The 133183-nt window shown below is 40.5% G+C and overlaps 1 protein-coding gene across 5 annotated transcripts; it reads right to left on the minus strand.

Annotated features, from left to right (window-relative positions):
- Positions 1-215: 215 nt before the first annotated feature.
- On the minus strand, positions 216-95340 carry ptprz1a (protein tyrosine phosphatase receptor type Z1a). 5 transcript variants are annotated; one of them, XM_080866067.1, is made up of 31 exons: positions 95094-95340; positions 74170-74232; positions 66930-67109; positions 64451-64602; positions 63741-63836; positions 62193-62259; positions 61956-62113; positions 58791-58941; positions 45278-45462; positions 40913-41039; positions 38060-38100; positions 37099-37966; positions 35629-36147; positions 31023-31161; positions 24599-24681; positions 21068-21153; positions 20320-20340; positions 19214-19310; positions 16159-16241; positions 14053-14187; positions 13660-13794; positions 13095-13270; positions 12871-13006; positions 10429-10575; positions 10173-10266; positions 10007-10080; positions 9774-9890; positions 9248-9403; positions 8952-9094; positions 6477-6612; positions 217-2903 (listed from the first exon to the last, which is right to left on the minus strand). In XM_080866067.1, exons 1-31 carry the CDS (start codon positions 95152-95154, stop codon positions 2751-2753), a joined length of 4779 nt encoding a protein of 1592 aa, XP_080722193.1. In that variant the 5' UTR covers positions 95155-95340; the 3' UTR covers positions 217-2750. The 5 variants fall into 5 exon arrangements, 4 of the variants coding, with proteins under 4 accessions (XP_080722191.1, XP_080722193.1, XP_080722194.1 ...); XM_080866065.1 differs by having other exon boundaries at positions 216-2903; positions 35629-37966; XM_080866068.1 differs by lacking the exon at positions 35629-36147 and having other exon boundaries at positions 218-2903.
- Positions 95341-133183: the final 37843 nt, after the last annotated feature.

The following is a 133183-nucleotide window of genomic DNA, read 5'->3' on the forward strand; positions in this document are numbered from 1 at the left end:
GTTCATGTTAAATCTGTTAGTAACAAGAATATGACACTGAATAATAACAAATGGTTTTTATTTGTCTTTTTGATTGACCTTCACAATAATCAAAGATTTGATTAGTAAAAAACAATCAGATGGTTCTGATATTTTGCTTTATAAAATAATGATTGCATGAATAAAATTATTATGTGAAGTATTTCTTATTCATTTTTTATAGATTCGGATTGTCACAATTCAATTATAAATGTAATAGTCTGTTTTTTTTTTTTAAATTTCTTCTTCGTTGGATTGTTACTATATCCATAACTGACCTTTTTTATTTTTTAAGCTTTTTTAAATTTTATTTTTAAGCTTAGAGCACTACAGAATCCATCGGATTCAGCCATGTTGATAGCAAAGCCGTGCAGGTAGGTGGAATTCTCTTGTTTGCAAGGTATTTGGGTAAAGTGAATCTTTTCCTTCATTCTGAGCATTTTTAAGCTTCCAACATTTTGCAGAAGACCTTTTCTCCACAAGATTTCCTTATTCATTGGTGTTGTAGCTTTGAGGCCTTGGTGTTCGTAATGCTTGGATCTTAGTGCAAACAGTGCAGTAATTTAATTGCAAATGCGCTAACATTTAAATCAATTGAGAATCCATCCACTGAGAATTTAATGTCAACTAGCCAGGATGATTTTTTTTATGAATTTTAGGGATACCATTATATTCAATAGAATTTGCTGAGAAAGCTCAGAATGAAGATTTGAATTAAATTCCAATAGAAATGAATCATGAATGAAGTGCACTACCAGCAAAATAATAATTGTTATTATGCTATAGTCCTTCACTTCCCAACCACAATGGGAACATATCACCCACAGACCCAAATGGAAGAGAATTATGACGGTCTACAGCTGCAATCAGTTTTCTTGTTATCTTCAGAACTTTCCACACTCTTGATTTGTCCATTTCACGCACTAGTTCTCCCTTACTTATCTTTTTATTGATTACTTACTTATCTACCTCCCATTGGTTCCCTGTAAGGCTGGATATCAGTGAGCTGAAAATCATTCTGCTAATCTACCGCTTTGCTAATTGGTGCTTAGCATGGACTTAATATATCATCTTGACACCAAAAGAGGCCAAATGATGATAAAGGCTGCAGCACACTATTTCTTTTGCATCAATACACAGTATGTACATGTTTACAATTATGGCTGATATTTGTCAGCACAAAGCTTTAAGATATTAAAAACAGTTATTGCGTAATACAGACTTTTGCACCTGTATTGCTTTTTGTGACCTTTTTATTTGTGATCACTTAATTAGTTGAGCTCAACTCTTCAGAAAAAGATGATCAGCGTTTTTGCTCCTTCTTGATTTAAAGGCAGTTATATAAAGTAGGGCACCAAGCAGAGACCAATTAAGTTTGTATTCATGAAAAGTCAAAAATGCAAATTAAAATGTGGATATGTCTGGACACTGACCTATTTTCTGTCCTGAAAAGGCACATTTCTTACAGTGTCTTAGCCTGGATTAACACATGCAAAGATCAACTGAAATAACCAGGGATTAGTCCATGACTCTGTTAAGGGAATTGTATTAATCCACAGACAAGAATCATCATTAGAAATGGAATTGGGTATGTCTCCATTTTCGGTGTTTCTTGATTCGGTAACATCTCTTCTCTGTCAGGCTCACAGAAGGCTGTTTCTCCTCATTTTTGTTCCTTTTGTCTGGACCTTGTGACCTTTGACCTGCCTCCTGTTGGTTCTCTGTAAGGCTGCATATTAATGAGCTGAAACTCATTCTGCTAATCTACAGTTTTGCTAATTGCTGTCTACAATGGACTTAATACATCATCTTGGTACCAAATGTTTAAATTGGAAATTTCCAACATCACTTGTATGCAAAACAGTGTATTTAACCAACTTCTGAGCAAACCTCTAATAGTTCATGTGTCTGTTGCATCTTTGCAGGTATATTTGTGGTTCAACACACAGTAACAAAACACTCTCACAGGCTCTCTTTGGTGTTCCTTCCCTTATTTAATCCCTTAGCTAATAAGCCAGCAGCGATTCCTTTATAGCTAAAAAACAAACCAAAAAAACAAAAAGGTCAGTACCCATGCATGACTGTTACAAAATCCATAGTATAAAAGCAGCTAGGCAATTAGAATTAAACCCTTCAAAAATAAAAGCAAAGGTGAAAAGCATAAATAGAAATTTGGTCCATTCAGGGTATTATTATAATATTATTTACAGTACATTAATCTACTATTCGATACCCTTATTTTATATTTGACTGCAGCATGCTACACCAATTTAAACAGAATTTACATTTAACAGAGCAAGTACTCTGTTAAAGACACATTAACAAAATCAATATTGAAAGAGTCTGACAAAGAGTCTTTCCTTTGACCTTAGCATTTGATGTCAAAAGATGCAGCTTTTCCCTTTTCCCCCACATTTGGCTCAGCGCCAATAAATATAAGATTGGCGTTGACAGTTAGTCTCAGGGCAGTACAGCATTAAAAACATTGAACAATTAGTCTACAGCTCATATCACAGTTAGAAATCCAAGATGAGCAAAAAGGCACACATTACAAAACTGTATAGAGGAAACTCATACCAGTCTCAATCTACAAAAGGCAGAGTCTTGAATGACAAGATTTCTTGAGTGATTGTAGCAAGAGTCTGGATTCACTAGCAGCTCTGTTGGTGGTTTCAGGGAAGGGACGAAATGCTGTTGCTCATTTGTAAAAGTGTAGTATTTTTTTGTTGGTTTTATTTATTCGTTGGTACCAGGGATTCAATGCTTTCAGCCATGCTGGTGGTTTCCGTCACGATGGTCCCGTTAGCGTCAAAGGACTGAGTTTTCTCGTCTTCTTGTGTCCCGATGAGACTCAGCATGGCTTTGTACAAGAACTGGTACTGCTCCTAGAAAATGGGTAAACAACTCATTATATGTTCATTGTACAGTTTTGTGTGTTTAACTAACCTGCTGTGCATATTTTTCTACTCTACCTTACCACTCGCAGTGCTTTTTACAACCTGCCACAATCACCGATCCACTTCTTTTTCTGCGCTTTCTATCTAACATTTACACACACAATAGATACATTGGAAAGCAACTTGGGGTTATCTTGCGAAAGGATATTTGGCATGCAGACTGGAGTAGCCAGGAATTGAACCATCAACCTTCTAATTACTAGATGACCTGTACATTTGCGAGGTGGCTCAGGAGGTAGTGCTGGAGCCTATCCCAGCTACTACAGTGGGAGAGGTGGGATACCCTGGAGATCCAATTTGATGCACAGAGACAACCACTCACATTCACACCTATGGGCAATTTAAAATCATCAGTTAATCTTACCCCACTAACTGCATGTCTGTGGACTGTGGGAGGATCTGGAGTACCCAGAGAGAACCCACACAAACACAAGGAGAACGTGCAAACTCCACACAAAGGCTCTGGCCAAATGGTGTAGTTGAACTCTGGATATTCTTGCTGTGAAGCAACAGTGCTAAACACCAAACCACCATGCTGCCTTGCTGAAAAAAGTTTTTCCTGAAAAACCAGTTCATACATTTGTAGGCTGGACTATTGTAACTCATTATTATAGGACTCTGCAAAAAAAAATCTCTCTTACTTGATCCAAAATACTGCAGCAAAAGTACTGACCCTGTTAAATCCAGAATCTAATTTAAAATCCTTCTAAAACAACTAGAATTTACAATTCAATTGCAAAACGTTTTTTGCAAGGATGTGGAACACTGTGGATGTGAACAAAGAGTTCTAGATAAACAGCTTGTTTGTGTACAGTGAAAACAAGTGTGCCCAATAAAGTGGCAGACACTGTAAAAGTGGTTTGTTTGTTTGTTTTAAACATACTGAAAGTTGTCAGATGTTAAAAAAAAAGAGAGAAATATGTCCCTTGCATCCAAAATTGTCAGTACAAGAGAAGTAAAAGTGCAGACTGTAAGCCACTGACAGACTTCCTGACAAAACACATGACAGCCACTGGTAGGTGTGCCCCTTAGGGGTGAGGGAGTAGGACTATGACACAGGCCAACCAATCCGCAATTGATATTAAAATGAGGGAGGCATGACATGAGAAAATGGCCCCTTTTCTCTCTGTCATGCCTGTAAGAGAAGCACTTTGCACTCCTCTCACAAAATGGCTTTAAAATGAGGCTTCTCCATATCACATTCAGATCAAATGTGATATTTATGTGTTTTAAAAACCGTGAGCATCCTGACAAGTTGTTGTCCATATGTGTGGGTTTTTGGTATGTGTGGTGCTTAAATTGAGGTCAGGAGAGCAAGTTAAAAACTGAGGCTAGCGATTTTTCCAGTCGGGCTACCAAAATCTATCTCTGCCCTGCCCGTCGGGCTATCATAGGAAGGAAAAATATATGTCAATGCTTTTGCATTCTTTCGGAAATTTCGTTTGAATTTGCGCTTCTTTTTTGCTTTCACTTTGCAATCGTGCGAACTGTGTATAGAGAGCGACAGCACTGATTGGTGAGTGACGATAATTTGCGCACCAATTCCTCTGACATCGTCTTATCAATCGTTAGCTTACTATGCAAACATGACAAGTGAAATCTCCCGCAGCTTAAACATGTGAGAGGTTGATCGCGCAGAGAATCGCTGAGCTTATGTGAGTGCGTGTGTAAAAGCAGCAGGATTTATATTTTAGTTCTGCTGAGCCAAATAAGACAGGTCAGGGTGAAGAAGTGACAGCCAAAGAAAAGCTTACCACAAAACGGAAAAGTTATGACAAATGAGACTATAAGGCAAAAAGAAAGTGCAGCTTTATGGTTTCATGGACAAAAGAATTTCTGTGGCTGCAAAATGACGAGCTATATAACCGGGGCTGCACATAAGTGGTCCGCAGGTGCGCATTCGCTGCCAAAATAAAAAACGCGCACAAGATAAGATGTTGCAACACGTGTTTGCGTACATAAGATTTTCTGGAGGAGGACAGACATTTATTTAGAACTCTTAAAGATGTCGAAGAAGCTCCTTTAAGCAATTACTTTGGTTTTCCTCCACCTCCAAAGAAATGTCAGAAGGAGTCCGAACCACAAAAGAAGCGCGTATTCTCGGAAAAGTGGTTGCAGGAGGTGAGCTGGCTTCAAACAGATGATGAACGCACAGAGATGTGGTGCAGAATGTGCCGTGAAAATCCCACTCTAGTGGACAAAAACAGTGCTTTTTGTATGGACGCAAACGCGCGTTGCAACTTCTTATCTGGTGCGTGTCTTTTATTTTGACAGCGAATGCGCACCTGCGGACCACTTATGTGCACTTGTGTAAATAACATGATGTTCTGCCGGGTGTGTTGTTGGTTTTCCCTCGATTTCTGAGTCGACAAGCGCCTTTGTTACTGGGACCAGTCATTTTAAGAAAGGCCCCCCATTAGAACCCATGAGAAATGCAAGAAATGCATTATTGCTCAGTCTGCAATATCTTTCCCAGAACAAACACCAATTGCAAATAACATACTAAAAATAAACCTGAAAATCAGTTTAAAACAGCGTACTATGTTGCAAAGAGTGAACTACCACTGGCACAATTTAGCAGTCTTTGCAAACTTCAAAAAGCAAATGGCCTCGATCTTGGTTCCACTTGTTTCTTACCTGTGACTTCAGTGGAAATTTCAAATTCAGGATCTGACACAGACTGATTCATGTCCTACACAGTTCTTACAAGTTCATAGAAACTTCTGTTCAATTAGAACCAAGTATTTGAGTTGATGATTGTAATTTTTATACAATGTTGTAATTTGTGTTTCAACATTTTTTTGATTAATGTTTTGTTTCCTTTACAATATTATACTTTAATGTAACAAAACATCAATCAAAAAATTGCTCTCTTTTTTATTCAGGCTACTTCAATTTATTTTGGGCTACCAAAAACTGAAGAGTCCCTGCCCAAAGGGCTACCAGGGATTTTGAAATTTTGCGAGCCCTGAAGCGCTTGGGATCTTTTATGCATTATTGTAGGATCTTTACAATATAAAACTTGAAGGGATTGTTGCCACCTCAAGGTGGCAATAACATTAACATGAATTGACAATTGATGAATGAATTGACATGTTGGTACCCCTTTTGCCACCAAAACAGCATGAACTCCACTAGACCCTTGAAGGTATCTCCATGGATCAGACTTTTTTTGTCCAGTACAAAATAAGTGCTGGAAAAAAACAATTGCTTATGCTTGATTAGATTGAGAATTTGGAGGTGAAGTCAACACCTCAAACTCATTGTCGTGCTTCTTGCCGTTTCACTGTTGTCTCCCTACTGAAAAAGGCCACAGCCATTAAGGCATATTATACCCTTAAACAAACAGAAAAAACCCAACATTTAAAGAGCCTATTACAATAAAAACAGCTGCCTTGTTGTTTTGATGCTAATTATATATTTTTTAAATATTCAAATTTAATGAGGTACACTTTACAGCATTACATTACAATAAAATTATTGTGAGACAGACAAACTTACGATGTTGTTGAAGGTTCCAGGTCTCATGAGATTCATCAGCCTGGCTACTTGGAAGACATCCACTGACGCTTCGGCATCCAACTGGCGAGTCAGAGACGAAAGAGCACAGAACAGTCCTGCTGTAAACCCACCCACACTAAAAAACAAAAAACAAAATAAATAAAATTATATGGGCATGTGGCTCCAACTTCTTGTGTTTTCTTTTTTCCTGATTTTGCTACTACTTGGCATAGCTACATTATGTCCGGTTGGTTAGCCATTACCACTTTGTCTGTTTGTATCTGGAAGTCCCACAAGAGCTTAGCCTGGTCATTCTCAGCCACCTTGGGGAGCGTCTCCCATTTTGACCTTGGGAGTTCTAGGCCATACTCAGTACATGTTCTTGTGGACTAGGCCGCCACTTGGTTATGGCGTTCCATGTATGCCCTGCCTGCTAGCATCTTACACCCTGCAGTTATGCTGGATTGTCTCAGGGGCATCTTTGCACCTCAGGTCTTGCCTGGTGTGTTAGACCCCAGCCTGTATGGATCTTGTGCTTAGAGCTTGTTCCTTTGTTGCCATGATTACTGCCTCTGTGATGTCTTTCAGTCTAGCTAACTACTGGTGGGATTTCTCAATATCCCTTCTTCTGTTTGTCGGTGGTACATGCGGGTCTGTCATCATGGGAGCTCTTGCTCTTCTTCTTTCTCTGGTTTCTGCTGCCTGAGGTATTCACTAAGCAATACTATGTGCCCATCTTCCTGATGTACTCATGGATCTTTGTTGTGTCATCCTGGATAGTAGTTCTGATACTCACTAGTTCTTGGCCACCTTCCTTCTGCTTAGCATACAGTCTCAGGGTGCTGGATTTGAGGTGAAACCCTCCATACATGGTAAGGAGCTTGATTGTCTTGATGTCAATGGCTTCTATCTTCTCCCTTGGGCCTGCCAGCTTATTGATGTCTGATAATAAGCTGGCAGGGCGTATGTGTTGATTGCACGAATCTTGTTCTTCCGATTCAGCTGACGCCTTAGGACTTAGGTTATTCTCTGCTGATATTTGGTGGCTGCAGCTTTTCTAGCGGCCTTTTTATTATTCTCCAGTCCGACATCCAACGTCTCTCTTTATATATCTATATCTATCTTATCTATATACATACACAAACACACCCACACATACACCCACAACTCCCATCTCCACTATATACACTATATTGCCAAAAGTATTTGCTTGTCTGCCATCGCATGCATATCAATTTGTCTTGTCTTCATTCCTAGGGTAAATATTATGTCAGCCCACCCTTTGCAGCTTCAACTGTATGTTTATGGGAATGTTTGACCATTCTTGTAGAAGCGCATTTGGGAGTGCCACGGTCTGTGGCTGCAGACCATGCAGCTTTTTATGAAGACCCAAATGCAGACAATCAAAGGCAAAAATTGATTTTTAACAAAAAGTGTAACCATTTACAGTGAGGAGCATAAGTATTTGAACACCCTGCGATTTTCGAAGTTCTCCCACTTAGAAATCATTGTGGGGTCTGAAATTCACATTGTAGGTGCATTGCCACTGTGAGAGACAGCATTTAAAAAACAATTCAGGAAATTACATTGTATGATTTTTAAAGAATTTATTTGTATTGCACTGCTGCACATAAAAATTTGAACACCTGGCAATCAGCAAGAATTCTGGCTCTCAAAGACCTGTTACTATGCCTTTATTAATCTAAATTATTAGCACCTGTCTGAGCTCTTTAAAGACACCTGTCCACTGGCCTAGCCAGTCTCCAGACCTAAATCCAATAAAAAATCTTTGGAGGGAGCTGAAACTCCATGTTGCTGAGCAACAGCCCCAAAACCTGACAGATCTAGAGGAGATCTGTGTGGAGGAGTGGGCCGTAATCCCTGTTGCACTGTGTGCAAACCTGGTCAAGAACTACAGGAAACGTTTGACCTCTGTAATCGCAAACAAAGGCTTTCGTATCAAATATTAACACTACTTTTCTCAGGTGTCCAAATACATTCTTTAAAAATCATACAGTGCCATTTCCTAATTGTTTTTTTTAAAGTGGGAATGCACCTACAATGTGAATTTCAGATCCCTCCATGATTTCTAAGTGGGAGAACTTTGAAAATTGCAGGGTGTTCAAATACTTATGTTCCTCACTGTATTTTGGCTGCTAACAAACATGAATAAAAACAGGTAAACTGAAAAATAAACAACAAAAAAAACTCAAAACATAAAAGGAACTAAACTCAAGGAATAAAACTTGATCCTAAACCAATAATACAAAGAATCACAAAACAGAATAAACTCAAAATGCTGAACCAGCACCCTGACAGAGAGGTCAGACAAGAGGTTCAGAGGTTGGACAAGAAGGCCTGAGTAGGTAGGTACACAGACAGACAGATGCATAGATATGGATCGTGAATAATATAAAGATTACAAAACAAGTATCAGACCAGACGACAGTATTGTAAGTAGTCCAAGGGTCTTACTTATCGTGGACCACAGTAGGGCTGTCCTCTGTGAGGATCTCTTCCTTCATCAGTTTGAAAAGTTCAAAGGTGGAAATGAGGGGACTGTCTGGGTTTGGCCAGTTGGGAGCACGATAGTGTCTCACCTCAAGAACGTAGTCATCCTATTAAGATAAGAAAAGACAGCAAACATCAGTCACAGTCAGTCATGAGAGTGAGTTTTCATGTCCACATGACAACTATTCTTATGGGCGTGGGTTTTAAATTAAAGCTGGGATACATTTTTTAGAGGGAATTCAAACTGCCATGTTACTAACCTTTGTAGCTTTCAGTATGTAGTCCTGAACTACCAGCAGGTCCTCGTTGGACAGACAAACATGAGTCTCACTCTTTTGAGTGACAGTGAACATCTCATAGCTGATCAGCTGCCCTTTATAAGGCCAGAAAACAAATGGCTCTGCTTCTTCCTCCATCTACCAACACAGGAAATCATTACATTGCATTCGTGACAATTCACAGATATCTCCAACTTGCAACTACATTTTTTCCAAACTGGCTGCTTGTAATTACAGTATGTACCATGATACTGTAGAGAGAGCATGACTTTCTCCAAAAGGTCATGGTGCACCCTGAACAGATCGCTAGTCTGGGCTAACACGTCAAGAAAACCTCAATACATTTTCCACAAAACATTAAAATATTAAACCAGAAAAGATATTTTGAGATATAAAATAAATATTAAAATAACATTTGAATTAAAGGAACAAACAGGTACAAAGAGCCCCAGGAGGATGTAGTCACAAGATTCTTTCAGGGATGTCTTTAAAAAGAACGGTTCCTCACCCCAGGCAGTGACAAAATGACTTGGGCGTTGTGGTCCCATATCATTGTCCAGAAGTCCTTTATGGTGACAGGCAAGGGTTTCTGGGTAATGATGAACTCCTTGGTGTGCCTGTAACCCTGGAGGAACATGTCAGCCACACTTACTGACCTCATTACTTGAAACGGTGGCTGTTACTGATGAATTATATACACATACACACAGAGTCATATATATATATATATATATGACTTACTGCGATATATGATGCATTAATGTAGTCTGATGTTTCCCCTGCTGTTGTCGGCAAATGCACTCGTGACCTCTCAACTGCAATATGAGATAGAACATGTTTGTGCAGACAGATGTTTTTGTGTATGTGCAGTATTTTCAGCTGCAACTGACGAGTGTGTCAGACTCACTGGGTATCACCGAGCAGTTCCTGTTCTTGTTGTGGTTGCAGTCCTGCAGAGCTGTGGAATAGTCACAGTGCTTCAGATTGGTGTAACAAACCATCTGTGGAAAACATCAAAAACCTGTAAACAACTGTAAACAACTAAAAAAACCCATCTTTCATTAAAAGATGTCTGATAATAAGTATGATAATAGTTTATGATAATATGAAGACTGCCTGAGACTGTGTCTGTCTCAATGAAACATATTGAGAGTAAGGCTTACCTTGAACTGTTTGTCCATCCCTGTTCCTCCATCAGGCCCTGGGGTCATCAGCTTGTCCACGTACGTATGCAGTTGAGCCACTGCCACCTCTGTCTCACCAGACAAGATGGCTTCCACCAGGGCATTGTGGATAAAAACATACTGTTCCTGCAGAAAGAAAAAAAACAGGACGTTTAAATTTGTCATTGAAACTTTTTTAACAGCCTCATAACAGGAGACTGAGCCAGGTAGGAAGTTTAAAATGTTAAACATTGAACTCTATTCATTTGAACATTAAAAAAATCTTACTGTCTAATAAAGGAGATGTGGAGTTTGACAGTCTGATGCAGATGAATGTCAAATTAGTCCGATTAATTAAGAAGGTCTTTTTGGTGAGTGGTCTTTGTTCTAGTAGCCACAATTCCAGTAATGTAAAGACACTCAGACATACAATCATTTCATACATTTTCTGAATCACCAAATTATTCCTGTCACGATGTAACACATAGTTTGTGCCTCATTTAGTGTTTTTTATATGTGCAGTTTAACGAGCTGCACATATAAAACATCATCTCACCAATAAATCTATAATACACTTAAAATGTGCTTTAAATAAATGAATCAGTGAAAATGTGACACTTGCAGCATATTTTAAAATTAAACTCTAAAATAAACTTCTCCCAACAGCTTTAGATTTTATTCCTCCAGTTGCAGACTCGGTTCGAGAGGACAAATTTGACCTCTTTTCAGCAAGTACAGACTCGCTGTCCTGTTAGGATCAGATAAATTGTTGTAAAATGTTTGCTGATTGTTTGTTGTTTTGGCATTATTCCCTGTTGAAGCAAACAAACTGCTGATGGCATCTTCTGTTGTTCTATGTTGCTGAACTTTTCTTGGGAGTGGGGGGCAGCACCTTGTGTTATATCTAGGTTATCTCTAGGCTTTGGATTTTGTCCTGTTTGAGGCCAAAAAGCATCACAGACTTATTTTCAGTGTGGCTTCAGCATGTGCACATGCTAATCTTATAGCAGGGGCTTAGAACAGCGAGGCAAAGTTGTCGCAGGAGCAGCATAATTTATTTCCCTATTTTTCTGTTTATTTGTCCTAAATTTATACCTGATACAGTTCTAGCCATGAAATAGAAACTGACAAACCATCATAACCCTAGTGGGCCTTAGAAATGGGAGATGGAATTAAACAAGATGGCTGTCAGAAAATAACAAGTCACAAAAATTCAAAGTTGATTATTTCTGGGACTTCGGGATCAGGATGAACTTTTGTGAAAAAAAAGGTTGTTAATGCATTCTAGTTCTGCCTGCCAGTGAAAAATATAGATAGAAACTAAAACTGTATTCGTGAGAAGAATATTCTGTTCAGTGCTATATTTAACAAGATCTCTAGCAATCATTTCAATTTATTTTATTAATTCTACACAGAATCAAAATATGGCTGAAAGAAAGGTCTACAGTTGTGGTCAGGGGTTTATATACACTCATTATGGGAATGAATGTAGAGGGTGTATACAACAGTGATCAAAATGACTGTAACCCCTCTATATCATACTGCTACACTACATTACTAAAAGTAATCATTCACTCATCCAGACCATTGAATTCAGGTGGCCACCAGGATATCAAATCAGACACCTCTGTTAGACTGCTTCTACAAAAATTTGTGAAAGAATGGGCCAGTCTGAGGCACTGAAGTGAATTTCAGTATGCTACCGTGACAGGATTCCACCTGTGCAACAAGTCCAGTTGGGAAATGTCCTCACTACTACGGTTCACAAAGTGGAGGAGACTGGGCATGACAGCAACTCAGCCTTGAAGTAGTAGACCGCTAAAGCCACAGAGCAGGGTTAGCGGATGCTGAAGTGGATAGTGTGTTACGTCTTCAGCAGTTAATGGCTACAGACCTTCAAACCACATGTGCCTTCAGATTAGCTCAAGAACAGTGCATAAAGAGCTTCATGGGGTGGGTTTCCATCGCCGAGCAGCTGCATCTAAGCGGCGTAATGCAGTGAAAAGTGATGAATCATGGTTCTATCATGGTTCTCCGTCTGACAGCCCGATGGATGAGTCTGTCAAGTGTAATGTTTGGTGGATATGGGGTTACTTTTAAGGAGTTGGGCTCAACCCCTTAGTTCCAGTGAAAGGCACCGCTAATGCTTCAGCATACCAAGGCATGGGTTTGCTTGAAGAAAAATCTAAGTATTGCCAGTGAGGTTCTCGTTTTTTATTTTTTTAATCTTCTGGGCTGCATCTGTGTTTGGTTCCAATTTAATGTCAGTTGTTCCAGTCTGGGTGCACAGATCAATGACACTGAACTTGCCATGTAGAGACTCAGGATTTACCATCCACAAAGAAGTCATTATTATTAGTAGTATTATTATTAATGGTAGTAAATGGATGGTGTGTTGACTGGCTATAGGTGTGGGTGTGTATGGACAGGAATGAGGGTGACCTCTGTCTGCACCAGGCATTTCCTCTGAGTTTGAATGTGTTTAAGGAAGCCCATGATGTTGACGGAGCCCTCATTTTGGATCTGCGTCAGCATGCTGTCCAGGACAATGTATGTGCCCGTGCGGCCAACACCAGCACTGCGCGGCAAAGAGAATATTAGAGTTAAGAATATATATTCAGCTGCCAATGAAAATGAGATTTTTAACTCTTTCTGGCAGTTCCCACCTGCAGTGAACCATCAGTGGCCCCATGTCATCTGTCCTGGCTCTGGACGACTTGCGGATGAAGCAGAGGAACGGCAGAGCTAAGTCTGGAACGCCAGTGTCAGGCCACTGGGTGTAATGATACTGTGTCACAGTCCGCTCATTAGCCCCCTCCTTGGCCCGCCCCTTCTGAGAACTCTGCAGGTGGACAAGAACAAAGCAGTCAGTAACAGGAAGATACCAACAGTGACTCACTGACATCACTCGAGTTGTGAAATTCTAACTTGTGCCATCCATGGATGGATCTACTGCGGTACTGCCACCCTAAAATAATTTCTTGCCACTCCTACTTGGCCTAGTTACAATTAACATGAAAATCTAAATATATTGTATGTAGTGCAGTCTCTCTACTCTCTTCTCTTTCCCCTCACCCCAACTGGTTCCCATTAAGGGAACTCCTTTCTAATATTTTAGGGTCTTTATTTCTCTTGAAGTGATCATCTTTGCAAATTAGAGCTATAAAAAAGAAAATGAAGTGAAATTCTGTCATTACACAGGATACTTAAGGGTGACTGCTACAGGCTGACCTTTTTTACCTGGATTTTTCTGATGGTGAAGGTTCTCTGGGTGTAGTAGGCGAGGACTTTAGTGCTCTTCACAGTCACAAGAAAGCTGCCGTACTCCTCCTGCACCTCTAGTGGCCAGTACTGATCATATATTCTCTAAGACACAGTAAACACATGCATATAATGCTAAAAGAAATGTGATGGAAAAGATTCTTCTTTGGTTGATCGATATTTATAAAAGAGTACTGTAAAAGTGTAAAAAATATATTTTTTAAAACTACAGAATCATTTCTTTCTTTACTGACCAACATGAGTGAACACAAGTTCACTCTGTGTGTGTCATCAGATTATGTTCATATATATTTCAACTCAAAAATATAAATGTAATTTCAGAAACTATGACGAGACACTTACGCATCCTTTCTCCACCAGGTTGCTGATCAAGACGATGATGCAGATGTTCTGCTCCCATATCATCCTCCAGAAGTCCTCAATGCTCGACCTCACAGGCCCCTGAGCAGCAATGTACAACCGTGGCTTCTTAAAACCCTGAGAAACACAAAGTGCTGACATGATCTTTGGCAAATCAGAATGTCACAGGTGTATGTGCAAGATGTACTAAGTACAAGATGGGAAATTTGTTCTGCTGACTTTGTTGTGTTCATGTACTTTTACATTGCAATGTGAAAAACAATGAGATAATAAAAAGATTGTCCATTAGAGTTTTTGCTCTGAATGCTTAAACACCACATTGATAGCTATTTCAAGTATAGTTGCACCATTCCTTTATGAATCTGGATTTATTATTACTAATAAATAACTTTAGGTGAAGGCCAACCAACCAAAACGTATTACAATATTAGAAATCAAAAATAGGCAAAAAAGAATTTACGATTTAAAACACTCGTGAATATTGTGTTTTACATCTGATTGCCTCAAGGCCTTATAACATCCTCCAGTTAACTGATTATCTGCAGAGGAACGGTTCATTTGAAGAATTTCAGTCAGGATTCAGAATCACAGAAGAGAAACCGCACTACTAAAGGTTACTAACGACCTCTTATGGCCTCTGACAGTGAGCTTACACACTGTCAGACTCCTGCTAGACTTCAGTGCAGCATTTGATAACACTTAGCACAATATTTTACTACAGACTTTTTAATTAATTAAATTTTAAAGAAATTGCACTACAGTGGTTTAAGTTATATCTATCCAGGTTGTTCATGCAAATGTTGAGTCTTCTTTTTGTCAAGGACCAATTCTATTGACATTATACATTTAAATAATAGGCAATATTATTAGAATAAATAACATACAATATGCAGATGATAGCCAACTTTATCTATCCATGAAGCCAGATGATTCACATCATGTAGTTAAACTCAGGCATGTCTTTTGAATTTCCTCCTTCTAAAATGGAGACGAATATGTAGATGACTTGCCTTGGCCTTCAGTAACACTTTCAGAAACCTTAGGAGTCATTTTTGATCAGGATATTTCAAAGCTCATATTAAATCAATATTTAGGATTTGTGCAATATCTCTAAAATTAGAAACACGTCTACAAGAGATGGTAGTTCAGGAATACCAGCATATTTTCATTTACTCCTGGTGTGTTCAGTCTAATACGAGTTCAACCTGTTTCACTAGAATTTGTAGCTTTTTTATGATAACGTTTTTTTTGTTGTAGTTGATTTTTAAAAACAAAATGTGCTCAAAAATATTTTCTCCTCAAAGTCCACTTGGAGCTTCCTATTTGTTCTCCTGTTGAAAATGAAGCATTTAAATGCACTTCACAGTCAATCTAAATCCCACAACTCAAATTTACTAGATTTTTTTTACTACTGAGAAAGGGCCCAAGAAAGCTCCTGTATAGGTGCTCAAATTGGAGACTAAATTGCCAAATCAAACAAAACATGTGTGTGTGTATGTGTGTGTATATATGTGTGTGTGTGTGTGTTTTTAACAAAAATGTCAAGATGGCAGAATTCTGGTGATTTGTTTAGTTAAGGCCAGCCTACGAAAGACTGTCACGTGTTCTCAGGAGAGAGCGCTGTTCAATCACTCCATTTAATAGTTTGATAACCTTCAGTTGACTGACAGCATGAAGTTGTCGTCAATGCGCCAAAAGCAGACAAAAGTAGGAGCTGTAGAGATTCTCAATGTGCTTTTACCAACTCTAACCTGTATGCCGGCTCTCCAGAGAGGCCATGACTGCAGAGAGGTCTTTTTGTGTCGCTTCTGCTTTTCACAAAACAACAAGATGTTGGAAATAAGGTTTTATTGGTGCCGTTACTAGCATAATAGAGAGCTTCGCAGGTCCCCTCTCGTGAATAGGTTTAGAAATATGCAGCAGGGAGACTTGACTTGGTTTTGGAAGACTAGAGGGAAGTGTTGAGTGGCTCTGGGAATAAAAATACCCTCAGACTATTTGTTTGAGAGGCTGAATAAACAGAAATGAGCTTCAGAGTGAGGATGAAGGCCTCAGTTTGTATGTAGCTTATTAAAATGTTTTCCTTACATCCACGTAGCTTGCGTTAATGTAATCCATTGCTTTTCCTTTTTTGTTGGCCAATAGTGAGAGGTGTACCTGGGTATCATCATCTGACAGGCAAAGACAGACACACACAGACAGTAAAGATAAAAAATTAGATGAATTCATTTTACATTAGATAAAGACATGTAAGTAAATTTGACATCTTCCATATAAATTGGATATTAAATATAATTTTGAAATTTAAAACGCTTCAGGGCATGACGAGACATTCTCCTTCAGCATCGACTGATAGAGTGTAGAATTTATGACTATCAATTACATTCTGGTCCTGAACTCTTGGAGGAAAGTCCTGAAATGGGCCAGTTACTCTAGATCCTCTACTGTACTTTACTTTTGACAAAAATAAACATATAGTGCTGTTAAAAACTATTTCCTCCCTACCAAGTTTCTTTTTTTTTTTGCTCATCTGTCACACTTAAACGTAAACATATTTTAATACAGAACCTACCAAACAGCAAATGCAGTTTTTAAATCATGATTTTATTTATTAAGGGAAAAATATACCCAAAACTACCTGGTCCAATGTGAAAAACTAATTGCTGCCTAAACCTGACTTGTTAGGGTTTTGAGCCATTCAGAGGTGGTATGTTTCAGACACTGTGCTGGGGTCCCAAAGCCTTTAACTCTTTCTGGACTAATTCATGTCACTGACTTTGTTTCTCAACTGTTTCTTTACATTATGGCATGATGTGTTGCTTTCTGGGATCTTTTAACCTTTTACTCTGTCTCTGTTCTACTTAAGCTATTTCTTTTTTTTCCCTTTTATTAAAGTTTGAAATTACATGTTATTTTAAATTTATTTAACAATTTTGGTCACTTGTGACTCCAAATAAAAAAGACAGCAATCACAAAAATGCTCAAATCAAAGATTAAAACAGTGAGAAAAAGGTTCACAGAACAGAGTGATGTCATGGTGTGTGCCCATCTTTTATATACATGTTTTTATACTCTGAGCGCTGAGTGCATTTTATTTCTTTCTTCTTTTTATGTGGATGGATTACTCATTTACATATACAAAACCAAAATTTGTAGCCTAATGCTTTATCTTAGTCCCGTGTGTTGATAAGGCTACAGAAGATTTTTATTAATTCATTGGTTGATTTTAGGCTTCTTAATCAACTAATTACTGTGGCTCTGAACTGAAAACCCAGTTGCTGTCTTGACTCTTCAGGAATGAACAAGCAGCCACAGCTGAAAGTGCAGCAAATGAAGAAGAATTAAATCTCCGGACCAGCATCTGGATATAAACGTGTAACAAATGCACCAGTATTCATTCTTTTTTTTTTGGTGGATAAAGAAGTTATATTTTTTATTGTTCCAAATTAAATCTTGATGTTTTGGCTGCATAAAAAACTGCAATACTGCGTATGAAATACTTCGCCTACATATTCAACTTAAAAAGGAAAAAAACTGGAATGATAGAATAGAAATTGGACACTACAAACTTCCAGTTTGAGCCTGCACTCTAGCTTTCCTTTTTTCTTTTTGACTTTTTAAATTTGATCGCTTTACACAAATCATGGTCACAAAACAAAATGAAAACGTTGCGATTATACATAAAAAAATAAAGCACAGTTAAAAAAAGAAAAAAAAAGAACCCCCCTCCCTCCCCACCCGAGGTTCATGTAAAGAGAAACAAAACAAACAGATAATGTACGTCACACATCTGGAAAATACGTTTTTATATAGTCAATAAATGGGTTCCAAGTCGCAGATAATTTTTGTTGTGATGAGAGAACTCTGTGTCTAAGTTTTTCCAGTGGTAAAAAGAAAAGCACCTCCTTTAACCATTGTATATATGAAGGAGCCTTATCAGACTTCCAGTGGAATAGAATGAGTCTAAGGGCAAGCAATGTAGCAAATGCTATGGCATTTTCCTGAGATGTACTAATTTCGTATTGAGGCCAAAAATGCCAATGCGGAAATCAAGCACTAAATTTTGCGCACTGATGTGAGATAATACTTTGAATATATTTACCCAGTATTTGTCCAGGTTAGGACAAGACCACATCATGTGACCCTCATTTGCTGGACTATGTCCACACCTGGGACAGGCAGGATTGGCTTCTGGGAAAATTTTTAAAAGCCTCTCTCTTGTATAATGAAGACGATGAAGAATTTTAAACTGAATTAAACCATGGCGAATGCAAAGGGAGGAGGTATGTATACGATTCAAGCAAGATCTCCACTCATCATCAGATAAATCCACTCCAATGTCTTTTACCCAATTATTTTTAGTTTTTTCCCAAGTAATAGGCCTTAAGCTCTATATCAGTTTGCATATGACAGAGATTCGCCTTTTGCCAAAACGATCTATTTCCAAAATAGTATCCACTTGATTTTTAGGAGGTAAGTAGGGGAATGAAGGAAACAATGTTTTTACTACTTAAGCTATTTCTTGATTCAACATGTCTGGTAGTAATCAGGCCTAGGCATGGCTATTGAAGTTAAACTCAGTTTTAAAAAAATACGTGTTGATCATAGTTAAGTCAAGATTTAACAAGAAGGGACAACTACTTTTTTCACATAGAGCCAGGTAGGTTAAGTAGATTTTTTTCTCTAATAAATGAAACTATCAATTAAAAACTGCATTTTGTGACTACTAATCCTTATAGTTTTGTTCAGTGTGTCATAAACAGTAGCACTGTGGGACTAGTCTCAGTGATGGAAGAATCTATATGTGGTGCTCTGTTGAGTATTGTGGCCACACATACCTTACCATGTATTTATGTGTACCTGTTAATGAAAAGAACTTCGGCTGAAAAACAATATTTTAAAACCTCAACTCAACAGAAACATTAATTTGCATCTGATAAACACTAGCAGAGCACACAGACTCAGCAAAATCTTAACAATTAATATCCTAAAATACCTAACATAATCATAACTATGCTATGCCTTTTATCCATCTTATTTGTGATTAAGAGATGAAAATAAGTCCTTTAGTAAAAGTTAGAAATCTGAAACTGTTCTGAATCTTGAACATGAAGCACATCACACTGTCTGAACCTGTACTTACAGGTCGAATTGTTGCTGTGTCTGTTTTCAGTCTTGCTGTCTGGATGATTTGCGTTGTCAGTAGACATCACTATGTCCACAGTGCACATATGTGCCTCCTAGAAACATGCACACACAGAGCAAAGCTTAGAGTCTTCAAAGATAACTTAAAGTCTCGGTAAATGTATCATAAGTGAGTACAATTGCACACTGGCAGATTTCAATTTACATTCCACACAATGTAAAATAAACTTGTGATAGAAAGCGCCTTTCGACTCAAGACCACTTACCACACGCCTGTTGCAATAGCTGCGGATCAGACCATCAAGGATAAACATTGCATCAGATTCCCTCTTAAGATACACTTTACTGCCAAAAGTATTCATTCACCCATCCAAACATTAAATTCAGGTGTTGAATCACTTCCAAGGCAACAGGTGTACAAAATAAAGCATCTAGGCATACAGACTGCTTCTACAAAAATTTGTGAAAGAATGGGTCACGCTCAGGAGCTCAGTGAATTTCAGCGTGGTACTGTGATAGTCCTGACCTCAACTAGACAGAATACTTTTGGGATGAATTAGAGCAGAGTCTTCTCATCCAACATCAGTGTTTGACCTCACAAATGTGCTTCTAGAAGCATGGTCAAAAATGACTATAAACATACTGCTAAACCTTGTAGGAAGCCTTACCAAAAAGACCTGAAGCTTTTTTAGCTGCAAAAAGGTGGGCCAATATCATATTCAACTCTACAGATTAATAATGGGATGTCACTCATATGCGTGTGAGGGCAGACGAGTGGATACTTTTGCCAATATAGTGTATGTATTTTAAAACTTCATACAACTAGTTTTCCAAAACAGTTCATGGTTAAAAGAAAAGATTTTGAGATTTTAACAGATTTCCAACAGATTTTGGTTGGATTTCTTGAAACTAGAAATGACCTTTATGCACACATTTTACTCTTTGTAATAACCCTGCGGCTCACATAATGCAGTCATGCCTTCCTCTACTGCTGCCACAGAGTAAACGTGCTTTACTGATACTATGACAAGGAAACAGCGTGCAATACAAGACAGATACACATCTGGTGGTATGCAACAACATGAATAAATGCCAGGGGCTTACCTCGTAACTGGGCTTCAGTTTCTAAGGTTGAGGGCGAATCAGCAGCAGACAAGCAGGACAATTCCGTAACAAAAACCAAAGAAGTGCAAAAGGGCAAATTACAATTACAAATTACAGATCCACATAGCTTTATGTCACAGTACAACTCCTGCAAACATGAAGGAGAAATCACATCAAACTGTTTGTAAATATTTTCCCATCAGCATTTTGATTTGTTAGGGTTAACCCATATCACACTTTTGATGTTGCACAATAGGATGTGCCTCAAAGCAACTTCACGAACTGTCAGTATGACGGTTGCCCAAATGTTTTCTGTATTCATTTATTTATTCATTCCCAATGGACAAGTTGACAGATGAGGTTAGGCAGGATTCTGATGATGTTTATAGACGACATTGTGATCTGTAGTGAGTAGAGAGTAAAACTGGTCTGTGGGCCACTCTTGCTTGCATTGTTGTTGGTCAGTCAGTTAGCCACTGAGTACAGTGAAAAAGCCCTTTCCCCCTCTGTCCCCAGTAGTGTACATGGATGGACACATTTGAGAGGACCATAAAACCAGCTTAACACCACTCACACAACTACTCAAACATAAAACTTTTAAAATTCCATCAATCTTCTGCTTATCAAATCCAAACTGAGCTCAACAACAAGGTCCTGGGTTTGAATCCACCCTATGAAAGCGGTCTTTCTGTGCTATAACTATTGCACCACTGTAAAATTGTATTATATAATTGAATCTTTGTCATACCTCAAACTCTCGTTTGAAGCTTTGAGTGTGGTGAAGTTCAGCAACATGCTTGACAAAGTCCCTCACTGGAAAAGCCCTGTGCTCACCTAGGAAACAAAACCCCCACAAAACAACAATGACAAAAGACAAAACAAAACAAAACAAAAAACTAACAAATGTTCCAAATAACAATTTTTTGTCCATTATGTAATACAAAAAAGAAAGTTTCTGGACTTCTTGGTTGTGATAATAACACATTTAACTAAATAAACAGGTATGCAGTGCATCCAGAAAGTATGCACTACAGCTTTTATACAAAACCTATTAAATTAATTTTAAACTCAAAATTCAACATAATTTCAAATTCTTGTAACTTTATTAAAAGTAAATGATGAAAACAATGTGAATGTGAACATAATACATCCGGCTATGAATATAGCCTTTGGTCAATACCTTGTTGAAGCACCTTTGGCAGTAATTACTACCTTAATTATTTATGAGTATGTCACTACAAGCTTGGCACACCTATTTTAGGCAGTGAATACTGGGTGCACTCTCAGCAATGGCACTAAAATTAGTTGTGTTTCAGGGCTTGATGGCCTACTGACCACCACAGTGAAGGTCACAGTACAGGTCCTTTTTTCCCCAGAAGGTTCTTCCTCATACACACATGCATTGACATTATGACTATGGAGGATGAATTCATGGAACAGAGCCCTGTGAATGTTGGAAAAGGCAACATGCATGTTGGAACCTTTAAATGAAAAATGGTGAAAACTGTTGGGTTAGATCCTGCACATTGTACATGTAATAAAATACAATGACATTTGGCTTTCAATTCGGAAGTTTAAAACAGAAGTTAAAGTTTCCCTCTTTGTGCAAACTTAAGATCACGGAGTAAACACCAAGTCTCAGGAAAAAAGAGACGAGTATTTTTGAACTAAATCTAGAAAAAAACAACAACAAGGTTATTGATAATGTATTTAAATATTTGAATACAATGCATAACCCCTCCGTGAATCTGTTGAGGGGTTTGTGTGTCCCAGGAATGCCAGGGGCTATGTTGTCGGAGGGCTTTTGTGCTCTGGTAGGGTCTCCCATGGCAAACTGGTCCTGGATGAAGGACCAGGCAAAGAGCGATTCAAAAGACACCTATTCACAGAAACCTAGGGAACAGTCCATCATCCCGGAGCCCCAGTATAGATATACTGGGCCCCGCCCTGGAACCAATCCTGGGGAGGGTGAACGAAGGCAAGTGCCTAGTGGTGTCTGGCCTTTGCCCATGGGGGCCGGCAGGGCACAGCCCGAAGAAGGGCCATAGGGGTCGCATGCAATGTGTGCTGGGTGGTGGCCAAGGGTGGAGACCTTGGTGGACTGATCCCTGGCTACCAAAACTAGCGAATGGGACATAGAATGTCACCTCTGTGGTGCACAAGAAACCTAACACAGTGTGTGAGTCCATCGATTAGCCGAACCTTGGATCCAGCAGGAACAATGCGGTTTTTGGCTTGGTCGTAGAACACTGGACCAGCTCTTTACCCTAGCAAGGATACCTGAGGGTGCATGAGAGTTTATTCAACCCGTCTACATGTGTTTTGTGGATTTGGAGAAGGCATTTGACCGTGTCCCTCTAAGTATTCTGTGGGTGGTGCTTTGGAAGTGTGGGGTGTGTGGCCTGTTGCTATGAGCTATTCGATCCTTCTGACTCGTTCCCAGTGGGAGTTGCCCTTTGTGATTCAGTTCTTAATTTTTATGGACAGAATTTCGGAAGCCGAAGTGTCGGAAGGCTTCCACTTGGGTGGTGTCAGAATCTCGTCTCTGCTTTTCACAGATGATATGGTTCTGTTGGCTTCATCTGGTGGTGGCTTTCAGCTCGCACTGGAGTGTGGTTTGCAGATAAGTGTGAAGCAGTGGGAATGAGAATCAGTACCTCCAAGTCTATTTAAGTTTCTCAGGCATCTTGTTCACGAGTGAGGGGAGAAGGGAACAGAGGACTGGCAGACAGACTGGTGCTGCGGCTGCAGTGATGTGGACACTGTACCAGTTCATTGTGATGAAGAGAGACCTGAGCGTAAAAGCGAAGCTCTCAATTTACTGGTCGTTCTACCTCCCTACCCTCACATATGGTCATGAGCTTTGGGTAGTGACCGAAGAATGGGACTGCGGATACAAGAAACGGAAATGTGCTTTCTCTAAGGGTTGCTGGCTTCTCTCTAAGATAGCGTTCAGCCATCTGGGAAAGGGCCCAGAGTAGAGGCAGTTGAGGGGGCATGGGCATGGCATGGGAGGTGTTCCAGGCATGTCCCAGGAAACACTGGAGAGATCATAGCTCTCAGCTGGCCTGGGAGTGCCTTGGTGTTCCCCCAGGGAGCTGGAGGAGGTGGCTAGGGAGAGGGAGGTCTGGGCTTCTTTGCTTAGGCTCCAGATAAGTGGAAAAAATGGATGGATGAATGGATGAATGTAATGTATGAAGTTGTTACATTGAGAACAAACAAATACTATAAATACCTTGGAGTACACATTGACAATAAACTGGACTGGGCTAAAAACACCACAGCACTTTACAGGAAGGGCCAGAGTCGTCTCTATTTTTTGAGGCGACTGAGGTCCTTCAACATCTGCCAGAAAATGCTGAGGATTTTCTACGAGTCTGTTGTGGCCAGTGCGATCCTCTATGCTGTTGCATGCTGGGGGAGCAGGCTGAGGGTCGCAGATGCCAACAGACTCAATAAACTAATCCGTAAGGCCAGCAATGTTGTGGGGATGGAGCTGGACTCCCTCAAGGTGGTGTCGGGGAGGCGGATGCTGTCCAAGATAAAGACAATGTTGGATAACACCTCCCACCCACTCCATGACATGCTGGTCAGTCACAGGAGCACGTTCAGTGAGAGACTGAGATTACCGAAAAGCACCACTGAACGACACAGGAAATCATTCCTGCCTGTGGCCATCTCCCTGTACAACGCATCCACTTAACACACTGTTTGCTGCTACAGCTACACATGTTTCTTTTCCAACTATTTATCTATGAGTGACTTATGTATGTATGTATGTATATATATGTATATATTGTACTATTCTTAGTTAGTGTATTGTCTGTCTTGTCTTAATGTTGGTTTATAATGGAGCACTGTAACAAAAAATAATTTCCCCCAGGGATCAATAAAGTATTCTGATTCTGATATTTTAGACAAGTGAGAACTTTACAGCAAAATGAGGACAGCTCCATAAACTAATGACATTTTGGTAAATTAGCATCTTTACACTGTTGGCTGGAAAATTTAGAAACAAAACATTTTTTGAAATTAAGGACCTGTTTTTCGTGCAAAGTGAAGAGATTTATTGACAACTTGGGGTGTTTGTTAAATTTCTGGAAAGGATATTTAAGAAAAATTGAGAGTATAATATTGTTTTTGAAATTAAGGCAATTTTTCTAGTATGTAAGTCCTCAAATGGCTTATGTTACGTTGTTAAGATGTTAATTTTGGGTTTTAACTTCATGTCAATGTAATATGTCACACAGATACACACAAAACGATGTGTGCATGTTACCAGATATAGCAGTGTCTGGTGCTGTGATGACTCTGGTTGAGCAGCTGTCATGGATGTAAAAGTGAGCCGACTGGAAACACAACCTGCAGAAAAACAAACACTTCCTTTAGACGACAATCAACATTGCACTGATAGGCAGGAAATGCTTTTTGCTTTCATGTAATTTAGCATTAGCCCAGATTTTAGAAAATACAAAATAATCTCCCCATAACACCAGTAAATAAGATGTTAATAGGTTTGTAAACAGATGACAGCACCTCTGTACTGTCTCGGACAGACATGGGCATCAGGGATTTTCACAGATGGGGAAAAAAACCTGAATCAGAGCTGATCTCTGAGATTAACAGAGATGGGCAGTAACGCGTAATCCGATTACTTTTTTCAAGTAACGAGTAAAGTAAGGGATTACTATTGCAAAAACGGTAATTAGATTACGGTTACTTTCCCATAAGCACGCTGCGTTACTGTGTTAATAAAACCGTGATTTTTTTGTGAGAATGTCTCATGACAATGACGTAAGCGAGTGCGACGGTCGTGGCAACAGCTGTGTGCAGATCAACAATGGATAATATATCGAGTGCGGGAGAGAGTATGAGCCTGCAGCGTTTAAAGAGTGGAAGTACTGACCTTACTTTGAGTTTGATTCCGTAAAAAGTGACAAAAACATTAGCGTCCGCTGCTCACTGCGTGGGAAGAAAACTTATTTTTACAGCGAAAAAACCCCTAAACTTCCGAGCAAGCACCGAGTGCGCTATGACAAGGGATGGGTATCGTTTAGGTTTTATCCGATACCGGTGCCAAATCGGTACTTTTGAAACGGTGCCGGTGCTCAAACGGTGCTCAAACCGGTGCTTAAAGAATGGAGAACACAAAATTGGTCCAAAAACCTCTCATGCTCAGCTGTTTTTTGTAAAAAGATAACAATCCTTCCTCTGACCTGCACCAGGGTAAACCTCCGCCTGCCCCACTCCTGCTTTACAGGTGAAAATAGAGCAACAGGACCGTTGAGCCTTTGACTTTATTTATGTTCTTCTGTGTTTTACTTGCATCTATTTGAAAGAGTGAGTGTAAACACAAAAAATATTTTATTTTATGTGCTGGAATGTGCAGAAAATAGGTTTAAATGTTAAACTAATTTCTTCCAATCTGAGAATTGTGTATATAATTTAATTTTTGCTTGATGCATAAAGTTAAAAGATTAAAACAAGTTTTAAAAAGATACTTTTCCATTTGATTACATTTTGTATGATGGATTATGCAGAAAAAGTAGAATTGGGCTGAAAGATCTATCGCTTTATCACCTATTCAGGTTCTAAGTCATGTTTTTAAAAAGTAACTAAGTAACTAATTACTTTTGAAAATAAGTAATCAGTAAAGTAACGGGTTTACTTTTGGGGGAAGTAATCAGTAATTAGTTACTGATTACTTTTTTCAAGTAACTTGACCAACACTGGAGATTAATGACAAATACTTTGAGAAACTACTTTGACTAACAAAAACAATCTCCCAACAGGTCTCAGAGGTTTTTACGCCAGCCCCCCACTGTCCACTAATCTAGTCTGATTAGCCCTGCATCAAGTTTCCAAACCAAACAGAATAATTTCTACTTTATTAATTCTACTTCATTCTACTTCTATATTAATTCTTCAGTCTAGTTTTTTTTTCTTAAGATAGTTGTTCTACAACTTACTCAAGGTAAGGAAATCTTTAGTCTCAGATGACTGCTAGTGTTTACCTAACAGTACAGATGCAAAATGACTGAAACTAGTAGCACTGCAACAATAAGCCACAAAATCATCTTCATGATTGTTAATTCACTCGGATAAAGTATTTCTCCTACTGAAAACACTGCATCCAGATAAATGGAATCTTTACGAGATTAAAGATTTCTCTTTTTCTTTTAAATGACACAGTTTAGGTCAACAGGAGCTATAAGCAGAAAGGAGTATAGGACCCGTATCCCTTAAATGATTTTGCTTTTAATGTCAGCCAGAGTCCTTGAGTGGTCTCGTCGCATCAGTGAGGGTTCATAATTCAGGGTAGTCAAGTGGTTGACGTAGACTTCCAATAGTTCCCAGCATTGGGCAGTTGAATGGTTATTCACACATTCCAAAACAACAAATTTAATTGATCTACAATACTTTGTATACTACATTAGGCAGCATTGCAGCTAAAAGGATTAGTTCCATATGCCTCCTCCATATATGTATACTATGATTTTGGTCCACCCTTTGCAGATTATGTTCAAACATGGTGTTCATTATGGACAAATTGTGATTTGCAATAACAAAACACCACTGTGTTTCAGATGAGGAAGGCTGTGCATGCCAGTCACACTCCTCCAGGTTTTACTATCATTGCTTATATCAGGGTTAAAGTCTCCCAGTAGGACAACAGAGTAATGAGGTGTAGCAGCTTGAGCACCCGTTTCAGGGACTCCAAGAAGGCTAAACTGTTGCTTGGACTTTTATGCCAAACAACAGTCAGTACCTGCTCCCCGACCCAAATGACCTGGGAACAAATCCTGTCCTCATTAAGCGGCGGAAGCCTAAATGCACTGGCAGCAATCCGAGGGGATACAACAACCCCTAGTCTCTTTGAGTGTTTATGTACAGAAGTGCTATATAAAAACCAGTCCATTTACCTTTTTTTTTTTTTTAAATTCAGTCCTGTCTGGCAGGTTTTGCAATTAGCATTATGATCTGAATCCAAAAATGTGCCAAACACATTTTGCTTTTCTAAGACGAGCTCTCTAAATTCTCTATAGGCTCCTCTTCTTCATGTGTTTCTTTCATCGGTTTATTTATCATTTTCTATTAGTGTTATTTTATTTATTAGATTATATGTAATATAGTATATAGTATATTATGACCTTGTCTAAGTTGACAGGCAGCAGAAGAAAAAAAAATGGAAGGGGGCGAAAACAGGAAAAACATAATAAAAGTATAGAGTGCAAATAGAAATGTGATGCCAAATGCTGCACCTGTAAGAGACGAAAAAACAAACAAAAAAACCCCAAACCCCATACAGCAGACAAAAATATAAAAATGCATAGTTAAATTAATCAACAGTTTTCTTGCGGTGCACACACGCATGTCTGGCGTTATTGAGGGTGGGTTGGGGGTGGTTCCTCTCCCTGCTCCTCCCAACTGGTCGTTGATTACCCCCCACCCCTCTTTCTTTCTGTCCCTTTTCTTCTTCAGTTCCTCCGCCTTCTCCTCTTGCCTTTCGGCAACCTGGCCTTCACCCACTGTCCACTCTGGCATAATACCCACACAGATAATAACACAATTTATAAAAACAAAACGATTAACCCCAGAGTCTACAGCGCTCGTCCTGGAAAAAGCAAATGTGTTTGGCACAACAAAGCATTCAGGCAATGATTCTGTCGCTAAACCTGCCTGACAGTACAGGTTAAAAACAAACAAGCAATTATATAGAGATTGACATATTTTAATGCAGAACATTTGCACTTCATTAAAAGTTTATTTTCACAGAATGTAGTATGACTACTTTTATCTAAGTATAGGATTTGGGATAGATACTTCTTCCACAACTGCAAAAAGTTTCATTCTAATTATATTAATATTTAATATTATAAATCATAATAATTTTACTAATAACCACAAATCTAACCACCTAGTAGAATTAGTTTTTAATATTTTTCTTGCTTTTATTATGAACACAATTATAAACTGTATATAAATATATCAACTAATAAATATATAAACTTATCAAACTAAAATAATTTTAAAAAAGACAATTGTACAAGTATTTTGTACAAATATTTTAGCAGTGCAAACAGACAGATGCATAGCTTTTTCCCTTTGGTCTGCAAGTCCAGGGCAAGACACCAGATTTAAGGATCTACAACATGGTACATGGTAAAACTCGTTCTTACGTAGTGGACTGACATGACCGCAAAGTATGAAAACTTAGCCCACATAGCAAACAGCAGCTACAAGGATGGTGTGTAGTTTGACCCTTTAGGTTGCTACACAAAATCATAGTAAAAACCTTAACTGTTTTATCGGCCACTAATTCAGATCAGAAAATGAGCTACTTACTACTGTCGTGTTGTGTTGTAAAAAGACAGCACACCTTATTTGTTCACATTTTGGAAAATGTATTTAATTAAGAATGAAAGAATAAAAACTATTTTTCCTTTTCTTAGAAACTCATTATGATTTTTTTTTTTTATCTTAAAAGGTGTGTGATAATGTAAACAGGAGTTCAGAGACTTCAGAACTTCTCTTTGAGTACTCTAGTTTTAATGATTTCTTTAGCAGTAATGTAATTTCCACTGCTACACTAGGATTTAATATTAGGGCTACTTTTCCTTTGGCTCCGCCCTCCAATTAGTCAGTTGGTTGGAGCAATTAGGATTCAGCTTCGAGCACAGAGCTAACCGTAAGACCGTGAAGCGCACGCAAACGCAGTCTTGCATACCTGATTGCTTATTTCAACGCATGACTTCTGAGTTGTATGTGGGCATTATTGAATTTACACGAATTTAATTGCGCGAGTAGCGATTAGTACTCATGCAATTAAATAATTTTTTTCTCCCGCATGACTTTTGACATACATATAACACCATAGAAACTACTTAATGCAATTATATTGATTATATACTGATATTGATTATAGTAACTTGTGAGAAGCTCAGATTAAATTAAGTAACTGAGCTGCAGCTTAGTAACAACCACATTAACAGATAATCACACACTCTAAACTGAAAACAGCTACCATCCACATCCCGTGAGATACTCAGGATGTAGGATAAATATTAATATTGTGCATATCCAAACCTTTAAAGACTGTTTAGCTATATCCTGATTTGCTGCACAACTCTCACCTTGCTGCAACTTTGTAGTCAATCGAAATCCTCTCACCCTGCTTCATCTCAAATGCACAGCAGCAGTGGCCAAATGAGCACCGTGTTGTGAGTTAGTGAAGGAGGACACAACAACAGGAGGATTAGTGCAGTCTGACCTCCTGCTGCTCGCCCTACAAGAAGCTGATACGATTCCTTCTATCCGACATAATCAGTCAGATGTCCTTTTCGATCCTGCAGCCCTCCCAGGACGCTCTCCTCTGAGTGATGCTCAGAGCACTGCAGCCAAAGCACATCCTTTATTAAGGATTAATCCTCCTGCTCTACAGATTATTACCAGTTTAGCACTGCTCAGTCTTAGGGATACAACAACAAGCTGATTGCCAAACAAGAGCAATATGTTTATCTTCAACATGGCAGCTGACAAATGTACTCTGTGAAAAATAACTAAAAATGTTTACACTGCATTTGACAGCGTGTCTTTGATTGGATTTCTGGAGCTGGGTATTTCACGGTCAGAAAGATTTTCAAGATTTGTTGTCAAAACAAGACAAAAAAAAAAGTTTGGGGTTTGTGACGAGGAGAAAACAAAGCATGCAAACAAAAAACTACGACTATCCTTAAAGAACATTCAGTTTGCTTCATATTGAGCATTTCATATGTCTCCATAAATAAAGAAAAATGGCATCTCTGAAGGTTATCCAAAGTGAATCAACAGAGAGCTGCAGTAACAGATGAAAGGCTGAAGATTCAGCATGAACAGAAGGTATTATTTGTGAAGTGTGTGTATTTGCTCACCAAAACACAAATAAAAACACACAATACGATGCATGATCAAGATTGAGCCCATGTTTGAAGAGATTAGGTTTCCCAGAAAAATGTGAAAATCTTCTGGTTGATGTTGATCATCAGAAGATATATGTCACGTGTAGTTGGGTTAGAAGGCGGGCAGTGGAGATGGGGATTATGCATATGTGTTTTTAATAGATACTAGGAATATATTCTTAACACCTTTTAGAAAAAGAAAACGTGACAAAAATCATGAAATTATTGGAGGAGGATTTGGATTAGACAATAAGTCGGATGCTAAATGTGCTAGCGTTTTTCAGTATTTTCAGTAAACAAAAATGCACTTTTGACATAAAACTGGTACAGGAAAAGGCTAAATGAACTTTTCAATCATTTCAAATGATATTCCAATGTCACGTATCTTCCTGATGTTAATCTTGTACCATACGTACAAGAATAATTGCATGATATTATTACCCACGATGGATGACCCTCCTATGGATAACAAGTTGTCTGGATCATTCTCACGTGGAGCACAATTTGGGTGGGAAGTGGTCTTCTATTGCACATCACCATGTTCATGGTAAATGCACAACAGGCTGCAGAAAAAAGCCTTTGTTTTAACCATATTGTTCACAACTCTCACTTACCTTTGGACTAAACCACCTGCGTAAATGTGTTAAAAGAATCTCACTACATAAAGTGTAAATTTTAAATAGATGGGGGATTATAAAATTGTACTATGTATCCTGCATGCATAAACTGTTTTCCATTATATGCAGATTTACCGGCAGTACCTACCGCCAGTAGACGAGAACACAGATGAGAGCAATCAGGCCGAGGACGGTGAGGGTGGAGATGACAGCCAAAGGAACCACAGCCTTCCTCTCTTGTTCCCTGATTGAACCAACTCTCGACTCGTGGCTGCTGTTACTAGCATCTGTAGAGAAATAACACCAAAAGAGTTGGCAGCTAAAAAAACGCTGCTGGAGAGCAGAAATAAAAGTCAAAACCCACCTACTTTTTAGATGAAGGCTCAAGAAGTATAATAAAATTGGTCAACAGAGCCACAAACACTATATGCCAGTGGCATACAAACCCAGTCAGGGTCATATTTTAAACGTGTCAGTTTAAACTGGATATAGTTAACTTTTAATTACAAAAAAGTCATTATAGTCATGGTATTTTTATACATTTAAATTGTAAGTATTAGGTGAAACAAAAGGTAGAATATGGCTATTTCAAACATGTTTTTCACTATTTAACCAGCTTTTCCTTTGTTTTTGTTTTTTTGTGACAGTCAGCAAATGCATTTAAATTTTTGCTTATTTTGCCTGAAATGTAACCACAGGGTCAAAGTCAATCTAGAATCAATGGAAATAATGCAAAAGAAAGTATAAAAATATTGGTCCCATGTAGAATCCAAAATGTAGTCTCTAAAGCCACCATATTTCTGACCTCCTATCCATAAAATATATATAAAAGATGGTCGTACACTGATTAGTGAATTTATAGTAAATTTATGTTGTGAAACCTTAAATAGAGCATTGTTGCTCTTGCCGGTGGTGGCAGTGTCCGGCAGCCTCGCCTCTGTCAGTGCACCCCAGGGCAGCTGTGGCTACAATGTAGCTTGCCATCACCAGTGTGTGAATGTGTGTGTGAATGGGTGAATGACTGGTTGTGTAAAGCGCTTTGGGGTCCTTAGGGACTAGTAAAGCGCTATACAAATACAGACCATTTTTGCTTTGGGTTTTTTGTAAACCTGTTAAAATTTAAGTCTATAACCTGCCTTCAGACTTTACTGCATTTTCAGCAAATCTGTATATCTTTACACAGATTATTGTATTTATAGAATACACTGATAAAGCATAGGACCACAAATGTAACACTATCGACTGCCAATCCAAAAATAACGTCCTCTGCTTGCTTGCTAACTGCTCTTTCATTTTCAAAATATATTACAGCCCACAGATTTAGACATATTTAGTCAAGCAAATCATAATTTTATCAATCAGGTCTTGTCAACAAACTGTACTTACTCTCCCACTTGGTTCAATTGAACAACTTTGCCTGAAGTATATTTGAAACTTTGAGCATATAAGCATGGAACATTTAAAAGTAGAGGAAAGAAAATAGGAAAACAACCATAGATGGTCCAATGTAAAAAAAAGAATTAAAAATCAGCATCAAAAGGGTTTTCTGATGTCACATTTGCAAAACTTCAATATGAGACCTCCAAGAATAATAAAACAAGCTTTCCTTTCTCTTGTGGGGTTGTATCGACTTTTTTCATTGTACTTAAATTACTTAAGTGAATACATAAGTAATTTATTTATTTATTTATATGTTAGAGCAGCGGTCCCCAACCATTTTTGCACCACGGACCAGTTTACGTGTGACAATATTTTCATGGACTGGCCTTTAAGGTGCCGCGGATAAATACAACAAAACAAAACCAGTACCAAAAAAAAAGAGATTTATTTATAACACACGGGAAAAGACCCAGGAAAACCAAGTTAACGATAAAAACGATGAAGAAAATAAGGATAAAAACCAATGAAAACCCTGAAAAGCGTAAATTTCCCACCCAAGCCTCAACCCTCGCGGCCCGGTACCAAACGACTCATGGACCAGTACCGGTCCGTGGCCCAGGGGACGGGGACCGCTGCATTAGAGCACGTAGCAAAATGGTAATACAGCATCGTAGGTTACACAGATTTCTTTGCACTGTGCTCTTCTGTTTCCAGGTGTTAGGTATTATTTTTGTGAGCTTTCACTAATTATTTTTAATGATATATGAAAAATACCCACAGTGCATCTTTCCTGTAAAAGTGGATAGAAATGTACGCTGTGGAAGACCTAAACAACATTTCACTCAACTGAAACATGATTCAAATGGAAATTTCACATCAGATTAATTAAACACAAGTTGTGGACCAACTTCCAAACTTGTTGCAAAATAAATTATTATCAAAAATAATTAGAACTTATAGTACTATCCCTTTGTACTTCATCATCTTGGCAGGTAACACATACAAATTTAATGGTGACCCCAAAAACGTGAAGAATAATTAATAATTTGAAGACTTACAAGAAAAAAAAGAAGCAAATAAAATGTAACTGAGCTCTTCTTGGCTTACTCAAAGTGTTTATGAAACAACGTTGGACATTCTCATACCTCTAATATCTATTTTAGAATAAAAAAACACATTTATATCTCAAAACACAATGCTCTCCCTCATTCAAAATTGACTAATGTGCTGTACAAATACAAAATTCATCACGATAAAAACACCTGCCAAACCATTTGAAACACAGGGAGGCACAAAAGCCTTTAATGAAAAGTCCATCACTGATTCCTCAAAGTACATAACCTATAATGGCTGAACCTGAGGTCACTCAGCAGCTCCCCTTACCTCAACTGGTCGCAGCAGATGGCTGCCCCTCCCTGAGCCTGGCTCTGCGGGAGGTTTCTTCCTGTTAAAAGGGAGTTTTTCCTTCTCACTGTTGCCAAAGCACTTGCATTTGTCTGTTATATTATTGTACGATTTACCTTAAAATATAAAAGTGCCTTGAGGTGACTGTTGTTGTAATTTGGTGTTGTATAAATAAAATTGAATTCAATTTAGCCGCTAAACCATCCTTTCTGACAGCCTGTAAAAACAACAATAGTGTGAACTACACATGACTGAAAAGCTGTTTGCTAGACCTTTTCTGCACAGACTGACCCTGTACTGTCATGAATGAGTGGGTCAGACCTGTTAACCAGCTCATATCGAGTTTGTGGTGCGCTTTAAAAGTAAAACCAATTCATCCAATAATTCATCCAGCACACCTTTTTATGCCGGTTTTAAACCTTGGACTAATTACTAGAGGATGAAAAATATTAGTCAATTCAATGAGGAAATTGAAATAGAAGACTCAACTCAAAAAATTAAAAATCAAATCAAATCAAATATGTGACTTAAGGAACCAACAGTCTTAAAACCCCTCTTAACAAATATAAATAAAAAGGTTGGAGGTTTCCCCCTAACATATATTTAGCTACCAGGCAGGCTTTATTTTTAATTTATCTGAAAGAAAAGTCAAGGCAATGTTCAATACACATCATACAACACAGATCAGTTGACCTCAAATTACCTCTAAAAAAATAAAATAAAAGGAGTGACCCACTACTTTTCTTTTCCATTTGCAAACATTTGGCCTTTGTTGTTATTAGTGCAGTAACACACCAAGACCTTCTACAACAAGACCATGTGAAAACTTTTTTTTTTTAAATCATAAAATTTTGGTATTTTCAAGGACACTTTGACGAACAAAGGTTTATGGATGAAAATCTTAAAAAAAAGAAAAATCCAACCAAGAAAAAAAAAGATATTTTAAGTTTTTTAAAGAATTATTATTATTATTATTATGCAACTTTGAAGTAACAGGGATATTAATTATGATATTACCCACCTGCAGCAAGATTTTAATAAGATCAATGTGAATTTCATTTAAATAAACTAAAAATCAAAGCCTGTCAGGAAGGGAAAAAATCTTTCTCTGTTATTTATTACTTGATTTACTTTGTAAATACTACAACTTTAAATCACTTTTCACTCATATTTACAACCTATACATAGCACAGCTGAGACAATATAAAGATAATATAGATATGTGAACCACTTTGAAAATCAAAACAGCTCTGCTGCCCTCTGGTGCCCATGTCAAGCAACATTTGAAAAGGCATTTCAGTGTTTAGGGTTTTTGAGCATCACTAAACCTTGATGACCAAAGCTAGACCACATGTCATCTTTTTTTTTTTTTTTTTAAATTACAGTAATAATTTTGGTTGTTGTCAGGATATTCTTTAACTTTCTGTCTCTATCTCATGATAGTGTGGCCTCTTTAAAAGGTTTTATTCTGTCATCAAATGTAGTGCAGCGTTTAGGGCTCCTGCATTTTCGCATCTTCTTCTTTATTAGTGGCCATGAATATCTTACTGCCTCACATGTCATCAGAGAGGCTCCATTAGAATTATATTAAATAAGAAAAATACTTCACATGGAAGTGGAGCTATTTACATCCCTGATATGCAGTTTGAAAAAACAACAATATATGGCTGGATGCAATCCATTAAGATAAATATATCTGAAATTATAGTGAAGAATGTGATGAAAGGTTCATAATAGTTAAGGGGCCTGTATAGTTAAGTGAATTTTCTTTATTTTGATTTAACAGACTGAAATTATAAATGACGTTTTCTTTTTCTTCTCTTACAAATGAAGAGAAGTAGATTAGTCTTTTGGATGTTCAAAATTCTTTCTAACAAAGCATGTGTTTCCTAGTTTCCAGGGCAAAATTGCAAATGCAGTGAAGTTTTTGTCCCCCGCGCACTGGCAGCTTTTTTTTTGTTTTGTTTTACCTGCTACTGGCTCCTCTTCTGTCAACTCCCTTTCTGTGTGCTCAGAGATACTGAAGTCAGAAGATGTCTCGTTGTCGTAGAGGCTTTCACTCTGCCCTGAGCTGCTCCCCTCCTCCCTACCTAGCGACCAATGTGAAGCAGAGGTTACTGCTTCCGTTGTCGTGTCTCCTACCTCGAAGCCCAATGCATTGCTACTCTCACTTTCAAAATAAAATGCTGAGGAGTGTTCATCCAGATCGTCTGGGTTCTGGCCAGCCTCTGAGGAGCTAGATGGGGAAGCACTGCTAATAACGTTCATCGAGTAAGGGAGCATGCTCTCCCCAGAGGTTGAAGTTTGAACCATGTCCCACTCCTGATCTATGCCCTCCTGGGAGTCGGGGAACAGGCCTGAGCCAGATGCACTGGTACTGGTGTCTATCACCTGTCCCTCTGAAGCGAGAGTGGTGGGGGAGGCTGTGGGTGAAGGAGTTAGCACAGATGATACAGAGAACCAGGATTCCATGATGGCAGATGCTGTGGCTGCAACAGAAATTGGCAGGTCACTTTGGGTGGCTTGGAGAACCTGGGAGTGTGAAGAAGATGATGAAGGCAAGATAGCACTACGGGATGACAGTGGCTGACCTAAGGACAGACCATCAGAGCCCACCACAGATAAAGAGTGTAGAAAATTGTCAAAGTCAACATGAGTGGCTGAAAGGAAGCCCAAACTTGAGTAAAGCTCTAAACTTATAGAGTCCCAGGCTGAGGAGGACAATTCAACATTTAACAAATGCAACCAAGGGGAGGATGCTGATGGCTCCAAAGAGCAGTCACACAGGGCATGCACATCGCTAACTAATGGAAACCTGTCACCACTGCCCTCTTTGAGAAAAGTCTCTATTGTTTTCCCTGTGGCATATCTTGAATTGTCAAAAACAGATGAGAAAGAACTAGATAATCCCAGGGTAGGGTCAAAAAGGAAGCGGTTACTAGACAGATGAACCGAAGGTTCTAGGGTGGGGATGACAGACAGAGATGCTGCTGAGAGAGACTGATCCCAGGAAGATTCAGAGAGCTTGGTGGTGAAAACAATAGCAGACGGGTCTAGAAGTGCTTGGAGTGGAGGTGTACTGCTAAATACTGAGGGATTACTTGAAGATCCAGACAACACATCATGATTGCTATCAGTATCATCAAACCCAACACCATGAAAGACAGGGTCAGTCGCCCAACCAGACAGGGAGTGTGAGGGGTGAGGGAGGTAAGGCAGGGTAGAGGCAGATAGCGTGAAGACTGAAGCCTGGGAAACTGGGTCTTTGACAGGTGACAGGGATGTAGCAGTAAGCTGTGAGTCCAAGGGAGACAATACAGGCCAAGAGGAGGTAGGATCATGCAAGCAGGTGGAAGAGGCACAGCTGGAATCCACGGCGTCACACAAAGGAGAGGAGGTGAAGGAGGAGGAAGTTGAGGGGAACACAAATAGGCTCTCACCATTGGACAGTGGCTTTGTGGTCTGCACGAGAATGCGGCTTAATTGGACAGATGTTTTGGTAGGTGAAGAGGAAGGTTTGGAAGTTGAGCTTTCTGTCTGGATCTCTGGAATACCTCTGGGCTTAGTAGAAAGACTTCTATCAGTGGTGTTGTCTTTGTTTGTTGGGTGTGCCAAACGTGGATCAGTCTTGGTTTGGATGAAGGATGTAGAAGACGACGTTGTGCTGCTCACATTACTTATATGAGACATGACATTGGTTGCAGTGTTGCCTGATTGAGAAACATTACCTTCTTTGGTCTTTGCACTGGTAATTGTAGGAGTAGTGGTAGTTACTTTTCCAGAATAATCTTGTTGACTTAATCCTCTATTAATGTAATCAGCCTTTGAAGTGGTGACTGTGGGAGCAGTGGTACTTATACCTCCCTTTATTTTGCCTTTTCCGTTTAGGGTAATGCCTCCATGAACACCATCTATTTTTATCGTGCGGTGTAAAGGAGCAGTGGTGGTATAAAGTGAGTTTTCTTTGGTTGTTTTGGTTAAATTAAACAGAGCATTGGCATTGAAGTTAGCTCTTCCCTTTGTTTCTGGTGGCAGGGTCATTTCTGGTGACCACATGGAGGTACTATGTTGTTGCATCTCTTCAGAATTGCTCAACACTTGACCAGATTGAGTGGCTCTAAGAGGAGGAAGTGGATCCTTGGTAACTTTCCTGTGACCCGACTCTACTGTTGTAGTTCTAATAGTAGGCAAAAGCAAAAAAGGTGATTCAGAAGTTGTTGTCCTCTGCAAGTTTGTTGCACTCCAATCCAGATCGTGGTCCTTAGTTTGTCCTATTTCATCCCAGGTAAGATCTAGATCATACTTGACCTGTTGGTAAAAGTATGGTTTACAGACTTTGACAAGTAACAGTAATTCTACAATTAAACAATGAGATGGGGAAAATAGGATTTTTGTTTTTACCTCATTACTATATTCATAAGAAGCTGGATCCAGTGCATTTTCTAGAAAGGGAACAGAATGCAACATTAGTTATATACAATGCAAACAAGAACTAGAATAAATCACTTAATTTCAAAATAACTCTAGCTTAAATTTTCTTCAGGATGGCTTTAAGTTTCCTTCAACTTATATTCATGTTATTTTTAATTTCCAGAATTAAAAACAATGTTCAAAGAAAGAAAATGCTGAAAAAGCAGAAATAGGTAACAAAGGTCATAACAAATTGGAAACACAGACGAAAACATCTCAGACAAGAACAGGTAAGCTCCTGGACAATTAATCCTTTCATTTAGTTTTGTTATTCTAGGACCAATAATCAGAATGGGAATGTGTCACTCGGGATAGAAAAAAGGACAATACAAAAAACCATATGGAGAAAATGAAAAAGAGGAGGATTATTCAGACAACTACATGTGATAAAATGACAATTTATGAAAAAAACAAATGGTGACAACATATCGGGTACCTGCATGCAGGAATTATCCCCAAAAGACACAAACACATGAAGCATTTGCAACTTGTAGTTTTTCCTGTTTCATTCTTATAAAACTAGACAAGTTACAGAAAGGAATCTGAACAAAAAGCTTTCAAGTTACTTCTTTAACTCCGATTGTCTCAAACTTTTGTTTTCAGACTGGATCCACCTGTTCCCTAAGAGGAATAAAACAAACTCATAAGGAGAGTTATCTGCTAATGCTGCACAAGCTGACTGAACTTAGAGACAGCACACAGTGGGGATTTAAGGGGGCAGGTGTGTAAATGGTGGGCTAGTGGCTCTTACCTGTTTGAAGCTAAATGACACACCACAAGGACCAGATCAGACTTGTTTGAGAAGCATGAAGTGAGGTTTTACAAGTTTAAAGAAACAGGCTTGATGGAGAAGACTCAGGGAAATGATATGTGTGTTAACTTTATCAACATTAGCACCATGGCATTTACAAATGAAATACATATCAGTATTTTTTCCTAGAACACATATCATCATTATAGATCATAAATAACACTTTTGCAAATTTCTGTATAGGAATTGTATTTTGAACGTACTTCATTTGGTGATCATAAAATTCCTACTATAATCATGTATGGTTTGCTCTCAGGAGCTCAGTGAATTCCAGTGTGGTAGCATGATAGGACCTGCGCAACCAGTCCAGTAATAAAGTTATGCTATACACTTTACTCGGTCTGAAATATTTTTTCAATTTTAAAAGTGACTAATTTTAAAGGTGAGTAAAACGTTGCCTTGTTAGTTATTCCTCACAGTCTTGTAAATGCCATAATCAATTCAGTTTTATTCATATAGTGCCAAATCACAGCAACAGTTGCCTCAAGGCACTTTACAAGGTAGAGACCCTACAATATAATTGAAAATAAGGTAATGCTACTTAAATATAAGTAGCTGTCACATCAGAATCGCTCCATTTCCTAATTTCAGAGAGTCTTCTTTATACCTGAAAATAAGGTAATGCTACTTAAATATAAGTAGTAATCTAATAGTAGTAATCTAATACTAACATAATAAGGTGTTTTTAAGATGTCGATTTCTATGTTTTTTTGTGACAGAACTATTTCTAGGCAGCTATGACTGCCAGAATGTTAGCATGTATCCAAAACCCAAGTTAGGAAAAATTCACTTATGTAAATCTAATGAATATTGAAGAATATTACAATAAGATACAGGATAATAGGATACTTCATCTTTTTGATTGTAAGAACACATATCGGTTTATTTATTATTAAGTTCAGCTGAAATACAAAGTCACTATAACTGCCAATCCAGTCCTCACTAAACAAAAGGCTGCAAAAACAAAAGGTTTGGGAAGCAGAACAGATGCCATGTGAATGTGGATGACAGCAAAACAAAGATGGCAGCTTTGCAACACTAAAAATGACTCTTTAAACCAAGTATATTGTTTAACTCTAAATACAGGAAGAGTATATTTTAAGAATCTAAAGAAACAGTTAAAAACACAGAAAAGATGAAACATGTTTTTGTGTGTTAAATCAAATGTAGTCAGTTACATGTGTACAACCATAGGGAAGGTAAAATGGGTAGGGTGAAAAGGAGATGAGGAAAAACACAAGAAATATTTATTCAGGATTTAGGGGAGGACAGATATTTGGGATAAATTGTTTACAAAGAAAATGTGTAAGAAACCAAAAAAGTTAATTAATTGCACCCTAATGATCATATTTCAGTAACAATTTAGTTAGTTTGAAGGGCTGAAGCAGTTTTTCCTCAGCTTCAGGTCTTTGTGTTAAGTAAGGTTAAACAAAACCCTTTTAGACGGAAAAAAGAAATTCTCTAGCCTCAACCAAAACCAGATGTTTCCGTTACAAAAGTGACCTTGTTAGTGTGTGGTAATTTATAAGCTTTTATCTTCTAATGCAGTTTATTCCATTTATGACCATAAAACAACAGAAAAATGTAAAGAGAGAATAGCAAAAGAAAATGATGAAAATAAAAAAAAAACAATAAAATGCCATAGTAAATAAAAATGTTGAATGAAATAAAAAATGCATCCACGTTATTAGATTAAATTTAAATTATTAATTATTAATAATATGTAAAAGTGACTGGAATATATTTAAAATATGGTTAAATGATGACTTAGTAACAGTAATGTGACCAATAACATTACTAAGTGTTAACCAATTATTTTGCACTTTGTAAAGGTTCAATACAAATTAATTTTATAATATACAGGTTTGGCTATCTTGCAGGTTTGTCACAAAGTCACAATTTGCACTAGCCTTACTATTTCACAATTAATAGATTTTGTGGTTATGCCTGGTGATGGGCACGCTTGCTCTTACCAGGGTTGTCAATGGGCATGACAACCATCAATGGGTTGCTTGAACGTCCGTACAGACCATTGGAGCACACCGCCACAACCTGGATCATATAACTGGTGTTGGCCAAGAGGTCATCAAGTATCGCACCCTGGTGAAAGAATATCACATCAGTGCCAAGATTACCTACTTCCATTCTCTACAGTCATTTGCATGTCTTTATTTCACTCACAAGGAGTTAAACCATGGTCAAAGTACAGTGTACAAGTGAATGTTACAGCTATCCTAAAACTAGGCTCGTGCCCGGTACCAAACGACTCATGGTCCGGTACCGGTGCGTGGCCCAGGGGTTGGGGACCGCTGTTGTAGACAAATTCCTATACATATTTCTTAGATATTTTGATCCATATTGACATGACAGCATCATGCAGCTGCCACAGATTTGTTGGCTCTTTATACATGGCAGGTATCAAGAGCTTTCATGTTGTTACCAAATTGGGATTTTTGCCATCCAAATTTTGCAGCAGAAATCTACATTTATTAGACCAAACATCATTCTTCCAGGCTGTTGCTGTCCTACTTTGGTGATCCCCTACAAGTTATAGCCTCAGGTTCCTGTTCTTAGCTGACAGCAGCAACTATTGTCGCCTTCTTCTGTTGCTGCTGTAACACATCTTCTTCACAGTTCAACATGCTGTACTCTTAAGCATACCTTGGTTATAACCAGTAGATATCTAAATTACTGTTGCCATCCTATCAGCTCAAAGCATTCTAGCCATTCTCCTCTGACCTCTGGCATTAACAGCATTTTCACCCAAACACATGCCATTCTCTGGATATTTTCTGTTTTGAGAAAATGTTCATTTTTTGCAATGTGATTTGGTTGACTAGATATTTGCATTATCTAGCAGTTCAACGGGTGCACCTAACAAAGTGTCTAATGAGTGTAAGTAAGCATCCTTACCTCATCACCTAATGATATTAATGCTGAAAATTTTCTGTGTCCGAGACTTATTTAATTTGCTACCTTGCGATTAAACACCACAGAAGTTGTTGCAGACATTCATCATTTGGCAAAAAAGACATTTTACTTTTGGCAAGTATCTTGCACATATTGTGGAAGTGTCATAAAACTTTTATTTCAACACAAAGTTTATTGTCTAACATAAAATCCAGGGCGACACTTTTGGGTTGGCCTACAGGTGAACTTCAACATACTCCCTAGACTATGAAATAACAATATGGCTAAGAATTATTTACCATTAAAGCCACACCAAAAACATTGAGCAGCCTAGTGAACACCTTTTTGAGAAGACAGTTTTTAGTAGTAGTAAGCAGTGCACAGTTCTTAGAGGTTCGGTGATTATCATTTGTGCAACAGCTGCTTATTCAGGCTTTACAGAGGTCAATGGTTAATATAATTGGCGAAAATATCACCCCTCTGTGAATTGCTACCTTAACGTGGTGGAGGGGGTTTGTGTGTTCCAGGGATTCCAGGGGCTATGTTGTCCCCCTTGGTAGTGTCTCCCATGGCAAATTGGTCCTGGGTAAGGGACCAAACAATGAGGAATTCAAAAGATCCCCATGAGTATAAGTCACCGGTCGTAGCAGATGCCCGCCCCTCCCTGAGCCTGGTTCTGCCGGAGGTTTCTTCCTGTTAAAAGGGAGTTTTTCCTTCCCACTGTCGCCAAAGTGCTTGCTCATAGGGGGTCATATGATTGTTGGGTTTTTCTCTGTATGTATTATTGTAGGATCTACTGTACAATATAAAGCGCCTTGAGGCGACTGTTGTTGTGATTTGGCGCTATATAAATAAAACTGAATTGAATCGAATAAGTCCAAGGGAACAGTTCACCCTTCCAGGGCCCCTCACTGGAGCCAGGCCCGGGGAGGGTGCCCAATGGCATCCATGGGGCACAGCCAGGCACAGTTCGAAAAAGGGACATGGCCTCCTGCAGGCCCACTACCCACAGAAGGTGCCATAGGTGTCGGGTACAATGTGCTTTGGGTGGCGGCCAGGAGCAGAGGCCCTGTCGGACCAAACCCTGACTACCAAAACTAGTGATTGGGACATGGAATGTCACCTCTCTGGTGTCTGGGTTAGTGCATGACGTTGAGAGGTACCTGCTAGATATAGTCGGGGTCACCTCAATGCATGGCTTGGGGTCCTGGTGAGGGCCTAGACTCTATCTCAGTCTAGAGTTGCCCTTGCTGAGAGGCAGCAGACTGGGGTGGGTATTCTAGTATCCCCTCGGCTTGTTGCCTATACGTTGGGGTTTCTGGACAAGAGGGCTTGCACCCTGCACCTTCAGGTCAGAGGACAGGTCCTGACTGTCGTCTCCGCTTATGCGCAGTTTACTTCAAAGTACCCAGCCTTCTTGGAGTCCCTGGGTGCTTGAGAGTGCTCCACATGGGGACTGTTGTCCTACTGGGAGACTTCAACGCTCATGTAAGAAATGACAGTGAGACCTGGAGGGGGCGTGACTGGAAGGAATGGGCTCCCGGATCTGAACCTGAGCAGTGTTTTGTTACTGGACGCCTGTGCAAACCACAGTTGTAACAAACATTTTTGTAAACGATTTTGTAATCGTATCACCAGACTTGTGGAAATATTTTGGGTGAAGAGAGGGGCTGAGCTGATCACCACCTAGTGGTGAGTTGGATCAGGTGGTGGGGGGGAGGATGCTGGACAGACCTGACACACCAAAATGTATAATGAGGGTGAGCTGGGAACGCCTGGCAGAGGTCCAGTCTGCAAGATCTTCAACTCACACCTCAGGCAGAGCTTCAACAGCGTTCCAAGGGAGATTGGGGACATCGAGTCTGAATGGACCATGTTCAGCACCTCCACTGCTGAAGCCGCTGCACTGAGCTGCAGCTGTAAGGTGGTTGCTGCCTGTCGTGGTAGTAACCGCCGAACCAAATGTTGGGACACCAGAAGTGAAGGGAGCCACCAGGCTAAAGGAGGAGTCCTATTGGGCTTGGTTAGCTTTCGGGACGTCAGAGGCAGCTGATAGGTACTGACAGGCCAAGCAGAACGCGACTCAGGCAGTGACTAAAGCAAAAACCCAGTGTGAGAGGAGTTTGGAGAGGCCATGGAAAAGGAAGAAATTCTGGCAAACTGTCATGCGACGGATACTTAAGAAGGGTGTGCTCCAACTATAGGGGATCACACCCTCAGCCTCCTTGGGAAAGTCTATGCCATGGTGCTGGCGAGTCCGTCCTTTAGTTGAACCTCGGATACAGGAGGAACAATGCGGCTTTCGTCCTGGTCGTGGAACACTGGACCAGCTCTTTACCCTCTCAACGATACTTGAGGGTGCATGGGAGTTTGCCCAACCAGTCTACATATATTTTGTGGACTTGGAGAAGGCATTCAACCATGTCCTTCAGAGTGTTCTGTGGGAGGTGCTTCAGGAGTATGGGATGTCTGACCCATTGCAACAGGCCCTTTTTTATGGAGAGAATTTCTAGAAGTAGCCAAGTGGAGGGAGGCTTTCACTTGGGTGGTCTCAGAATCTCATCTCTGCTTTTTGCAGATGATGCGGTTCTGTTAGCCTTAATGTATGATGGCCTCCAGCTCGCACTGGAACAGCTTGCAGTAGAGTGTGAAGCAGTGGAAATGAGAATCAGCACCTCCAAATCTGAGGCCATGGCCCTCAGCCGGAAAAGGGTGAATTGCCCACTTCGGGTCAGGGACAACTTCCTACCCCAAGTGAATTAAACTAAAATCTCGGGGTCTTGTTCACAAGTGATGAGGGAGTGAGAGATTAACAGATGGATTGGTGCTGCGGCTGCAGTGATGCGGACGCTGTACTGGTCTGTTATGGTGAAGATAGAGCTGAATGTAAAAACGAAGCTCTCAATTTACTGGTTGATCCACGTCCCTACCCTCATCTACAGTCACAAGCTGTGGGTAGTGCGGATACTAGCAGCACAAATGGGCTTCCTCCAAAGGTTGGCTGGCCTTTCCCGTAGAGATAGGGTGAGGAGTTCAGCCATCTGGGAAGGACTAAGAGTAGACCCACTGCTCCTCCACAATGAAAGGAGCCAGTTGAGATGGTTTGGGCATCTGACAAGAATGCCTCTTGGGCGCATCCTGGGCGAGGTGTTCCAGGTATGCCCCACTGGGAGGAGGCCCCGGGGCAGACCCAGGACACGCTGGAGAGATTATATCTCTCGGTTGGCCTGGGAATGCCTTGGTGTTCCCTTGGACAAGCTGGAGGAGGTGGTAGGGGAGAGGGAGGTCTGGGCTTCTCTGCCTTGTCTGGCCCCCCATGACCCGGCCCCTGATCAGTGGAAGAAGATGGATGGATGGACAGATGGCAAATATCACAAAATTTAAGAGAAAATGTTTTTTATATTATGAACTGTTGGTTGCTTTCTCACCACATCCTGGTCTCCGTCAGTCAGATATTCAGATGAGACAGCATTCTCTGTACTAGCTAGTCTGTAGTTGACTGAGTACTTGTCGATGCTGGAGTCATACACTGCCCGTGGCCTTTCCCATGTCACCAGCAGGCTGCTAAGGTTGTGTGGTGCCACCTGGATGTTCTCCGGTTCTGAACTGCAGACTGAAACACACAGATAAAAACCTCTCTTTTTAAAAATATGCTGTGATGCACTCTTTTAAACCCACGAGTTCTGCAGATGGTTTACAGCTTACATTTCCTCAGTCATTTCAGATCCTGATAAAATAAATAAATAAATAAATGTACTCATTACAGTGTGGCTGGCTTGGTATTATTGATTGTCACATTCTACAGTGTATATTCCATTTTTGCCTGCACTTTTGGACACAAATTCAAATACAGGAACCAAAACTCTAACCAAAACTAAGATCTACCTTGACTTTATTTTCTATTATAGTAACTTTTATTATTTCAGTAGCCTTTATGTAAATTTGATGAACAGGGGAACACTGGATACATTATCATGTATGATTGACTACATTAAAAAGAAGAAAGAGTCAATTAAAAGGAAAATATTACATTTTATGATTTTGCTTTTAAAATTGTCCGGATCCTGAATGCAGGTTATCACATCACATTATGTTTTATAGCTTGTTCTTTTGAAGCAACTCAGTGGTGAAATGTGTTCAATGCTTGTTTGCTGATTAGGAAAATTACACAAAAAACTACAAAGCTGAATTTCATAAAACTGAAATTGTGCTCTTCAATTTTATATTGAAGAGCACAATTTCAGTGCCATAATCAAGAATTAATTCAATTTAGATGTGAAGCCATAGTTATACCTTTAAAATTGACTTTGGTGGGCCATAAACTGTCCTAGCGCCCATCATGATGTGCCTTTATTTGTTTATTGATTTATTTGTTACTGCCTTGAGGTGACTGCTGTTGCGATGTGGCGCTGTATATATAAAATTTAATTAAATTGAACTGAATTATTAACTACCGGTAAGTAAGCAATGGATGAGTAACGTGAATTGTGGCTGTTGAAATGGCTCCTGTCTGTGTTTGTAAGTATGATTCTGGGTCAGAGGTGAGATTAGTAGTGCAGAGACAATGCAGATGACTGACACTATGAAGTCTGGGATTAACACAGATTAAAGCAGGCTGAGGATTGGCGGTGACAGACAGAAAACTCTATCCAATCATTCGCAAATTTCCTTTTCCACTGGATCTCAGCTAGGCTCAGTGCTCTAACCAGTCTGAACTCTGTTCACTGAGGGATCAAAGTGAAAATCCTGATATCATTAGCTACGAACAGCAGAAGAGGGAACAGATAAATACAAGCTGATAAATACAAATATTTTGCTTGGACCACTAGAGGGCAGTGCCAACCACGAGAACTTTGGTAAAGAATGCACAAACCTCTCTCTCTCTCTCTCTCTCTCTCTCCCTCCCTCCCTCCCTCTCTCCCTCCCTCTCTCCCTCCAATTTTAGTCTGTTTTCCCTGAAACCAACTGTCAGGGAAAACAGACCATGTGTTTCCATGTGGCAAACCTCAGTGTGGTCGTGGTTTGACTGATTGACTGACTGACTGGTTGGGTTGTGTATGTGTGTTTATGTGTTTTTGTAGTTAAAGGGCAGGACTGAAGGCAGATCAAACATACTGCTGAGTGCAGAAAGAGAAATGATAAGACATAAAGAGTAATAAATAAAACAGCGGACGCACCAATGAATCACTCCAAAGTGACCTGAAAATCAACAACAATAACAAAAAAAAGACCAGAAAAAAAAACTATGCTATGTTGACTAAACCAACATTAATTGTTCTATGCTGACATGTCTATAAACAGTGTTGGGGGGTATCGGAATACATGTACCGCTGTTACGTATTTAAAATACAAAATATGAGTAACTGTATTCTGTTACAGTTACCGTTTAAAAAGGTGGTATTCAGAATACAGTTACTTTGTTGAAATAAATGGATTGCACGCCGGTCTTTTCCTGTTTCATATGTTAGGCTATGCCCTCTCCATTTTTGATAATTCCACACCGGTGGAAACCCAAACAAAACACGCATTAGTGTTACAGGCATAGCCCTAAAGAATGTAGCCTCATGGGCAGTGTAGTCCGTGCTGCAGGGAGAATGGACTGCCATACTTGTTATGTGTCTGTGAGCGAGGGAGGGAGAAAAAGGAAAAGTACGAGTTGTCACCGACCAGAAACGGGAGCTGGAAGCATGTAAATATAATAATAACCACTGCAGCCAAGAAGAGTGCCTGACGAGCCCAGCTGTAAGTAAGCTGTTAAGACTCGACTGTACACCGTGTTCGTGTTTTCCTCCGAAAACAATAAGTTCCGCTGGAGCAGTCTTTCAACGTCTCTCTGTCTCTCACTAGCAAAGTTGACCCAGACAACAAAGTAAAGCTAGTTTTCGGTTATGAGCCCGACATGAACCCGACGTATTAGCCAGAGGTCCCTTTACTATGGTTCGGAGCCGCGGACCTGTCTTATATATATTTTATATATATATAAATTTTTTCTTGGACTTTTGGATCTCATAAGACATTTAAATTAAAACCAGCAACTAATTTTTTTGGTACTTTGAAACCCTTCCCTATTCCTATATCAGGGAAACCGATTCAATCAAACCATACTCACTGAACAAACTACAGTGATCAGCACATTATAGTTTGGCATGACTGCTGCTGCTTCCAGTAATTTTCAGTTTTCTTCTAAGGCTTGTGTAAATTCCAGTACCCAGCATCGATGAGTTTGTAACATCTAATGGAGTATACTCTCTAAGTAGATAAGCAAAACTGTACTTGTATAGCACCTTTCTATCATTACAGCATACGTTTTGTTTTGTTTTGGCTACCAAGTGTCGGGAAATATGTTCCTGCTGTTCTAGTGGTGAAGATAATGGCAGTAAATTTGTGGGGCCTAGTTTGTTTTGCTGTTTAAAGATTAGCAGAAGCTTTTTAGGAGTGCTCTGCCATTGCTTTGCCTAGGCATTGTACCTTTGTTGTTTCACTCTAGAGCAGCGGTCCCCAACCTTTTTTGCGCCGCGGACCGGTGTAATGTCACACAAGATTTTCACGGACCGGCCTTTAAGGTGCAGCGAACAAATACAACAAAATAAAATGATACGTCCAAGACAAAAACTGTGGTATTTTATAAATGTAATAATAAATGCCAATTAACTGTGTAATTGTGTAACTTTATTAGCAGCGTCCTCCTGAAATGCGCCAACATTAAGAGTAACATCCTCCTGTCTGCTCTCTGGCCACCATGGTAACGCGTAAATATTTCTTTCAAAATAAGATAATAATAAGAAGACACAACTACAAAGACCCAGGGAAACAGAGTTAATGATAAAAACCCTGAAAACCATCAATTTCCCACCTGAGCCTCAACTCTCGTGGTCCGGTACCAAACGACTCACAGACCGGTCCGTGGCCTGGTGGTTGGGGACCGCTGCTCTAGAGTTTAACGTGTTCTTTTCTTTCAGTGAAGAATGGGGTTTTTGTTTGGAAACCCACTTTATATATAGTTTGCGCTGTTGCCGTCATGCCCTCTAGACTTCACAGAAAAGGGACGCGTCCTATGGGGTGGGCGGTATAAACGATATTCGGTATAAACGGTATTCGGTAGAAACGATATGAATTTGGCCAATGGTAGAGATTTTCACTATACCGCTCTACCCTGATAGTGCATGTTGATGGTGTCATCAAGCTGCGCCTGTTTTGGTCAAAAGCATCGCAACGGCTGCAAGCAATATCATCTGCAGTTTATGCCGGGTGACAGTAATAGCGAAGAGACGAAGCACATTTTGGAATATGAGGAAAGCCAAAAACTGCGCTTCCTCCACTTCCGTACCATTGATTCATTAATGAATGAATTCTGCTCTATTCCCATGTTGTTGCAGTATATTAATGACTAACCTCGTTTTGTGGATGGATTATCTCAGTTGTTCTCCTGACTGAAGTTTGGTCCCTTTATAGCATCCTGCCATGCGATTGCATTTGTCCCAAACCATCAGGAACCCTCACGTTAACTTTTATCGAGTGGAAAAAAGTTAGCGTTCATCCTACAGCTTCACTGTGTTTTTGTTATGCTAACATAGCTGTGTCGCTAGTGATCATGTAGCACATCATTATATACCAGCTAGCCCAACTTCAGCAACCCTAAAAAAAGTCACTGCTGTTTAGTTTCCTGTCTTCATTCATGTTGGAAGTGACAGCAGAGTTGTACGTTTGAATTTTTTCAGAAATCTCTCAGTCAGAACCAGAGATGGGCAGTAACGCGTTACTTTTTTCAAGTAACGAGTAAAGTAAGGGATTACTATTGCAAAAACGGTAATTAGATTACCGTTACTTTCCCGTAGGAACGCTGCGTTATTGCGTTACTAAAACCGTGATTTTTTGCGAGAATGTCTCAAGACAGTGACGTAAGCGAGTGCGCCGTTAGTGACAACAGCTGTGTGCAGATCAACAATGGATCATATATCGAGTGTGGGAGAGAGTATGAGCGTGCAGCATTTAAAGCGTGGAAGTACTGACCTTACTTTGAGTTTGATTCCATAAAAAGTGACAAAAACATTAGTGTCCGTTGTGCGTGGGAAGAAAACTTCTTTTTACAGCGAAAAAACCCCTAAACTTCCGAGCAAGCACCGAGTGCGCTATGACTAGGGATGGGTATCGTTTAGGTTTTATCCGATACCGGTGCCAAATCGGTACTTTTGAAACAGTGCCGGTGCTCAAACGGTGCTCAAACCGGTGCTTAAAGAATGGAGAACACAAAATTGGTCCAAAAACCTCTCATGTTCAGCTGTTTTTTGTAAAAAGATAACAATGTTAGCCTTTTCTGCAGCTATGGGGCATATATGGTATCACTCTTGGCTGGAAGCAGTGCTTAAACAATGGAAAAAACACAAACTTTGTCCTAAACCTCTCATGTTTAACTGTTTTCCACTTTTTCTTTGGTCATTTTAGCCTTTTTGGCCAGGGTGAAGGGAGTATCTGCCATCAAACAAGAAGACAGCCGCATGTAGCTATGATGATGTTTGCTAGTTCACCTTACATGCATTAATGTAATAACGTGGTTAGCCTACTCAACGTAAATTACACACGAACAACATTAAGCTACTCACGCAGAGAAGAACGGCTGCTGCTGCATCATCCTCATCATTTCTGCTACACTGGCAGGGCTAGGGGCCAGGACTCTCCTCTTCGTGTTTTTGGGGGATGTTGCATAACAGGCAACCCACCCGCAGTAGATGCGCTCGGTGTGAGGTCTCGCAGCAAGCTATCAAATACGGCGCATTTCTCGGCTTTAAAAAAAAAAAACGCTATGCGTCGCCAGGTATTTCATCGGATTTGAGGTGTTACCTCCTTTGACAGTATCACAGTATCAGCTTAAAGCACTTGTTGCAGGCTGCTGAGTTTGCATCTTTTGCTGTGAAGTACAGCCAGACTTTTGACCGCTTCGCCTTGGGCATTTTTAATCTGTAGCTCTGCTCTAAAAGAACGTACATACCTGGGCCCGCCTACTATCCTCGGAAACGTAAAATGATTGGCTAGAAGTGTATCACAGCTCAGGAAAAAAAAGCACCGAAATAAAGCACCGAAATCTGCGCTGCTTTTCGGTCTGGTTACTACCGTCTATGTCAGAACCGGTGCCATCATGGCACCGGATACCGGTACCCATCCCTAGCTATGACGTAATGGAAAATTCACAGAGAAACTCGCGGATTCTTCCATTGACCGCGGCACACCTGCACCAGGGTAAACCTCCGCCTACCACAGTCCTGCTTTACAGGTGAAAATAGAGCAACAGGACCTGAGTCTTTGACTTTATTTATTTTCTGCTGTGTTTTAATTGCATCTATTTGAAAGAGTGAGTGTAAACACAAAAAATATTTTATTTTATGTGCTGGAATGTGTAGAAAATAGGTTTAAATGGTTAGGTTTAAACTAATTTATTCAAGTCAGAGAATGTTGCATATAATTTAATTTTTACTTGATGCATAAAGTTAAAAGATTAACACTGATAAAACAAGTTAAAAAAATAGACTTTTCCATTTGATTACATTTTGTATGATGGATTATGCAGAAAAAGTAGAATTGGGCTGAAAGATCTATCGCTTTATCACCTATTCAGGTTGTAAATCGTGTTTTTAAAAAGTAACTAAGTAATTAATTACTTTTGAAAACAAGTAATCAGTAAAGTAACGGGGTTACTTTTTTGGGGAAGTAATCAGTAATTAGTTACTGATTACTTTTTTCAAGTAACTTGACCAACACTGGTCAGAACGTGGTATATCATGTTTAGGTGGAAGCGAGCGAGCTAACTTCCTGCTAACTTCTAACTCTGTTAAATGTAATAAATTCTGTTTTCATGGATGCCTGGATGTTAAACTTAATTTTTACACCTGGTAAAGCAGCAGTGCTGATCATTTTATTAAAGATGAAAGAATTTAGACCGTTTTTAACTCTCAGTGATGCTGCAGTGTTCGTTTGACTTTGGGACCCGAAGCAGACGGAGTTTTGGACCCAGGTTACTCAGCGAGGCTCCTGACTACGGTACCCATAATGCTCCGACAGTCCATCAAGTGGTGCGGCTTTGTAGCTTACCAAAGTCCTACTAAAACATTTTTGACAGATTTTTGAGCGTGTACCACATAAAATCTGTTTGAGGTCAATAAGCACAACCAGAATTCATACATAAGGTGCACCGGATTATAAGGTGCACGGTCGAGTTTTGAGAAAATTAAAGGATTTTAAGTATAGAAAATACGGTATACAGAAGAAAAAAATATATCGCGATCTATATCGTTACCGCACATACTTCAAATTATACCATGATATGGATTTTAGGCCCTATCGCCCAGCCCTAGCATCCTAACAGCTTACTAAAACTTTAATGTTTTATGTTTTTACTACAACATGCTGAGGTTAGCAGATGTAGTGTGTCATATTAAAAAATAAAGTGTGTGCTTAGCCAAGCTAGATAGTCAAGTTCTCTAAGGTCTAGGATATTGTAAAATTTGAAGACAATCCTTTAAAAGTAATATAAAGTTTTTGCTGTTTTTCACATTTGGTATCACCTTGACACAATTTTCACCAAAATTAAATCACCTTCAGTTGTTATTGATATCTACCATCACACAATATTTAAATATCTTTACAACTGTGGATGCTAGACTGATAAACAGACAAACAAATGGAACTGATTATGGAGAAGATTGTTTTTGTCCTGTAATGTTGCCAAAATATATACAGATGTGTGTGTAACAACTAATAAATTAATTTCTGCTAACTCCAATAAAATATGCTAAAGTGTTGCATATTCCAAAACTAACTGGTGGAGGCAAAAGTCAACGGCAATTCAAAACCAGCTTCTCAAATGTTTTAAGAATATTTTAGAACATTAATTGAAAACAACATCAAATATTTCTCTGGTACCAGAACAAACTCTCCCCAAAGCCAAAGATCAATCCCAGTTATTGAGTAGAAACAACATGCAGTGTTAAAATCAATTGGTACCCAAGTCACCCCATTCTCTGTCTGTCACTGACATTTTATTCAGGTCACTTCAGCTCTATTTTTACATCATGATCATTTGTCTAAAAATCAACAGAAGTTTAGAATATTTTGCTTCATCATCTTCAATTTACCTAAAACGTTTATGGTCCAAAGTTTTAAGCTATATGATAGAATGGAATGATGAAATTTAGGCTTCATATGTCAAATAATTTTGAAAATATATTTTTGGAAAAATGGTCTTTTGACCCACTTTCAGACCCCCTTTTTTTTCTTTCCGCACACTGAAATGTGAGGCAGATTTTTAAAAGCCTGAAATTCTCACCCTTTCTTATAATCAAAATGAATCAGGATCTGTACTTTGGGACAGATACACACATAGTGTTTGAGTATTTGCTGGTTAAAAATGTAAAAAAAAAACCTGTCATGTAAAGTCCTATATTTAAACACCCAGTAATTGACTGTGTGCACGTTAGCATATGCTACTTCCGGTGCGGAAACTCCTGTGGGGAGCTTTGTTTCCGGTGTCTTATTCGCGCCTGGTTTACGGTCCAAAACAAGTTAAGCAAATGAATGAATCAAGCGGCGATTTACATTTCTATAGATGTCTTGGGCATTTACCCAATATATCTGTAAATGATGTTCATCGACTTGTAGATATTTTTCCCTGCGCCTCAGAGCAAAAGAGAAAATGGATTCAAATGTTATATTTCTCAGCTGTCCCTCGTTTATCGCGGGTGTTATGTTCTAAAATAACCAGCGATGGGTGAAATCAAGTAGCCAATTTTATTTTTTGACGGTGCAAAACGTTTCGTGGACATCGTGGACATACAGTGCTGCACTTCAGAGTCACACTGCTAACGATCGATGCAGCGATTCTGTACTGTACAGGAGAGACGTCACGGAGGAGATCGTCTGCAGCGATCAGGACGCAGGACACAATGTGACGTAAAAAAAATAAGCATGCAAACTTGCACTAAAAAATCTGCGAAACAGCGAGGTGAAAGGTGAACCGCGTTATTGCGAGGGACTGCTAAACTCTTTAAACGTCAAAATTGATCATTAGATTTTTTATGACACAACAGTGGTGAGTGTTCCCACCTTCTCCTCTTTGTAACTTAACGCGATCTTTCCGTTTTCGAGTTTTGGACATGATTTTGGGGTATATCTTCACAGTAGCGATTGACCGCAAAGTAAAGCTACCGGAAATGCACAACCCCACATCCGGTCTCAAACCAGGAAGTTAGCATTGTCTCGTGCACATAGTCAATAATAAGCTTCACATTGCAAAAGAGAATTGCTTTCGGAGTAGTATATAGGGATGTCAACAAATTCATTTTACATTGTGAGCCACATGCAGCCCACTTTGAGCTTAGGTAAGCCAGACAGAAGTGGAAAACGTACAGACATTCTGTACTTAATTAGAAGTACAGATACTAGTGTTAAAAATACTCCAGCAAAAGTGTCAATTTCTTTTTTCAAGTAAAAGTGAAAAAACACTGGCTCTGAAATGTACTCAAATAAAAAAATGAAAAAAGAAACCCTCTAGTTTCCTTTCTCAATTGTAGAGTGTGAATTTGCTTCTAAACAGGAAAATGAGTAGGAAAGTGGGATTCAGGAGGTGGGGAACCCTAAAATCTGTTGTAATGGCTCAACGGTGTCTGCCGTTTGTTTACTACAAAATTATGCAATTTAGTTTTTTTACAGTTTCAATTTTTGGGGGGCTTCAAATTCCCTTTTTTCAGTTTCAAACCCCCCTTTTCAGTTTCAGGGCATTTTTTCCCTCCCTTTCAGACTTTTAACCCTGATTTTGTCTTGATATATTCTCAGTCATCCAGGAAAGTAAATCTCCAAAAAGTTGTTGTTCATCTGGATGTAGCGTTTTGTGGGAGAAACGTTTCGTCACTCATCCAAGTGACTTCTTCAGTCTCAGCTGACTGCAGGTTTCCCCAATCTTATAAACATACATTTGCATAATGACTGAAACCAGCCCACTGAAGGAACAGTGGGCTGGGAGGTCAGTTCCTTAATCTTAATTATGCAAATTCCCATGACCAACAACCACTGACCAAAACCCACTGATCAAAGACCACTGATCAATGGCCATGAGTACCATTCACAGAGAGTTGGGGAATGGCTGCAATCACAGCATTGTAAGATGGCGAAAGATGTACCCCTAGGCTCCCTCCTCGATTCAGAGATGGTCTTTCCCTTTTCACGTAAACTCGGTCACCTATAACACCTCCAAGTTTCTGGCTTCGATCCTCAACCCGCTGGTGGGCAGCTCTGAACACCACATCCAGAACACCCTGGATTTTGTTGAGAAGGTGAGAGATGTCATTATGGAGGCAGATGAAACCATGGTATCGTACAACGTTACATCTCTCTTCACTTGTATCCCAGTCACGGAAGCGTTGGAGGTAGTCCGTAAGAGATTACAGGATGACACCAACCTCAGCAACAGGACCACTCTCAGCATCGACCAAGTGTGTTTGCTTTTGGAACTGTGTCTTCATTCCACCTACTTCACATACAAGGGTCAGTTCTACAGGCAGAAACATGGGTGTGCCATAGGCTCCCCAGTTTCATCCATCGTGGCCAATTTGTACATGGAAGAAGTGGAAAAGAGGGCTCTGCTATCCTACCCTGGAACACCACCAAGCCATTGGTTCAGGTATGTGGATGACACCTGGGTAAAAATCAAATCTCAGGACGTACCACAATTCACTGATCACATTAACTCGGTGGACCGACAAATCAAATTCACCAGGGAGGATATGAAAAGTGGCAGGTTAGCCTTCTTAGACTGTGAGATTTCCATCAGTAATGAGGGACATCTAAAAGCTGACGTGTACCATAAACCTACACATACGGATCAGTATCTAAGGTTTCACTGTCATCATCCACTGGAGCACAAACTGGGTGTCATCAGGACGCTCCAACACAGAGCACATACCATCCCCACAGACACAGCGGCCAGGGAGGCAGAAGAACAGCACATCAAGAAGGCCCTGAGTAAATGTGATTATCCTAGCTGGACTTTTGTCAAAGCTGGAAAGACACCTAAAGAAAGCTTCAGCCGATCCAGGAGAGAAGGACAACTGCTGCCCAAGCGAAAACCTGTAGTGATCCCATATGTGTCAGGAGTATCAGAGCAGTTGAAACGCATTTTTTCTAAACACCGGGTCTCTTTTAAACCCCAAAACACGCTGCGCCAAAAACTGGTCCACCCCAAGGATCGGGTCCCCCAAACAGAGTAACATAGTGCACGCTGTTAAGTGCCTGGAGGATTGCCAGGATTTATACATCGGGGAAACCAAACAACCTCTGGCGAAGCGGATAGCACAACACAGAAGAGCCACCTCATCAGGCCAGGACTCTGCAGTCTATTCACACCTACAGGCCAGTGGATACTCTTTCAATTATGAGGATGTACACATCTTGGACAGGGAGGAACGCTGGTTTGAGCGCGGAGTCAAGGAGGCTATTTACATGAAAAGGGAAAGACCATCTCTGAATCAAGGAGGGGGCCTAAGGGTACATCTTTTGCCATCTTACAATGCTGTGATTGCAGCCATTCCCCAACTCTCTGTGAATGGTACTCATGGCCATTGATCAGTGGGCTTTGATCAGTGGTTGTTGATCAATGGTCATAAGAATTTGCATAATTAAGATTAAGGAACTGACCTCCCAGCCCACTGTTCCCTCAGTGGGCTGGTTTCAGTCATTATGCAAATGTACTGTTTATAAGATTGGGGAAACCTGCAGTCAGCTGAGACTGAAGAAGTCACTTGGATGAGTGATGAAACATTTCTCCCACAAAACGCTACATCCAGATGAACAGAATCAACTTTTTGGAAACCCTGATTTTGCATTGTAGCCATGTATCAAAGGGAAGAGGCGGGACAGAGACTAATGACTGACAGTTCCTGTGTCACATTTGTGTCAGCGTTTTGGTTGAAGATGGCCATCATTCCTTAATGGGATACTACTGGCACCATCCAAAAGGTTTCTCTCCATTTCCTCTGCAGCTTACGAGTTATCAGCTTTAAGCTATGTGTTTGAGAATTATACCAAGGAGTCAAGTACTTGTGATTTGATTTCAGCTGTTTTTCACAAGAGCTAAAGTATCCAGGGTCATACAAAGTGAGGAGGTAAAATTATTAACAAGATAATCGACCTCTGTTTGAGTAGCGTTCAGCTAGCTGCTCTGCTCTGTGTTGGTACAGGGCATTGAAGAAGATAACAGCAGGTATATTATATTCTTAAAGTCAGTTACAGCACTTTCAGAAAGACATCTACTGTGATGAAGTCTACTCCCCACTGCTGTGTAATCAATATTGTAAACATAAATGTTTTTAGGAAATGATCAGACAAGAGAGGGTTTTCGGAAAACACTGTTAAATGTTCAGTTTCTATGCCATATGTTAAAACAAGATCTAGAGTGTGATTAAAGTGATGGGTGGGTTATTTTATCTGAATAAGTTCTTTAGGTAAGCTAGAATTGTGATTACGAGGTCAATTACTGTTTACAATTACTGGATTACTGTACATGTAAGATGGAGGTGGCCACTCTGCTGCCACCCATTACCATCATCTAGCATTTTGGCTGCTGCTATGTTCATTTTTTGGAGCCACAGGTCCCCATATTTAAGAAAGTTAAATGGTAATTCTAGTAAGCTTGATTGGAAAACTGAATCCCACACTAAATTCATTTTTAAGCCCTGTTCTTCAGTTGCTACTTGTTCCAAACTAATCAATACCATGTGAAAAAAGTTTCTATCATGGCTAAAGTGGAGGATTTAGGGTTTTTAAGTTTTCAGTAGTTTGACCGCCACATCTCAGCTTCCAACAAGGTCTGTCACCAAAAACAACAAGAAAACCTGTCTGTTTGGATGCTCCAACAACTTTTGTGTTAACTTATTTCAGGTAATAATTTTATGACGACAGGTACATCCAGCCCAAAGATTTACAGGCGTCAACCTCTGTTAGTAGCTCTGCCTCAACTAATGCTTCAACCTGTTTCATGCATATGGAATATGATTTAGTCTAAAAAGTATATCATGATTTCAATTTTAAATAACAAAGTTAAAATTATTTAAAATTCTGCAAATACTAGCTTTATATGTCTTTAGGTTAAAAAGGCAAACACTATGTATTCTACACAATTCAGCTGATGTATTTAATCAGAGAAAACATTTGCAAGTAGTGATGTGCGATACCACTGATTTCCTTTCCGATCCAATACCAAGTAAAATTCAGGGTGGCATCGGTGATACTGATCCGATACCGATACGTTGTACAAAAACTTTTTTTTTTTACTGTATCTTTTATTGTATCTCAAATTATAGCTTCATAATGATTACAGGACCTCAGATTACTTGTTCTTATCACTTAATAATGCAGAATTATCATATAAAAAACTGAAGTTGTGTGCCATTTGAGCATGTTGCCTGGCTGCAGCACTAAAGGCCTCCGCGAGAGACATCTGTCTCGCCCTAGTGGCACCTACCCCTCTCCTCCTCTTCAGTTCGATTCAACATACGCTCGTCATATTCTGTGATATGATTTACAGTGAGGTGTTTGACGAGGTTAGTGGTCTTGCCACATGTATCGCAAACCGCGTCTTGGCTGTTTGTGGAGGTAAAATACATGACTATGAAAGGCGGAAGAGAAAGTAGTTCCTTCCAATGTAGACAATCCAAATGATATAGCTGCTTTCCACTGTGTTCCTGTTAATGATAAACTACAAATTTACCCTAAATTACTAAAATATTGATATTTTAATATGAGAATCGATTCTAGAACATAAATGACTGGTATTGGAGGAATCGATATTTCAGTATCGATCCGCACATCACTAGTTTTCAGTCAAATACGATTTCATTCAGATGACTAGAGCCCTTGGTATAAATGACTGTCCTAAGAAACAAAAATCTGGATACAAACCCCGTGTGAAGATCTCCTCAGTGCCCGTATAAGAGGAGAACACCAGACCCATAAATTGCTCCTGCTGCTCCCTGTAGTTGTTCTGCAGGTAGTCCATCAGCATCACATATCCAGCCTGCTGCATCGTCATCACCTCACAGAACATTACCAGCTGCAACAGAGGAATCAATACAGTTATAAACATGAGTTCAGCACTCTGCCATGAATGGTTACCTAATAATTAGGAGTGATTGTACTGTGAGGTTGCACTAACTGTGGGGTTGTGATTTCAGCAGGTTCTTTTACAGAAACGACTTTGGGAATAAAATAAACAAAGGAAAAGGTAGCCTAAAAATATTTCTTATTAAACTCCTCGAAATTTTTATGATGGTGAACGTCTTAGAAAAAGAATGGGCAACAATAAAAGATTCTTTTAAGGTATTCAAACTTCAAAACTATATCTGACTACATGCCCCACTAAAGACTCAAAGGTGACTCGCTAATCTAATTTCCAACATTATTTTTTTTGCACTTTACTACATCAGCTTTGCATCACTCACAGTTCCAAATAATCTTTATATTTATATATATATATATATATATATATATATATATATATATATATATATATATATATATATATATATATATATATATATATATATATATATATATATATATATATATATATATATATATATATTAGCTGCCAGCGTGGGGCTTCTGCACAGAGATGTCTTCAGCAATTGAAATGCTCAAAAGGGTTGAGATCAGGTGACTGACTTGGCCATTCAACAATATTCCAATTCTTTCCTTTAATAAACTCCTGTGTTGCTTAGGCTGTATGTTTTGGGTCATTGTCCATCTGTATTATGAAACCCAATCAATTTGACTCCATTTAGCTGGATGTGAGCAGACAGTATGTCTCTGAAAAACTCCGAATTCATTCGGCTGCTTCTGTCCTGTGTCAGACACTAGTGTCCCAGTGCCTTTGGCAGCCATGCACGGCCAAGCCATCATATTGCCTGGATATGCTTTGGATTGTGAGCTGTTCCATGCCCTCTCCATACTCTTTTCTTGCCATCATTCTGTGCTTTTTAGATGTGTTTTAGTAAAATCTAATCTAGCCTTAAAGTTTATGAGTTGCTTGCATCTTCCAGTGAACCCTCTGTATTTACTTTCAAGCACTCTTCTCTTTATGGTAGACTTGGATATTGATATGCCTCCTGGAGAGTGTTGTTCACTTGGTTGGCTGTTGTGAAGGGGTTTCTCTTCACCATGGAAATGATTCTGTGATCACCCACCACTGTTGTCTTCCATGGACATCCAGGTCTTTTTGTGTTGCCGAGTCACCAGTTCACCAGAGTGAAACCTATCTAATGGTAGCTGTGTTTGAAGTGAATGAGTCAGGTTGAAAACAACATCTGGTCCTCAGCAGGGATCATGGTGGAATGTTTTTGTTGAAAACCTTTTGTATGCATCTACATGTTTGTGCAGGTACATGCAATTATGTGGGTCTAATGTGCTTCATCAAGTCTGAATAGCTCAGAAACCTTCTGTAAGCCAATAATTGTTTGAAGCAAAGACTGCTTCTGTATGGGGTTCAGTCATGCTCTGTCTGTCTCGCCCTTTCTCTCTCTCTTGCCCCTCTCTGTTGTGAAACCTAAATATCTCTTTAAAGGGTTGCTTACGAACATAGGAATAATTGTTTTGGGTTTTTTTCTATCGATTCCTCTATCGAGTCGCAGTTTTCAGTGAGTGTCCATCCCATCTGCCCCCTTCCCCATGTAGTTGTTAGTGTTTATGTCACCAACGTTCAGAAATGGAAGGCGTACGGCACAACTGTAAACCTACCAAGACAAGGCCGTCCACCTAAACTCACAGGCCGAACAAGGAGAGCGCTGATCAGAAATGCAGCCAAGAGGCCCATGGTGACTCTGGACGAGCTGCAGAGATCTACAGCTCAGGTGGGGGAATCTGTCCATAGGATAACTATTAGTCGTGCACTGCACAAAGTTGGCCTTTATGGAAGAGTGGCAAGAAGAAAGCCATTGTTAACAGAAAACCATAAGAAGTGCCGTTTGCAGTTTGCCACAAGCCATGTGGGGACACAGCAAACGGATGGAAGAAGGGGCTCTGGTCAGATGAGACCAAAATGGAACTTTTTGGCCAAAATACAAAACGCTATGTGTGGCGGAAAACTAACACTGCACATCACTCTGAACACACCATACTGTCAAATATGGTGGCGGCAGCATCATGCTCTGGGGATGCTTCTCTTCAGCAGGGACAGGGAAGCTGGTCAGAGTTGATGGGAAGATGGATGGAGCCAAATACAGGGCAATCTTGGAAGAAAACCTCTTGGAGTCTGCAAAAGACTTGAGACTGGGGCAGAGGTTCACCTTCCAGCAGGACAACGACCCTAAACATAAAGCCAGGGCAACAATGGAACGGTTTAAAACAAAACATATCCATGTGTTAGAATGGCCCAGTCAAAGTCCAGATCTAAATCCAATCGAGAACCTGTGGCAAGATCTGAAAACTGCTGTTCACAAACGCAAAAGGTGGTTCTACAAAGTATTGACTCAGGGGGCTGAATAATTACACACACCCCACTTTGCAGTTATTTATTTGTAAAAAATGTTTGGAATCATGTGTGATTTTTGTTCCACTTCTCACGTGTACACCACTTTGTGTTGGTCTTTCATGTGGAATTCCAATAAAATTGATTCATGTTTGTGGCTGTAATGTGACAAAATGTGGGAAAGTTCAAGGGGGTCGAATACTTTTGCAAGCCACTGTATTTTTAGAGTGAGCATGCACAGACCCTGAAGGTGAAAGCCTAGCCTAATAGAAACTTCAGATAACTTCCGTCATGATACCCATTATCTCCAACTGGGCTTTTAGGTTTTGTCGAGCCACTTAAGGCAAAAAGACCCCTCTATTATACTGAGAAAGTTATGTTTACAATATGTTTAAATTCTACTGTATGTTTACAGTAAAAGCTAGCATCATATTTTATTGCCTAAAGTGGTGCAGTCATTTAGAAATCAATATAAAGAAGGTTACCATTTAAAACAAGAATATAAAAATAATAAACAACATGCAGGATTTGAAGCAGATTTCAAAATAGAAAGTGAAAATGTATACATTTTAATTTAAATGTACTGGAACTGGATTTGTCACCTGGTCATCGGAGATGGCTACTGTGTTCTTGAAGATGATCCACTCAACAATCTCGCCGCAAGGTGGCGTAGTCAGAGAGCCATTATAGATAAAGTATTTTTCAGTGGAGTTTGGCAGAAGACCTTGCAGGGTGAAGGGTGAAACCCTGGCACTCTTTCCTGGACAGTAAACAAGACAGCTTAAAAACACACAACACAAGAAAAGGTAAGAGAAAACACAAAAAACCACCTGCTGTACCATATCTGCTCACACTGTTGATGCCTTCTATTATAGCAGCGTAGTTCATGTTGTCTTCAGTGCTTATCTGTGAAAAGGAAAACATAATTACTTCAGATAAATCACACATATACATACAGGTTCTAAATGAATATCTTAAAATAGCTTTACTAACAAATATAACAACACTAATACCATTGGAAAAAAAAAACAGAAAATAAACAGGACAGCCAGTATACTGTAAAACTATAAGTTCCTATGACTGAAACTTTGTAAGTTAACAAAGTAATAAAATATGAAGGAATAAATAAAACAAACAACGTACAACCCTTTCCTCTCAAAATTATAAACATAACATCATGTCATGGATTTTATGTTTTAGATATAGGTTCTGCTAAAGATATGTATGATCTTGCACTGTTAAATGCTCCATTTATTATTTTACCATAAAGTTAAGAAAAACAAAAGGAACACAAAGGGAATATTAAACAAGACTATAGGACATATTCAAAACCAGAACTTTCATGGTTACACTGCTGTCACCAACAAAGCGTTCACATTTTTGGAATTTTGAGAGAAAAAAAAAGAAAACGATGAGAAGAAGATTATTTATGACCCAGTTACTGCCAAAGTTGCTGGCAAGAAACAAAACTGGTAGTTAACTGGTAGTTTTTATGCCCAAGCTTTAGCTGGAAAGACACACAGATATTCCCTGCTGTTTCACATGAGGCATTCGTCTTAGATTTGTTCCAACCTGACCTTTCACAGTTCTAACATGCCAACATGGCCAGAGGCAACATGACTGCACAAAGCAGACTGCATGTTAAGAAAAAGTATTTACTATGCTCAGTATGAACCCTGACACTGAACATAAGCACACAGACAAGAACACAGCAATGATCATAAACCAACAATAAAAATAAACCTTCAGTCTAATGATTGAACATTACTATTCAATTCAATGTTATTTATATAGTGGCAAATCACAACAACAATTTCCTCAAAGCATTTTGTATTGTAAGGTAAAGACCCTACAATAATACAAAGAATCAAACGACCCTCTGTGTGCAAAGCAAAGAAAACCCCAGCGGTCATATGACCCCCTATGAACAAGTGCTTTGGTGGAAGTGAGAAGGAAAAACTTCTCAACACAACTTTTAACAGTAAGAAACCTACAACAGATCCAGGCTCAGGATGATCATCTGCTGTGACTGGATGGGGTTAGGGTAGGAAGACAGGACAAAGCCACGATACTACATACACTGGCAGTATCACTTTGAACATCTGTTTACCTGCTGTGAATTAAAAAGCCCCCAATCAGCTCTTTTCAACAGAGGAGTAGCGGCTCCATGCTAAGTTCCTCAATGATTGCAGTAACTTATTCAAGCTTAACTTTTATTTTATTTTAATTATTGTAATACCTTTCTTCTTCTATTGTCACGCATGCATTGAATAGCTTTTTGAATTTCAATGCTTTACTCTTTAAGCACACAAGTCATACAAATCTCTAAACCTGTTCTCAGCACATAACAATATGCCTTGTAGTGAACACATGCACACACCACAAACCTCAAATAGAACAGCGAGTGCTGTGATTCTGCCTCCAGCCTTGATGCTTTCATCCAAAGAATCAAATCGAAGTGGGTCATAACAGTATATTTGCATCTACAGGAGTAAACAGAAAAAAATAAACACCAACAAGTTGAGTCTATCAGTCCAGTGAGATTGTTTAATTCAGACACTGAATTTCTTTTTGTAAAGGTCCTTTTTAAAAATATGAAATGATTTTGTTTTAAATTAGGATGATATTTTATTGTTGCTTTATAAGAATTCTGGTTATAATGTTATATAATATTATAACATTATTTTTTATCATATTTAAGTAAATGCCTTGAGATGCATCATGTCAAGTAGTAAACAAAACAATACAAGAAATAATATAAAACTAAATTAAGTAGAGCAAATAAAATGAAAATAAAATTATAAAAATGGAACAAAGGTTGCAGAGGTAAAACAAAAAATAGTAAATAATACTAATTAATCTATCATTAAATAAAGACAGAACAAAACTATGATGAAAACACAATAATAAAGACAGCTAATGATATTTAGATTGATCTTAGAGTTTAACATAGCTGAATGCTTCATTTCTGGACAGAGCTGAACTTATAGATATAGTTTAAATTCTCCTGATCATAACAGATGAATTTGAGTCTGTAAGTAATATTTAACATTTAGGTCATTACCAAGCTGAACACTACTCACATAAGCTGACTCACCTCTAGAGGGTATTTGACACCATTCAGACTATGTTCTGACCCCTCTGAAGAAGCATTGCAGCACCCCCAGTGGAAAGTGATGCACCCCACCTTGACCTTTGACCTGAGACCTGCTCCACTGACATAGAAGTCACCATCCACATTGACGGTCACTAACAGAAAAGATATGTGAGAAAAAATGGCACGTGTGAGACTGAGTTTTCTTTATTTTATAATTGCTATTAAAAGGCTACATTGAGACTAATGTATAAAGAGAGATGCCATTTGTACAACAGCTTGCGTGACCCAAACTGGGTCGGGCAAAAGCATACTAGTAAGTCTACAACAGAATAGCGCTGTGCGATATGACCAAAATCTCATATCCCAATATAAGACATTTATTGTCATGACAACGATATATATGACAAAAATTTTACATTTTCTGTAAATTCTGTGAATCTTGGGCAACTCGACTTGCGTGAAGTGTTTTCAGGTGGGCGTCGTACACTTGGAGTTGAGTGTTTTGACTGATGCGTGAAACTGTACATTTTTAGACACAAGTTGTAACGGACAGAATTTTCTTTGTGATTATTTATTACACAGGGAAAAGCCTGTTCTAACGTTTGAGTCTAAGGTTTATTTTTAGCACATGATGGCTTTTTTTTTTGCTTTTCATCCATAAACTCTCTCCATACTCTTTCACACTATTCTTGCGTAGGTGGTAGAAGAGGTTTGCCGTGTTTGAGTCTGAGGTGGGGACCGGTTTCATGCATAATTTGCATAGTACAGTTTTCTGGTCCGTGTCAGACTTTTCAAAACCAAACCATGTCAATGCTACAGAGGGAGCCCCTCGTTTAGAAATAAGGTCCTCGATTTGTTTTGAATGGTCCTTCTGCTTGTCATCATTTCAGTTTATTTTGAAAATCTCAACAGGATCTTCAGCTTCATTGTGAAAGGTTTATGTGGAAAATAAACAAGCCAAAGGTGGAGCCACACGATGGGTTTACCATCATTGTTGCTAATGACAATGTGTAAAAACAGTCGCGTAGTGTGGTTATTTTAAATATAAGAGAAAGAGAGAACTTTAAGAAATTAATATTACCACTACAGTGACCATCAAAACGCTGAAAAAATATTCCCTTAAATTGTTTATTTTGCGACACCACGAAACAAACGATAACGTAATACGAAACCGATATATATCATTATATCGAACAACTCTACAACAGAATGGCAAAAAGAAAAGAAACAAGATGTTGCAGTGGCAATGACTGTAGATCTGCTTCAAGTTTTTGATATCCCAGATTTTTCAGTTTTATTCTTTGCCTACTGCATTGAAGACTCAACCACAACACAGTGAAAATGTCCTGAAAACAATGGATTAGAAACATACAGAATATCAAAAGATGATCTTCTCTATTTAATACTCTAGCAGCACCTGCACTCTACCATAAAACAGACCTGAATAAAAGTCGCCTTTTCTTTAACTTGCTAAAAAGATACGCTCAAGAATCGAAACTTACTTTGAATGGTGGTCATGTTTTCATCGTGTTGCCACGGTCATCGGTTGCCATGTAATTATGGTTTTGTTGTGATAATACCTTATTTACTGTGAACTGATGATATTAAGCCTGTTTTAAGTCACCGATTATTGAACACATGAAGAAAAGTCCCTTTGATATGTTTTGGTAACTGTGATCTCTCTTTGTTTGCCTCCCTTTGTGCCATTTAATCCATGTAAGTTTAAGCCTGTTACGTTTTTTTGTCTTGGCAAAAATCTAATTTCCCCGTTAAGGTAAGGAAAATATTAGCTCAACCTGTTGCTAATTCATTCTTGTTGACTTGTACAAGTATACAGTTTTTTTTCTTTTTATTAGCCTGTCCTAATTTTTTAAAAATTCACATTTTTATATCTAAATTTCAGCTTGTGGACTTAAGAAGTCAGAAATGAATGAATCTTTCAACCACAAAAAGACATTGTTCTGTTCAGTGATGGAAGTAAATAATTACTTTAAAAATGAGAATGTGCTTTACTATTTTCTACTTGTTTGTAAAAGACAATTTGAAATTTAATGGATAACAATAATTATAATGTAGCAATAAATATATAATTTTGAGCTTGCACATACAGGTGACCCTTACAGAAACCAAAAAATTATATAGTAGTTATAGTGCCAATCTCTTAATTTATAGGAGCTATGACTTAAAAATTACATTGGCTGGTGCTCTAATAAATGCTGTTAATATATTCCAAGATTTCAATTTTATTGTCTGAGGAGGAAAAAAAATCAGTTGCTAGGCTCAAAAGGACTCCTCCACTGGCGATCATAATGTGTGTAAAATGTCTATTTTATTCCATACAGTAGTTGAGATATAAGTATATGTGAATATGTAGAACTGACCAAACTAGATCAAAATTCTCATTGTTCTAGAAAACAACAACAACAACAACAACAACAACAACAAAAAAAACAACAATCCAAAGCATTACTGTTATTACCAGTCTTGCCATCGTTCTTGATTGTTGTTCTGTTAGTTGTCAGATTCTCCCAGCCATCAAAGCTCAACTTCTGGTACTGTAGTTTCACCTGGGCCAGGTTCTGTTCTATGTTGATGGGAGACTGCTTGGCGTTGCTGCAGGATGGAAACTTCTTGGCCCAGTTGTTCTGGTTTAATGTTCCTGGAGTGTGTATATAGACAATTAGTGTTCAGATAAATCATTTTGGGGCGGTGTAGATCTTGGTGGAAAGACAACCAAATAATAATCAAACCCAAAATAAATTTTAAAAAATAGTGAAAAGTGAAAGTTGTTACTTTCAATAATTTTCAGTTGAGTAGGTGACTCTCTCGAGTTCAGGGGTGTCACAAAAGTAAGGCCTGGGGCCCAGAATTGGCCCTGCCCACTGGACAGCTTCAAAAATGTGAAGGAAGGCATAGAGTTTAAACCTTTAATTAGATTTTCAGATATTTCAAGCTTTTTCTATTAATAAAGACCTCTTCCATGTCCATTCATACTACACCAAAGTAATTAACTAATAGATAAACATTTAAATGACAGAATAAATTCCTGTTTTCCTCCATCTAATATAGAAATGTCTACAAAAAATACAATACAAACTCCAATACAAAAAAATTGACATTTTACCATTTTGTGAATTCATGTAAACTTTGTACCTTATCATTAGAGTTAATCTGGGAAATGAATTACAATGACTTTTTCTGAAATTTGCAATATGATAACAAATCTTGCACTTAATAAGTAAAGAAGTTTTGTGGTTGATTAAATACGTGAAGCACTTCTCATTTCTCTGCTGATTTTTGTAGAAGTTAAGTTAAACCAGTGAGCGCACTGTTGGAAAAACAAAGATAAATGAATGGAGAAACAAAATAAATGCAAATGTTTAAGCAGAGCTCAAGACTTAAAATGTTTTTTCTTTAATATTACGTGAGCCACATGCTGCTATAGAACAGACAGTATACACATCTGTAACATTTCTGGACAAAAGCAGTGTTAAATGGCAAATGGACTCATTCTAATATAGCGCTTTTCTACTCTCTTGAAGCACTCAAAACGCTTCGCACAATACCTCATTCACCTCATTCACCCATTCACACAAGCACTTTTCCGTATGGTTTTACATAAGTGCTTTCTATCTGACATTCACACACATTACACATTACACATACTCTGATGGATGCTTCAGAGAGCAACTTGAGGTTCGAATCTTGCCCAAGGATATTTGGCATGCAGACTGGAGCAGCCAGGGATCAAACCACCAACCTTCTGACCCATTCTACCTCCTGAGCCACCCCAGTGTTCATCACAGCATCATCAAAACATTGTATGATATAGAATCTTTTGGAAAAGAAGGGACTTCTATACACATTGTTTCCCTCAGAAATCTGACCCTAAAAACTATGTCAGGGTGTTATTACACAATAGCAATGTGTTTTCTTGTTTTTGGTTTGTTCTGTGTCATCTGAGCAGTATGAAAAGATCTGGATAGACCACAGGGTGTAAAACCTTTGGTGATACTAGCTACTGTACATCAACTCAGATTAGCTCACCTTTACTTATAAAGCTAAGGTACTTAACCACAGGGAAAATAGTACCAACTGGTAAATATTGGGTTGGAACTGGGGGAATATTGCTGCCAGCGGAACTGGTACAAAGTGGATAAAATGAAATAAAACAGTTCAAATGTGTTCAGCGTTTCAATAGGGCAATGATACACAACACAGATCAAAGCTGGTTGTGGAAAGGATAAAACAGACCGACATTTTTCCAAAGTGATTACCTCAAACCTGCCAAAACCAATAACTTTTAAAGTCAGCAGAAAAATTATGCTAAAAGCTTGTGTGCTTACCAAAGGTGTCTGGTCAAGGGACATTATGCTAAGGGACATTTAAACATAGATTAAACATACGCAAATGATGTGTACTTTATCCATATATACTAGTGCTGTCAACGTTAATCTCGTTAAAATGACGTTAATGCCATAACCGCATTAACGCGGCAAATCTCCGTTAGCAAGTTAGCGTGGATCGCCCCGTGCGTGGGGATGCAAGGTGTTTATGCACCGTGCACGTTTTACAAAAATTAAAAGAACACTTTTTAATCATAGTATAGCATCAAGTCAGTTAAACTTCTGTGATATTGAAGTTTAACTGACTTGTAACATTGATCTCGTCAGTTAAGTAGGACAGCGGTCTCCAACCTTTTTTGCGCCACGGACCGGTTTATGCCCGACAATATTTTCATGGACCGGCCTTTAAGGTGTCGCGGATACATACAACAAAATAAAACTAGTACCGGTACCGAAAAAAAAGAAGATTTATTCATAACACACGTGAAAAGACCCAGGAAAACAGAGTTAATGATAAAAACGATAACAAAATAACGCTGAAAACCAATAAAAACCCTGAAAACCATACATTTCACACCTGAGCCTCAACTCTTGCGGCCCGGTACCAAACGACGCACGGACCAGTACCGGTCCGAGGCCCGGGGGTTGGGGACCGCTGAAGTAGCTGACCAGATTAGGTTGTTAATCAGTTTCAGACCAGTGTCTAATATAACTTTGTTCCTTTACGGCTTTGCTTAGCATAGAACTCACTAGAACATCCTTTTGCCACTGCTCAGTAACAAAAATAGTTATGAACCCCTAAAATGAAACCCAGGAAGTGGTTACAGGAAGAGGGTGATAGATTGTCTGAAACAGTTAGAACAAGACAACACTAACTGGACATCATACCCAGGGCTATACCCAGGGGAATCTACACCAAGTCTGTATGGTTTACAGAAGATTGGTAAAAAGTGCACACCTTTAAAACGAATTGTCTGTATAATCAACTATGTCACCTATGACATCTTAAAATCTTTTGTCTTTGATTCTCAACCCCTTGGTAGGCAGCTCTGGACACCACATCCAGAACATTTTGGATTTTGTTGAGAAGGTGCGAGATGTCATTACAGGAGCAGATGAAACAATGGCCTTATATGATGTTACATGTGTCTTTATTTGTATTCCAGTCACGGAAGCGTTGGAGGTAGTTTGTAAGAGATTACAGGATGACCTCATCCTCTGCAACAGGACTACTCTCAGCATCGACCAAGTGTGTTTACCTTTGGAACTGTCTTCATTACACATATTTTACATACAAGGGTCAGTACTACACACAGAAACATGGGTGTGCCATGGGCTCCCCAATTTCTCCCATTGTGGCCGACTTGTACATGGAAGAAATTGAAAAGATGGCTCTCATCCTACCCCGGAACATCACCAAGTCATTGTTTCAGGTTTGCGAATGTCAACTCTGTGGGAAGCCAGACAGAAGACTGAAAGTGATGCTTGTGATGTGTCAAAGGTGTAGGAATTATTGACAAAGTATTTACAGAACACCATTATATAAACAATTCTCTTCTTTGTATTTCCTGAACTTTATGACAATGTTAAAATGAGGGTTTTTTGCTTTTCTTATTAAGTGCTTGATGTTCCACAGCCACGCTTCATTTGTATTACATTGAAACTATCGCCACCTCTTAAAGATCGTGAAGCAAGAGCTTTCTACAGAGAAGAAGCAACACGCCATCTCAGCCAGTCTCTAAAACTTTCTTAGTGAATGCTATTGATGTGTTTTGTCTTTTAATACAATTAAATACGAAATATTTATAAAATATTTGGAATATACTGTATATATTCATTGATCCTGAGATTACTGTTAAAATCCTGTTTATAAAAGTATGCAGTCCAGAGTATGTTACTAAAATGATTGTTAAGACATCTGCCCAATTTGTGACATCATTTTGAATTCATAACAAAGACCAACTTAAAAATATGGAGAAGTCATTTCCACTTTAGAGAATGATCGGAGAAGTCAGAACATGCTTGTTTAATTCATTTGTGTTTGCTCAGTCAGAGAAGCAGTTTTCAGCACAGTTCACGTTCATGAAAACTCCAACATCAGAATATCACTCCTTTTATCTTGGGGTAACTGTGAGAGCATTGTATTCTCCTCTTTGAAACAAATTTAGATTTTTTGTTGAAACTGACCCCTTTTTTTTCAACAAAAACTGAATATCAAGTAGGAAAACCTTACATTTATCAATCTAACAGTTGTCTATCATTTATATAGCCACTACCAGAACCACTGTCCACAATAAAAATACAAAGATCCATGAGTACATCAGATGTCATCAAACTGATGTACTTATGTACTTAGTGAATCCATCAGGGATTCAGAAACCTGAGAAAAAAAGAGGAGCAAGAAAGGGAAGCATCGTGGAAGTATGTCTGCATAGGTTCTCATTTATCCAGATCATAGTAGTTTAAGAAGCGTGGAAAGAAAGTGATTGGAGTTAGTGAAGTTTTGATGAAGACACTGCACCTCTCATCCCAGAGGCTTGTTTAGTTCTAAAACCAAGTGTTTTAAGATGCTTAAGCAAAGATAAGTTGTAAAGATAGATGTAGCAATAGCAAAGCGACAACAATACCAATAAGTAGGAACATAAGGAACTCGAGGGGTCAAGAGCCGGAAGAGGAGCTAGAAAAGATGTGGAAGATGAAAGCAACAGTGGTCTCTGAGGTAATTGGAACACTCAGGGCAGTAACATCCACCCCCCCACCCAAACTTTGTTTGGCTCCAGTAGATTCTAGGAATGTCATCTGAGATCTCTGCAGTCTTATCTGAGGTCTAAAAGAGCATAGTCCTAGGAACATAGTTCTAAATACTCCTGCATATATAGTGGTTCATCCAGTGGTTCTATCCAATCACCCAAAATCTCAAAATATGACGATGACGATTTTGCACGATTTTGCATAAAATGAGAATCACGATTTTTTGGCTTAGAATTGAGATCACGATTCTCTCACGATTTTCTTTTCCAGTATAAATATTTATTGCACTTATTAGCTGCACATCAACTTCGTAACAGTTGAGACTGAACATAAAAACAATAAATAAACATAAAAACAACAAATGTCTCACGCTTTGTTGTTGCCGCAAAATGTTGTACTGCTTGAAATCCCGTGTCCACCGTTGCTCGACACTGCGTGTATAGAGCAGGTAGTGCAACAATAGAAAAACAGTTGCGGGACGGCACTGTGTAGCGTTTGTCTAGGGTGTTGATCATTTTCCTAAATCCCTCGTTTTGCACAGTGTTGATGGGAGCCATATCTTTGGTCAGGTGATAAGTGATAGCCTCCGTAATTTCTTTGTGCCTGCGGGAGTTCGACGGGTAAAGGGAAGCGCTGTATAAGGTTCCCATTATTGATGTTTGGGTGGTTGACCGGGACGGATTTTCTCCTGTCACTTTCTCGTCATCCCTGACGTGCTCAACGTTGTTTTTTCCCTGCTAATTTTAGCATCACACGGCACAGCTTCTGTATCACGTGGTATAAGGCTCCGCCCTTGTTATTTGTTGAGCAGGAAGAGTGAGCGCTTGTTTTCATGCAGATTACGTCCCGGATCAAAATGCGGTACAGTCGTCGTCATCTTTTTTCTTTTTCTTTTTGTAAATCGTTGTCATTTGGAAATGAGATCGCTCATAAGTATGAATCGAGATCGCGATTTTCTAACGATTAATCGTGCAGCTCTAATGGTGACAGAAGAAAAGTCAGTTTATCACCAGTTTTTCCTTTTCCCCCCTTTCTTTTTTGGAAACATGAATCTTTCAAAACAAAAACTGGCAGTCTGATAGGCCCGTATTTGATCATTAAGAACACATAAAGGGAAGAAACCTCTCGCCTAAAAATTAAGTTTCAAGATTAATGTAACAGCAGCTAAAGGGCAATGCAGTCTGTATTGTTGGTAGTGATGTCCAGTACTGGGTGTGGAAGTCTTTTAGATTTATCTTTCTGCTCTTTGTTCCTTTACATGCCACTGAGACTCTTTATTTTAGCTAGAGCTTCTATACCTACCATACTCTTTTGGTGTTTGCTTAATGCATAACAGCATGAATAGGCTTGCCACAAACTTTAAACAAATAAAACAAATAAAATGTATTGCCAACTACTGCACAAGTAAGAGACAAAAACAAAATAAAACAAAACAACCCCCCCCCCCCCCCCCCCCCAAAAAAAAACAAACAAAAAAAACAAAAAAAACAAACATACAAGACCTGGAGCACGAAGAATGTGAAAAAACACAGACACATAAATCAACAATTTTCCAATAGTATGTGTGAGAGAAAGGACAGCGTGAGAAGGAGATGGGGAGAGAGTGTATGAGTCAGGCATTCTCACACGCAGTCACTGTGTCTTTGTCACAAATGTACTTGATAATTAGGGTAACTGCAATGATGCCCCCCAGAAGCCTGAAGGCAGACAGCTCCCAAAAGTACACACGACCTGGTCACCATGTCCCACTTGAGCCAAGGCCCAGCAAGCCCCAGACCTAGACCCCACCATGCACACACACACGCTCATACACTTCGTTCACTCGCTCTCACCTACCAACTGATGACATACAGAGAGACAAAGACACGTGCAAACACCCCCCCCCCCCCATGGTGTTGGTGAGCAGATGTCGCCCTAAACCACCACAAACTGCTTGTTGCCCCTGATCTGAGGCAGAGTGTGTGAAACAGGGGTGTAGGAAGATGTCCCCCTTCCTGCACCCCTGTGTGTAATTAAAAAAGGAGGACGGGGGGGGGGGGCATAAGGCGCATCCGTGTATTCATGAATATCCGTTACACAGGGGGCCCTTTCATGGCCTTACACACTAACCTACGCAATCCACGACACCCCTTCAAGACTACGTGTGTGAGTGATGTGTTGTATGAGGGAGTGTGGAGGAGGGAAGGATGGGACAGGTAAAACCAAGAGGTTGAGGACTACCCCCGGAAGGAGGGTAATCCTCTACCTCCTGTGGCTCAGTAGGCACCCCCATCTCCCACAACCTGCCATGGGTTAGGAAAAGGTTGGTCCAGGGCCAGCAATAGCAATGCCCCAGAACACCACCGTGTTCGGGGTATCACCTATTCCCCCACCACAAAAAGTGGATTGGAGTTTGCAGACGAGTCCCAAGACTTCACCAAGCATCCACTCAGTTTCAAAAGACCCACACTAATAATATATATACTCAAGAGTCTTACCAAACAGCAGTGTACACAAACACATAACAAAATGAAGACCTCCCAAATCTGTTGACACCATGTTGCTCTACTAATTCAGGAACGTTCTGAATGCACAGAAGTTGCTTCAGCATTTTCGTTTTGTTACCTGTGATTGTTGACTCACCTGCGTACGACCAGTCAATGTCTTCTGAAAATTTGCGCTGATTCCTGTATCCATATCCTTCAGCTGCAAGACAGAAACAAATGGTCACCAACACATGTTCCACATAGAGTATTCAGTTTCTTTATCTATAAATAGTAGAACTATTTACATAAATTATTTAACATATCCAAGTTAACTACAATAACAGTGGGTATTTTATTTGGAGATTAAGTATCGGAATTTCAGGAGCGGGGCCACACCTCCAAACACGCTCCTTCCGGTTGTCATCTATATAGGTTCGCCCAGTTCTGCAAGCTGTTCATTCTCGTTTACGTGCCCCACCCTACCTCCGAGTTTCAATTCTTTAACTTCTTCTCTTCTATTTAGTTCATGGGGATCTTTTTGTTTGTTTGTTTGTTTGTTTGTTTTTAAATACACAGATGTGACAGATTTGACTTGGGCACGCAGTCTAAGTATATTCTGCAAGATATTTGAGTAATTATTCATTTTTAGCTTATTTTTTTTCATTAATGTATTTTCTCTCTATAGGCCAGGCTGCTGTGAAATGGACTCAAGCTCCACCATCATGGACTGCACCTCGTATCAGGAGTCTTTGCTCTACTTAAGAAAACTGTTACTTTGAGTTGAAGCGTCATTTTAACCAGAACCTTCAGGTGGTGGAGAACTTCATGGATATTATTAAAGTCCTACGGCTGAACAAGAGGTACTGCCACCAAATTAAATTCAAACTGTTGAATGGAGCTCATTTGCAGGACAGGACCTGATAATACTGCTCAGATATATCAGAAAATTTTTGTTGCCACAAATAAAAGGGCTGCTGCCCAAACATAACGCCAGTGTGTGCGTGTGTGTTCTGGGGTGTGTGTCACAGTGCCATTTTTTTGTTAGTGATAAAATTTTGCTACTTTTTTACCCCCATTTTTTTCTTAATAGGGCAGAGATGTGAGCATGAACTTGCTCTATAGTGTGTGGCATATTAATTCGGGAGGGTGGTGAGGTTTCTGGCTGTGCTGCAAGTGAGTAATTGCCAGTCAATGTAAATATTTTAGACAAATAAAAAAATCTTTGCTAAAGATGTAAGCATTTACTATTTGTGGATGAGAGGAAATAAACTTCAAATGGCAGACTTTTGCTGTACATTATACCTCTACAAAAAGATTTTCTTTGGCAAAAGTGGCAGTCTAATGACAGTCTGGTGTTGTGCTCAAGCCAACATGGCACAGTCACAGACAGAAGCCGTGTTAAGATGGAGACACAAGCTAAAATGCTGCCGAGGTCTGGGGTGTGAGGTCTGTGCTGTCAGTAGGGCCAACCCTGACAGGAAATTGTGAGCTCTGTCTCTCTTAAGCTGGAAATGTCAGCCAGACAGTGTAAGTAAGCAGTTCTGACATGTAACACCTGTTTGCTCTGTAACCAGTATATCAACAAGAGCTTATTACAGACTGTTCCTGTGTATGCAGATGTCTCTGTGCATACATATATACACACTGGCGTCACACTCTCCCTAGCTAACAATCTGTCACGAAAGTGTTAAGAGCACTAAACTTTTCATTTTAGATTAAATTTCAGGTTATCAAAGTTACACTCTAAGCTTAATTCCCAACAAGGCAAAGCTGGGAACCTAGGCCAATGACAAATAATTTGTCTGGATAATTTGATTACGCATACTTTATTTGTTGAGTTTGTAGATTTTTTTAACCTCTCAAATGATTCAAATATACTTTTAAAAATTCTCCATTTTTGTGTCACAACATATCCACAAGGTTAAAATTTCTACATAATAAAGGAATTGCCTGTTTTAAAAAAAACACAACAAAACAAATCATTCAAATTTCATCTTTTGTGTGGCTTGCAATCAGAAACTTAAAAACTTGGATTTTTGTAACATAGACAATTAATAACTAGCATTTAATAACCTGGTACAAGTTCATGTTAGGGACATCTGTTTAAAAATAATCATAAAAAACAACCAATAATCAAAATGTTTGACAATTAATGTGAATAGAATTTAATCAAGAAATAATTATGCTCTCTAGCACTCTTCTTGTAAAATAATAAGACTTTTATTTGCAGTGCATATTAACAGGAACCCAACAACTAAATTGAAGTTTTAAAAGTCACATATACATCTATACACTTTCCCATATTTGCTTTAACTTTGTAATAGTCAAAGCTTGTAAACTCAAATTAAAAATGACAGTTGTCTCTGAATTTACAAACATATCTCAAAGCTGTGAGAATTTGTGCTCTTTTTAAGACATTTTAGCATGTTTAATAGATCAGAAGTAGCATCAGATTCCTTTTTAGTCTATGAGCATGCAAGAGAAAGATTTTTTTTGCAACCATGGGTCAAATTCATTTTTTAAATGGTAGTCTGGTATCACTTTTGCTCTAACTGAAAGCACAAAGTAACCTTATTTTCCAAATTGATTGGGACAGGTGACTGGGATGGATGACATTATGCTAAGTTTGAGGTAATTAGCACATTTACAGTCCATGATGTTCAGGTTTTTTGACAAATCATATTTTCCTTTGTTAAGTAAACTCGGCAAGCAAAGCGCTTGGGAACCTCTGTGGAGGGAGCATAAAATGATGTCACACTACACAATGTGGCTAGTGTTTGTTGCGCTGTTTGGAGAAAATATTCCTGAAGCCATCAATAATGAAGAAAAAAAAGGTTTCTGTTATAGAGCAAAAGGGGATCAAGAGAGAAAAGCTGATTTTAGAAGAACAAAGAAGTGAACATGGGAGGGTGACTGAGTAGGAGAGATGTAATTCAGGTCTTGATGATTGGGGGTGGTGGGTTAACATGCTTACTGGAAAAGAGTGAAGGAGTAGAATAGATTCTATGGAGAATTCTTGCTCAGCGCCTGTACGAAATAGAAAAAGACCACAACTGTGTCACTGTGTTTATTCAGCGGAGAGTGGCCGACTCTGTGCTCCGGTCTGTGGGAGCCCCGCAGCCTCCAGCCAGAAGCTGAATAAGAGGATTAGCTAAACCCTGGGAGAGCCAGGACATCTACAGGCTGTGGGGTGAGAACTGGTGCTCATGCCAGAATGTGTAACAACCCCCTCCCCTCTACTTCCACCCGAATCCCTGACCCTCAGCTCTTGATGCCAACGAGGATTTGAGCATGGTGGGGGTGGTATTAGTAATATTTTCATTGGATGAATTACTGGTAAAAATACAGGATGAATTATTTATTTCTATGAAAATCCAATGAAAGAAAAAACAACAGGAAAAAAATTAATTATTTCATACACACAAACACTAACAAACTCTGAATATGATCTCAAACCATTGTAAACGACTGATTACTATATAGCACTTTTTTAATCTACTCAAATAGTACTCAAAGCACTATGCAATACGCCTCATTTCAGTCACCTGTTCACACACATACATAGAAACATCGAAGTTATTTATTGGGAACCAAGCCCCAGTGCATTTGTTGAAGGCACTGAATACCATCATAAAGTGATGACACCACCATGGTTCGGCTCATCTCTGATGGAGATGAGACAGCGTACAGGGCGGAGGTAGAGAACTTGTCCCACTGGTGCTCAGAAAACAACCTGAAGCTGAACGTCCTTAAAACAAAGAATTCCTAATGGACTTCAGGTCTCACCTTGACGGACAACACCAACGTCCTGGTAAAGAAGGACCAGCAACAGCTGCACTTCCTTCGTGTCCTAAGGAAGAATAACCTTAATGAGAAGCTGCTGCTGGCCTTCTAATGTTTCTCAGTGGAGTGTGCTCTCCTACTGCCTGGGTATTTGGTATGGACAGACCACTAATGAGAACAGGAAGACTGCACAGAGGGTAATTAACACCTCCCAAGAAATAATTTGCTGCCCTCTGCTACCCCTTAGACCTGGTGGTGCTAAGAGCAACCATAGCAACCTCCCTGAACAAGCGTCAACAGTTGCAGATATCCAAAAAAGAATGAAGCATGAAGAGTTGGACAGCACCAGGCCCTGATATGAATCCCACTTACTGGCTAAAGAAGCTAACTAACTAACAATGAATGTCTGGCTGCACAAATTAACCTGCTGCTAATGAATGAGACATACCCAGAATGATTAACTGAAGGCCTGGCAGTCCTGCTTCCCTGGACCTCAAAAGAAGGAGTCCTATCCAACTGCTCTGTCTTGACTGCACTTCTGCGTAAGCGTGAACCAACCCTCAGTCAGAGTATTGACCAAACTGGTTATGGATACAGACTACAGAATAGAGCAATCGTGAACTGAATCCCTTTTTTAAAGAGAGATTATCCCCTTTTCTATTAGTACTGACTCGGATTGACTCGTCACGGTTCACCACGGTTTTCCATTAGGTCATAGTAACTGGTACCAGGCACTTTTTAGTACCTGCTCAGCTAGGGTTCCAATTGATCAAAACAGGTACTAAAATGTGACATCATCAGACTGCATGCCACCAACTGGTGTGTCGCAGTCGTGTCAATAGAAATGACATCGCAGGACGTGCAGATTCATTGCAATGACAACAAGCACGCAAACAAGGTACTACTGGGCTGGAAAGCAAGTCGATGTGAGTCGAGTCACGTAGATCCATGGCAAGTCGACCTGAGTAGGTACTAATGGAAAAGGGACTTTTGATTCAAGCCCCACTCCCAATGTGCTACTCCCCCCTCTTCGGACAAGATTTTGCATTTTCACACTCCTCCCACCAAAGTGAAAAACTTCCTGTGTCGTTCTGGTGCTAAAGACTGTATACCCCAGGGAGCCTAACCATTTTAGACCTGTGTTTTTACTTTTCCCACTTGATGAAGAGTCTGGAGGGGATCAACAACCTCCATTCTCTTGCTGCTGGACCCCTGCTGTTTGCTTACCATCCTGGTGTTGGGGTGGATGATGCAATCCATAGAATTACTTTTTGGCAAGATCACTTTCACAGCTGTAGAGTACTAGAAGCACTGTGACTGCATGGACAATGGACTACCTCATCAAAAGACTACAGTACGTGAGGCTTCAGGTCTGTGTGTCTGAAGTGGTGATATGCAGCATCAGGGGCCCTCAGGGGACGGTCCTCTGTCCCTTCCTTTTTATCCTCTATACTTCGGACTTCAGATACAACACCACAAAATGCCATCTCCAGAAGTTCTCTGATGATCCAGAGTATCGCCTACTTCATCTGGTGTGACCTCACCACCTGCTCATTAACACCAGTAAAATGCTCATTGACAGCATAACTGTGGTTTGGACACTAAAGTACAAATCCATTTACCAAAACAATAAACAGGACTAGTCACATAACACTTATGCTCTGTACAAGGTGGGCCAAAGTTGGCTTCATCAGCTGGGCAGGCTGAGGTCTTTTGGAGTGTGCAGAAGTTTAATAAGGATCTTTAATGACACTATGATGGCTTCTGTTATCTTTTATCTGGTTGTCTGCTAGAGAGGTAGCAGCATGGAGAGGAAAAGGAAACAACTTAATAGATTGTTAAAGAGGGCCAGATTTTTAGCATTTAGTTATAAATATTAAGCAAATAGGTGGTTTAGTATTTTGCACAAGTGTTTCCAGGTAAACATCATACATCGTTTAAACACAAACTGTCCCAACATTTAAAAAAAGTTTTAAAAAAAAAGTATTTCAAAGGCAATAACTGCCCAACTTTTGAGATAAAGCAAATATTTGTTGTCTTATTTACTCAAAATTCTGCCTTTTCTAATGTCTAATAAGTCCTGCAAAACTAAGCACTGAATTACCTTCTTTTGCAGATTTCCTTATTTATAAAGCATGTCTTCTAAGTAGAGGTGTTTTGATTCTAATCTGATTGTACACACACTGACGAAAGAGTTTGTCAAAGGCCCCCAGAGAAGCTCCTTCAACAGAAAAACAACTTAATTAAACACTGGACTTAAATGGATGGAGCAGAATGCCAGCACTGTATCCCAAAGAAACAACAACGAGAAGGGAAGTGTGAGGATGAATGTAAAGCCCTCTTTCTTGGATTAAATACTTTGTCAACTTAATCCTCAGTTGGAGAGTAAATCAATTGAAAATGGTATGCCTAGGGACGTCGGTTAGAGCATGTAGTGAAATCAAAAGACTACTTCATGAATGAATTTGACGATTTTAATGCTGCATCCAAGGCATGTAGTATTTCCAAGTTGCCAACTAGGGAAAATGGGCAGTAAACACTGAAGTAACCCACCAAAAGTAGTAGACCAAGGTTGAATGAGAACCTCATTTTAAGACTGTAAAATATCCACACAGGATAAAAATACTGTTTAAAATACATACATATTTTTATCACTCCCACTGCACTTTATATACATATATAAAAATAAAACTCTTGGTGTATCTTATTGTATATAGTAACAATCTTTATATAGTATATTTTACTATTGTATCGTATAGTATTTTTCTTTGTTGTATACTATTTTAAAAATATTTTTCCGTTTAAATTATTTTTTTTTCCAATAGATCTCAATTGTACCTTGTGTCCCACGTCCCTTGCGATACTGTAACAAGTGAATTTCCCCAATGTGTGATCAAATAAAGTCTATTTCTATACTGCTGAAAGTATTCAATCACTCATCCAAATCATTGAATTCAATAACTTCCACAGCCACGGGTGTATAAAAATCAATCACCTAGGCACGCAGACTCCTTTTACAAACATTTGTGAAAGAATGGGAGGCTTTCAGGAGCTCAGTGTGGCACCATAATAGGATGCCACCTGTGCAACAAGTCCAGTCATTAAATTTCCATTCATCCATCCATCTTCAGCTGAGAGAATCAGAATACTTTATTAATACCTGAGGAAATTATGGAATGCAATCTCTCCACTGTGTCCTAGGTCTGCCCCAGGGCCTCCCTCCTGCGGGACATGCTGGGAACACCTCACCCAGGAGGCATACTAATCAGATTCCTGAACCACCTCGACTGGGTCCTTTTGATGCGCAGATGTCCAGTATGCAGTTTCCACTCACTGATAACTGTGTTATATTTATAAATTGAAAATGAACATTGTGTCTATAGAACACATATAATACTGAAAATACCCATTTTTATATTAATATGCCAACAAAGGCAGCACAACACCAACAAAACAACATTTGACTGAGAAGATATTGTGATAATATCGTTACAGTGAAGAGCAAAGTATCAGGGTTCAATGGACAGGTTTGAATCAGCTTTAGCGTAAAGAGCCATTCAAAAGTATGTCTGCAAAAAAGGAATTTGAAATTTAACATATACAATGGACATATGAATAAAATTTATCTAAGACTGAATGGCCAGCTAACCAAAAGTTATCCATTATTTACGAGACTACATGAATAACATTTATTTTTCCCCTACTCTAAAAAGCTCAGTTCTATCTTGCACTTAATTCCATCTAGAAGTATTTTATTACCGAATTCACATACAGATAAGCTTGTAAATGGTGGCTGTATAATGGGGTATTTATTAGAATAGTGTTTCCCATTTGTAGCATACAGACCACAACTTGAAAAAACATGGGTTCAGTCTCACAGGAAAAAAGATGATTGAGTTTTCTGTCCATAGTGTTCTAAGCAGGGCGTCCTACCCGCTGACCTTCTAAAGATTTCAGTGCCACATCATCTGCAGGGGGCAGCCACAGCCACCCTGCCTGCAAGTTTGCAGCCAAACATCAATTGGTTTTTTACTTGCATATATCCATTGTGATGTGTGTGATCATCATCAATAACACAATCACTGACTCATTAACAGGCGGGCATTTGCTCTCAACACCTTGGACACACATGACTATTTTGAGAGATGACCTAATTTAAATTAGCAGCTAGGGGGCAGACACAGAGGAAATTATGGATTTGTCCTCTCGTAACCTTGACATACTTCTATTTAATTTTCCCTCTTTAGCACTGTCTGGTGATTTCTTATTTACTTGCAATTTCTTAATAATCCTTTTATTTCTCTCCCTCTATTTCTCATGCAAAATCTGTTTCTTATCACAACTTGATCATATATTTGAGCAAAATGATATTCTGGACTCCAATGATTTAAATGACCTTGCAATACTCAATTCCCAGTTATTTATATAGCACCAAATCATTTACCTCAAGGCACTTTATATTATAAGCACTTTCAGAAAGACATCTATTATGATGACATTTATTTGGGATTTAATTTTTTCTCTCTAAATGGCTACTTATCTGAACTGGAGGAGAACAACCATAATTATTTAGATGACTGTAAAACACAAACAAAAATAAGCATTTTTTTTCACATGATGAGATTACCTAGTGCTATGACTTTTGCTCTAGTGGCTCCAAAGAAGTTTGGAGGGGTGGAGTTTACCCCAAACTGTGCTGTAGTGGTACAGAGAATTCTATGTGTATTTATATGGAAACCTACTGCTTACTGTATATAATATGAAGCCATTTCCTTCCTATCCACTCGCGATGGGACTGCAGCCAATCCCAGCTGTCTTAGAGTGAGAGGCGATATTAGTGCTGCTTTGAGAGGTTAATACTAGAGATGGCACAATACCACTTTTTTATGTCTGATACCGATATCATAAATTTGGATATCTGCCGATACTGATATGAATCCAATATAGTGTGTTTTTTAATCAATAAAGCTGTTTTTTAAAATATCTTGCTGCTTTTTGTATAAGTTCATACTCAAGTTAAAAAAAACAAACACTAAAGCTATTCTGTTATAGCTGTATGCAAAAAATACACTGCACCCAAAATATTTCATAGTTCAGCAATACTGATCAATCTAATAAACTTAAACCTACTCCATCCTCCCTATTCTGGTATTTTAGAGAGTAAGCAACCTAACTAATAGGGCTCTAAAACTCCCAGCAAAAAATTAGGGAACCACCCTCCACCTTATGATGCTTAATCGACGTAATCAACTTTAATTTGATGAAGTGTGAAAAAAAATGTACAGAAATAAATTATTTTTCAAGAATAATTAAATAGATTCAACATCTTTCTTCAACAGAATTGCAGACTGCACAGATCGTACCTTCCCAAAGGAAAAAGTACTATAGCTTACTAGGGTATATTAGACTTAATCAGAATCAGAATCAGAATCAGAATACTTTATTGATCCCTGGGGGAAATTATTTTTTGTTACAGTGCTCCATTTTAAACCAACATTAAGACAAGACAGACAATACGCTAACTAAGAATAGTACAATATATACATATATATACATACATACATACATAAGTCACTTATAAATAAATATTTGGAAAAGAAACATGTGTAGTTGTAGCAGCAAACAGTGTGTTAAGTGGATGCGTTGTACAGGGAGATGGCCACAGGCAGGAATGATTTCCTGCTCCCCCAGCATGCAACAGCATAGAGGATCGCACTGGCCACAACAGACTCATAGAAAATCCTCAGCATTTTCTGGCAGATGTTGAAGGACCTCAGTCGCCTCAAAAAATAGAGACGACTCTGGCCCTTCCTGTAAAGTGCTGTGGTGTTTTTAGCCCAGTCCAGTTTATTGTCAATGTGTACTCCAAGGTATTTATAGTCCTCCACAATGTCAACACTGACCCCCTGGATTGAAACAGGGGTCAAGTGTTTCCTGGTCTTCCTGAAGTCCACGATCAGTTCCTTGGTCTTTGCCACGTTGAGCTGCAGATGATTCTGCTCACACCACGTGACAAAGGAGTCGACCACAGCCCGGTACTCTGTCTCATCATCCCTGCTGATGCATCCAACCACCGCAGAGTCATCAGAAAACTTCTGAAGATGGCAGGTCTCTGTGCAGTGGCTGAAGTCTGTGGTGTAGAGGGTGAAGAGGAAGGGGGAGAGGACAGTCCCCTGTGGTGCCCCTGTGTTGCTAATCACCTTGTCAGACACACACTGTGGGAGACGTACATATTGTGGTCTTCCTGTCAGGTAATCAACAATCCAGGACACCAGAGAAGCATCCACCTGCATCGCTGCTAACTTATCACCCAGGAGGGTCGGCCTGATGGTGTTGAAAGCACTGGAAAAGTCAAAAAACATGACCCTCACAGTGCTCGCCGGCTGGTCCAGATGGGTGTAGACACGATTGAGCAGGTAGATGATGGCGTCCTCTGTTCCGAGACGAGGCTGATAAGCGAACTGAAGGGGATCCAGATGTGGTCTTACTATGGGTCGCAGCTGGTCCAGGATGAGCCTTTCCAGGGTCTTCATGATGTGGGAGGTCAGTGCCACGGGCCTGTAATCCTGGGGGCCACTGGGACGAGGCGTCTTTGGTACAGGGACGAGGCATGATAGTTTCTATATACAGTAATGGACTTCTATACATTTTACATCAGATTAAAACTTTGAGTGTAAGATTCGGATAATTATTTATTAAAAGCTAAACATTTTAAATAAGAATAAGAAATAAAAGTATGTCTTTGTGCCCCCTTTTCCCTGTTTATGCCCTATCAGCCCCCCTGGCTAAACTTTGCTAGATCCGCCCCTGCACAGTTACCAGCCGTCAGCTGCGTAGAAAAGGATCCTGGTGTAGAAAGTAAATAAATTCTAACAACAGATTATCAAGCTTAAACGTGCTGCTGTTGTTCAGCCGCTGGTTTCCTCTTTCTGGCACAAAGTGGGCAATAAACAAACAAGAGAGACGGACTCGCGACAGAAAAGCCGATCAGCTGATCATTGATCAGTTTCACGATTGAAGTAGCAGCAAAAGAGTGAGGGAGAGAGAGGCAGTCGCTCCATATATCGGTTGTTAATCTCTATGCTTTACAAACATTCAGAGATGAACTTACACACTTGCTTTACTTCTCTCTGGGATAACTTCCTCGGAGATGAAATGCCGGGCTGGTAGCGAGTCTGCAAATACACACAGCCGCTCTATCACGTGAGGCATACTGCTCCGACGTACTACGGTTATGGGCCAAGTTATGCCATGTCGCAAGTTTTGTGAGGTGCTTTTTTGATATTTAATGGATCGAATTACATTTTTATTTCTCTCTGATATCCGATCGAGTAATTTAAGTCAGTATCGGACCGATACCGATATGTAATATCGGATCGGTCCATCTCTAGTTAATACCTGGTATAGTTGTTACTAGATATATACTCGGTAATGTTAGGTTAGGAACAAAAGAAAGCCACATAATATATTGGAAATAAAATTTATCAAGCCAGAGTTCAAAGAAACAAACTGTCACAGAGGTGTTCTACTGGCTTTAGGTCAGGCAAACACGGGGGCCAGTCAGTGGTATCAGTTCCTTCATCCTCCAGGAACTGCCTGCAAACTCTCTGCACTGAGGGTGAGTATTGTCATGAACCAGGAGGAACTCAAAACCCACTGATCTTTCCAACCAGATACCTAATGGCAGTCAGGGACAGTCAGCCTGTAGAGGTCTGTGCATCCCTCCCCAGACCATCACTGACCCGCCACCAAGCCAGTCATGCTTAATAATGTAATTTTCTCCATACTGTTTCAGGTCTGTCACATGTGCTTAAGCTGAACTTGCTCTCATTTATAAAAACTGTAAAGCACAGGGACAACCAGAGGACACTGGGCTCTCAGACCACCTTCACGAAGCCTGTTTCCAATTGTTTGGTCAGAGACAATCACACCAGTGGCCTGCTGGAGTTCATTTTGTAGGGCTCTGACAATCTGCTTTTTCATTGCACAAAGGAGCAAGTGGTGTAGTGGTACCAGTGGTCTTGCTGATGGGTTAAGGACCTTCTACAGCCCTGACAAGCTCTCCTAGAGCGCCTGTCTCCTGGAATCTCTTCCATGCTCTTGATACTGTGTTGGGACGAAACAGCAAACCTTTTGGCAATGGACTTTGACTGCCTGTGCAACCTCTGTAGGGTCCAGTATCACCTCATGCTACCACTGGTGACACCGACCCTAGCCAAATACAAAACTAGTTTTGAACAAACAAAAAAAAATGTCAGAAAAGATAAAAAAGGGCAGCTGAAACTGATTAGCAGCCACCTCTGTTACTTAACGAACCAGATCAATATCCAAAACGTTTGTGGGACAGTGGCCAACCATTTGAGAGAACATCTTTTTAACCGGGGATGCTTCAATAGGAGCTTGACCCAAGCTGAAAAGAGCTCTATCCCAAACAGAGAAGGAGATCAACCCACACTCAGCTATGTGGTCCCAGTGAGAGCCACTTCAAGGTTCCAGTTCCACAGCTCCAACCCAGGTTTTCTGGGATCCAATGGTCAACTACATTGCCCTGTCGGAGGAGGAGGCCCATAGAAAGGAAAAACGGCTTCTCAAAGTTTACGATGAATGGTAAAAACAAGTATGTACAACATGTGAACCAATACAATTCAACGAGTGGAAAGCTTCCTTTACTGCACATCTCCCCTGTTAACAAACTGCACTACTTAAAGAAATACATAGGAGGTCCAGCTTGACAAACGCTTGATGGCATCTTCTACAGAAATGACAGTCAAGCATACAGGGATGCATGTACTAGAGCAGGGCGATATGACCAAAAACATTATACCCGTATTACCGTGAACGGTATGATATGGCCCAGCCCTAGCATGTACAACATCCATTTGATGTACAGAAAGCATTCAGAGAAAGTCTGGCAAATTGGCCAAAGATCCAAACAAATGACTCCACAGGATTCAGGGGAAGGTTTAAATATTCTCGACGATTGTGAGGAGAACCAAAAACTTGTTCAAATGATACCAAACTGGGCAGCTGCAAGGTGAAATCGTCAAGCTACTCAGTTTATGAAAGAAAGTGGGAAGTTTCCAGTTTTAAAGGACTTTGCCAAGTTCATGTCTTCTGAAGCCAAGATCATGTGCAACCTGATCACATCATTTCAGGCTCTCCACTCTGCACAACTTCAACTATGACAATGGTAAATGAGCAACAAACCAGCCACAAATTCAGATCAACACAGAATAGGCTGCAACCACCAGACTGTGAAGTTGTCCTTTTAATTGGCTAGAGTTGCTCTCAGGAATAAGCTAAGCTCCTCCAAAGCAAGTAATCTTAGGAGGAGAGAATGAACCTTATGCAGTTCGCACAGCATTGGACTGGAGAATTGCACGCCTGGCATTGTCTTACGATGACTCTTCTAGTATGTCTACTCTGTGTCAGAGTTGCAGTTAAAGAGCTCCCACTAGTGACTCCAGCTGATGCAATCAAGGTTATTGAGTCTGACTTTAAGGACGATAACAAGGATAACAGGTCAGTGTCTCAAGATGACATTCTCTTTCTTAACATGTTAAAAGGAAGGGATTTACAAAAACACTGAAGGACATTATGAAATGCCACTTCCATTTAAGGAGAGACCCTTCTTACCAGACAATAAGCAAATGGCCACTGTGCGGCTTCAAAGCCTCAAACCAAACTGTACCCAATGTACAAGGAACAACATATAAAGTTTGATTGAAATCGTAGAAAAGGGTGATGCAGAGGAAGTGCACAGTGAAGCAAAAGAAGGAGAAAAGTGGTATATTCCTCACCGCAGGATATATCATCCCCAAAAACCAGACAAACTCAGAGTAGTATTTGATGCCTCATATTGATGCAGACAATCAGGTTTCATTTTCGCCCCAACAATAACGTGCTACAAGACAAGGCATCCCGTCTATGGCTGAATCCCTTTACGGCCCATTGAGATTCATCTCCCCTTTTCTACTTACAGGCAAAAGAGTGCTTCAAGAGACATGCAAACAAGGCACAAGCTGGGATGATCCACTTCCCAGTGAATTAAGGCCAATGTGGAATAACTACAATAGCAACTTAGACAACATAGAGAAAATCATAATATCACACTGTTATGTTCCTAAAGACTTTGACCAAATTGTAAAAACAGAGTTGCATGGCTTTTCTGACACAAGTTTATATTCTTACTGTCACTGTTCGTATTTAAGACACGTAAACAAAGATGATAAAGTGCATTGTGCTTTACAGCAAAGACCAGAGTTGCTCCTATTAAGATAACAACAATACCAAGACTCAAACTGACCGCTGCTGTTCTCTCCATTACTGTAAGTAACATGTTAAAAGGTGAGCTTGGATTGACATTGGAAAAGGAGGCAGCACTTGTCGGCCGCATTTGGAGGAGTCTACAAATTTGGACAGCCTTCGTCGCGACACTGTGACGTAATCGGCCAACAAATGCGGCCTCAGGAGGATGCAGCCTATGAGTTTGGACACCCCCATAGGTCTTTAGGAGCTGACCCTGCACTCCAAATAACCTCGGTTTCCGTAGCAGATACAGCCTGCTTTGTCCTTTCCTGTAGATGGCCTTTGAATTGTTAATGCAATCTACTGGTCAGGTGAACACCCAGGTACTTATGAGTCCCCCATCTCAATGTCCATTCCCTGAATGTTCACTGGTGCAGAAGGAGGATGGTTGTGCCTGTAAAAGTCCATCACCAGCTGTTTGATTTTCCCAGTGTGATATTTGGGGGCTTGGAACCAGGCAGATTAGGTACTACTTTAGTACCTGGTACCAGGTACTATGACCTAATGGAAAACTCTGAGAACCATGGCAAACCTGGGAAGTCAATCTGAGTAGGTAGTAATGGAAAAGTGTTTTCCCCTCACTAATGCCTCTCCTCAGCTATCTCTGTATACTCTTCAGTTGTTCTCTGTTTCCTGACTCAAAAGGCTCTCCTATTCTGCTTAAGAACACCCTTGATATCAAGAATCTGATGTACAGTCCTGGTGGGATACACCATTATCTGTACAGAAATTAATGTAGTCTGTTACACAATCCACCAGACAATCAATGTCCTCTCCATGGTCATCACAAAGCAATCCCCACATTGTTGCATCAAAACAGTCCTTCAGAGGTTTTCTTTACACAATGTGGATGAAAGCTTCCTGTGTTCTAAATGTTTATACACAGGAGAGATGAGCTATATGCATCTTTTGTGTAGTAAGTCAGTGTTTTATTGTCTCTGGTGGGACATGTAACACACTAGCTGAATGAGGGTAGAGTGATCCAAAGAGGTGTGATTATACTCAGGAAGAGGAAATGGGGTTACATTATCTCCAGTTTACTAGTGACAGAATGGAAAAATCACAAACTATATCTAGATTTCCCTTGGTGGGTAGTAGAGTCTCATGCCATTGCCCAATAGCTCAATATCTCTGCTGGTGACTTTGTCTTTAATGGTGATATGCCCACTGTTACATCATCTTCAGCATGTAACTGCTCAGCTATAATAGTTCTACTTTTTCCCCTCCACGCTTTCAAATTCAAAGGGAATTTGAACCCATTTTCTGTCACTCAAAAATAGTGATGAAAGTTGTGAATGGGCGTAGCTAGTGTGTCTGAATAAGCCCAACAAGATGTTTTCCCTTCCGCATCAGTAACATTATACTGTTCTCAGTCCTATAACACAGTGCAAGACATGGTTTTGGTGTCTATGTCATGCAACCCATAGCTTCAGGGACTTATGGAATGTGAGAACATGTTGCCATTATTGTGCTGTCCTTGCAATTTGAAATTCAGCTCGTTGAGAGATGAAACGATATCTTCCAAACAGGACAATTTGAGAAGTCAGTCATCAATGAACAAATCAACAAAAGGGGAGGCATGTGGGGCTGCTTCTCAAATATAAAACATGAAGAACTCTGCCTGTGGAGAGTCAGCACACCTCTGGATGAAACAGTTAAGTGTATGTATGTGGCTCTCTATCCCACTACATTGTTGTTTTGTAATGCCAGGCAACTTTTTTTTTTCAGCATCTACTGAACATCTAGTGTTGGTCTCCGTAAAATGTGGTTGTTGTGGACGTTGTTTCAATGTCAAACTTCAACTCATTTTAGACATTTTTTATTTTTATTATGCTTCTATAGGCACTGTAGTCCCATGTTTCCAGAGGGTGGGCAGCATGATTTCTGTACAGAAACAGCTATGTGTGAAGGAATGCAGCGTAATTAGTGGAGCTCTCCAAGATGGCGCGGGCTCTTAAGCTAAAACAAAGGTAAGCAGCTGCATGGTGGATTTGAGCAGCAGATTGAGCAGAAATGTCCCCAGCTTCTCACAGGCAGTTTGCAAAATGTGTGCACTGATAAAGACTGTCGAGCAGATAGTCCAGTTCATATATAAACACTTTTACAAACTTCTCATACTTTCCATCACAACTTCTCCCAGTCCTGCAACCGATCACAACCTCTTTCTAAGCTCTTCACAGTAAAACAGGATACTGCTCTCTGTGTGGCGATTGTGGCTCAAAGAGCTGGCAGTTCGTCTTGTAACCGGAAGGTTGCCGGTTCGAGCCCCAGCTCGGACAGTTTCAGTCGTTGTGTCCTTGGGCAAGACACTTCACCTACCGCCTACTGGTGATGGCCAGAGGGGCCGATGGCGCGATATGGCAGCCTTGCTTCTGTCAGTCTGGCCCAGGGCAGCTGTGGCTACAACTGTAGCTGCCTCCACCAGTGTGTGAATGAATAGTGGAATTGTACAGCGCTTTGAGGGCCCCGAAAAAAAATTATTATTACTGCTCTTTTAAACTTATTAAACACATTGTACTCCTTTTAAAATAATTTTTTAAAAGAATTCTAAATACTAAATGCCATTATTATTTTTACATTTTAACATGGATTTCAACACATTTAAAGAAAACTTAAAAAAAGAAAATCTGTTTTAACCTGGTTACAAAAACATAAGTTGATTAATTGAAATAAATAACCCAGTCAAAGAAAAACTGAAAAAATGTAAATAACAAAAAAATAAATAAATACCCACATGTACTGAGTAAATCAACAGGCTAACGCATAATAAACTTTGTTTGTTTATAAATAATCTCTATTCATATGCATCATGTTGATAACAAAAAATGTTGATATTTGTAAAAAAATAAAACAAAAAAAAATGTATTTATCATGTAAATTTCTTGCACCTGTCATAGATGTCCAAATGACATCTAAAGAAAAAAAAAAAGGACCCAAAGTCCAAGTTGGGTCATGGTTGGAGATCCAAATTGTGGACCAAGTTTGCACATTGTATACATGTCCAGGATTGGTCATGGACCGATGGACCTGCACATCCGACGTCCAATCTTTACTGGGATATTATAAATGTTGTATACTGTGCAGTGCAGTGAGGACTGCTCAGACACTGGAGAAACGAAACAGCGGCTCCACATGGGACAACATAGAAGAGCCACCTTGACAGGACAAGACAGCTGTACATCTGCATCTAAAGCTCAAAGATCACTCGTTCAAGGGTGACAATGTTCACATTTTGGACAGAAGACAGATGGTTTGAAAGAGGCTATCTATATCCACTGTGGACAACCATCTTTGAACATTTTTGAGAGGGTGACATCAACTGTCTGCCAGCTACAATGCAGTTTTAAGATCCCTTCTCAGGCGCATTAACCCCCACTCATATCTTGTGTCAGGTGATCACAATAGGTCACATGATAGGGTGAGGCAAGGTCTCACAGAGGTTTCACCCAAAACCTCTGCTGGTAATTGTGCCATTTTTTCACACCTTGGCTAATATGATGAGTCACATGATCAATATTGGGTCAATGATCAGGACACGACAGGACAACTCCCACTAGGGTTTAAATACCTAGGAATCCACCATTTGGTTTTAGAACTAAAGCAGCTTCTTAAATGAGAGATGAAGCATCTTCAAGAAACTTAAAGAAGTTCAGTCACTTTCTTTTCAAGCTCCTTAGACTACCATGATCTGGACGATTGTAAACCTAGACCGACACATATTATGTTGTAAGAGAATATGTGTTTGTAAATCGACGTATTGTTTTACTCACATTTTTTCACAGTTTTGTTATTTCATTTGTTTCATAAGAGCAGAAAGAGACAAACATGTATGTTTCTTTCCTCAGCATTTTTGCCAAGACATATTTTATAGTCCACAAAAGTGGACTACAAAGTGAGGCTGGAGAACCAAAATGCACAGTGGGCTTTGCTGGGGCTGTTAAAATGCAACAAAGGAAGAAGAGCTGCTTAACCTGTGCTCTATCACTCTGTGAGCCTACAATCTTGTGGTACTGGAGGGCAAATGTGTGCATTTACTCTTTACTTTATTCCCCACTCCTAACAAAATGTGCTTTCACACTTCAGCACCAGCTTCACAGTGTGACAGTGCCCTCTCGTCCTCACCACCACTCGGACAAATTACACTGCCATCGTGAATCACACTTCCCCACCTTCCCATCCCCTGTAAAAAAGAAGAAAAACACCCATTACCCTCTTCTGTTCTGTGTTGCTCTGCACCCCATCGTTCCACCTCATTCTACCCCTTAGACCTCTCTTCTGTATGTCATTGCCCCCTTTCCTGCTATTTCAAAACAAATCTCCCCTCTCACAGCATAATTCACTGGGCTGAGCTCGACCAACTGGCCTCCTCAGCTGACCTCCACCAAATACCCGTCTGCTTGTTTCCCCAAATAACCATAGCCAGCATTCAGCCAAGGGCCCATGGAAAGAAAAGAGGGGAGACTCAGGAGGATTTAAACCGATGGCTTCTCTGTATGCCCGAGTTAATGCTTAATACCACCTAATCTGGTCATCAAATATCCCCGCTGTCACAACTGGAAATCTGCTCTTTTTATCCCTCTCTCCAGACTACCAGTTGGGCAGCAAAGGATGTCTTCCCAGTCTCCCCAAGCAGCACTGGACAGATATCAAGGGATAAAATAAATAGAGGGGGAAAAACATTAATCTAAAGAAGAAAGAGAAACAGGAGGTAGTCTGTGGTGATCATTTATGTCTTTCCTGAAAGAAAGAACAGAATCTAGGCTTTTATAGAATATTTGATTGTTAAACTTAAGTTGAATCAAAACACCAGCATTTTCAACACACCAACTTTACACTGATTGGCCATTGAAGTTGATACAGTAACTCAGTAAATAAAAGTCTATACGAAAATAAAAAGCACTGACGCATTTGTTTTCATACAAAATGTGAGCACAGACTAAAAACAGCATTTATTTTTGCCAGAAGTGAGCATCTTCACTGTGTGTGATGAGTATCATTTCCACAGCTTCCTCCTCCATGTGCCTTAGTGTCAGACAGGCTGACTGTGACCGCCATCTGTCAGCAGACTCTCTGTTAGACAATAAGTGGGCAGGAGATTCTATGAGCCCAGACACAGTAGGGCACGGGGCTTGCACTGCCCATTCAAAAGTATCTTATGGGAGGACAGATGGTGCTGAGTTTTCTCCTTGTACATCTTTTCTTCCACCATTCCTGTGCTGCCTTCTCAGAAAGCTAAAACAACCCCCCTCACAAGAATTGTAAATTCTTGTGGATTTTAAAGTTTGCAGAGGTACCAATATAACGCAAGACATTTTTGTATTTCCATTTTTTATGAAAACAGTAATCATAGAAGCTATAAATTGGCTCTAATATATTGACTTATATTGAAATATAGTGCACCATTAAGCAACTTAGAATTTGCACCATGTCCCAGGAAGTACTAGGAGATGGTGCAAGAAACAAATTCCTTTTGGGGAGACAAGAAGAAGGACCAACTTATCAGTCTTTTTTTTAAGTGTTGAAAGAACAGCAACTAAACACGGAGGAATTGATTCTAGGGTTCAGCAAATAACTTGAAAGACAACATTGCCTGCAGTGGATGGTCATGTAAAATTATTAAAGTACCAGAAGAGCTACTAAATGCTACTAACAGCAAAACCAAATGAAAATCAATAAACAAAGACTGGCTGTGAGTTACTTCTTTTTAATGACCTTGCTAATATTTTAAGACAATATATAATTTTTACTAATATTTATAGCATAGCCACATCTAACCCATCTTAAGCATTGGGAGCAGTGGGCCAGCACTGTGCAATGCCTATGGACCAACTCCAGTTGTAAGCCTGCCCCTTTGTCAAAATAATGTTGAAAAAATAAGTTTTCATATTTTCTTCTGGTAGAAAAAATTAGACTTCTTGAAGGAAAGGAGCACAAGCATGATTAGAACATGCAAACTCAACACAGAAGGATCCTACACGGGTCTGGACACGCTTACTATGAGGCAACAGTGCACCAACAGTGTGCCATCAGATCACCATCTCACTGCATTTTAAATGCAGTTGTAAAATCCCACCTCAAAAGTTCATAGATGTTGAGATATTACAACAAGCTTTTAAAACTGCCTGCCTGGAACTTCTAGACTCCCTGAGTTCCTCTGGTGGAAAGACGAATATAGATCTGCCAACTAACTTGCCAGTTAAGTATAGTTTTTGCGTGCGAGTAGACTGAAACAGTTAAACCTAAACATTTATGATGATTGCACGTTCCCATGGCATCAGTCAAAAAATAAATCAATAAATAATACATAAATAAAAACTGGAAACGTCTCCATAGCCACAGAAACTAACAGCTACAAAACTAAAAGTCACATCTCTGATATAAACATCATATTTTATATACATGAGTTTTATGAATATACATGAGTTTTATGAATATATATATATATATATATATATATATATATATATATATATATATATATATATATATATATATATATATATATATATAATGTGTTACTGTGTAATGTGTTACTGGGTTTCAATTGCTGTTGTTTATAAATACAGAGCGTCTGACACTCTTAATAAACCAGTTAGACCGTGTCCAGACCTCTCCTTTCATGCTTGACAGCTCCAGTTTAATTTATGTGTGACACTCTATGCCTCAGAACATTTTAATCTGAGATCCCACTGAGTAATTAAGAAAAGAAGTGTGTGTGTGGCATCTCAGCCACAGTTAGGAAAATGAGTTCATAAATATATATAGACCAGACAAAAAAACTTTCTAATGCTAACAAAATACAAAGACTACAAAAAGATTTTTTTCGTTTAGTTTTTTTGTTTTGTTTTTTGAGAGAGCGTACTGCTCAACTTACCTAAAGCTAGTGATCACCTAAAAGTTGGCGCAGCAAGTAAAAGGCCACCGCACTTTTGAAACACTATTAAGTGTTTCTGTGAATAACACACTAACATTAATTACAACATGCCTTACCTTGTTGGCAGATAAGGATAAAGTGTGCAGCCAGTAGCAGCCAGAAGCCTGTAGTCTCCATGTTGGTGGAAATACTCGTAAATGCGGAAAATAAACAATGTAGTGTTTTTTATGCAGAGCGAGAGAGAGTAGGTCCACGACCCTCACAGCTCCATATTGTACTATGCAGGCTGTGAGTTGGCTATTTACGTATGTGTAGTACAGCTCGCAGGTCCCAGTGTGCGACGCCGTTTCGCTCTGTCCGTTGTTCTTCACGCAGTCTGGCTGACTGGAGAGGAGCGGCCACACCGAGGCGGTGCGCCGCCCACATTTCACTGGCTCAATTCCTCCACACGACCATTAATAGAGACACTGGCAATTACACGACTTCATTCAGCCGTTAATTTTGTATTTATTAATTGATATTTGTGTCAGGGTAGAATAGGAATTAAAATAGTGCAAAAACATTTTAAAGTTTGGTTTGGTTGGGGAGAAAGATTAAGAAGAAGTGAAAGTAATAAGGATATGAAACAAGGGAGAAGAAAATGAAAATAAAGAACTAAAGAAGATACATAACTTAGGAAACACTGAAGGAAACATATTAAGAGGGAAAGGGGGCACAGCAAATGGAAATAAGATATGACAGCAGTAAATAGATGAGAAAACTAAGGTCATAAATAAGTCGATTTAATCTAATCATTATATCATTTGATCTAGTTATTCAAGAATTTGTGTGTTTGCATTTAAGTGAAATATTAAAAGGGAAAACTATGTTTAGTAAAAATTATATGATAAGGTTGATGAGTAAGCTGGATAGATTGTTCTTGGGATCCCCCAAACCTGCTGAGACCTGTCCTATCGCCTATACAAGTGCACTTCAGGCATAAGTGGTCTGTCTAGCATTTAATTGGCTGATCAAGGGACTTCAAACCTCTCTGTGAAATATCTGATTTTCTGGAACAAGAAGCTCCCGTGTTTATCAAATGGAGGTGGGTGATACTACTAAATTTGGTATTGATTCATTGCCAAGTAAATCCTGGTCCAGGATCAGAGATGTTAAAGTAACTGCTCATTTCCAGCTCCACGTTTTTATTTTTGGGCTCTACAAGAGTAAATAAATACTTACACAGAAAAGCAGACCCGGTTCCACCACTTTAGTCTATACCACTCCAGGTACATTTTGCTTTCTCAAAGTTATCGTACAGAGAGGGACTGTGGAAATCCATTTGTGTTCTATTGTTAACCAGGTTACTCTTAGCCTCTATGCTATAACTGAGACTTGGTGAGGATGTAAGCCAGTCCTCAGTGGCCAAAGACAACTGTTAGCAGGTTTAATTCATCAGAGTGACAGCTTGTGTGTGTTTCACAGTTGAAATGTAAGTAGAATTTGTTTTAATGTTCTTGTCTTTACAAGAAGTATGTCACAAAAAAAGGAGTCCCCTTCATCTGCTCACTTGCACCTGGCCTTGCTAAAGTGGTTTGAGTGCTCAGCGTATAAAAGTGCTTTAAAAGAACCAGTCCATTTACCATTTACTCTTTGATCCACGGTAAGTTTTTACACATTTCTAAGCAGATGCACATGTATGTACTTAGGCTTAGACTAAGCTTCATATTATTATTCTTGGAATCCACTAGAGGATATTGTAAGCAATGCATGGTGACATTGAGATATGCAATAACTCACACATAATTACTTTCCATTTACATGACATACCATTGTAAAGGTATGGCTTCATTAAATTAATTAAAAATATGACAAAAGTATCTACTTTGGTTCAAAGTGGTGGGAGTGTGAGTCTGGTTGGGTCAAGATTAGCAACCAAACTGGATGAAATAGCTATGCACAGTATAATATGTGTGCAAATGTACAGTATGCTGTGTGTGTGTGTGTGTGTGTGTGTGTGTGTGTGTGTGTGTGTGTTCATAAGGGGATGGTCTTGTTGCAGTGCAATTTTTGCAATTTTTTAATTTAGCTGTGGTGGTCCTCACTGTGTTGGCTAGCACTGCATAGATGTCTGGTCTGCTGTTTGGACTTAACCTATTCACCAGAGTTGAAATACAGATTTAACAATATTTTTGAATTTTAATGGACACAAATTAACATACAAGGCTCAGACTCTCAAAAATAAGCTTTTGGGACAAGACTGACGGGAGCCAGCACCCTTTAGTATTTGGTTTAAGATCATTCTAAAAATAGAGGTAACTAGTTTAGTTTGTTGAAAACATGTTTTGGAAACTGTTGTGCAAAAGTACTGAACCACCCATTTATTTGTTTTTGTTAGGGAAATAGGTGCAGTGATTTATTTATAATATGCAACCAAACATGAAAATACAATATATAAGGTAAAAAACAGAGTTTGTACTAATTACCTTGGAAGTCAACATTTGGTATGAGCAACTTTATTCTTCATCACAGCCTGAACTTTCTGAGGGAGCTTTCTGCTAGTACCTACAGATGTTTAGTTAAAAATAGATTCTTTGCTAAGTTGTCTGTTATGTGTAGATACAACACTGGTTGATCCCTTGGACTGACATTGAGTGAAGAAAAGCCAGTAAAATAAACCACAACAACTTTGAAAGACCTTCAGAAAGCCTGGAAACCATTGCTCAAGGTACTTGCTCAATTTAAAAAAAATTAAAAGAAAGTCTAGATCCTTGGAAGTAAAATTCAGTATATCAGCTTCTTAGCAGGCAGCTCACACTATACCAACTAGTGGATCAGAAAGTTCAAATGAGCTAGTAACTTCTAGTGGTTTAAGCTACATTAGCTAATGTCGCTATTTATGTTTGCAATTTAGAGTACAAATAGAAATAAGCAGACACTTTATAAGTACCCACATTATCAGAACATTTTGAACTTCTGCTATATTTCAGTTAAAGTACATTTTAAATCTGCATCACTGATTTGTGTTGCAAAATTATCTTTTTGTCTTCTTTCTGCCACAACAACAAAAGTCTTATTTATTCTATTAATGACAAACTATGCTGTGAAAGTAGCATTGCCTCACTGTAACACCATGAAAACAAAAATTACAACACTGGACATAAAACCTGTTTTTATTCTAGCCTGTACTGTCAATAGACAAATCAGGAAAATCTCAGCTGGACATCTGTCAAAGCTGGGAAGGTGCCTAGTGGCTTCAATACGGTCCAGTCCATCTGGGCTCAGCCCAAGTCCTTTTGGGAACTTTTACTCGCACCCAGTCAGCTACCTTTACTACAGGCATCTGGACCTGTTTAGAGTTATCTCGAGTCAGATTGGTTAGAGCAGTCATGTGCTCATCACAGCCTATCTGCCAGTTGTCTAAAGCAAGGAGATGTGTTCCCAGTCTTGGGGTCCAGGCATTGGACACACTGTCAAGAGTTCATGTGGAGTCAAATGTGTCTTAGTCTGCAGTGAGGATATTAATGCCAATCGTGCCAATGTCATTTTGGTTGCTCTTTTTATAATACCCTGAGATGCCAGATGATATACTGCCCTGAATCGGTGCGTTATTCCTAAAGCTCTCACAACCTCAGATAAGTGCTTATTATTAAAATGTGACCCTTTGCCAGACCTGATGATTCTTGGCACTCCCTATCATAGTCACAGTCAGAAAATTGCTTCCACCCATTTAGCGAATCTGTCCACCATTACCAGTAAGTATATTTATCCCTTTGTTCTGTGTTCAGCTCCCATGACAGTGAAGTCAATGCTAATGTCTTTGAATGGGGCGTCTGGGAACTTTCCCACGAAAGGGTTGTGCTCATTGCACTTGAGACAGTGAGCAATGTAGTTCTACAAAATGTCTCCCATTTGTGGGTACCATCACAATTCTTCCATATTTCTCTGAGTTAACCTTTTACTGACATGCACAGGGCCATGTGCTTGCTTGATCAGAGGCTGACAAAGTTTCATTGGTGCCACTATTCTCCCATGATGTGAACAAGAGCCCATCCGTCTGTATAGCTCCCCTTTTTTATCCATTCATTGATTTCATTGGCTCCTGCTTGTTTCTGCATTCCCATAATGTCTTATCTTCAGTGAGTTGTGGTAAGGTTTCTGTCGTAATTACCATCGTCGACCCATAGCTTCATGTCTGTAGGTTTAGTCGATGTCCCAAGTGGGGATTGTTGTACCACTGCAAATGAGACCACGTTCCCCTTCTCACCCTCCCAATCGGGTGAGATCAGGATCTTCTAAAGGCTCTGTCCTCAGGTCTGGTCTCAATCTGATGTCCTTTACAGCCACCTCAGCATAGTCATATGGCTCATGTTCTTTGGAAGTCATTCCAACTGCCATGTTAATCCCTTCTGTTCAATAGGTGTTGTGTGGTTTTATCAAAATGCTGCAGATTCTGGGTTTTCTGGCTGGGGAAAAAATGAACGCACATGAGCTGAGAAATGTAACCACTCTGTGATTTGTGCTTACTATTAGTGGGTGGTACATTACAATGTGGCTAGGTTTTTTTTTTCAATAGCTTTTACTAGGGCTGCAAGGTATTGAATGTATCCAGCTTGGCCTTTTCCATGTCCAGTCTTGAACTGTAGTACATCAGTACATTTTCACCCTTTACTGTCCAAATAAGTGTTGCTGTCAAGTTTCAGTTGCCAGCTTGTGCCACAATGTCACAAAGAGGTTGGGTAATATTTACATAATTTGTGATTTAGACTCTAACCAGCCTAAAAAAGGCAGCCCTAAAAAGCCTAACATCTGCTGAACAGTCAGTGGTTTTCCATTAATCAGTATTGAAGTCCATTTAGAGGTTGTCACAATGTGTCTTTTAGGCTTCATTTTAAAATTCTTATGTTTGTTTTTAAATGCTTTCACAATCTTGCCCCGCCCTACCTCTCTGAGCTTCTTCATCCCTACACACCTTCTCGGTCTCTTAGGTCAGCTGGCCCAGCCCATTCTCACTCCTGAAGCGTAATATACTGACGATTTGTCAAGTCCTGAGGGTTCTCATGTTTATGAATGTCCCAATACACACACCTGACCTCCACCTACTGTTCCTCCAGAAGTGCCCCCCAGACAAACCACAGTTTGGTGGACCATGGACCATAGTCTACTGCATCCCAAGTCCACCATAGCCTGAGTATCCAACTATGACAAGGCTGTCAGTGGACAGTGGCTTCTAAAGTTGATGGAGCTGAGCTCGTTGGTAAGGATGTGTACAGACTTCAAGGCTCATGTGGCGAATGACAGTGAGACGTGGAGGGAATGATGGACTGACCTTGTTAAAATGTCTCTATATTCACAGTATATTTCTTTAGGTTTTAGTCTTTGGGTACATAATTAATTTTGCATGGCTATTATAACCTGAGATCTTTTACTGGGGATCATGAGAGTTTCTGAGTGCCCCCCTGTAACCATGGTTACTCACCATTGTGCATGCCCTGGTTGACCATCTGAGAGAAGAAAAGGAGAGCAACCATCCTGCAGCTGCATAGTTTCATGCTTATAATGTCACAGATCTGTGACGCTGTCCTCCTGATGTTCTTGATAACTTCGTTATAAGAGGTGAATTTGTTTCATCAAGAAAATGGTAGTGTGACAGAGTGTGCGAAGTTTGTGAATCTCTAGCTTAGTTTATCAGAGATGGCAGCAGTAACATGTAACAGTAAACACTTTAGAAGCACCAAGAGCCTCTGATTCACCTGAGTTTCTATCTAAGCTATTGGCTATCTCATGCTCTGTGTTTGCTGCAGTAGCAACAGTAGGCAACGCCTTCTCTGCTTTCCTCACCTCACCTGTTTCTTCCTTATTTCCTTTTTAATAAGGCTTCTTAAATCAGAAGTGTTGTAGTTAACTAATCGCCACCAGATCAACCTATTTTGCAGCACAGCTGCTGGAATCCCACATGTTGTTAAATCCAGTTTGTCCGACCAGGGTGCTGATGTTAGGTTGGACCTGCCAGAGGGATGCTAAGCTGTGATTGGTTACCTGGATGGTGTCATAATCCATTCATCGTCATCAGAGCTCAGAGTACCATATCCCCGCAATAGAGCACTTTGCTCTCTTAGGCTGCTGCCTTGGACATTTGACCTGTAGTGGTTCCTACAATAAGTAGTAAAATAGGAAGCAGAGCTTTTACCTTTCAGGCCCCTCTTATGTGAAACTAGCTCCCTCTTTGGATTCAGGAGACACAAACCTCCATCACACTTTTCTCTCTCTTCTGTTTTGCAGACAAATGAGCAAGGACTTGGCAACAGTGGGAAGGAAAAACTTCAAGCAGAAGGCTATTTTGTTCTAGAGGGTAAAAGGATCAACTGCCTGATTTTGTACATCACTCGTAAGCTGTCCGAGCAAGATGCTCACTACAGCACTGTGGAGGAGTGCCAGGCCATTCAGCAGACTGTTGACTCTCTCCACTATTACCTTCTGGGATGATTATTCACCCTCTGTTCAGACCACGCAGTAGTGCAGTGGCTCCATTGCATGAAGGATGCAGTGGAGGGTTTGAGCACAGGGTTTAAGGGCAAGGCCAGGATTTAATCGTGTCTCTCTTGTTTTACACAATAATACGCTGGGACCGTAGTGTGTTTAGAGCCAGCTGGAAGTTTGCTGAACTGAGCAGCTTTGTCTGAAAGACAAAGGCCTGTGCTGTGAAAGCAAGGGTAAATGAACGAGCAAAGTGAATCATATTCCACCTTTGTGGTTACTTAGTGGTACAGAATCATTTACACAATGTGATAAGTAATTGACTGGAATGGCTGATAGTGTGATGGCGGAGTTCTCAGGGCTGCTGTCCCTCTGACTGCTGAATTATGCTTCCACCTTGCACTGAAATGGAGACCAAAACATTAACATGACAAAGAAATCCCAATTCACTCTGAAAATACAGAACTGTGTGTAGCCCATTTTTGTTTATTTCAACTTGTTTATTTTTATTTATATAGTGCCAAATCACAACAACATTCACCTCTACGCCCTCTATATTGACCGTTGAATAAAAAAGAGAAGATTCCCAACAATCACACAACCCCGTATGAGCAAGGACCTGGCAACAGTGGGAAGGAAAAACTCCCTTTTAGCAACGTTCAAATTTCAAGCTTCATACTCTACCAGGCCCAACTCGAGTCTCGCTGGCTATACTCCCACGCTCTCCTCTCCAATGCTCTCTGCTCTCAAACTCATACTCAGATTACCACACGTGAAACTGACACAGGAAATCGAGATAGATAGACATGGAAACATGACAGGCTGAGGGGACAAAGGGACAAAACACAGAGAGATGAACATGGAAACAGGCAGGGAGAAAACAGAGGGACAGGACTACAAATGCATTTGCAGAGATAGAACTCAGATAGACCAGACAGACATGGGTACATTACTGGGGAGATTGAGGGTAAAGAAAAATTGGGACACTAATGACAGGAGACAGAGATGAGACAGAGGCAGGCTAGACTCAATGGGAGCAAACATAAATAAACCAGAAATCAAGAACTATGAATACCAAACTAGATACTAGAAAATAACATACTTGGGAACTAGAATATAAATTCTGTTAAACTTTGAAAGATGTAAATAACAATTCCAGAACAAATTTCAGAAACTGGCATTATCCTTTGATGAAGAACAAGAAATTGTTAAACGTTAAAGCAAAGCTGAATCAGCTAGCTAGCTTAAATGAACTACCACATGTAACTCTTCCGTGTAGTTGACTTGGGCATTTACAGTGTAGTGCCAGAAAAGTTCTGGTAGTAATGATTTGTCACATTAATGTTGTATCATAAATAGAAAGTTGAAGTATTTTTCCGATGTCAGGTAAATCATTCCTATAGTTTAAAGAAGCCACCACAGACAACCAGGGTTGCTTTGGAAAGGGAGGGATTAGTGCGATTTGACCTGTAAGGGCAGGAGGTGTGCTCATATGTTGTTTCTATACTCCATGGCCTTCTGTCAGCTGTAAACAACCGTTGCAAGTGCAAGTTAAGTTCATTCAAAGGATGGCTTTAGGGCAAAGGAATGCAGTTCTGCTTTTGCCGAGGTGGGTGTGTCCCAGTAGCTCTAAAGTCATGTAGAACTACAGATAGATCATTTTCTGATTGTAGCATGACAATAATTTGGCCAGCTTAATAAATCTGTCCCATAGCGTATAAAATTAAATACATCTTATTTTTTTTGTTTTTTCCTGCCATTTCAGTCTAAGACCTGACCTCCTCCTTGTTTAGTATTTCTATGACTGAAATAAAATTCCCTCCATCCATTACTTCTCTCAGCTGACCTGAAGTTTAAAAAAAAAGATTAATGATCATTATTGAAGCTGCAATATAACAACGATATTGAATAAATAAATTATATCGAACTTTTAAATGTACTTTATTCAGTTAACAAAGCTCATAAACAATCTAAGCATTGTTAGTTTTGTTTGAAATGAACTGAAACTGCTGGATGTGTGTAAAAAAAGAAAAGAAAAGAAAAGAAAGAGGTGGGATAACTTCAACAAACCCCACCTGTCATGTATGCTTTTTCTCACCAGATTTTCTTTTGTTATTGTCTCAGTGAGTTAAAATTGATGCAACACCCCTTTGTTGTTTCCTAAAATGCTGAGCCCCTACAAGCATTTAAGTTTTCTCAATTCAGTTTCAACCACTGACTGTTTTTTTTAAACCTCACAACAAATGAGCACACTACCCCCTCTTTATCTCATTGAATATATTTGCATAATTTACTCTGGATTACCTTTGATTTATGCAGGACCTTCTTTCCATTTCTTAGGCTGAATGTTTCCAAGGAAGCTAATAAAATTAGTTGTACCCCCGCAGAGCAACCATTCAGGGATTTTTTGGGTGCTTTTTCAGTGACTTTCCTGCAATCTGGATTTGATGGGAGTGATTTTTCCCCTCCAACGTGAGCCAGCCTAACAAATATCAGCAAACACACAAACTTTTTGTCACATAGTGTGTATGTACAGCTGCTGTATTTTCTGGGAAGAGAAAAGCGAGCAAGATAGTGCATTCAGAGATGGAAAAAGATGTAAGAAAGACCATACAGGAGAGGAAGAAGAGAGATTCTATTTAAAGGTAAAGACTGCTCAGTGGCATTCAATGAACTGGAAATTTTAATTTGCAATCTGTTTTTTATATTGTGAAAAGTCCTGCAAAACAAAATGAAGTATGTAAGTAATAACCTTAGCCTGCAGTATTGCGGTGAATTTACAGGAAAGCACAAAGTTAGATTATAAAGATCTCTTTCTGCATTCACTTGATGACTTGACTCAAAAAAGGTGATTTATACAAGATCTTTTTATGTCGCATTCCCAGATGAGTCGAACTGGTGTACCATGTAGGTACTGGACTGCAACAGGAATGTCTTCTGTCAAGTTTTTTCTTCAGTCTGAGACTACTGAAACAGAAACTGCTTTTTGCAGGTGATGTGGTCCAGTTGGTTTCATCAAGCAGAGGCTAAACATCGGGCATCTCTGCTTAAACTGCGGCCCCACAACCTAGACCTGGGTGAGGTAGAAGGTAGGTATGTCTAGGGATGTCTAGGGATTGAATCAGACCAGGTCATCTGTTCGAGCTTTCTTTTTTTTTTTCATATTTACTGGAATGTTCCACCCACAGATGATGTTACATGGGAAAAAGCACCAGTCACTGAATGAATCTCTTGAGAGAAGGTTCTCCAGTCCTTTTTTTTTAGGACATCAGATAAGCTCATCCAGTTTTTATTGATGTGTATTTAAGCTTTACTGTTGCGTAGAAATTCACCCAAGCATTGTACTGTTCTGCCCCTCCACCTAACCTCGGGTTAATTCAGGTCAATACAGTTACTGTTTGTCCACCTGGATTAGTTCACAGTCTTAACTGTTTCATTCTACATTACATTTGTAATGATGACAAAGGAAGAAAATAAGATGGTGCTAGAAAATATTTCTTGAGGAGGCAGAAAGGGAAAAGGCAATCTTCCCTAAATGAATTTGTAATTGTAATTGCTTTAAAAATGACAAACAACAGCAGAAGTTGAATTACAGTGAATACATGGATTGAGGTAATGAGGTCATGCCACACAAACCAGACTGGGTGTCATTATACTCCCCCCTTCTGTATAACCCCACTCACTGTGTAAACCCCCCTACCCCAGCCTTTCCTAACTGAGGGATCAGTCATTCTTTGTTTCACACTACATTTGAAAAAGTCGGTCGGTGGCTGGTAGCAGTCTGAATGCAGGTTAAAAGCTAGTGATCCTCCTTGAACTACAGTATTGAAAATAATGCTTTATCGCAGAGGTAAAGTTTAAACCAGAGCACACTCAGTGTTAGAGCTCATATGTTTACATTTAAACAAATGAAATGTGGAGAATGTACTTAGAACTTGCAGCATCCTGTAGATTTTGATCTTTTGATTTTGCCAGGCCAAAATCACAAGTGTTTGTGAGGTCAACTAATCTCTCTCTCTCTCTCTCTCTCTCTTTCTCTCTCACACACACACACACACACACACACACACACACACACACACACACACACACACACACACACACACACACACACACACACACACACACGTCCCATAAAGAAATATAGTAGTCAAAATACACAGGGCTTTAGTGTTTGTGTTGCATCTGTCCCCTCAGTTTGAATGGTACTCTAGTTTTCACCTCTCACTTTTTATACCTCATACACTCACATTTAACACTGATATTATTAGTTTCAGATGTAGCCATTCTTGTATTTTGCTTGTTTACATTATTGTATTTTGCACAACTCTGTTGCTTGTGAAGCTCGCACACAAGAATTTCACTCACATGTGCTGTACCAATGTACCTGCACATGTGATGTGACAATAAAAGTGATTTGATTTGATTTGATTTGATAAGCAGTAAGGGGAGCAGGCAGGTCTTCTTACATCCCCGTTTCCTACTACTTGTGTGGGGCCGGTGATCTGGGATGTGTGTGTGTGTGTCTTGGCCTGGGTCTGGGGCTTGCCAAGCCTTGGTCCCTCTGGCACATTGTTATTGACGGTGTGGGGGTTCCTCTTCCTGTGCACCAGAACTGAACCACAGAGCAGTGGAAGTAGGTGGTCTGGTCTGATGAATCACTTTTTTTTTTTTTACAGAAGTCAGTCTCATGTTTGGTCATTGTTTTGCTTGAAACCTTGGGTTCTGCCATCCATGTGGATGCTACTCTGAGATGCATCTTCCTAAGCATTGTTGCAGATCATGTCCATATAATTACACATATAATATGAACTTTCTGTGTGAGTTTACTTCTTATCATTATTTCAAGATTAAATGGGTTATTACCCTTCCATCCTCTAATCTGTGCCATTGCTATCACACTTCCTGAGGCAGCTCTTCTGTATCCCATGTTTTGTTCTCACTCTCTGTGTTTAATTTTTTTCTTTCTGCTTTTAGACTGGTTAATCTGGATATTTTGAATTCAGACTGGAGCAGCCAGGGATAGAACCACCAACCACCAAAGATTTGTTAATGACCTGCTCTACCTCCTGAGCTACAGCCACCCTAAGTCAGCCAAGCCCATCCAAGCCCCTACACGAAACAGTTACTAAGCGTTTGATTAAATACATTTCATCCTGACTCCAAACAAGCAGTTAGTAACATGTGAATGTGGCTTCCTCTGTTAACTTTGTGTTTACTTTGTGCCCAGTCTTTATTGATTTAGGTGATGGGAACTGGCCACTTTGCTCTGCCTTCAACTTTGATGTTTCTCTGCCATTGTTTGAATCTCAGTTAGTTGGTTGGGTTGACTGGTTGTTTGGCAGCCTTTGAACCTTTACAAAGATGTACTGTTATTACCAGCGTTTTTGTGCACCTCGGTTGCTCTCTGCATACCAACAGGCAAACAAAACGCTCCTCTCCAGCCTCTCCAGTGAAGGAGGCTTCAGAAAACAGCAGGTCTGATCTGCTTTTATCTGCACTCTGATGAGATTATAAGAGCGCTAAGTGGTCTCTTAACTGACAACAAGATCCTTTTTAGGAGAGAAGAGGGCTGATATGTTATGTATTGGCTGGGACCACCACACACATTATCAGACACACAATGGAAAAACTTTCTATTTTGTGCTAGCCTAGGTCACAGATGACTTTATTAAAGAGGCAGAAACGTGTTGAGGTACTTCTGCATTCACTCCAACTACACAATCTCTGATTTTCCTCATAACATCTCCTGCAGCAACAATGAGCTTTGCAATCAATAACCCAGCTTGTATTTGAAACATATGGCTCTGCCAACAGACAAGAAATCTGACCTGTTTTGAACATTGGCATAACTGCTGGGATTTATCTGTTTTGTGGAGGAGAAAAATTGCAGCAGCAAATTGATACGAAAAACCAAATCTTTGTGTAAATAAAAGCCATAAGTGAACATATAACTTCACATAGCTTCACAGCACCATAACTGTTTGAATGAAAGTGACTGGGGGCAGGAAGGTTGGAAAGTTCAGTATTTTTTGTTTGTTTATTTTCTGCTGGGGAGTTGAGATTTGTTGTAAATTTGAACTTCTGAACATTTACTCATCTCCCACCCCAAAAAGCATAATTATTTAACCCTAAGATAACCATGTAATTCTTTTGAGAATGGAAGTTCCCAAGCAATAAAAGGAAAATTTATTAGCTGGGACCACATCCTTATTTAGATTTGAAAATGGTGAATGGAGAATCATGAACTGATGCTGCAGTTTGGGGAAAGGGCTCAAAGGGGACTGGCAGTAGCTCCAGGTGCAGTCAGATCACAAGAGAGAAGCATCCTCTAGAAGTACCCAAAAAGCTGATTCTGTTCATCTGGACGTAAAGTTTTCAGTGGGAGAAACATTTTGTCACTCATCCAAGGGACTTCTTTGGTGTCAGCTGACTGCAGGTTTCCCCACGCTTATAAACAGCACATTTGAATAATGACTGAAACTAGCTCCACTGAAGAACAATGGGCTGTGAGGTCCGTTTCTTGATCATTAATATGCAAATTGTCACGACCACTGATCTTCAAGAACATCATATCGAGAAGGTCCTGAGTGAATGTGGTTATCCCAGCTGGACATTTATCAAAGCTGGGAACGCACCTAAAGAAAGCTCCAACCGATACAGGAGAGAAGGACAACTGCTGTCTTAGCAAAAACCCTTAGTAAACCTGTATGTGTCAGGAGTATTGGAACAGTAGAGACGCATTTTCTTTAAACACTGCTTCTCTGTGGGTTTTAAACCCCAAAAAACACTATGCCAAAAATAGGTCCATCCCCAAGGATTGGTTCAGCCAACACAAACAGAGTAATATAGTGTATGCTGTTAAGTGCCAGGACAATTACCATGATTTACACATAGAGGAAACCAAATATCCACTGGCTAAGCAGATGGCACAACTCAACAGACTCTGCTGTCTATTCACACCTACAGATCAGTGGCCATGCTTTCAATAATGAGGATGTGCATATCCTTGACTGAAAAAGACACTTGGATGAGTGATGAAAAATTTCTCATTTCACGTGTTATGGAAATTCTTGAATAAAACTGCAACCAACAGGCGAGCTTGAAAACACTGAAATTGTTTAGATCACACACCTAACCCATTTTTCTGAGGGAAAGACATCACCCTGAACCCTTTTATACCTCCCAAACAAAGAACATTCCACAGCAGATCAATTATTAGCAGATCCTTATCTCTTCAGTCTAGGTTCCGACCAACTGTCATCTCCTCTGCAACAGGATGTCTACAGCCTTCAAGAGGAAAATGAGTCTGCTGTGAAGCTGCAATAAAACTTGGGCCCACTTGTGATCACATTCCACATGCATACAACTGATGTCAAGAGTGAGCTTTCTATACTGAGTACAGAAAGGGTTACTACTATTACTAAAGTGATGTGATTAATACATCAACTAAAGAAATTTTCAGTACACACTGAAAACGCTACGTCCAGGTGGACAGAATCAGCTTTTTGGGATATCCTTAGCTGGGTGATTGAGCGTGCATCAAAACATCCCCTAGAAGTAGTACTGATTGAGCATGGCAGAGGTCTTGGAGATTTTTGCAAATGTATAACTGGTAGGCTTATGATGACCAGTGGCCCATGAGCTTGATTAAGCGGTCAGGGATTCTTTTGCGAGAAGTGGATGCTGCCGCACGAATGTGGAAGGAATGGCCAGACAAAAGATTACGAGAAATTCAGAAAAATGAGAGAACTTGATGAAAATGTGAAAGAATCTGTCACAGATTATTAGGCAGAGGACTCACTCGCAGGACTCTGAAGTTTAGAGAGAAGGTGAGGGTTTATTTACAGTGTGGCACCAAGTGAGAATATCTACATATATACAGTGAGACAGATAACACGGGGCTCCAGGGGGTGGAGGGGGGTCCGAGGGGACGGTCCAAGGCGGGGTACATACACTCCTCTCCAACTTAATCCACAACTCACTCTGAATGTCCACTCCAAAATGCTCACGCTCACTCACACACATCCACAGAAATCCAGACGGCAGGGAAGACGGGCAGGGAATCTAGAAGGCCTGTACACAGAGAAAAACAACATTAGGAGGAAACTCTGGGTGATCACAAGGAATACTTCCAAAGGCTAGGCTACACTGACGCTAGGTAATGTAACGATCCAGCGAGGAAGCAGCCTCTCTTGCCATCTTAAGTAGTCTGCCAGGATCAGTGTGAATGAGCCACAGGTGTGTGTTCAGAGGCAGGGAATCAAGGTCCAGTTCCGCCCTGGTGGGAGAGGCGAAGACAAAAAACACACACACACCACAACCTCTCCAGATCTTGAGAACCATGACAGAAACCAGGCTCTGGTAGCAACGTGGCAGGTAGTAGTGACCATACTTCTGCCTGGGTGTGAAAATGCAGAAGGATAAAAGATCCAGATTTAGGGGCAGATGTTGTGGGGTTGAATGGGTGCCTGTGTCAAAGACCTTTGATGAACTGTGACAGCTGAGATAATGTTGAGGTTAAGCGAGGGGAACCTGTGAACATTTTGGCAAAGAAATGGATCCTGCTGAGATGTGCTTTGATTGTGGGGATTTTAAAGGACAGTAATCAATGTGCAAATGATACATGGTACCAATGTTGTGGAATGAATGAAATGTAATCCAATCAGCCCAGTAGCTGGTCAGATTGCCCGCTAAGAGTCTGTCAATAAAATCTTCTTGGGAAAGGTGGATGAGTTCTGCAATGCTAGGGTTTAGATCTCGAATGTTGTGGCTGAAAATAGAGGAACTGGTGTCAGGGCACCTCTGCATGAGGGGCAAAGGCTCTGAATGTTTAACAGTCAAGACAACACAGGGAGTTAGCAATGGCATTATAATGGTCTGGGATATCTTCTGCTCTGAGTAAAAACTGGTGAGTGACTGACAGCCATGTGAGATGACGCACAAAAGGCATGATAGAAGGGGAATTGCTTCAGCGTTTGTTAATTATGTATACTACAGCAAGTTGTCAGAGTGGATGAAAATGGTCTTTTTGACCATTCATGGCCCAATAATAAGCCTGCAATAACTACTGGAACTGGAAAAATCCAGGAGAAATTGCTGCAGAGAACCACCGTCGACAATAATAACACTCAAAGTCAGCAGAAGGAGCAACATCTGTGTAGAGATGAACGTCATTGGTGTGGGGTAGCTGATCATCATACAAGAAAGTGATCCCATTCAGTCGGTGATGAGAAGTTGTCAAAGCTACAGTTCAGAGCAACTGTCTTTTAGAACAAGAGGGAGCAAGGAGAATGTTTTGAAGGAGAGGATTAATGTGATTGAGATTTTTGATGGGCAGTGAAGCTTGGAACTGCATGGTAGCAAGGGTTATGCCAAAGACCTCCAGGGATGTAGAAGGGCGCTCTGTTTTCTCTTATATCAAAATGGACACCAGGTTCATTGAAAACTGACTTCATGGTAGATAACCTGGGAGTCGGAGGTGATGTGGGAGGAGATGTGACCAGAAAATCATCAAGAAGATGGACCAGTCAGATGGGCAGTCAATGGTTATTGGAGAGAGCTCAACACAAGGCTTCAGAGAGTGAGTCAAACAGTTTAGGGCTGCTTGTGCAATCAAAAGTTAGCCAAAATGCAAAATAATAGGCATCCTTCTACTTGACTCCAAACAAGCACCAGAAGTCAGGGTGACTTAGCAGGACTTTGAAAGCACTTCTAATGTCAGCTTTTGAAAGCCAGGCACCTCTGCCAGTGAGTTTTACAAAGGAAATGGCATGGTTTACTGTGGAGTTTTTAGGAGAAAACCATCACTGGAAATAAGGTCGGTATATGGCTGCCATGAAATGCTGATCAGTCTATGATGACAATGATGAGTGTCTGAGGTAAATTATCTATAAGGAGGGATGAATAAATGCTGGGTTCTGGAAAAATCTAAACCCTTGCCCAATTTAAATTTGACTAATCTCATGATCAAAATCATCTAGCTGTGCATTTCTGGGTCCTTTTCATTCTGACTGTTAGTCCAATTATATCTGTCGTATTCCTGCCTTTGTAATGTGTACTGTGTCACCTCCAGTGTGTGAAAATGGTGATCCTTCAACTTGATGTTCATTTTTGGCTAAGATAACTCCTCAATTAATATATAACCTTGGGGGAAGATTTCATTGTGCACTACCACTGGAGATGAAAGAGAGCGGACCCAAATGCAGACACACAAAACGGAACTGTTTTGTGTGTCTGCTGTTTAACAAAACGTGAGCCTTTATTGTTGGAGCTTAAGTATCGGAATTTCAGGAGCGGGTCCACTCCTCCAAACACGCTCCTTCCGGTTCTCATCTATATAGCTTCCCCCAGTCCTACAAGCTGTTCATTCTCACTTACGTGCCCCACCCTCCCTCCCCTTTTCAATTCTTTAACTTCTTCACTTCTATTTAGTGCATGGGGATCTGCCAGGCCTGGGAGTCGTCGCCAGTCTCCTTCGAGGCCTTCCCCAAACTGCAGCTCAATTCATGTCCGAGCCATTCACCTTTAACCTAACCCTACTAAAACGCTGTCTAACATAAAATGAGGATGTGGGCCCAGCTAGTGAATTGGCTGCACAAACACTACAAAACAAGAGGCAAACGGGGAATTGAAAAATACCAAGACAAACCTCACCTGGAAAAGCTAAACACAAAACCTGAAACCTGAGAGCAAGAACTAGAAAAACCTGAAACCTGCAAACATGGGTAGAGAAGCGCAGGGGGAGATTCACAGGGGTTGATGAACACACAATCTGACAACAAACAGAGGAATACCACGGTTAGCAAAACGATCCAGCAAAGAATCAGGCCTTAAGTAGGACAAAAGTAATCACACGTGATGGATGGCAGGTGAGTGATGCTGCACAGGTGAGGACTGAGGCGAGGACGAGACTCTGACTGTGCCCTGGTGGCGAGGAGTGAGAAAAGACAGCAAAAATACCCAGAAAAACCTTGGACCATGACAGGAAGCCTGGTAGCTCCATGGCTGGTAACTAGCTTTATCACACACTGCTGTGGAATCGCATACAATTTTTCATCAAGTAACCAAGTGTGGCTGTGTTGGTCACACTGGCATGAACAGCATGCCCAAACTGATCCTACAAGGAGTTTGGTCCCAGACCAAACCAAGTATCTCGAGATTGCCACTGGTTTGCAGAATGTCATCTTAAGATCTCTCTGTACTGAGATTACCTCCAATGATGACAAGCCTTGTTTTTCAAGTGAGTGAGATCCGACCCCACACCATCATACTGCCTCCACCAAAAGCTGTTACTCTACTGTTGCAGCAATTACCATGATGTGTCGTCTCCTGTGTAACCAAAAGCTCAAAGGAAGATTCATAGGATAATAAGCTTTTTAGCATCAGCAGAAAAGGTATAATATGTTTTTCATGGGGACAACCCACTCTGTTTTTGTAAAAGGTAATCCTCCATTAAACGCAAGCTCATTAATCTAAAATGTATTTTTAACACTGAAATATAATTATTGATGCTATCCATGAATTCTCTTTTACAATACAATTGAGTTCTCTTTTACAGAAAGGCAGAAAAAAATGTAACATACATCCAACCTTTGGATAATTCTTTGATTAAGATGTCAAATTACAGTTATTGACTTGTATTCTGAATAGAAAATTTTTGTTTCAGTGATTAAATATTATCCTTGAATATTTTTTTTATATCTCAGAGATGCCCAGTGTGCCACCTGAAATTTGGGTATATAAAATGCAACATTCACCAGTAAAGAAAAATCTTGACCACCAGGGGGTGACTGTGATTTCATGTCCTTCAGTTTTCAGTATGACAGAATGATTTTTCAAAGCTGTTTCTAAACAAAACTTCCCAATGGTGAAAATGGAGCTATGTGTTGGCATGTTTGAGCACAACAGAGCCACCTGACAGGACTGCCAGCCAGTAGAACTTCACCTCAGTGCTTTCAGAAAGTTGCTTTATGTGTGTTCTGCAGGCAACCAAGAAGGAGAGTGTAGAAAGGCCCTAAAGAAAAAGAGTCTGCAAAGTGGAACTCCAAGCTGTAACTCAGAGTTTCCTAGCAACATGCTCTGCAAGATGAAGCTGAACCAAACTTTCTTGATCTTTGTTTTTCACTCCTGTTTTGTTGTGTTTTTACTGAAGCTTGATTTTATTAGGTGAACATCATAGTATAATCACTTGAAATTCGCATCCTGCAACATAATTTTCTTTCTCACTGAATTTTCAACTGAAGCATTTGAAGCACAGTTTGCATGTGTAATTTCTTCACTGTAAGCTCTCTCAGACTCAGACCTGTTGAATGTTAAACCTTACAGCGCCCCTATTCTGGTCTCCCAAAGGAAAAAAAAAGAATGAAGACAAAAGCATGAATGCATAATTAATATAGTGAAGCATTTTTAATTGTTGCTGGTCTTCAAAGTTTTCTGGTGGTATTGTCTCTTGGTTATGGGCCGGCTGCTTCCAATGGCAAAGATTCATTCAGATCCTTTCAGGGCCTGAGCGCTGCAGAAGCACCAGCAGACAACAGCTCCAAGCTCGCCTTTTTCCCAGAGTGTCTGCCCACACAATAGACTTCCTTAGCCTGCACACAAAAGAGGCTGGTGCATGAAAAAACACCCAAATTCAATGGCATTCTTGTCCACAATTCACTCTGAGAATACGTGCCTCCCCTCTTTCCCTCTTTTTCTTTCAGTGATGTATTAAGATGAAATGTGAGGACCAGGAAGTGATTTAAAAAAACAAAAACAAAATTGTATAAATCTAGACTGTATGTAAAAAATTAGCAGCCTGAAAAGTGAGACCAGTGTAGAAATGCCTTGCCCTCCTTTCATTCTCATGCCAAGTAAAAAGGAACCTTTATAACATCAAAACACAACAACAGTCAATTCAAGGCATTTTATGTTGTAAGGTAAAGACCCTACGATAATACAGAAAGCACTTAGCAACAGTGGGAAGGAAATGCTCCATTTTAACCGGAAGAATTCTTCAGCAGAATCAGGCTCAGGGAGGGGCAGCCCTCTGTCATGACTGACTGATGGTGAGGGGGAGGAAGAGAGGACAAAAGACACACTGTGAAAGAGAGCCAGCGATTAATTATAACTAATGATTATGTTATGTGATAAGAAGGATTTAAAATTTGATTCTGGAGAATCAAATCTAGAGATCCAATCAAGAAAAGCCAATACGGGAGAAATATATGCTCTTTTTCAGTTTTCAGTTTTATTTGTCATATGCAAGTTAGCACAGGGTCAACATTGCAATGAAATGTGTTTCTAGTCCCTGTCAGTACTATTGCTGCAGCATTTGGGATCAGCTGAAGCTTTTTCAGTAAGTTAAGTTTCTTGATTGGATACTCTATTGAAAAATTACACTACTGCTCACTTGATTATTGACATCAGAAAAGACTTGTTACTGATTTTGCGGTTTTAGTCAATTTAAGTCTAAAAGAATGATATTAATTTAATAAAAAATAGTTGTACTTAAACAAAAACAGATGATAAAGCAGAGTATAATTTAAGTTGTGGTTGTTGTATTGCTGGCCTACAGCCTGTGGTCATAAAAAATATATAGCTATTTATGATATTACCACATTTGCCATATTAACAATATGGTGTATAAAAAGTGTTAAAAAAAAATCAAGCACCTAGGCATGCAGACTGCTTCTACAAAAAGCTTTTGGGAGCTAAGGGAATTCCAGCATGATAGAATGCCACCTGTGCAAAAGTCATATAATTTCCTCAGTACTAAATATTCCACAGTCCATTCTTACTGACATTATAACAAAGTGGAAACAACTGGGAATGACAGCAACTCAACCATTTAGTGGTAGACCACGTAAAATCACAGAGCAGGGTCAGTGGATGCTAAGGCAGAGGTTAAAAGCTTTTGGCAGATTCAGCCACTACAGACTTCATGTGGCCTTCAGATTACCTCAAGAACAGCATGTAGAAAGCTTTATGAAATGGGTCTCCACAGCCAAGCAGCTGCGTCCAAACCTTGCATCATCAGGCTGAATGCAAAGTGCTGGATGCAGTGGCGTAAAGCACATTGGCACTGGAATGAGCAGTGAAGATGTCTTCTTTGAAGTGACGACTGACGCTTGTGCGTCTGGCAGTTTGATGGATGAGTCTGGGTTTGATGGTTGCCAAGAAAACCATCCTTGTCTGACTGCACTGTGTTGTAAACTGTTCCTATTCATTGCTTTTCCAAGGAATACCCTTTTCCAAGGGTATTTTTGTCCAAGGGCGAGTGTCTGCTGGCTGGGCTTTAGTCCATGGGGCCTGGCCGGGCACAGCCCGAAAAAGGAACATGGGCCCATCCTCCTGTAGGCCCACAACCTGCAGGAGGCGCTCTGGTGCAGTGTTTGTCAGGTGGCAGCTTGGAGCGGAGGCCCTGGAGGATGGATCCCTGGCTACCAAGACCTGTGTGGCGGGGTGTCCGCAGTCATGCCCTGCAGACTTAAGTATTGCACTGGGTCCTGTGGTTTGGGTTGTTGTTGGTCTGTAGAGCTGGCAGTGGGAGAGCTGCAGCTCTCTGACCGTGTGTATTAATAAAGCTCATCAAAATGTGTCCAGGTCTGTCGTGGTCATTCACAGTGGTGCCGAAACCCAGGAGGGAAGACAAGGCAGAACCAGGACTGGGCCAGCAAAGGTAGGAGCTGGCGCAAATGTTGGATGAGCTGGCGGCCACGCAGTGGCAGCAGGCGGGAGTGTGGCTCCATGGCCTGGAAGAGCTGCAGGACCAGACTGAGGACCACCTGCAGATGACCACCTGGCGGCTCTAATCCAGTCCTGGCCAACACCGCCGCCACCCCCACTGGCGTTCCCTGACGGCGCTGGGTTGGAGGAGATCCCGACTGTTCCGGCGCCCGTGCCGGCCCCCAGGTTGCGACCAGCTGGGTGGGAGCAGCTCTGCCCGGTGGGGGCTTGCGCCCATCCCTGCTCCCCAGAGGAGGGCTGTGGAGCAACTGCTGGGCTCTCCACCAGCTCACCCACCTGCTCAGCCGGGGCCGGAGGTCAGCACACGGAGAGTGTGGGAGGAACCTGCGAAGCTGTCGCTGGAGGTGTGCGATGGGCTGTTCCAGCCGGTGGTGAAGGAGGCACGTGAAGCTCCGTGCTTTGTATCCTCATTAGTTCATTTCCCTTGTGTCCAGCAATAAAGCTGCTTTGATTTACTTTTCTTACCAGGGGACAAGCTGTTTGTGTGTCTCAGTTATATGTTTAGATTGTGGGACGATGTGTTGCTTGAGATCTTTTAGCCTGCTTCACTTAGAAGCTAAAACTCAAGTAATAAGAAAACCTGTACACTAGGAAACTTGGAGACACAAGGAGGGATTGCAGACGCACCAGCAAAGGGCCAAGGGGAAACTGACACAATACACACGGGTGATTAGGGAAGAGGAAACAAATGGGAACACAGCTGGGACAAATTAGACCTGACGGAACAGGGAAGAAAAAAACAAGCACACTGAACATGGGATTAAAGACTGCCAAAGTAAAACAGAAAGTACACAAACACACGACCTTGACAGAGAAACAGGGATAAACAGGGAGACAAAAGGTGAAACACAAGGAGATTGATAAGAAAATATAATCGATGAAATTATACTAGAAAATAGGCCTCTGTCTGAGAGGCCCATGTAGAAATGACTTTGAAGGCTCTGTGTGAGGAAGGATATGAGTGAGTGAGCTTACTTTTTAAATGTATGATTTAATGAAAGAAAGGCATTCATGGAGTAAAAGAGATGTTCATGTGAGGATGGCCTGAGGAGAAATTTAATTGAGAGACTGCATAAAGTGAATAAAAAATGAAGTGAAGTATATAATATGTATCGCGCCTCTTGCCCTATGACAGCTATGATAGACTCCAGACCTTGAACTGGATAAGGGGGGAAAATAAACTGATGGACCTCATAGAGTGTAGAGCCCCGTTGTTCTCACACGATTGTGGCCCCACTGACACACATTCTGACCAACAACACCAAGATGGTTATCTGAGTGGCATTACATACTCTATGTGTTGAGTTACAGAGAGTGAGGATGAGTGAATTGTGGGACTTGCTCGACCATTGTTGGGGTACACGTTGAGGCCAGCTGGCACTCTGACCAACAGCTTACCACCCCGAGGCTGCTAGGAGCTACAAGGGGCCACAACTGAAGACGAGTGAAGCTGGACAATATAGCCAAAGCCTGCAGCCTAATCCTTCTGCTCAGACATCTGCAGCAGTCTTATTTCAAAAGCTAGGCCCCCTGGCCCTGTTTTTTCACTAAATCCCCCCTCCTCTCTTCATGTCCCACCTCTTCTTTTCTCTGTGTTATTCTGCAGCAGGAAAAAAGGCTGGCTTTTAAAGTGGCCCGTAGTATCACCCAGATACAAGACCTGAGGCTGCCAGTCATCAAATGGAAGCTCTCTGGGCCTTTCATAGTGCTCACTTTGCTCTTGTCCACTCAAGGACAAGCGGAAACTCTTATTTTATCATGTGAAATGGCTCCAGACAAGGAACAGAAGGCCAGCTGTTAAAATCAGACCTAGCTGATTTTGAAAGCAGGGGACCAGTGTTTGTCTTGATATTAGCATCATCTTTACAAGAAAGAGACTGAATAAATTAAATGAGTCAGCACGTTTCACAAGGCTTCACAAGATAAACTTACTCTGGTAATCCTCTCAGATCCTACTAGAGAAATTGAGACATAGAAAAGTGAAAAGTAAAATGGCCATTATTTGCTACTGCAGTCAGTCATCAACATGAACCAATTAGCTTTCAGAAATAATGCAAAAAATGGCTATATATAAAATTCTGATTTCAGTGGAAGAAATAAGTCTGTTTTGGGTTTATACAAGTAACGTTCTTTGTCTTAGGTTTAATGTCAGAAAACGCAAGATCTATCTTCCATTCTACAGAGCAATGTCCTAAATCTCTCTCAAGTAATTATCGATAAAAATTAATAACTAAATAAAAGGGTTCCTATGAATTTGTGCTACAAACATTCACACTATTCATTAAACCAGTGGTTCCCAAACTTTCTTTGCAAGGCCCCCTTTTGTTTTACAAGAAAAATGTTCCCCCCCTGCGCGCACACGGACGCGCACAAATACATCCTTTAACCACACACACATATTTTGCTCCACTGCGATTCATTTCACACCTCAAACATTTAGTAAACAATTAGGCAAATACACGTAATCTGCAATAAATTACAGGTAGTAAGGAAATAAACTACTAACTCTTTTACGAGATGTCCACACCTACATGGGTATTTTTGAAAACGCAGCTGTTTCGTCCACATGTAAACGGCGTTTCGAATCACCGAAAACTGAGACTTTTTTAAAACTCGTTTTTTGCGTTTACGTGTGGACGAGAAATACAGAGTTCGTCATGCAACGTCAGAGGTATGTGCCTTTTTTCACGTCACGCTGTGCGCCAAGTTATTGTTTACATGAGAGGAATTGCAGAATGGCAGATAGTCAGATTAACAGTGACGGTATTTTGTCTCTATCTTCAGGTTTTACACGCTTACATATAAACACGCAGTTACTGTCCCTCCATTTAGAAAGGCAGAGGCGTTACGGTGTGATTATTTTACATGTAGTTGTGTTTTTTCCTGTGTAATAATATTCAACATTGCTATCAATACATTTTTCAAAAAATGCCTCTCTGTGCAAAATGGGTTTAAAAACATAAACAGCTGTGGGATACTGTTTGTCCGTGATTTAGGCAGGGGGAACAAATTGTGGCAGGATCAGCCTGATATTATTTGTATCCAGCTGTAACTTTACTGTATAAAGAGCTAACGTCTCCAAAATGTCACAACAAGTAATGAACTAAAAATCAAGAATGTGGGATACTGTTTGTCCCCCAGCGCTGCTCCCGACGAAGGGAAAACCAATTCTGCAGGGGAGACCTACCTCGGCACTTGTGCAGGTGAAGCCAAAGGTAAGATATGCTTCACCATATTTTCTAGTCTTTGGCATAGAATGAAGTTGGTTTGGAAACATATTCAGCAATGCTTCATCTCCTGCTTTGCGTTTGTTCTAGCAGTGTCCAAGTGTTTTTTTCCCCCTTTTTCATGCCGCGCCCCCCCTGCAATGGCTTTGCGCCCCTCCTAGGGGGCGGGCCCCACACTTTGGGAAGGTTTGCATTAAACTAACACAACAATTGCCTTTCTTCCAACCACAGTTTAAGAGGTCAGCCGCTTTGACAAACTTTACAAAAATATCTTAATATCTTAAATATCTTAAGTCTTTAACTTAGATTTAAAGACAACCACAGTTGATGCTTGCCTGAGGTAACCTGGTAAGTGTCATGGTACTGGGTCTGTACAGTGTTCATATGTTTTTGGATTTTGTTAATATTCTCAGACTTAGTATCATCATTCGTGATTTTGGTTTTCTTAATTGTTTTCTGCTCATGTTATATTTATAATTTCTGGTCTTTAGTTTTCTTACCTATGTTCCACATTTCTCCTTTAGTTACTCTCTTTTTTTTCTTTTCTTTTTTTTTTTTTTACTCTCATCTCCCAGCCTTGCGTGCCTTAGTCCTCATCTGTCAATGTCCTGGGTTGGTGACCCAGTGTTTTGGTTTCTGTATTATTATTGATCTTTGTTGTTATCTGATTCCTATTGTGATGGTTTCTGTTTTTGTTTCTCTAGTTCTTAGGTTTTGGTTCTCGTACTCCATCTCGCCTGTGTAGTTTCCAGTCGGTGTTACCTCAGGAAATCACATGATGGGGTGGGGCTAGGTTTCACAATGAACTCATGCAAAACTTTGGCTGATTGTGACCTACACCAGTTTTCACACCTTGGCTCATGTGATTAGGTAGAGGATCATCAGGGGTCCACTGTCCCTCTTGGGGGGATACTCCCACAGGGCTTAAATCTGGGACTTCTCGGATGAGAGGTGAAACGTCTTCAAGCAACTTGAAGTCCAGGAAGTCCAAGAAGTCCAGACGCTTTTCTTTCCAAGCTCCTTAGACTACGATCACCTGGATGACTGAGAACCTTCACAGGCATTTTGTAGTGTTTCTTTTCAGTCACAAATAAAGGCTCGTTTTCAGTTTGAAACATTCTCTCCTGCATCATTGTCTACGCCTGAGTCCATCCCTCTCAATCTTCACTCTGTTTGTCTTGCAAACCATGACAGTACCCTCTGACAATAACATGGACCCAGCAGACCGCAGGCTGTACGAGCGGCAGGAGGCAGCCATCGCCCAGCTGGAGGAGGAGCGCCACTTGAGGCCATGGCGCACTCTAGAGGAACTCGACTGGCTCTTGGCGGCCCCCAGAGTGGTCCCCCGGAGCTACCGAAAGCCCCCACCAAGCTGTGGGAATTCTCCGCCTTTCTTCGGATGTTCACGCTCCAGCCTCAGTGTCACCATTCTGCGCGCCAGAGGCTCAGCTGTTTACCCTGCTTCCACTTCCCGGAGAAAGCAGCGTTCATGCCGTCGCCATATGGACTCTGCTGAGCAACTCCTGGTGGTGGGTGATTATGACTGTTTTTCACACTCTGCTGCTGAGTCCACAAACAAAACAAGCAATAGACTCAGCACAGATAGGTTTGGTGTTTCTCTGCTGGATGATGATGTGGACTGGGAAAACCTTTTTGCTCCCTCTGAGCAGGGAAGGATAAAAGACCATTATCACTCTCCAAAAAAGTCAAAGGCAAAGACTGTTGGTTCAAGTTCTGTCCGTTCAGGTTTAGTCCATTTTGGTACTGTCATTCCTAGGGATGGGTATTGATAAGATTTTCACGATTCTGATTCCATTTTCGATTCTGTTTAACAATTCGATTCTTTATCGATTCTCTTATCGATTCTTTTTTTTTTTTTTTTTTTAAAGGAGAACACTAAGGTAGATTAGCTTAGAACTTTGTTTTATATCTTCTCTTTGAACAAGATAGAAATTTAGGAGAAGCATGGCCTTACAAACCCAGCAGTGAGATCTTATGAGATCCTTAAGAGATCCAGCCTATGGCTCTTCAATGGGATGTCACAGGGTCCCCGGGGGAAAAAATTGTAAATGTAAAATAATAAAATAAATATTCTTCTGTAGCAATAACAAAGTATAACATAAATTATTCTGTAGCAATTACACAAGAATATCCAGAAATGTCCCTGCCTACAATTAAACACATTCACTTACCGACAATCGAGGGCATCTGCTGTGGCAAATGGGTGCAAACCTTTTACCACAAACTTAGTCCCTGCTCGGTGACATTCGTCTATCCTGGACTAAAAGGTAGACTGCAGCGAGAACTGCCAGCATCTGAGCCAGACTCTGTCTGTCTCTCTCATCATGGTCACCTAAATGCACAGTAATGGCAGGTTTTGTAATAAGGCAGATCGCACTAACATAATATGCACTGTTAGTTGATTATTTACCTGCCGCATTAACGGGAGAGGACGTGCAAACGTTACCGCTGCTGCTGGGTTGAGATTCACGAGTCCGGAGCAGAATTAAAAACACAACATTCATTTACAGTTTTTTACAGACGCTAGGACACATTTCTCAATACTTAGGTCACTTTTGCAAAACTCTTCACACAATCCTCCTAACTGACCGTCAGCTTGGCAAAGCAGTTCATTTCACATTCAAAATGCACTACAACTACCAAAACACTTCATTCAGGTCTCAAATAACCTCATTCTTCCAGAACACTAGCAAAGGTTGACAGCCGACAAACACACTTTGTCACCCACAAAACAATGACCTAAAAAACACTAACAACATGTAGCATTACACAGTGTTTTCTTGTGTAAAACAAGGACACATCTCTGTTTATAATTTCAATATATGTTACTGGAATGAATCAGACATCATGCAGAATTCGTTAATATTTGTTTATGTATTTTTATTTTTTTGCACTAAGTAATCCCAAAATACAAGAATTTGTATACACACCATCCACTGATACACATACAATAGTAATGCTAATCTACTCGGTCTTCTCCATTTGGCCACAGGTTCTCATCCACATCACATCTTATGTCATCTAGGGTAATACACCTAGGAAAGAATATTCTGGCATGCCAGAATTGAAGGAGTTGAAAAATTGAAGGAGTAACATCTGTGTAGATGTTCATCTACAAAGAGAATCAGCTGTGGCTGGTTGAACTGCATTTTTAGATTTAAAATATGTTTCAATAAAATATTGCTGTTGCATTTTGCTGTCTTTTTAAGTTTTGCATTGTGTTGTTGTTTTGGCCATAAGTTTAACAGTTTTGAAAACAGTATGTAAGCACATGCAAAATGTCCTGTACGTACAAAGATTTTTGGCAGTTGTTGTGTCTGAGTGAGAAGATAATTCATGAAATTTGAGAGATGTAGTCATTGAATGCATTTTGTGCCAAAACAATGATAACTGGTCCTCAGTTTAGCCCACATAGACTTCTGTTGTGCTCACTGTGTGAGGAGTTTTGCAAACGTGACCTAAGTATTGAGAAATGTGTCCTAGCGTCTGTAAAAAACTGTAAGGTCATCGCGTGTTTTGTGAGCAAATGCTTTTGCATATTCATAGTGTTTCCTCCCTTAAATGAAATATCTACTATGCAAGTATTGCAAGTTGCCCTGTTGTCATCCGTTCTCGTAAAGTATGACCAAACTTTTGAGCGTTTGAGCCGCTTGTTTCCTGCGAGGTAAATGACGCTCCGCAACGTGGTGATGTCATTCAGGGCGACTGGAATCGATAAGGGAATCGTTGCGAAAATGGCAAACAATTCCAAGGAATTGAAACAGTGGGAACCGGTTCTCAACAAGAACCGGTTTTCGATACCCATCCCTAGTCATTCCTGAGTTGAATAACTCTGAGACTGTGTCTCCAAAGATTGTTAAATCAGAGACTGTTTTTTCAAAGACTGTTAATCTTGGTGGTAAAAATGCAAAACCCACTTTGGATAAGTCTTTGTTTGCCTTCTCCTTTGCCTCTCTGTGTTCCTGCAAAGGAAAAGAGGCAAAGGAAAAGCACCCTCCAGCACCCGTACCTACTCCTCGGGTGGGAGTGGCTGGTGTCCAGTCTGCCCCGGCACCCGTGCTGGTCCCCAGGGTGAGGTCAGCCACAACACAGCTTACTTCTGCACCCATACCTACTCCTCGGGTGGGAGTGGCTAGTGTCCGGCAGGTGCCTGCACCTGTTCCTGTTTTCTGCTGGAGGCTCTGGCGAGCCGGTCCAGCCCCTGTCCTCGTGTCCTAGAAGCTCAGAAAGGTTAGCTCAACAACCATCACCACCATTACTACAACCATCATTACCGCATACACTACAGCCTTTGCTTCAGTCCCTAGCTCTGTCATTAACTCAGCTATTAGCTCAGTTTCCTGTTTTGTTACCAGCTTAGTCTTCAGCTCAGTCGACAGCTCTGTTACCAGGTCAGGCATCTGTTCTGTTACTAGTTCACTCATTAGCTCTGTTGTCTGCTCAGCCATTAGCTCACTCCTTTGCTCACCCACCTGTTCTGTCACCATGTTCATCAGCTGAGAGCTCTGAACTCCCTCAGCCTCCCCCAGCTACTTCTCCTGAGAGTTCTACCAGGCCATCTCAGTTTTCTGTCTCTGCTGAGAGCCCATACGAGCCTTCCCAGCAGTCCACAGCAGCTTCCATTGAGAGCTCTGCAGGGTTGTCTCAGCCTCCTGTCTCCGATGAGAGCTTGTGCGAGCCATCTCTACAGTCTGCAGCAGCCTTCACCGAGGGCTCAGGCGAGCTCATCCTGCCTGCAATGGACTATGCATTGCCGCAGCCTGAAAGGCAACCTGAGCGTGGAAGTAGAACAAGCTGTTCCCTGAGTCCAGCACCACCTTCGTCGTTGCCGTGTTCTTTGGAGCTCCACCCTGTCATACCAACCGGGTCAGAAGGTGTAGTTATCTACAAAAAACATCCCATTACAAACTGAATCCAAGACACCTGCCCTCTGTTTCATTGGTCTGTTTTTTTTTTTTTTTTTTTTTTTTTAACTTTTAATTGCAAAGCAGGGAAACAGCAGTCACCAGCATATACACACACAGGACAAAGATGCATCTACATGTATAGCAGGACGTGGGAGGCAGAAAGAGAAAGCCAACAGCAATATTCATAAACAATGAAAAAGGTTAACAATCGTCCCTTTGTTGCCAGGCTAAATCCCGTAAGCCCGATTTCAACCTCTGAGCAGAAGGAGTGTTCAGGTGGGCCAAAAAAGGGTCCCATATGCGATAGAAAAGGAAAGGTTTGTCCTTAAGTGCTGTAGAGAAGGCTTCCATTGGCATGATACATATCACAGACTGTAGCCACTGGTTGACAGATGGGGCCTTATCAGAAATCCACAGTACCATAATGCACTTTCGAGCGTAGTGTAGCAGTATGTGAAGGAGATCTTTGCTGCGAAAGCCGGCAGGTAGCTCATCGTTCAGTCCTAACAGGCAAGTCCTTGGACCCAGATGCAGTCGGCAATTAAATATAGTACATAGCTTGTCTATGAGTGATCTCCAAAACTGTAGAATAACAGGGCAGCTCCCATTGGTCTGTTTGAGGTCCTGTCAATGATCGACCCTTTATCTGTCCATCCTAACGTACCTTGTAATATGAGAAACAACTCTTTCCATGTCTCCCAGCTCTAACTAGCCCATTGTTGGGTGTGTGTTCTCACCTTTGTGAGGCATCGGGACCTTGGTAAAGTTCCCACTCTGGAGCCACTCGCATCTGCTGTTAATCACACTCACCTGGGTCTGATGATCTCTTCACAGGGGCACTATTTAACAGTGTGGCTGAGGTTCAGTCGGAGCTGGGTCTTTGAATGACTCGAGTTAGTGAAAAAGGTGAACTTACTGTGTCTTTTCTTGGTGAAGAAAACTAACTGTTGTCCCCTTTGTATTGTACTCTATGCAGAGTATTGGAGGGAACTCTCAGCTTTTGTAAATGTTTCTGTGGAAACCGTGTATCTCAAGGAATAATTGCACTGGTAACTGACAACTGACACTGGGACAATGACTACGGAAGGAATCACCTTTTGTTGGCACTGTTTGCACCTTGTTTTTTGCACTGTAAGTAAACTCACTGTCACTGTTCAGGAAGTCCTGTGACTGGGTCCTGTTTTTCTGCCATTTGGCAAACCTGACACTTTGCTTATTGTTCTCTGCTTAACTGATAGTCAAACAGAAAATAACTTGGTGACATGGTGATGTAATGTAATTAAATTGACTATGACTTGGTTAGCTTTAAGATATGCTGCTTCTTTTTTTCATTATATACATATAAATATTATAATTGATACTCCCTCTGAGAGGGTTGATGTTGCTGCAATTTAAAGTTAGTGATCCCAATAGTTGGCCAAATGTACTATTGTTTAGCAGTTATTTCTATAGATGTTATGGCTTTACAAGAGTTGGTGAACGAAAATAATATAGACAAAAAATAGAAAATATAGCACTGTTGAACGGCTGCCGGTTGTGCAACCGTGGACAGTGTAATGGGGACAATGCAGGCATGATGAAGCAACACAGAAAGCCCTAATCCAAAGTCTAAGAATATAACAAACAGAAGATCACAAATCATGGTAATAATCTGAACTAACAGTTAATTACTTAAACATAAAGCCTTGGGTCTGCGACCCAGTGCTGTGACAGACAATAATTACAAGAGGTTAACCAGGGAATGAGGACCAGGAGGGAAACACAGCTAGAACTAATTACACACATACATGAGGTAGCAAAATAGAATACACTAACACAAGACGAGGAAATATCAAAGTAAAACAGGAAACCTAAGACACGCTGAGACACGGGCTAGACTTAGGGACTGGGAAAGAACAGACATGAAAACATAACTGAGTAAACAAGACACAAGAAACACAGGGAAGGCACTGTAAAAAAAAAACCCCTAAGAACTACAGACCAGATAACTAGAAATACAACAGACTAAACTATTAGAAACACTAAATCAAAGAATATAGATAATCAAAACATAAACACTGGGTCACTAGACCCGGGTCCCCCCCACCTGTCAGGACTATGCCTCCTCCCAGGCCACAAAAAACAAACCAAAGATCAGAAAACATCTTTAAAAAAAACATGACTTAAAAACAACATAATATCCACAACGGCATCAAAGTATAAAACAGTAAAATATGGATTATTTAACACAGGGTCTCTCTCTTCTAGGTCCCTGTTAGTACATGAATTAATAATTGATCAACAAATTGATTTACTTGACTTACAGAAACCTGGTTACAGCAGGATTATTATGCTAGTTTGATTGAATCAACACCACCAAGTTAACTAACTGCCCCAGCTCCTGTCAGGGTTGGTCTGGTAAACGCCAGATTGATAAAAATCTTTTATCGTGAAGGAGTTATTCACCTCCTGGAACCTGGACTTCATGTGTGTCACTAAGATTTGGTGGAACAATGATGAGTTCCAGTATTTTATTATTCAGTATTCTGTGCTTTTACATTTAAAAAGATTTTAAATGTAAACAGTGCTTTTTACAGCCTTCATCTTCCAGCTTTGCTGACATGTTTTGAAGTCGATCGCTCTAACTCTGTGCCTATTGCTGGTATTTATTGCCCCCCTAAATACAATAAGAAGTCCAACTAGTTCTGGAGTTCAGAAAGAACTTCAGAATTTCTAGCTGGGACTATGTGCAACTATGATCACTTTCTTATTGCGTGAGATTTTAATATACATGTCTGCTGTCCTGACAAACTTATGATGAAAGCTTTTTTTCATCCTTACTGACTCTTAATCTGGTCCAGTCCGTACCTGGTCCCACACATGAACATGGACACATATTAGACCAGGTTTTGTCGCACAGTCTGCCTGTGTCTAATGTGGAAATCTCAGCAAGGTTTTTTCTAAACATATGGCTGTATTATTTGATGCTATGTTTTCGCACACTGTAGTTCAAACCAGCGCTACCATTCGCCACTGCCAGATCATTAACCCTTAAACTGCCGCACAGTTCTCTGCCTTTAGCCAGCTTTCTGTCCCCGCTGATCTCACTCCCTTGGACGCAGAGGTCCTCAACTCCTGGTTTAAATCTTCCTGCCAAACTATCCTGAAATCTGTGGCACCATTAAAAACTGGGTAGCCTAAGACTGAAACTTAGCCTTGGTTTAATGACACCACTTGGGCTGTGAGGAGGGAGTATCGTAGAGCTGAATAGAGATAGAACATTTTACTGTCTCATTTACACCATCACCAGCATTGAACTGGCTTAGGTCTTATCTGTCTGATAGAATTTTTAGTGGTAGTTACCACTAAAAATTTGGGGTAGGAGTCCTTTTCTGCTGCTCTTCAGTTTGGGGTCCCGCAGGGCTCAATTCTAGGGCATCTGCGTTTTTCATTGTATTTACAGCCATTGAGAGCAAACCTTAGAGAGCATGGAATGTGCTTCTACTGTTATGCCGACAACTGTCAGATTTATCTGCCTCGGAAGCAGAAAGATCTTTCTCTATTAAACCCCTTCAAGCAAAACAGAGGTGATCGTGTTTGGTCCTAGAAGACCTTATGGTTCTTCCTCCATTGATTCGGGACTCCTGGCAGAGTAATTACAACTTGTTGTTACTAACTTGGGTTCTAAAGTGGACAGTGATTTTATATTGGACACAAAAATTAGGGCTACTGTCAAGTCCACTTTTTATCATTTAAGGCGCTTGACAAAGGTAAGACCAATTTTATCCAGGCTGGATTCTGAAACAGTAATCTATGCTTTTATTTAATCTCGTTAGGATTGCTGTAATGCTCTGTATTTTTGGAGTTAGTCAGTGTCTTCTCAATCTTCTACAGCTAGTCCAAAATGCTGCTGCACGACTTTTAACCAGAACTCGCAAAAGAAAGAAAAGGAAGAAAGCCCATCCTGGCTTTACTCCATTGGCTGCCTGTATATCTTAGAGTTCATTTTAAAAGTCTAATGTTTGTTTTTAAACACTAAACAGTCTTGACCCACCTTAACTCTCCGAGCTTCTTCATCCTTATTCACCCCCAGGTTTCTCAGGTCAGGTGACAATCTGCTCTTGGAGCTACCCAGGTCCAAGAGGAAGCTCAGAGGGGACAGGATCTTCTCTATCGCTGGTCCTAACCTCTGGAATAACCTGCCCCTGCACATTAGAGAGGCTCCTTCATTGTCCATTTTTAAAACACATCTTAAAACCAATTTTTATTCCTTGACACAGTTTGACCCTGATTTTACTGCTTTGATTTAATCTAATGTGCTGATTTTATTATTTTAATCTAATCAATGTTTTTAATTTAAGATTTTTTTTTTTTTTTTTAATTTAATTGTCGGGGGTTTTTTTTGTTTTGGGTTTTTTTTGGGTTTTTTTTGTCATGTTAAGTGTACAGGACTTTGTAGTTGTCTGGAAGTGCTATTTAAATATTTTTTTCCTTGCTTGCTAACAGGTAAACTCAAAAATCAGTTTTATTCCTTGTTATCTGTTGACCACCTATTCCTTACAGAGTTTCTGTCTGATTTTCAGACTATTTTTAATCTGATTCAGGGCTTTGCTCAGATAAAATATTTATTGTCTGAGATTTTAACTGTCACGGTTCTGGGTCCGTTGGACCCAGTATTTTGAGTTTATTATGTTTTGGTTTTAGTTTGCATCAGGGATTGTTTTCTTGTTCTCTTGTGGTGTTTATGATGATGATTATGATTATTATTTGAGTTTCATGTTTAAGGATTTGTTCTCTGTTGTATCTCACGTTTAGTTTAGTTCAGGTTCCATGTGTCATTCTGTCTGTCTCTCAGTGTCAGGTCTGCGTCTTGGTGTGGTGTTCTCATTTCCTGTTTTATTGTGAAGGTCTGGGTCTCATGTGAGTGTGTTCAGTTTTACCTCTGTCTCGTCTTGTTGATCATTCCCAGCTGTGTCCACCACCTGTGTGTAATTCCCCTGTGTTTCTCTGGGTGTATTTAAGTCATGTCCTCCGTTATTGTAGTTGCTGGTCCGTCTGTGTATCTACCATGTCTCACCCGTGTGTTCTCCCTGCTGTCCATCATCATTCTCCTCTGCTCATTCTCATTCAGGTTTGTGCTTTGTAGTTTTAGTTGTTTCCCAGTATAGTTTAGTTCTCCGTGTTGCCGTTTGCCTCTCCTTTTGTGTCCAATAAATCACCTTTTACACCTTCACGACTGCCTGCGTGTGGATCCTCCTTTTCCTTTTCTACACGGCTCTTCTCACTCGCCGTGACAGTACGGACCAGCCAGATATGGATCCAGCGGCATTCACCCCACCCACAGAGCTTCGAAAGCTCATAACGGACTCAGTGTCAAAACTAATCAACCTGTGGCTCGAGCATGAGGGAGAAGCGTTTCTCTACATTCTGGAAGTCAGGCTGCAACAGCTTATTTCTGATTATCCCTGGCTATTGGACTCACTGCACCCGCTCGTGCAAAACTTCATCCTCCACGAACTACACCTCCAACCCCCCGCCGCTATTGCTTGCCCGCTCGCTTCAACGGAGGACGTGCCGTCCGTACCGCCGGATGAGGAGTTACCTGGCCCATCGGAGCCGTCTCCACGGAGGAAGCGACGTTTGCGCCGCCGGCGCGGCACCCCACAGCCGGAGTTCAGAATGTCAGAGCAGCCGGCTGTGGTGAGTGAAAGGGACACTTTTGTTGACTCTGTTGCTTCTGTGACTGTTGTTTCTGGGACTATTTTTTGCGTATCTACTGAGGATAACAATGATTTTTCTGTCTCACCCATGGCCACTGCTTCAAAGACTGTTTCTCCTATGCCCACGCTCTGTGTTTTTCCTGATAATGTTCTCCCATCCACACTTTCACCACAGTTTAACGTTGGGTCTGCAGTACAGTTATCAGTTCAGCCAGCAGCCCAGCTGCCATCAGTTCAGCCAGCAGCCCAGCTGCCCTCAGTTCAGCCAGCAGCCCAGCTGCCCTCAGTTCAGCCAGCAGCCCAGCTGCCCTCAGTTCAGCCAGCAGCCCAGCTGCCCTCAGTTCAGCCAGCAGCCCAGCTGCCCTCAGTTCAGCCAGCAGCCCAGCTGCCCTCAGTTCAGCCAGCAGCCCAGCTGCCCTCAGTTCAGCCAGCAGCCCAGCTGCCCTCAGTTCAGCCAGCAGCCCAGCTGCCCTCAGTTCAGCCAGCAGCCCAGCTGCCCTCAGTTCAGCCAGCAGCCCAGCTGCCCTCAGTTCAGCCAGCAGCCCAGCTGCCCTCAGTTCAGCCAGCAGCCCAGCTGCCCTCAGTTCAGCCAGCAGCCCAGCTGCCCTCAGTTCAGCCAGCAGCCCAGCTGCCCTCAGTTCAGCCAGCAGCCCAGCTGCCCTCAGTTCAGCCAGCAGCCCAGCTGCCCTCAGTTCAGCCAGCAGCCCAGCTGCCCTCAGTTCAGCCAGCCACTCCACCACCTATTACAACTTCGCCACCTGTAGCTCAGTTGCCACCAGTTCAGCAGCCTACCCACTCGTTCATTCAGCCTCCATCCTCACTGTCTCGTTCTAAGCAGGGAACACACTTCACCACAATATCTGCTGGTTCTCTTAAGCTGGCCATGTCAGAGACAGTTGCTCCCTCTAGGGCCTCCCCAGAGGCTGGGTGTCAGTCACCAGCCAACTCTGGACCCCTAGAGGTCAAGACGCCAGCGCCAGCAGCCTCACCGGAGAACTCACCAGAACAGTCTCAGCTCTCAGCACCCCTTGAGAGTTCAAGTGAGTTCACCCGTCCGCCTCCGTCCTCTGCTGAGTGTATTAGGGAACACTTTCAGCCCTCTGAGGACTGCATCCCACTGTTGCTGCCTGAGTCTAGCCACTGTGCTGCTCAGTCCCAGCCAGTGTCCACACTGGCGGAGGTCTCCGTACCTGCTGCTTCAGTGTCTGTTTCCACTGGAGGGCCAGAGGAGCCCGTCCAGCCTCAAGTTTCGTCAGCTGGGGGTTCTGGAGGACCCAGCCAGCCTCAAGTCTCGTCTGCTGGGGGTTCTGGAGAACCCAGCCAGCCTCAAGTCTCGTCTGCTGGAGGGCCCGAGGAGCCCGTCCAGCCTCAAGCCACGTCAGCTGGGGGTTCAGGAGAACCGCACCAGCCTCATGCCACGTCAGCTGGAGGGTCCGAGGGGCCCGTCCAGCCTCGCGTCTCCGCTGGAGGGTCCGAGGGGCCCATTCAGCTGCCTGCTGCTCCATCAGCTCCGCCCACGCCGTCGTCTGGTCCAGCCTCCGCTCCGGCTTCGGCTTCAGCTTCAGCCTCGTCTGGTCCGGCCTTCACTTCAGCCTCGCCTGGTCCTGCCTCGCCTGGTCCTGCCTCGCCTGGTCCTGCCTCGCCTGGTCCTGCCTCGCCTGGTCCTGCCTCGCCTGGTCCTGCCTCGCCTGGTCCTGCCTCGCCTGGTCCTGCCTCGCCTGGTCCTGCCTCGCCTGGTCCTGTGGTTGCCACGCTGCCGTCAGAGCCAGCTCGACCTGTTCCGCCTATCCTCTGCCGGCAGTTTTCCAGGCCTATTAGGTGGCATCATGGCCTTCGGGGACGGCCTCCGGAAAAGGTTTGTCGCCGCCGCTGGCATCGTGGCCGCCCTCCGGACTTCTGTTGCCACCCCCGCCTTCTGCGTGGACGACCTCCTACGCGCCGCCACTGCCTTCCGCATTGCCGGCCTCCAGAACTGCATTCGCGCCGCCGTTGCCGTCCGCACGGTCGGCCCCCGGACCTGCTCCGTCGCCGCCGTTGCCGTGTGCACGGTCGGCCTCCAGAACTGTTTGCCCGTCGCCGCCGTTGCCGTGTGCACGGTCGGCCTCCAGAACTGTTTGCCCGTCGCCGCCGTTGCCGTGTGCACGGTCGGCCTCCTGAACTGTTTGCCCGTCGCCGCCGTTGCTGTGTGCATGGTCGGCCCCCTGAACTGTTTGCCCGTCGCCGCCGTTGCTGTGTGCATGGTCGGCCCCCTGACTGTGTTATGGACTAGTGCACAGTCGTGTTTTGGTTCTGGACTCTTGTGCTCCTTGTTTTTTGTTTTTTTTTTGTTTGGTCTCTGTCCCTCCTTCCTGGGCCCCCTCCGCCCGCCCTGGTCTGGTGCTCGGTTTTGTTCTGTTTTCTGTTTGGGGCTGTCGGGAGCCAGCCCTTGGAGGGGGGGTACTGTCACGGTTCTGGGTCCGTTGGACCCAGTATTTTGAGTTTATTATGTTTTGGTTTTAGTTTGCATCAGGGATTGTTTTCTTGTTCTCTTGTGGTGTTTATGATGATGATTATTATTTGAGTTTCATGTTTAAGGATTTGTTCTCTGTTGTATCTCACGTTTAGTTTAGTTCAGGTTCCATGTGTCATTCTGTCTGTCTCTCAGTGTCAGGTCTGCGTCTTGGTGTGGTGTTCTCATTTCCTGTTTTATTGTGAAGGTCTGGGTCTCATGTGAGTGTGTTCAGTTTTACCTCTGTCTCGTCTTGTTGATCATTCCCAGCTGTGTCCACCACCTGTGTGTAATTCCCCTGTGTTTCTCTGGGTGTATTTAAGTCATGTCCTCCGTTATTGTAGTTGCTGGTCCGTCTGTGTATCTACCATGTCTCACCCGTGTGTTCTCCCTGCTGTCCATCATCATTCTCCTCTGCTCATTCTCATTCAGGTTTGTGCTTTGTAGTTTTAGTTGTTTCCCAGTATAGTTTAGTTCTCCGTGTTGCCGTTTGCCTCTCCTTTTGTGTCCAATAAATCACCTTTTACACCTTCACGACTGCCTGCGTGTGGATCCTCCTTTTCCTTTTCTACACGGCTCTTCTCACTCGCCGTGACATTAACATCCATGTGGATACTGAAAATGACAGCATTAACACTGCATTTTAAGCTATTATTAGACCCATTATGGGAAGGCCTC

Source organism: Rhamphochromis sp. 'chilingali', assembly GCF_963969265.1.
Source record: "Rhamphochromis sp. 'chilingali' genome assembly, chromosome: 2".
NCBI classification, from domain to species: Eukaryota; Metazoa; Chordata; class Actinopteri; order Cichliformes; family Cichlidae; genus Rhamphochromis; species Rhamphochromis sp. 'chilingali'.

Excerpts from the sequence above, each read along its gene's own strand:
- ptprz1a (XM_080866065.1), bottom strand. The coding sequence starts at position 95,154 with ATGGAGACTACAGGCTTCTGGCTGCTACTGGCTGCACACTTTATCCTT. Across the intron at positions 67,110-74,169 it reads CATTGACTGGTCGTACGCAG|GAACATTAAACCAGAACAAC; the intron begins GTGAGTCAACAA and ends TACACACTCCAG. Across the intron at positions 13,795-14,052 it reads ACCTGGTGGAGAAAGGATGC|AGAATATATGATCAGTACTG; the intron begins GTAAGTGTCTCG and ends ACTGTGTCTTAG.